Genomic DNA, 144,179 nt, shown 5'->3' on the forward strand with positions numbered 1-144,179 from the left:
ACTGACTGGAGTCGGAGACGGAGTTTGTGAAAATGACCCTGACATCGACTCCGACTCCGGCTCCACTTCTTTATCATGAAAACAATTGCTTTCAGAGGTATCTTTAAATTACTAATAATAACTATAATAGGATTTTTATGTACCATCAATCACTGTTATGAGTGACGACACAGACGAGGAGCGGCCAAACCGTGCCCCACAGGCCAAATGGGGCCCGCGAGAAGGATATGTGTGGCCTGCGACGTAATTTTCGAAATTAGATATATCACCAGATAAAATTGCCCGGCCAACCAAAATTAGGTTAGCCTGACCGCGAAATTTGATGGTGACTAAAACACTAGTTTCGACGCATTGGCGTAACGGAGGGGCCAGCCACATTTATCGCAGATCTTCGTATATGACCAGAACGTAGAATATTCCGTAGCAGATTTAGTTGACTTGAAATTTTCTCTTAGCACTTTGCAAGATTTATTGTCACATTAATCGCATTTAGTATTAGAACCCTTCCTGAGAATTAAAAATACGCGTTATTTACAGAATTGAGTCCAACTATACTCGCAATTATATAGGGGAAAACGTGTCGTCCAACATGCGACTTCGTTTGTGCGCTCCAAGCGAGATCGTCGGCGATGAAACATTTGCACAAAATGACAGAGGCATATCCATCGAAACCGTCGATATTGCGATGTTTAAAACGCCAAATAATCCTATCCTCGCCAAATGAGCCCACTGCTATACAGAGCAGACATGGGGTGATTACTTCGTGAATGTAATCGATTGCGATTACGATTACTTCTGAATGACGCGATTACGATTACGATTACGATTACAGCAAAATCAGGAAGTAGTCGATTACGATTACGATTACATTGGAAAAGTAATCACGATTACTCACGATTAGGCTACACATATTTTGCATCTTACAAGTTATATCGGAAGACAATATATGGATTGCGTTGAAAAGGCCTAATGAGATAACAACTTTCTTTAAAAAAAAGATGCGACATTTGGCTGTTACGTCATAAAGTACCCATTGCCCATTTTATATTGAACGATTTATCGCACCCAACGATTTGCCTTCTTTCCAGGTCCACAACAAACAGGGATATCTAGACTAGTAGAGTAGTCTAGATATCCCTGACTCCTAATTTCCTAATAGGGTGGGAAACGAGCTCGAAGGGGACTCAAAAGTATTTCGTAAACCAACACAAATTATAGACTATTTTCGAGAGATTTCATGAACTTGGAAATTGTCTACGAGCATCGCGATGTAAATGTCTCTAGATAGCTTGATTTTGAAATACATAGCCTACGTCTCCTCCCCATGAAAAAAGCATGTATAATTTATAGTAACATACATTTAGGCCCCATTCAATACCGCGCCACGACACACGAAAACACATATGCAGTTTCGGCCAACATGCGAATCCACGAACTGTGCTACAAATGAAAGACATTCGTCGAAACTTGGGGTATGTGTCCATTGTCAATAGCCGCGCTGGGTGGGCGTGACTAATAGTCCGGTCCTTCCAATCTAAGCCCCCAATGCAAATGCCACCCGGGCACCCACAGAGCATTAAAGATAAGGCAATTTGTGTGTGCGTCTCACGCAAGTATTAATGTTGGTCTGCTAAGTTTTGGCCATAACAATATCTTTTGATTATATAACAGACCGGAGGTCTCGAATTAACATCATACCCTAAAGTAATTATTACAAGATGGGCCTACAAGATGTTATAATTGGGAATTACGTGCTCCCAGCTCTTCAGGTAAGTCAGATAATCGGGGGCTGAGAGAGGAATAAAAATGAATTGTAATATAATGCAATTACCAATATTATTGATGAAATTAAATCTTCATCTTGAAAATTAGCTACCCGATAGGGGCCCAAGACCAACGTTTGGAGTGGGGGATCATATTCGCTGTTTTCGTTCCATTTCTTGCTACAACCCACGCTGACATTGTATATAAGCAGGTGGCTATGGCGGCAGCTCCAAATGTTGAGTAAAGAATTGTGAAATAACGGTGCCCGTTTCAAGCAAAATCATATTAGAATAAGAGAAAGTGAACATACAATTCTGCCTGTAACTTAATACAGATAATGTAATGCAAGCGGCCATCACGAGAAACGGCTCGGTTATGATATATATGAGCAGCTGTTGATTTTTAATGCTTCGTCGTGCAAACCGTAATGTTTTATTTGACGAGTAGGCTACAAAATTTCAAACTTTTGTCCGGTGTACGTTCGTAATACATAGGCGTACTGCTCGCCAAGCAGCAACGGTCAAACTGCGTTTAACTATAAGCATAACATCACTACAAAAGTTACTATTTTAAACTAGGCATAGTGGTGATTAATTATCCTGCTGCGAGGTAGTGGCGTCTGGAATGTATTGATAACCAGTTCTTACAATCACACCAATGTTCACCGAATATCTAGTCACTATATGTGGATAGCTGGATACTTCTTACGCGATGACGAGCAAAGCTAATACGCCACTTCTGACGTAATAATGAGCAATAGCATTTGAAAATTTGACGTTTGTGCTATCATCACTAACTGGTATAATACCTCTTCCTTGTTCACGAATGTTCAGTTTATGTCATAGTCCTGTACAAGTCAAAAGTATAATCGTTCTTTCACAAAGAAATCGATTAAATATGGGAAGCAGTCGATTACGATTACGATTACTTCTGAATTTTCTCGAATGTAATCGATTGCGATTACGATTACTTGAAAATGCTGTAATCGTCGTAATCGATTACGATTACTAATCGCGATTACCCCATGTCTGATACAGAGACGATCCCAAATATATGAAAGAAATATATTTATTGATCTAATTCATTCATTACCTTTGAAAACATTTTGTTCTTCGCGCGACCAGGCATGACTGCACAATGCACAGTGCCACTCTACAGTTGCACAGAGTTTTCATGACATAATTGTTATCGATGTTGAAGCGTAGTCATATAAGATTTGTTTTCAATGTTACCTAATTCGGTTCGTTCCTATCGGACGACTAAAAAAAGGTTATCCACATTCAAATTGCCCGCGCAATGGTTCGTAAATCGCAGGTGGCCCTTTGAACGAAACGGTTGGCCAAACCTGACATAGATAGAATTGGGCATTATTTGCAATTCAGTTGCATAGAGGAAGAAAGAAGCAATATGCATCTTCGCGATGCAGTCACAAATTGAAGCGATTTTTGATATTATACCATGATATTGTGACAGAGCAAATATATCGTCTGGTTGTAAAATTGATGCAAATATAACCAAACGCTCCTTCCCACTTGATAAAATTAAAAATAATTGTAGTGTAGCTTAGCTGCTTGGGTCGAACAAATGATTAAGAAAGATTGCAAGTCCTAGTCCTTGAATGTTTGACGAAGTGCATGTAGACAAGACATATGCTATTTGAGAACTTCCTAAATTTCGTTTATGACAAATGTCTATTAGTAGTGAGAGTGTGTGTTGATGTAATCAGTACAGTGTGTAATGAGAATATTAGTAAGATGCATCTCTGTATTAGTTGCTGACTCATACACAAGAGCAACACTATTAGGATATTAGAGAGTCCATGTTATAAAATCTTTTAAAATATGAAAGAAGGAAAAATATTTAGAAATGCATTCTTTCACGTTAATTGCATAGCGAATAATTCGAGCTGTGCCACAATGAAACAATTTTGCATGCCATCGTTCATCATATGTTTGCATATGTTTATTGGTTATATGATAGTCATTTAAACGTCACTATGGCATATAATTTTCGAAGTAAATTGGTAATGCTGTTGGAGTCGGAGTTGTAGTCTGAGTCGGAAATTCTCTTAAGAAAATAGTCAGAGTCGGAGCCTGAGTCGGAGTCGGTAGTCGGTCAGTAGATGGAGTCGGAGTCGGCATATTGAAAATGTGTGGAGTTGGAGTTGGAGTTGGAGTCGGTATAATGAAAATGTTTGGAATCGGAGTCGGAGTTGGAGTTGATGGCAAAATTTACCGACTTCACAGTCCTGGCTCATATCACACGGATAAAACTATTTATGAGCCGAAATTACGGTCCGCACCAGCAAGTTGCACCGGCGGTTTCCAACCTTCAATGGCCGTGACTCCATTTCCAATCTGAAAATCACCCGTGCCCCAGCTGATCACTAAGAAGGTCATCACCTTTGCCAAGATTTACTCTCGGAAGCTGATGACGTTCAACATCTTCCCAATCCCTAGAATAATACGACAATCGATCCCCAGGTTTGGAACCACTGTCCAAACGGTCTTAGCCGACTCTAGGAGTAGGTCTGTACGTTATCTTATAATTGCGATTACAGTTGGACTTATTATTTCAGTGAATGCTGGCTATTTTTTTCGAAGGATGTGGACCCCATACTAAATTTAATATATAGGCCTATGCGATACTAAATCGCGCCTAGCGCAAAGAAAAATTTCAAGTAGCATACAGCTGTTTAATAATAATATTGTTTATGTTGATTTACTATACAATCTTTTAGCGTACTTCAAGCCTTCAAAATTCCGGACATTTAAACATATTTTAGAATTTCCTCCCGGACGCAGTTTGAACAGTATAATTTCCGGACATGTCCGAGAAATTCCGGACGTATGGCAATGACAATCAGCAACCATAGGTCATGCAGGCCAAGCATTTTGATTTTTCGGTAGGGTTGCTAAAAGCAAGAAATCTGGAGGCAATAATCGCGTGAAGCGAGAAAGAAAATTCAAGTTCAATCAGTCTGCCACGAAATACTTTATTTCATGGTAATTTTCAAATATTCACGAAAAAGTTTGGGGTCATTCCCCTTTCGCTGCACGTGGATAAAGCCAATGCATCGAAACTGTTTCTTTTTTCAGTCATCAATACCTCAAATTTCACGGTCAGGCTAATCAAAGGTTTTGTTGACCTTGTCAACCCATTGTGACTATTATTGTCTCGAAACTGAAGTGGACTTTCTAAGTAGTAAATTACGATATCTGTAATTGTTTGAGTTAGATTTGGCCGTGTCTCAGGGGCAGGTTCGGATAATTAATAGGAGGCAAAGAGAGTGACCGGGTATATAGTCGCAATCCAGTTACCAAGCTACTCAACGAGCCTGGATTGGTGCAGCCAAGACTCCAATGAAGCCAATATAACCCACGATAGTTTGAGCTAGGCAGCGGCCAAAACGTACGTTATAGCCACTTCTTTCTGCGCTTATATATGCTTGTACGATTTCGGAGGTATTTGTTTTTATTTTAATGACTATAATCGTTGTATTCTTTTACAATGTCGTATTTGAGCAATAAATTAAAAATGCGATTGAAGAACGACTATAATGTTTCCAGTTTATCGCTGTAAACCAGAGTAGCATGCACCGATTGTTGTCAAAGCAGTTCCTTGTCATTGCCACTGGATTCTCCACTTCCGTCAATTTCCCATCCAGTAAAATTCAGTCTATCCCCAACGTATGAGGCAGGTCCACCACTTGGACCTGTAATGAAAGCAGACTTGTCCAACCATCAAATTAGTTAGTTGGCGGTTTTTGGGTATAGTTCTAGTTTTAGTTCTAGTTGTGGATTTTAACACGTTAGTACTAGTTCTAGTTGTATATTTTCCAAAGTGAATGGTGTTTTGTCGACTACTATGGTCGTTTACGCCAGGATGATGTTCCTTATTTTTGATTCCGTATCGGCCGACTTTTATCACGGCCCACTTCTAGGCTTTTTGTAAGACACCGCTTATTACGCGGATGAGATGGGGAGGAGCATCCTAGATAAAAGTCCAGCACTTAGGTAGGAATTCTGGGGTCGACATCGGTCAGACTCCAACCCACAACCCATTGGTGTTGTAGCTGTGGATTATGCCACCACTACTGCCACTTGAGATGAGTGGGTATTGTGACATTCAAGGAGCCCCGAGGGTTCCCGGTAACACCGGTCAAGAACCTGGGATCTAGTTAGTTGTGTTTCAGTTAGTTAGTTGCGGATTTTTGAGGGTCATTAGACCTATAGTTCTATTATTAGTTGCTATGGTTTCAAAAAGTGAGTAGTTGTATAGTTGCGCATTTTGATAATCCGCAGTAGTTGGTACAAGTCTGAATGAAAGTGATAAACAAAACATCGAACACCGCATTCCTTTGAACATGGTTCTTTGTATAGATCAGGGGTGGGCAATTAATTATCCTCGTGGACAAAATGATATGCAGAAAATACGTTGACGGGCCGAGTCAAAAATTTTAACCAAAAACTGCAGCGTATTGATTGTATTTCTAAATTGAAAGCAGTGAATTAAATTGTTGATACATTCTGCTCAGGGGTATAACAAAAAATAATATATTTTGCCGTCATAATTGAAAACGATGGCGCACACAAGACATTTTGAACCCTTTTTTTAATCCACAGACGCGTTTTTGTATTAAGATATTAAAATACAATTTAAATACTACAAGCATTAGCTTGTCTTAGTCGCTGCCTCCCGAGCAGTGTGTGCAACTGTGCATACTTGGTGAAATAGCCTTGTTGTTGATGATGGAAATTAGAAGTGCTTCCGTAATTAGCCCCCCCCCCTTAGCCGAGTGTCTGTCTTCCTGTTGTTTTTGCAATAATACCGTCTTAAATTATACTCTACAGCGACCTGCTCGCCGCTAGCTAATAGGACTAGTTCACCTCTGACTCCAGTAAACAAGTATTTAGTAATCCGAATATTCTTGGAATTCCGGTCGGCGCCCCTCACCTTTTCTTTGCACATGCCCGCCTGTTCCCCGTTCATCGTTTGATTACGAGCACGGAATGATTGGTCTTACAAATTACGGATTTGGAAACGTGTCAGGTAAAACTTTGAAGCACGGAGTGTGTAGATTTGACGATGGCAACACAGAAGTTTTGAACGAAACTATATGGAGACAGTGACTTTTTTGTTAGTATAATTGCTAGCGCGCACTTTGCTACATTGGCTGTATTTTGAAGATGGATTACTCGTATATGACGTAGGCCTACGTATGCTACTTTATTGCAGCACATAAATAAACAGGCTCCATAGTGAACGAATGTCCGGCTCAGTTTATACAGCCTATGATTTTAGCCCATGGCTTAACATTCAAAAGTAAGTTTTATGTACGGAATTGCAGGTAACCTTTCGCCGGCCGCTCATAATCGCGTCGTGTCCGCACTTTGCCCAGGTCTGGTATAGATGCATGTTTTCATTTTGAAGTCTCTTTTTTAGATACGACTATAGTCTTGAATAATAATTTAGTATCACAACTCACCCACACCACATTCTCTGTAACAACGCTTGCACTTGACAACTCTTTTCCAGTCTTCTACTGGTGAACAGTCGCTGAACTTGCAACGTGCTTGTATATAACATGCCATTCCACGAGCGCCTGGAAATAGATCAACTTGCAGCAGAACAGACAGATTGCGGTAACCCCAGCATGTGCGTACTGCATTCCTTGTATATTTTTTCATTACATGCCACATTTGGCTCCTGGGGACAGTCATGCTCTTGTTTGCAGAGATCGAGGCACCGAGAGGTCGATTCCAACATGTTTTCCAGACCTATTACAACATAACGGGTACCTTGAAAGTGTGAAACTAGACACATAAAAGGTTTTTCGACTTGATACATTTCTTTAGACGTAATCTTGAATTTATACATTGCGGGAAACCATTTTAGTCAATAAACATATCAGTTAAGGTGAAGTGATTAATGATATCACGGTCAGTGACGTGTAAAATTACATGACCTACTTAGAATGACCATTAGATACTGATAATTCGAGTTCTTATTCTATCCTCGCACACCCATCTCTATACTAGCCTCTTGCCCTCGCGCCATATCGAACGACGATGGTTGGTGGTTATACAGCGGAGATGAGCGGATTTGGAATTTCTATGTCCTAATCCAATCCAAATCCGAAGCTACAAATCCTAATCCAAATCCTAATCCATAACTTCTGTATATTCAAATCCGCGTCCAATCCCAATCTGATTCTATCTTGAAATTCAGAAAAATTGCTAATTTAGGCAAGGGAGGCATTGGAAATTTTTCTTTCACAACCAACAATACTCATGATTTAAGATAACTTGCATAGGGCTGTTCCTTTCATGTTCGTCGGCACCGAGTGTACCATAATGTACTGTAGTGTACCATAAGTACATTAATAACTGATCTGAATAAAGTTTGTCGCCATTTGCCACACGACATCTCAATCTCCCAGAAAGTCGGTAATTCCAATCCAAATCCTAATCCGTGCTGAAAAAATCTCTAATCCTAATCCAATCCAAATCCGACAAAATCTCACAAATCCGTTTTTTTTCAAATCCTGATCCTAATCCATGCTCATCTCTCATCCGTTATACAGTACGTTTCTATCTCTTCACCCAGTTGATTATGTTTACTTGCATTGTATCGTCATAACTACGGGGCGATTATTATTACTGGTATTTCCCGCTATCCCCGATTTACAACATTATAGAGTGGGCTAGACTAGGATACAAATTGTAAAATATAAAGTTCACTGACACCGTGGCCTCTAACAGACCACGGCAATGCAGTTTGTAAGATATTCACTGACTTTATAAACAGTTCTCACTGACCTAATGCAACAATTTTGACTTGATGTTGAACTTTTTGACAAGGCAAAAATAATCGTCTTAGCCGCAACACAGTACGAGAATGTCGAATTCACATTTCATAGATTTCCGACTACGAGTGGCTCGTATAGGGTGGTACTACAAGGTTATGTACAGTGTTGCTGAACTATAGCTGGCACTCTTCTACAGGTAGGGTTAAAACAAACATGTTTAAAACATGGCCCTGGTTAACCTGTTTTTATTGTGCTTTTTAGCCATGACTTCACGAATGTTCTATTGTGACGTTACAATGGATTTCCATTTGCGTCTGTCACAAACGGACCAAAATATCTTTAACCAGGACTACATCGTCAGGAAGCATTTTCACGGTCGGCGGTCATAATCATCAGAACATCCAATCCCACCAATTATTATCTATATATACGCGCTATCACCGACGACGATTTTGAGGATTCTAGCCATGCCATATCGCACGCGTCCACTATTTCGGGTGCAAATTGACCGTCGGCTCATAGCACATGTTTCTGGAAAGTATTTACACAATTATGGCATAATAATACAACTTTTGAAAAAAGCCCAATTTTTTAAAAGGCATTGTCTTAAAACACTGTTAAAACATGTTTTTAGACAAATTGTTTTTAAAACATCATTTGTTTTAAATGCAACACTATCTACAGGGATACTATCTAAAGCTATAGAAACGCACAGGACGCCGCTAGCAAGCATGGGTAAAAGTGTAGCAGCCGTGCTCAATACTGCCCCCTGTGATAGCGATAACAGTGATGCTGAAACCTATGCAGGAATGGGTGTATTATGAGTCATCAAATACATACAGAGGTCTTTTACAAACGGATTGCAAATGTACATGTGCATCAGATAGATCATAGACCTATATAAATTTACTATATACTAACTACTGACCTATATCGAAGCATGGGCGGCGACAGTCGAAGCAATTCTGCATTCGCCGTATCTTTGGTCCAGCAACGCTACAATTACCCTTGCAATTCGCATGCGCCAATAGCACACAGTCTTGCAAGAAAGGCGATCGCACATCAGCTGCAAATGAATATATTGATGACGAAAAAAATGAAAAATATATAATAAAAACGTCGAATTGCACACTGCACACTGTGTCGCTACTTTGAAATGGCCATTCCACGTGTAGGCGATAGGGATGGTGCAAACCTTCGGCTCACATTCGTGTCCTTGTAATTCGAACCTCGATCAGTTGTAGCAGTCGTTCTCAAACTTCTTTGACACGCCCCCCCTTTAGGATAGTGAAAATATTCGCCCCCCTTTCTCGTCATTTCACAGAATGAAACCAGAATGCTAGCAATCCAAACTGATAGTTTGATGGCATGAAACGTTATGAATGTATATGAGAGAATTAACAAATATGAAATTCGGACTATACACAGAGCAATAACTATGAATTGGAGGTAAATCTCGCAAAGCGCGAATATTTTTTTCAGTTGAAGCAGTTTCGCGCCCCCCCCCCCTTCAGATGCTTTTACGCACCCAGTCTGAGAACCACTGAGTTAAAGGTTTGCGTTAAAATAACAGGTAGATCCTGCACCGTGAACAATGAACATATTTTATGATATATTAGTAATCGCAATCGCAATCGTAATCGTAATACAATGATCAAATCAAATCAGCATGAGCTGATTAAAATTTCTTGAATATCAACTTCATATCACTCGGTACATCAAGATAGAGGAAGAACCTATTTGTAACAGAAAACTAATATAATCCTTGCATATCGGCCAAATTATCGTGATTCTCGAGACTCGCATTTAGAGCTGGGCACAACGTTTCGAGTAATCGAATCCGAATCGATCGAGAAATAATTGTAATGATTCCAGCCGAGTATAGTGAGACTCCACTCTGTCGGTATTCTCACCTCGAGAATATCACAATCTACAAAAAGGTGCAGCAATATTGATAATTGAATTGAACTGAATATTTATCAGACAGCCGCCGCTTCAAGTCAGAGCAAGTGTTTCTCAACTATGAGCATTAAGCATACATGCCACTGTACGCAGTACAGATCTCTCCACCACGACCTCAGAGGATATTATGGCTCTACAGCAGAACGTTTACACGCGGTTGCAGCTGGAACCCCTGACCTATCAATCGAGAAGCAGACGCTCTATCACAAGGGTCGGGAACCATTTTTGACAATAGAGCCTTATTGATTCTAAATTTTAAATTGTAATTTCCAAAGAGCGATACATCGATGTCAACTGATACGTGGCAATCGAACATCTGTGACGTCATTGAGGCACGAAATTGAAGTCAAGGACATGGGATTCGTCGTGTGCGCCGCATTGTTTGCGTAAACACTGAAATGTTACACCGCCCACGGTAATCAAGCCAGTCGCGTTACGTGTGTGTACTAGGGTTGGATTATCCGGATAACGGTTAACCGATTAACCGCAGTTTTTTTTTAATATCTGATATCCGGATATAATTCTGCCGGTTAACTGGATAAAGATGTATCATTGCTAATTCGCTTTACACCTTTTGGTAAGTTTCAATAAGTCGTATTGTCAGTGCTGCGCACGGCCAATTAGCGAAATGCGTGTTGCCAATTAGCGAACGTCTGTGCACAATGTAACACGACGGGATCTCCCACTGAGAAGATCGCAAAATTAGGTCATTGATTGCCGCGCACTCGGCTGTCGTCGCTGGACTGATTTATCGCATCTCCAACAAGCCTATAGTTCCACTGGCTTGAAGAATCGCATCTGCAGTGGGTGCTGTGCACACTATACCATCGCTGGCCTGCACAATCGCATCTGCATTGGCTTGATGCTCACGATATTATCGCTGGCCTACACAATCGCGTCTGCAATAGGCCTGGTACGAAAGATATAATCGCTGGCCTAACCATCGCGCCTCGGGTCTAGCATGCGTTAGCTCCTATCTCTCGGTGGCTTGGAGACAATATGCCGTTAAGTGTATTCTGATTAGCGATTGTGATTAAAGAGTGACATAGCGAAACTGAATGATATCGAATGATCGCAAACATGTGCGTTGCAATTGATTCCCGCTGATACTTGATTCGAAAAAAAAACGTAACCCCCTCATTTTATTTGAAACACCCCCGCCTTTGTTTTCGGCTGGCTACGCGCATGATCACGTGAATTTTTCAAGGAGGAATTAGAGCGAGATATCATGTTGGCATCAATTCCAGTATCAACTACTCGTCCTTCCAGTACTCCAAACCTAAACAGAAGAATGGTCAAAAAGGAATGTAAAGTCTTTGAAGTTTCTGGGAAACAACCTGCCAATTCCCTACGAAGCGCTGCTTACTATTCAGCCCATGTATGTGGAAACAGAAAAAGCATTCCATGCATGTGGTGTGTAGCCTACTCTTTGTTACAAAACTCTGGTTCCAGCTACAGGATGCCACAATTGATGCATTGTGCATTCGAAGGAGGGCGTTGCAGAAGCAGTGAACATTAAATTTGCGTGATTTTTCTCGTGTTCGCTCGTACTGCGCGTGTACGTACGACGTATAGATCTACAATAACACTGTGTAATGATTTTGCGATCCATTTTCATGCATACCTCATGAAATCGATTGTATCACTTGGCAGTTATTATCCGGTTAACCGGTTAGATAAATTCCAAATATACGGCTATATCCGTTATCCGGACAGTCAAAATTATTGATATCCGAACTAACCCTATAGTTTGCATGTGCACTCGACACTATGAAAACCGAAAGTTGACCATGTGACACTACAGGGTTCGGGTTACTTTTGCAAGCTACATATTTTTAATTTTCTCTTCGTCGGAGCCACGTGATAATTTTTGGAAATTAAGGCAATTGAAATGGGCATTTCGGAGCAAAATTAACAGTCATAGACAACGAATGCGAATTAACTGTATACTTTCAGTAACTCGACTGTACAAGGAATCCGCACAGCACGCGCGAGTATAGCCGTACCTCAGTTGTTTACTGGCGGTGCCAATGACCTGCTGTTCAATCACAGTCAATCAGTTGTTCCAAGCCGAAAAAAAACTTCTGTGGCGGAGACCATTGTTGAGCGATATCATTTGGTTAACTTTACCACTCAATTCTAAAATTCTTCGGCGGTAACATAAACCCTACATTATTTCCCGCGTTGCGAGCAAGCTATACCTAACAATCAGGATTTAGGATGACCATATTTATAAGTTGAATATTTTATTAGGATGCCACTTCCTATGGAGTCCATTCCTCGTCGATGATCAGGAAAACAATGTGGATTTGAATACTGTATCGTCATAAAGGATTCTCCAAGTTCGCTTCTCTCTCTGATTAACCAACACATTGTGAAGTCGAAGATTTAATGGCGTGTTTTGTACAACGAATTATGCGATTGCATGGTTGCCTACGCGATAGCAGCTTTGTTTTTGCAACTATACAAATTTTCTATCGGGCTGGACTGATTAGATTTGTACCATGAATACCCAAAAAAACTTGAAGGCGATTTTACCATTATAGAAAAAGAAACTATATTATATTGGACTGGTTTGTTTGTTTGATATTTATGGTGTTTCGACTATATTATTCATTTAACACCAGACCGATACTCTTTATTTTTTATTCCGTATTTACCGACTGTAATCAACGGGTTAGTATCGCATTTCCATATCAATAATATAATTTGCATCCCATGACTCGAAAGAATGCTTATTCTGTCGAAAATAAATACGTCCTGGGATGCATCAATACGAATCAAGCTCTCTGCACCTTCCGTATAGCTCAATTTATAGCTTTTGACAGTCCATGCGAACGAATTAAGAATGTTTTCAAAACTACTTACTTAATTGAGTAGATTTAAAGTCAGTAAATTCTACTTCTACTTCAAGTAGTTTTAGGTGGCTCATGGAAGAAGTACTTCTACTGGTACTTGAGTAGATTTTTTCGTCACTACTTCTACTTTCACCTGAGTAGCTTTCTTGACTACTTTGACCACCTCTGCCAATCAGTCACATCGTTATGAGTGATATATTTCCAATGACAACAACCATGCACTACTCCATATTATAGGCCTATTGACTACTACTATCTTATACAGATAGGGCGCGGATACGTAAGCAAAAAGCGATTCTTGTATGAATTAGCTTCGTTACGTCGCATGTTCGTTGTTCATGTTCATGTTTGTGTTTACAGATAGCGTATTTTAAAATTTGGTGATCCAACGAGCCAAAACAATATAGATATAGTTGGTCGCACAATCGTTAATTTTCGAAACGAAATGAATAGGGGAATCGACGAGAAAGGAAAGATCACATTGACGAAATATAATAACAATAATTTAAAATAGTATTACAGACAGTTACACACGAAACTTTATAGCCCAGAACGAGATTAATAAACATGACCATGGCCACCTACTTACTGCATCCAAATCTTTCAAAACATTTGGAGCATGTGACATCTAGAGATGATAGTTCTTCAATTAGCATCATCTTCTTGTCACATGAATCATTCCCTTCGCAGTTTCTCAAGCAAGATGTTGTTTCCTCTGATATTTTATCCCATGATGTTCTCCACGCATGGCCCGAAGCTGAATATGACGGATTCTAAATCACATACTCTGAACTGCTTTGCTATTGTATCGGCCTCGTCAATGACCTAAGATCTGCAGAGCTCTTGAGAACAAGTGAATAAAGTCATCTCGACTCATTGTACATTTTGACTCTATAGTCAAGTCAAGGTAATTCGAGTCGAGTCAAGTCAAGTCAAGTCAAGTCACGAAGACGGGCCCCTGTCTAAGTCTATAATTATTATCAGCCAAACGTAAAATAGAATACGAAACTCTAGAAAGTTGAAACGAATTCATATGATGCAATGGACTATACCCGCCTACACATTCATGAGATACAATTTAAGCTTGTTAAAATTGTTGACGAGTAATATAAACGTATACACTATATATTCATTGGATTTAAATAATACAAGAAGGTAGGTTAAGGTATCGGCAACATTTTAGGAGCGAACCCACTCTAAAGGAAAATAGAATCATCATATGACCCAGGGGTTCTCGACCCGCATACGGCCCGCATACGCAACATCTTTCATTATGCACGCAATTACTACCGGCACAATATTGTTACATATTAATTTAGGTACTTAGCGCTCTTATCCCACCTTCTCTGTTTAGTTTGATTACTCATTCTTTGATGTGTTTTGGTTTGTTGATAAATGCTCGAGTTTAGATTGTTATTGTTTTGAATCGGTATTAGGCTGTAGTCTGGTTCAAGAAAATCCCGTTGCGTAGTAGACTTTAAACTTAAAGAGTGTTTCACTCACCGAGAATGGTTTGAATAGAAACGGGAAATTAAACAGGAAATTAAACGGCGGAAACTGGGTTTGTAACTCTGCGCGGAACAAGGGATATGCTTTCTCAGTTATAAATGGACAACCGATACGTCCTATTTGTCGAAGAACAGCTGTCGTAACGAACCGTAGAATCTTAAAATGATACCATGAGATTTTCTTCCCGAGTTATACATATCACCCGACCTAAAAAAAACGTTGCTAGCTAGGTGTCAAGCCCAGCAATCCATATTTCGAGGCATTGTTAAAATTGCCGACGACGTTACAGACGCAGCGTTCAAAATTGCTTGGAAGATCGCTAAACCCAGGACATGTGCTAGAGAAGGTGTGATTCCAATAAAACGTTAACATAATGTGCGAATATTCGCTGTTTCCGGAAATTAGCAGCAAGCACAACATCACCTGACAAATTTCGAAGCTACAGTTGTCCGATCCAACCGAGACCAGAAGAGTAGCAGCAATGTCAGTCGATCTTTTATCGCATATTCTGAAACACGTTGCCGCGTAGACTACTTTATCCTATAGCATTGGACGAATCCACCGACTCCACAGACATTGCATAGCTAATTATCGGGGTGCATTTTATCAGCGTGGACATATTTGCAGAGGAGATGCTGGCAGGGCAAACGTGTGGATGGGATCAGTGGAACATCAACTGGATAAAGCTGACTTCTGTTTAACTATTAGTGCAGGGCCTCAGCCATAGAAGGAAATGAGAAGGGTTGATTGGCGTTCTGGATTGTTTAGACATGACCCCGAACGCCAGACTTCTTCTCATATCATTGAGATCTCAAAGTGATAATGGCCTTTGTAACGAAAAAGCTAACGTAATTTTATGCTTCCTCGCTCACGCATTGAAACAGAGAGCTCGGCTCCCTGGTGGAAAATGCAACGATGCAATGCACGCACCATGAAGGGATTTACTTGCGCCGCCGGAAGATACATACTCTCAAAAAAAACAGCAACCAAAAACTTGCGAACGCTGCTTTAGATTGCACAAAAATGCACTAAATGCCCGTATACGACTGGTAAGCAGGGTATATGTAGCCTAAATTTAATATTAGAAAATATATACATTATACATGGTAATAATTTTCTGCGGCGTGTTTTGCTGTTAAATTGTGGCCCGTTATACAAGGGTAGTAGAGAACCCCTGATATAGCCTATTACATGCGACCCCTTTCTGTTTTCCGATGCAGAATAAAGTATTTCAAGGAATGGAGAAACTAAAAATAAGAGTTACGTAGGCAGAATCATAGAGAAATGTAACTACACAAAGTATTCCAAAATGATTGTTCTTTGCCATTTAAATTGCACTCCTATTGCGATAGCTGCGCCACCAGTTGCCGAAGTCGCGTCTGAACCATTGTCTACTTGAAATGAAAAACGATATTCCGTTTTCAATATAGGCTACTCATATTACCATACTGCTCAAACAGTTTTTCAAAGCTGCTGAATGTGTAACTTGAATTGTGCAGCTTGCGCCTCGTAGTCGCAAATATTTGGGTTTTGATTATTATTGCACCGTAAGTGTTTAATTGTGACACGACGTAACAGGTTACAAAACATCATTGAATGTTTCGAACCAGAAAAAAGCCAGCATCCAATCTTCGTTTCGATGACGAATATTGTGAGTTATGGCGACCCCATACAAAGTTAAGGCGACACCACTTGGCATCGCGACCCACATGTTGGCGAGCACTGGGGTAATGTGATAACTGACCTTTGTGAGCAATCAAAAGAACAGAGATACATTCCTATTAGGTTACTTTACTACCAGTTTACTACAACGTAAGCTGCAAACTCTGATCACCTCGTTTGTGGTCCATTAGTTTGGATTAATTTACCTTGCAAAGGTGAAGTGTCGTGCGGCTCGCGCCTCGTAGTCACAGCTATTTGAATTTTGATTCTTATTGCACCATAATTGTTTAATTGTGACACGACGTGACAAGGTACTAAAAACATCGTTAAATGTTATAACCTAGAACAAAAAAGCATCCGTCTGCGTTTCGGTGATGAATATTGCGAGTTATGGTGACTCCAGAAAAATTGAAGGCGGGTCGCGACCCGAACAGGTTGGCGAGAGCTGGGTTAAGGTGAGAATTGAGCATTGTGAGCAGACTAATGAAGAGAGGTACATTGCTATTAGGTTACTTTGCTACCGGTTTACCACAACGTAAGCTGCAAACTATGATCACCTAATTTGCAGTCAATTAATTTGTGATATAAGAACGAAGATCAGTAAAACGCCAAATCATTACTCCAGGTCCTCACGAGTCAACGCATATTCTGAAACGGCTAGTCAAGTCAAGTCAAAACATTTTTTCGAAGCGGCTCTGCAGGCCAAGTCATACGAAACGGTTGACCCGAGTCATCCCAACATTGCTGCACGCGCGATACTAGTCTGGAAACAATGACGGGTCGCCGAAAGGGCTAAGCACAAGGTTGCCTCTAAAACTGTATTCAATTGAGAGAAATAGCATGCAGTAGTTACTGTCCTGTGGATATCAGTATCAGTTTATTACATTTCTGTCATATCCATACTTACATGCAATAATAAATATTGATGCAGCTATCCTCATCTGGTAAATTTGACTCCTGAACAATCTGGATCCCATCGGACTTCACTTGGACGACGCTTTCTAGTAACGAATATACTTCAAATATAACTCGTAACTACTTTATTGGATAACGTATAATTGCAATCTGAATTGACACATAAGCTATATGTAATATATTGACTATACTCGATTTAGTTTCTGTCTGATGGAGCGGGGCCTTCAACGACAGATAGAGAGATCGCGTATCATCTGCTGGACAAGCCCAGGTTGGTAGTTCTGTTCTAAATATAACTTGTGGAAGGATTTATGGAATACCCTTCATATACGGCATTTCCTGGGAAACATTTGCCCTGCGGCAGTAATGCATCTTGTTCCATAATCCCCAAATGATACACTTGACAGTTTCGGGAATCATAATTCCTTGTAGTTCGACATACCTCGAAGGGCGTTGACGGGTAACGCCGGTCGCATGCTTGCAAATTTCCGCACTTATAGCCGATTGCAACAAAACCTGCAGAATAACTTACCATCAGTTATGTCGTGAAAGTTGAAGGAATTTTGCAAACATCACAAGCAGTATAGTACGGGGCAGATCGGCAAACTTCCTAGTCCGACTCCGATCCTGCTTCTTCAAAATGAAAGCCGGCTACGATCCGACACCGGTCGTACCAGAAAAAGTATGAATCCGGCTCCAATTCGGCTGCGAATCGAAACAATACATACATGCCAATACCCAATATCCTCTCAGGATCTGGCTAAATCCTGCACACTAGTCCCTAGTGCTCTGGCCGTATCAGAATAATACGAATGAGGACCCGATTCGCATCCTGCCTTATCAGCAAAAGTATGAATCCGGTTCCGGTTCAGTTTCGGGCAAACAAAAAAAATCGGTCCGATATCCAGTCAATATACACTCCATGCTCCGCGCTAATAGGCTGATGCCAACGATCTCCCCCACATAGTGGTCGCGGGTGAATTTCCGAGCTTGTTAGACCCCGAGGTCTGTAGCATTATAATAGTTGTTTTCAATCTCCAGACTGAAAGCCATAATTTAGCTATTGAAATACGAGATGATATTGCTGCCTGGCATTCAGCACATACCGTCAAAGTGAACACACCACGATTATAGGTACCAAAATTTTACTACGTCACAATTCCAATTTCAGTTTCACTGATACTTTATTTGTCGACCAGGTCGCTAACTGAAAATAGTTTGGGAGACAATGCTCTACAGAAATAACAAGATAGTTCGTGTTATCCGGATCTCTCTGCACACCAAAATCAGACTCATGAATATGTGATCACGTAGTTCTTGGTCGTGCAAGGTGCAGTCACTCGAAATCGTCACCAACGCTCTCTGCATATGTTCATCGCTATGCAACATCGAGTTTTCTAACTAAACAAACAATTCGTCAATCAACGAATAGACTAATTATTCAGTGACACTTATTGAGCGTCAGTTATAAGCACGCATCCAAACGCATGTACATTGTACAACGAGGATGATGATGAAGTTTTAAGCGCATATCGCTCCAAAGGACGTACAATGATTTGGAAGCGAAATTGCCTTGTACGGTTGTTCACACTGATTGTCTCTGTCCTAGAATTCGTACAAAATGTCACTCTATCCTCTATCATAGCGTGGGCCTACATAACGTATATCGGGTTGCCAATAAATAAGACCAGCGCAAAGAGTCTATACGCGACAATGTAGTGACTGTCCGATGAGCCAAAACAGCTTTCTTCGGAAGAATAGGAGGGGGTTAACAGGGCGTCCAATACCCGGTTTGACGCCCAAGGAGGCGTTTTGTGAAAAAAAGTTTGGGAAACACTGATATAAATTTTTATACGTGAACAGCTGCGTATATAGGGTTGCATTAAAAAGAGGTGCTTTAAAAATGCCGTTCGAAAATGTTTCTTTAATTATGTCACAATTGTGTAAATACGTGTATGGTATGGGCCTTATTACGACTATCATTAGCTATAGTCGATGAATACGATACGGAATGGTTGGAACCCGTGAAATGGTCGTCGGCTCAACAGTTATAGTACGTATAGCTATATATCACTGGAACAGAATGGAAATTCTGGCGATGATGGCCGCCAACCGTAAAATGCTCCATGACAATGTTGTCTTGGTCAAATTTATTCCATTGTCCATTTAAGACATGGGTTGGAAATCTTTTTCTTCTAGGGTGCCATATTGATCCTATGTTTTCAATTGTAATTCTTGAAGAGCCATATAACAATGTCATTCCAATGTGGCATCACATTTTTATTTTCGTGACGCTAATAGTTACAAAAAGCACACAATAGAAACATGTTTAAAAAAGAGACATGTTTTAAATATGTTTGTTTTAAATATTACCCTATGCGTATACAACAGACTTGTACAAACTACTGAATTTTCAAAAAGCGCAACTAGAACTAGAACTAGAACTACTAAATTTTTAAGACTCACAACTATAACTATAACTAGAACTACCCAATGTTCAAATTCCGCAACTAGAACTAGAACTAGAACTACTCAATTTTCAAATCTCGCAACTAGAACTATAACTAGAACTAACGAAATTTAAATATCGGCAACTAACTAACTAAAACACAACTAACTAAATTTAATTCTCAATCAACTCATTCATTTTTATTTTATTCGAATTCGGCGTTCCAGCCTTCCACATGAACGTCGGTACAACGAAATTACTGAAAAATCAGACAGACAGAACTATATTCTGTAATCAGTACAGGATAAACTAAACCATTTTCTGCAGCGGTTGCTGATTGCAGCGAATCAACATGAGTCGCGAAAATGTTTTTTCGTTGAATTTTGCCCTCTTTGGGGAATACAAAATCCCAGCATGCGAGAAAGCCCTTTCACTGGGCGCAGATGTTGCAGTCATCATAAGAAAATCTTTCGCCAAGTTCCGTAATTCTGGCAAGTCAGTCATATTCCGCCAACAGTTTAGCACATTCTGACCCAGGGGTAGTCGCTGTTCCCTGACATACTTTTTCACCTCAAACGGGCCGGATTTACCTTCAAGCGGACGACACTGACTTGGAGGTAGAGTGGAGTGAGAGTCTCGGTTTCTTGTGCGTTGGAGAGCCAGGAGGAGACGACCCAGGCAATTTCTGCAATTTCCTTCGTAAAGATACCTTGGGCGAATCCAGATATTCTTCTCTTTGTGCCTGGGCAGGCGTGGTCGGCATCATCATCACGAATCAAATCTCGTAAGTTTAACAGACGCGACAGCTTAGTTCCGAGATAATACTCGCCAGCGCACAGCAGGAGATCGCTAGTTCACATTCCAATCAGTAAACAACCTCAGCGGGAGAACGCGTGTGCTGCGCACTGTCGATTGTTGTTATCAGTGAACTCGACATAATCAATGAATTAACTATGATCCAACAAGAGCATTTGATCCCTTGTCATGATCACATTAGTAACCCTAAGTAACTTCACTTGTCACGCGAGGAGAGTTCTCATCGCGCAGGGCAGGACACACGAGTGTTTTCTAGTTGTTCGGCAACTAATATTTTTTTGAAATGCGCAACTAAAACTAGAACTAGAACTACTGAATTTTCAAAATCTGCAACTACAACTAGAACTAGAACTACGGAATTTTCAAAATCCGCAACTACAACTAGAACTAGAACTACGCAATTTTCAAAATACGCAACTACAACTGGAACTAGAACTACTCAAAAAACTGTTAGTTAGTTGACCGTCAACTAACTAAATGTTTAGTTTGTACAAGTCTGGTATACAAGGCTCACAGCAGGGTCTGCATTGACTGCATTAAATGCTGTATACTTAAAACCTAGAAGTACAAGATCCGATTATAATCAACACAGCATAGTTCGAACCTATAACATGACGTCACATTGCAAAGATGAGGTAGTGATTGATGGTCTAAAACACTAGATTCTTAAGAAGGACTAAATTCGCTTAATTAGCCGATTTTTGCAGAATACTCTTCCTCACAATAATATATAAATTATTATCGATATTCGGTGATCACTGTTTCTGTGTTGATTCATAAGTCAAGTATGTTGATTGCTATAATACAAATCACGGGTTGATTATCAGTTCAAAGAAATATTGTTTTTATGAATATAACCCGTTAATTGTCACGAGTTAATTATTAGACTCGAATCATCAAAATCAATACTCGACTAAGGGTGCGTTCTAGGTGTAGTTTCGTGCCAAACGTTTCGAGTCTGATGCTGAAAACACAGGGTTGCAATGACTCGAGTCATGACTCGACTCGACTCGAGTCATTTTCTCAAAATACGGAAATGACTAGACTCGACTCGAGTCAATCTGTGTATTGACTCGACTTGGACTCGAGTCATTGCGCATGACTCGAAGCAAGTCATTGACTCGAGATTCAGACGGCCAAGACCGACATTTCACTATTGGGATTTCGTTAGTTGGTACTGGTGCTTGAAAATGCGACCAGAAACTGCTAAAAGTGAGGAAAATTGATATATTATAAATGCGAACCATTCAATATTACCAAACAGAGTTAAAAAGTGGGTTTAGGAAGACTTTAACTGGAAACTGAGCAGTCAACACAATGACTTGGACTCGGACTCGAGTCATAATTAGGGCTGGGCACAATTATTCGCGTACTCGAATCTGAATCGAGTATTAAGTTTAATGATTCGAGTCGAGTAGTAAAATACGATTTTTTCGAGTACTGAAATTATACGCTTCTCACCACTGACCAATAATTTATCAACGAGAAGTATAGTTTCTATACTAATTTTCACTGTTGAAGCGTTGAAACCTTGATTGGCGGTATCGTAGCATACGAAACATTGTTACAAAGCTACGAAGGTTACTGGACGTAGCACATTTCCGAAGTCATGATTATCCCACAACATTATCACCAAGTGGAATGAAATCGGTATGGTCGAAAAAATAGCAAAGCATGTTTTATGAGATGGATAACAGGCATTATATTCTTTGTTGTGACATAAACGGTACATATTTGATCTTTGACGTATTACATTCTGTTATGACGTCATAAGGAGTGATACTCGATTACTCGACTCGATTCGAAGCATATTACGTGAATCAGAATCGAATCACTCAGGTACTCGATTTTGCCCAGCCCTAGTCATAATACCTTGACTCGGACTCGACTGCGCTATTATAGAGACTGTTGTCAGACAGTATAGTACTATAGTGCGTTGGCGTTCTGTAGATGCTAGGTATGGTAGGTTTTGATAGTCGGTGATATACAGACTATGGCTTGCTTGGTTATAGTAACGTACTCTTTACAATAAATGATTATTTATCACATGTGTGATCCGCAATTAAGCAATGAGTACCGGTAGTCAAAATCAGTGCAAGATAGAATCATCATCCGTCTATGTATGCGGCAAGAGAGGAAGAACATCACGTCGTAAGAAGATGAATTGTGACAACGAGAATAAATGCCTGGCAGAAAAAATAAATGTCTGTCTGTTCTAACAAGGTAAGCTATCAGAGGAGATCATCATCATCATCATCATCATTGGTTTATTAGCAATTTTATCAGTTCAATACACCACAAAAAATGCGATACAATGAATAGACAGGAAGATGTCGAAGCGACTTGGATTTGTCTATGGAATCAGACACCCACCTTGGCCTAGGCGATGTAAAGAGGAGGTATATGCACACTGAATGAAAGTAAAGAAGACGGTATAGTAAAGAATGCGACAAGAATAGGGCGGCATGTCATGGGAAGCGAGATCGATAGGTCAGTCGTGGTCCGGTAATCTTGAGAATGGACTGTATTTATTTAATAGTAATTGCTTGCATTTCGACTTGAATGTGGACATGCTCGTCGACTGTCGAATGGCCGGCGGGATACTGTTCCACACATCAGGTCCGGCATATTTTATAGAGCGATGATCTTTTCGGTCGATCATATGATATTTGGACGACGTGGACGCGCGTGTGTTGTACTTGTGCGTTTTTGATTTCGAGGTAAAGTAGTCATTGAAATATTCGGGGCAACGACTGCAGTGGAACTGATACATAAACTTGGCGATTTCTAGTTTCCGCATATCTTCTATGTTTAGGGCGCCGAATCTCTTCAGCAGCGACTTGTTGGATGGGCAGCCAGGCCCCTTTGGGACCCTAGCTATGATTCGGAGTACTTTATGCTGTAGTTTTTGCAGTGGCTTGAGTGCAGTTTTACTGGCAGCCCCCCAACAAAGGATGCAGTAACTTCGATTGGATTAAGGATTTAAAGAGTATCAGAAGAACCCATGCTGGCATGAAGCGCCTAAGGCTGTAGAACAGGCCACACTTCGGTGATAATTTGGTGTCTAGGGACTGAATATCACTCTTCCAGGACATGTTCGAGTCCATTAAAACCCCGAGATATTTGGCATTATCTGTGTTGGAAACGGGCTGACCAGCGATATTAACGGTTAGGTTATTTTTTGAATTTACTGTCAGCAATTGGGATTTCGAAGCGTTTATGCAAATGTTGTTCTGGGCCGTCCACTCATGGACTTTGGGCATATGGTCACTAGTCAGGGCATCCAGCTCTGCCATCGAAGATGCGGAAGAACGGAGGTGAGTATCATCAGCGAACAGTATGGTGTTCGATGAGGAGGTTTCAAAAATGTCGTTGGAGTTGATGATGTTGCAGTAAAATTCTTGGTAATGTCCCTATCAGAAGCAGAAACACAAAAACACAGCTCAGCAAGAATGGTTGTTGAACAAGCTTTTGATCGTCTCAAATCCCTGTGGCCTTAGAAGATGCGACGCTAGTCTGATCAACATTAGGCTGATAATTGTGGCTTGTGAAATGCTCCATAGCAAGGGGCCTGATTCAAGATCTGGATGCAGTTGATGTAGGTGGCGGCAACCACTTGGAAGAGATCCTGAAACTCATTTAAACTTGGATAGTGAGGTAGCTGCAACACTGTGTTTACATCATATGCTGCTTTATTTGCCAATTCTCAAATCTCAATTGTCAATTTTTACCAATGAAACCTCACATCCTGTTTGTGTGTGATGCTAAACATCATTGCGTCATCGGTATCTTTCAGCCGTGAGACAAAATGGCAAAAAATCGGTTCACTGAAAGATTCGCTTTTTATTGAGCAGTTATTGAGGAAGAATGTTTTCCAGTATTGCTTCAAATAGGGTTCCATCATCTTTGAGGTTAGTTGCAACAATGCTGTAAAAAATGCACCGGTAGTAAGTATGACGACAAACAGGAAATTACTCTGCACCTTCCTTGACTCATGCCAGGGATATCTCTGGCGCAAAACGTCCTGCGGCATCTGCAGTCCTGTAGTGTGCAATGACTGCTGCCTAAAATTATACAAGTGGTCAAGAGTTATTGTCAGTTTGTCATGTTTAATTAAAATGTCTGATCGCGCATTGTATATAGCACGACAATGGTTGTGCTTGTATCAGCATCTCCATCATCTTCATTTGGTGTGCATTTTCCTTTTCTTTTTGCTTTTCGTGAAATGCCAATGCACTTACCAATTGATTCAAAATTAGTTTAACATTTCCAATTATCCTAGAAAGAATCTTCATGCATGATTTTACATACCGTAACCTCTGACTGATATAAGCCTACTCTTTTATTACTGAGAAAGCCATCCAGCAATCTGGGCTTAAATATATATATTGATTTGCGTGAAATTGAGCTGCTTACTTGAAAATGTCACCATTCTTTCGGATTGATGTAATCATACTCTGCATCCTTACACTGCGGTATAGCCTATTTCCAAATGTGTAAAATAAAAACACTCTGCAAAACATATATCATTACTAGAAACTAGTGATACGGTACTCCTGAATATACCGTGTAGGCCTATATATATCCCTACAAACTACCATGCGATGCATATAAACAACATTGCCATTACAAATCAACTCAATAGAACCACTATTCAATATCTGCTACCTCCATGACCAATATTTCCAATGTCGACCCGCTCCTGCCAATTGAAACAGGTAGTTTCGCGTCAGCAACAAGCACGAAAACACACGTTCGTAGTAGCCATGCTAGCACGAAAATAATTTCGCGTTACGCGCCACTACGAACGCCCTCCGTAGTCAAGCGAGACCGACTATGAACGATTGGGTTTTCGAGACCATCGGCGCGAAAACTACTAGTCGGAACGGGGTAATTTTGAAACCACTACCGAAACCAGGTTCACTTCGAACGGTCGTGTTTTCGCGACTGGTTTTGGAATCATTTCGAAAACGTCACCTAGAACGCACCCTGAGATTCGAGTACTCGAAACATTGTGCCCAGCTGGAGTGATGACCATCTTCATTTATGAGTATGCTAACTGAAAGTTTAGCTTTGGTGTCGACGCGAATTCACTCCAAGATCCCCTCGAATTTGAAATCACAATACGTTTTGCATTCCAATAGAGGATTCTAGTAAACTAAACGATGTTCCAGAGGATTAGCGGTGTAATCTTTCCAGTAATCGAAACACTAATAGCCGAGAACCTGTTCTTTGCTTTGAGGCTGAAAGCACTCAGTGCTGTTGGGATTATGTAGTTTAACCGTTGGCAGTAAGCAGATATACGAGAGCTTCCAAGTATTAAATTGCCATATTGTACTGAATCACCAAATTCGTAATTTGGGAATGTCATGTCTCCGGCGTCGACGAGATTTCCGACTTTCTACAATAAACTTTACAACGTCAATACCGATTATGCACTGGGTATCCTACTTTGCTTTACAATTGTAGGACCTTACCGAATTACGTGTACATTAAAATATTGAGCGTAACGACTGGTAAGACCCGTAACATGCATCGCTGGATCTCTGTCAATCCGACTGTAATCCTTCGTCATCTCCTGTTGCTGCAATCTCTTCAAGATCGTGTAAGTGGATAAATGCAGGATGTGCGCATCGCCATTATTCCTAGTCTAATTATATGCAAACTCCATGAGGGATGATTTAAGAAGATAAGACATGTATTCGTATAGTGATGCACTACAAATTCTACCAGAGACAATTTTGACCATGTACGCCGCGTCAAAATAGGAGTGATATGATGATCTGATAATTTTCATGCGATAACCTCCGAAGTTTTTCATAGAGCAATGGATTCGATATTCAATTGAACAATATCTTAATATGTGAAATATACACGAACATTTCGTGCTGACACTCTTCTGTTTGTAATCGTCAGCAGCTAGAGCGGTGCGGTCTCAAACTGGAGGGCGTGACAGCATCTGAGAGGCGAAGTCGCCTGAGAGAATTATAGTTTATGAACTCGTAATGAGTTTAATTGGCGCTGAAAGTTACAAGTTTCAATGACGGCAATAATCCTAATTAGATTGCGATTTTAAATGTCACACTGTCCACACACCGATGCCACTGATGCCGGACCGGAAGATGTCTCAGAATTAGGATTAGCTGGAGAATGCTTGAAGGTGCCAGCTGATGCTTTCATGGACTGTGTGTATAGGGTCTGTAGTGCAGTCATGTCAACCGCATTTCAAGCATCGAGTCGGCCGATTCTAAACTTTTAGTCGGCGGTAATCGCATACAGTCGTAACCATACTACCTAATATATATTTACACATTCTGCAATTCACCATATGTATTATGTACAGTAGGATGCATACAATGAATTTTTCGCATTATCAGCTGCTCCATAAAATGTGCATCCAACCGATTTTCTCATCTTCTTGATATATGAAGGAGGTATTAACAGGACCAAGTGTGCGGATCTTTCTCTGTAATGAGAGAATGAAAACTGTAAATCAGGGGTCGGCAACCTTTTGTATGCAGCTTGTCAAAATATGTCAGTGTCAAAATATTACCAACTGGCGTGCCAATCATTTTTAGTTTTGTCATATTTATAGTTTCAAGCAGAGAATCCCACCAACCGCTTATATCTTAAGCTGGCAACGACATAGGTTAGGGATTGTGGTTGCTAAAAGTATGGGTCGCGAAGGGTACAGATTTTTGTCGTTACCGCACCAGAGCTATCGTTTAAGTACGTAATATTTTTTTGATTAAAAAAAATATATATTCGTGCCAAGATCGAACTTTTGTGGTTGCTCGGGCCGTTTCCAAGATCACCGTGTGTGGTATCATATCCGATAACTGACAGGTGCTTCTAGGTTGTTACGACGATATGATACTAATACCATAATAAGGTTGGTCTGACACTGGGTTTGTCTGTAAAGCACTAAAGATCACGGTAAATATTGTCACTGCTGCTCCCAATATATTAGTAGGGTATCTCACACGTCCGATCCATGCACAGAATCCCCAGTTCGCCTTTCGTTACCGGGCTCATTATTTCCCTCTACGGGTCTTATTTGCATCGCGCAGGATTCCGGCACAGGACTCTTCGGCGCCTGCACATATCAATATCGAACGTTTCGGCCAACATACGACGGCGCATATACGTCAAAGATTTGACCAAACATTTCACGGAGGCCCGTTGACCGAGACGTTATGTGCCTGGGTTTCTCAAAGTATGGGTCTCGACCCAAACATAGGCCGCGAAGGGTAAAAATAAGGGTCGACACCGCACCAAATCGATCTTTTATGTATATAATATTTTTTGAATGTTTGCAACAACAAAAATTCTTCTCGTCCCGCGCAATTTCCTGTGGATGGTTTAGAGACATAATATATATTCAAAGTCACTGTGTTGTTGTAGTAAAAACAAGGGCTAAGAGCTCGAAGTCCGGTTGGCCTTTTCGGCTTGGCACTTACCTATTGGAAATAGCTTGGATCGCGCCCTAGGACCACTCGACTAACTAACGCTACAATAATTATATGTGCTATATTCGGGATCAAATCAAGTTTGTTACAGCAACCATACGGGCTCGTACCATTTGCTTCGAGCCCGGTGTAGCCTACACATCCTAAATTCATCTCTGCGATTGGCAAATGGCAATACGGGGATGTCAATTGTATTGGGTTTTGTTTTATTGTTTTCTGTGACTAGTAAATCAACTGAGATAGTGGAACATCTATTTTCTCACATTGAATTTAGTACTACACCCTGTTATTAACTTCAACATGAATGTATTCCAAACGAAGAAATCCGTAATACATAACGTTATTGTGCGGTTGTGGGCCACAACACCAAATGATAATATCTTTTATGATACCACGAAGAAATATTCTGAAGGTTTTATTTTGTTGCTCCAAAATACAAGTGGATTTAGATAATAATTTTTGCCAAAAAGCTTCAATGCATCGTTAATGTACAAAGGACTCTCACTCTCAAAATTGATTGAGTGCCTCTTTCCTCGATTTCGACATGATGTGCGCTACAAGACAAAATACCTAGTTTCAAACATTTTGTGGAAAATATCCCGAGCTAGCGCGACGGAAGTGTTTTAACGGGGAATTGGCGATCTAAAAGTACGCGCAAGTCATTTTAATTGAATTATAATAAAACCACTGCATTCACGGAAAGATGTTGCAAACACTAGTGTATATTTCGCTCGGAGCACGACAAAAAAGTTATAGATTTGGCGGATTTTGTCGAATGTTAATTAGAAATGAGAACTCAGGGATATTGTTCTATTTTATAATCATATGTCCTTACTGCACCCTCTACTGCGACGTCATTTTTTCAGCGCCCCTACAGAGCCTCCTGAGCCCAGCGCCCCCACATAGCACGCTGAGCGTTTCCGCCTCGTGAGGGCGTTGGCGACCAGGTTAAGAAACACTGGTGTATACTGTAGGTAGAGGGAGGGACAGTGCGGGGCCGTAACTATCGCAACCCATACTTATTTTGAATCGAAATTATTAACAGAAATGAATCCAACTGTATTCGCAATTGACAAGAACTGTAGATTCCTAGGTTAACTTTACGCGGTCGGAGACCGTTGGGATGTCTAGGTAATGTGCAACGTGCGGGTGCGGAATCATCCGACTATTGCGGGATCAACCCTTTCCACGCCAGGGCACTAGATTACATGAAGTTTTGCCTGGGGTTATCTACTCCTGCTGCATATGGTATGGATAGATAGATATAAACTAAACAATTCATTTTAGGACAGTGACTCTAGTCAAGTCACGTCGATCAAATAAATTGACAGAGTCATCCAAAAACTTGGTTATGTTCAGTACTGGCATATGATATTACCGAAGATAGTTCTGTCTCGTGCGGGTGAGCTATATTCAAGGATGCGATGACAAAGAATATTACTCACCAATACATTGGCCATCGACAAAACAGTAACCCAGAGGACAGACGCAAAACGGTCTTGTACCAATTATATTATCAACACAGCGTCCTTGCGGCGGGCACTTGACGTTGCGACAGGAAACTTCTAAATGTTTAAAAAAGCATACTGAAAAGAGTTACCAGACACATTTCTTACACAGCTTACAGACATCCATTATTATTGACGATGATCATGGTTAACCGGCCCCGATTAATTATCGATTAGCATTGCCACTGATTTCTGTCGGCTTCCTTCTCTCATTTAATTGAAAGGAGAGTTTCGCACGCTCACCTTCCAAAGACGCTCATTTTACGTAAATCTGCTCGGGATTCCGAAGCAAGCGGAGCGGCTGATTGATCAAATATCAAACCAATATAAATGGAACGCAACAAGCTTGCAAGTTTACTCGAAACTCCACATGACGTCACTGATATTTGATAATGACCATTGACCATTCTACATCTTAATATGTCCACTGTCCAGCCAATCTTTTAAAGACCTAATTTCATTTGTAGGCGTGTATGTTTGCGAAAGTAGCATCCAGTTGCTCGCAGGGATGTTGTTGTTGTTGTATAAGTTTAATATTGGTGCTCGACTTCTAATGGTCTTTTGACCAGATCTATGATGAGAGTATCAGGTATCCTTTTATATCTTTATAACTCTCGACCGGTTAGTAGGGCATATTCTATCAGAGTGCCCATGGTAAGAGGATTAACCAGTAATGTTTCCAAGCGGAAAGGAACGGTGTCTTCAATTTGGTCCCGCAGACACTGTCGAGGGCCTTCATACTTGGTACAGTGAATGACGTAATGCTCAACGGTTTCCGGTACGCCGCAGCTTTCGCACTGTCCAGTATCGTGAATCCCTAATCTATGCAGATGAGAGTTCAGTGTGCAATGACCGGTTTGCAGACGGATAAGTATAGCGTAGGCTCTTCTTGGCAATGATAGCACCGGGGCATGGAAACTCGTGGTTTGGAACAAATTTGGGTAAAAGGAGCTTTCCGCATTGCTAAAAAACTCTGATTTCCATTTGGACTAGCAATGCTCTTGAATGAGGGACTTGCATTCCCTCGCTGTAATCTCAATGGTGCTGCTGTGAGTATGCTCGGATGCCGCTTGCTTTGCCAGCTTGTCAACAGTCTCGTTACCGCTGATCCCCTTGTGACTTGGGACCCAAATTAGGGTGACTGAGATGTCATTGGAAGATAATACACCACATCTTTCGGCAATTTCCCGAATTATATCGTTTTCTATGTGACTATTTTCGATGGCCACCAATGCACTAAGACTGTCCGAGAGAATAAGCAGATCATCCGATTGTGGGCACTGCTCGACTGCCCAGACACTGCTTCTCGAATTGCAATCAACTCCGCAGAAAAAAATTGACAGTCTTCTGTCTAACGTGGTCTTACCAACTTCCCCTAAGTCCTGGACATAATATGCTGCGCCACACGTTTCCTCTGATTTCGACCCATCTGTAAATATCTTCGTATGATTTTGAAAACGATGACTGATATATTCCTTGCATTCGATCTGAATTTGGAGAGGATTCTCCATTTGCTGTGTGAGTAAACACAGATGAGTATCTACCAGCCACAGCTTACAACCGACCAGGGAGCTATTGTCCACGTTCTTCGAATGGTGATTTCCTCGAACAATGGCAGTCGTGACATCATGTTGAAAGTACAGAAGAGCAAAGAATCCGGGAAGATCTCAGGCCAAGAGTATTCAATAATGTGGGAGCAAATGTGTTTCATTGTTGGCGGCAATTTTACATCTAGCTACTGCGCATGCATTCAAGTGACGTATGTGTACCGGTAATTCCCTGCACGAGTGCAAAAGTGCGTGGATGGGAGTGCTTCCCATTGCCCCACTGCATATTCTCAATGCCTTGTTTTGAATTTTTTGAATTGCTTTCAGTACATATTTTGGAGATAACAGATATGCTTCGCAGCCATATTCGACGACGGAGCGGATAAGTGATCTATACAATGAGAGAAGACTTAATTTTGAGGCACCCCATTGTGCACAGGGTTGTAACCAAGTCACAAGGGTCCGAGTCACAAGTCATTCTCACTTTAATAGTTTTGACTCGAGTCAAGTCGATTCATATCAATTCACCACCGAGTCAAGTCCGAGTCCAAATCAGCGAGCAGAGTGCCGAGTCCGAGTCATGGAATTATGATTCGAGTCCGAGTCCAAGTAATTGTGTTGACTGCTCAGTTTCCAGTTGAAGTCTTGGTAAACCCACTTTTTATAACTCTGTTTGGTTATATCGAATGGTTAACATTTATAATATACCGATTTTCCTAACTTTTAGCAGTTTATGGTCGCATGTTCAAGTACCAGTGCCAACAGACGAAATCCCAATAGTGTGTTGGCTTCGGATTTACAATGAAATGTCGGTCTTGGCCGTCTGAGTCTCGAGTCAATGACTTGGTTCGATTCATGCGCAATGACTCGAGTCTAAGCCGAGTCAATACACAGATTGACTCGAGTCGAGTCGAGTCATTTCCGTATTTTGAATAAATGACTCGAATCAAGTCGAGTCATCAGAAAATCGTGACTCGAGTCATTACAACCCTGGTTGGTTGGTTTGTGGTATTCATGGTGTTTGTCGACTACTATGGTCATTTACACCAGGCCGATATTCTTTTTATTTTCCGTAACTGCCGACTTATAGCACGAGTCGAGTCGAGTCATTTCCGTATTTTGAATAAATGACTCGAATCAAGTCGAGTCATCAGAAAATCGTGACTCGAGTCATTACAACCCTGGTTGGTTGGTTTGTGGTATTCATGGTGTTTGTCGACTACTATGGTCATTTACACCAGGCCGATATTCTTTTTATTTTCCGTAACTGCCGACTTATAGCACGAGTCGAGTCGAGTCATTTCCGTATTTTGAATAAATGACTCGAATCAAGTCGAGTCATCAGAAAATCGTGACTCGAGTCATTACAACCCTGGTTGCTCGTGTTAATGTTGAGATCCAGTAATCTTAGGTAAACAACAAAAGTTGAACAATAGTCACGTTGGACCGAAACAGGACTTTGTCAGCCTCATCAAATCGCCGGCCTCGGGCCCTTAGGTTGTTCAACCAATCTTCTGCGGGCCTTTACCAACTAGCCCCCTCCCTTCCGCATGCAAGTAATTGTATCACTGCTCTTGTCAGAAATAGGGTTGCATTTGAAACAAAAATCGTTCGAAAACAAACATGTTTAAAACAAATCCCTTGTTTACAAAATGTACTTTTTATTGTTTCTTGACCTCGCGCAATTTCAATTGTTACGCCACAGTGGAGTTGAATTGTTATATGGTTCTTTAGGAATAAAAATAAAAATATAGGGTCAATATGGCTTCTTAGACGAAAAAAGGTTTCCAACCCCAGTCTTAAAAGGCGCAAAAATATCTTTTATCAGGACTACATCGTCATTCAGCAATTTTACGGTTAGGCGGTCATTGTCACCCAAGAACATCCATTCGGTTGTTTGGATGTTCACGACACACAGAGAAGAGTACTCATTAGTTTATCGCTGACTACACTGGGCAACAATTTCGAACGAAGAATTTGTTGACTTTGATTTGGCACTTGATTTAGGCTAATTTGGGGGTGCTGATTCCAAAAATGCCACTATAGTTTTCTTCTATCACGTCCACCTTTTGCTCTACGACTTATGCCCAAAATATGCAAATTTCCACGAATTTTGCCATATTACTTTTCTATATCCTCTAAAAATCCACGATTTACCATATAATAAGTGATATAGTCAAGGGCCCGATTAAATTATGTAGGGAAAAGGTACTGATATCGATCTAGGGCGCTGTTTTCACCCATTTTTGGTAAGAGGATGCAATTATCCGAGGATATTTCACACACATAATTATTTGATTCAAACTGCAGGATATGGCAAGAATATTAAACATGACATTTACTATCAGCTCTAGGCAATGTTCCCTCTAATTTTTGACGAGTCTGCGCACACTCACCAACTCACTGCGCAAACCCTTGGACAAGAGTGCGTAACGACTAAAAAAAAGGTCATCACTTCGGATTTTTTGTGCGCAACTTAGATTTTCTGTGCGCAGAGACCGTGTCAGCACTGCGCATTTGCGCACGTGCGTAGCTTAGAGGGAACATTGGCTATAGGTCCAATGCCCCTTTCAGCTTATCCAGTGTAACCCGAAAATCCTATACGCTCGATAATTTTGATCAAGATGAAGATCTTAGGGATAGCAGGCCAAATGATGAAAATTTTGGAATCGAAATTGATTCAGAAAGTAGAGTAGTCCATTGACACGAGGTATTGATCTGACATAAGCTCTGGGACTTGGAATAGACATCTTAGGAGCCTTTAACATCCGTATGAAGTGAGAAAAGATTACTTGGCAAGGTAGAGAAGGTATCTCACTTTCGATCAGGAGAAACAGCCTTTTCTTCGTAGGCCTACTTTTGGTACATTTGTGCCGTGACACTGGTATTGGGATGATACCGTTACCATGGATTACCGGAGGAGTTGGGAATCCCGATTTCCAAGTCAGGTAAATGGCAAATGCCTATAGGTAGCTCATGAAGGATCCTAAAGTGTGACACTCTCCAAAATGGCAAAGTCTTAGGTGCAGTAACATTTTTACACTCAGTTAGTCTTCGTGAATAATACGGAAACATTGAGAGTAATACAGGAACATTGAATTGTTGCAATGTCACGAACACGATTGAATCATATGTGTTTAGCTTTGAAATATTGTGTTTTTAGTGGTTAGACAATAAGGATGCACGTAACCCTGATACACAGGTGTAACTGCCATATCTTTATGTCGGACAGCAGATATTCAAAAAAGCTAAAATATCTAAATAATTTCCCTAAAAACCTTGACATAGTCAGCGATGGACAAGGAGGAAATGCCCCCCAACATCTGAAGATGATGGGGTGTGTTACCAGATTAGATTGGAGCTTACATATGTTAGCTGACTGTTGCTCGAGAAGAATAGGAAGAATAGAAGAATAGGTTATTAGCGTAAATTTGGACCCTGAAACTCGCACTTTAATTGTCCTGTACAATCAATATCAGTTTAAATCAACCAAATAAAGCAGTGCAAATGTTTATTTGAAGTCTATTGGTTTACTTTCGACTACTTCTAGTTATTGAAACTTTTATACAATAAACAAAAAATATTAAAAATAGTGCTATTATGTGGGTTATGAGACAATGTGGTGGGTGCCAAACCCAAAAAATTGACGTGATAGAGAAAAACGGAAGTCATTTTTTAATTCAGCGCCCAAAAGTTAGTCAAAAACAATTGTCTGAACAAAGTCAACAAAATTAGTGTTGACCAGTGTTATCTTTGTGCTGGCCCATTGTTAAAAATAACTTTGTTGAAGCATATATTTGTATTTCGCGACGTCTGGGAAAGGATTTCGCCACTCAAACGATATCACGATAGTTTACGCGTACCAGACCAAACTAAAATACAAAAACTGTCATCGTAAGATGTATGCGCGCTTCCAAATGACCATTTCTTTATGGGGCGCATTATTTCCCTCTGCGAGTCACATTGGTACCGTGGTTTTCAGACTACAGCGATGGGACTATTCGACGCCAGCCATTTCGGCGCATGGACATACCAATAGCGTCTATATCAGCCAATGTGCGGAGGTTTTTTCGGTCAATTTATAATCGCCAGCGATGCTTTTGGCTTTGCAGAGTCGCATTTTGACCGAAACTTTGTATGTGTTGACGTGTCCTTGAGCGAAAATGGCTGGCGCCGAAATTTCGGGGCCAGGTTGCACACCTCTAGACTAAAGCAGTACTCTTCAACCTTTTTAGTTATGGTAAACTCATTTAAAGTTTACTCAAAACTCGTACACCCTTGACCACATGCGACACTGATTCCGTTCAGTAAGCCTAATCCAGGGGTATTAAACCTTTTTTGCTGTTCACGACCATAATTCCATTAAATACGGCATTATCATACGGTCGCATTCCGGCGGAGAGTTGTCATGACCCATCTGGACGACAAATACTAATGTCAAATTAGCTACTGTGAACTTTGCACCACGGCGAGTCCTTGTGGTGTTCTGTGCCATCACTGATTATTGAGATATGCGTAAAATTGTTCTAATTGTAGAAGTAGAACACCCCCGCAGGCTTACACTATATGTACCAAAATCGACAATACAAAAGTTAGGGAAAGTTATTGGGATTTTTATGAACCTCTTGAATGAATTTGTCGATAATATTGGTAGTTTCACATGTTACTGTCAGATATCTATCCATTCTCAGTCCACGGGATCAGATTTACCGGTAGAGCTGTTGGAAGGGGTGTCTTCGAAACTTTTGGGCACAAAATTAGTAAAAATGCGTCTTCCGGGTTTATTAATTAGGGATGGTGTGAACCTCTGAAAGGTTCAGGTTCGTGTGAACGCGAACCTTTTTGAAAGGTTCTGTGTGGACGCAAACGTGAACCTCACGACGTCACGTGACGGCAAATTGTTAATTCCAACCCTTACATTTCAGTGAAGTGATAGCCTATATTAATGTGCACTTATACACGATACCTAGCGACGGCTCGGGCCACATAATGCCACAATGCTGAAGTACATATTAACGTATTAAACGTCACCAAATATATTGACTGGGGCAATCAAATGATATGAAAATCCCATAAAATCAATATCTGCCGCCGCTTTGCCAACAATTTCTACGAGGACTTGCAAGGGAATATAAGCTTACGCCACTCGGACGCCGAATACATTGTCCGGTCTGGCCTAGACCGGTAAGGCATAAGCTTATATTCCCTGGCAAGTCCTTGTCGTGATTGTTGGCAAAGCGACGGAAGATCTTGATTTTATGGGATTGTTTTATCATTTGGTTGCCCAGTTGATACATTTTGCGGCGTTTAAAAAGTCAGCATCTACTTCAGCATCGTGGCAATATGTGGCCCGAGTCGTCACTGTATCATGTACAGTATATTGATATATCACTTCACTGATATGTAGGGTTGGAATTATATATATGTCCTCACGTGACGTCATGAGGTTCACGTTCGCGTTCACGCAGAACCTCTCGAAAAGGTTCGCGTTCACACGAACCTGAACTTTTCAGAGGCTCACACCATCCCTGCTACCAAGGTTCGTTAATGAAGGTGAACCTCTAAATTTCTGAGGTTCAGACACAGAACGCGAACGTTCACATCATCCCTATTAATTACGTTGTTGCATGTTTTTGTTTCTTGACCTCGCATCAGGATCGTCGGTATATTCGAAATTTATTGGAATCACCTAAATCAGTGGTTCTTAACCTTTTCCTCCAGCACCCCCTTTCAAAAATTATCGTGCTCACTTTAATAAAAACAATGGGTAAGAGAGAGGGCAGTAACAGCACTTCATCAGCCCCTTAAAGAAACGATTGTCTTGTGCACCCATAGCGTGGTAAACAAAACTTCTGATGGCTTCGCCCCCAAAAACCCCGTCGCGCGATTTCGATGGTCAGCAAAGTTTGTGTGGCCTGGTCGCCCTAGGCGCCAAAATTATCTATTATGCATGAAAGATGAGTGCTAATTGCATAATGTTGTCGCTTTAAACTTTTTATCCTCTCAGTCCCCGTAATCAGATTTACCAGTAGCGCTGAGTGTGCTGTTGTATTGGAAAATGAAGGCCACGTAAGGAATAGTTGAACATATTCGGGCATGCCCGTTGGTACAATTAGCTCGTTACATGTTGTTATTTTGTTACCTCTTTTCTGCTATAGTGAAAAGATATTGAAACGCATAAACGCATTAAACTGAAATATGCACACGATTCAAAATTGGTATTTCTTCACTGGCAAATAATTTTCTCTGTTGAATGTTATTTGTCCTATGGGGTGCAAATTGCGGCGACATGAAAATTCGGCACAATCGATTTAAGCATCTATGGACAATTAGACTTTTATACATGGAAGTTTAGGTCAATATTAAGGGCAATCCTCTTCGGCTATGGTTTTCTCGCTGACGATCTTTTCAACACACTTCTCGGAGTCCCATATTGGCAGGAACTTTTTATGTCTTCGTGCATACTGGCGAGGTAATAGCCGACGCCGAAATGTCTATTTCTATTTTCTATAATTATGTGTAATCTTCCGTGGGGGATTAGTCAAAATACGATGTGTAATTTATGTTCATTCACCGAAATAATTTAGGGCACGCTTCGAGCTCACCGATTGGGGGTTTGGGTTGCAGCAGTTTCGGTCCTGGTAAGACGTCAAAGTCCAGTCGGTCTTTTCGCGACTTTGGTATTGGAAATATTTCGCGCTTTAGTCGCGCGCGAGTACCATTTGACTATAATAAACCATAGCCTATAATAATTCAATGTGATATATCCAGGGTCAAATCAAGGTTGTTATACCAACAATCGGGTCCAGTCTCATACCCTGTGGCTCGAACCATCTCGAATTCACTTCTGCAATTGGCAATACGGGGAAATCAATGCTATTTGATTTTGTCTTAGTGCTTTGTTTAACTATAAGTAAGTCAGCTGAGCTGAGAATGGGATGCATATAAATCTGCTCACATTGAATTTATTACCGTACCCAGTGAAAATGTTAGCATGGATGTATCCCAAACCAAGCAACTCATATTATATAACATTCATAAGAGGCTGTGAACCACAACAATATATAGTAGGCTATCATCCATAATGAGAACGATGATGAAATATTCTGACGATTTAATTTTGTAGCTCTCAAATACAAGTATATTTAGTTATTCATTTCGTGCAAAAAGCTTCAAAACTAATTTTATGTACAAGGGGCTCTCACTATCAAAAATAAATATATAGTGCCTCCTTCTTCGATTTTCACAGGCTGTGCGCTGCGTGATATAATACCTAATTCGAAACATTTTGTTTAAAATAACCCTATCAAGCGTGACGGCAGTGTTTTAATGGGAAATTGACGATCTAAAAGTACGCGCGGTTCATTTTACATGACTTATAAATGTTATAATAACCCACTACATTTATGAAAACAAATGTAGCAAACATCGTCGCGTAGCGCGACCAAACAATTTGAGATTTGACATGTTTTGTGTAATGTTAATTTACTCTGAATACTCATTAAGGATATGTCCTACTACCACATGATCTGCTGCGAAGCCATTTTTCTTCAGCGCCCCCATATCGCCCCCCTGAGCCCAGCGCCCCCCATATCGCCCCCTGAGCGTTTCCACCCCCTTCAAAGTCGCCAGCGCCCCTTGGGGGCGCTGGAGGCAAGGTTAAGAACCACCGACCTAAATGTACCAGACAGACCATCATTCGTGAGACGCACACGACTACAACCAAATATTTATTTGTGGGTGCATCATTTTCCTCCGCGGTTCGCATTTGTACGGTGGGGCTCAGGATGCAAGGAAACAATTATATTAAAAACCAAAAATCCCATCCTGAATCACGCTAAGCGATTGAAATATAATCTCCCTGTTGTGAGCACGAAACAATATTCGTAAGCAGTTTATTACTTCGGCTTAAATGAACTAATACCTTGACTACGATACTCGCAATACCAACAGTTAAGACAACAGCAACATAAATGAAGAACGGTTCTCAGTACGCGAAACAGGTAGACAGTCTGTAATCATTACAGTCCACGCCAGTACATTACGACGAATGATCTTTAACACAGAAGGTAATCACAACAAAACTGAAGTCGGTACCAACTTGACATCAAACATACAACACTCCCAAAGATGAATGAATTTGTTCATGAACCAGTTTGTTAGAATTAGACTCATTTCTATACCCTATAGGCCAGGGGTGGGTGCTGGGCCATATTTTTCCGGGCGGGCCAAATGGTTAAGCAGAAAATACATTCGCGGGGTGAGACAAAAAGTTGAGACTATGTTCTGCGGCGTGCAGTTTTATCTTTAATTCGAAAGCACTGAATTTTATTGTTTAACACACTGTTTCTTAACCTTGTTTACAGCCCCTCCCGCCCCAGGGGCGCTTTGAATTTTGAAGGAGATGGAAACGCTCAGGGGTCGATATGCAGGCGCTGAGCTCAGGGGGGGCGGTATGGGGGGCGCTGAAGAAATATGGCGTCGCAGTATGCTAGAGGGTGCAGTATGGACATAGATAGTAGAACAACAGTTCATATACCATTCGACAAAATTTGTCGAATCTCGAACTTTTTCTTCGCGCTACGCGCTAAATATATGCTGCGGTCATGTTTGCAACATGTTTCCATGTATACAGTTATTTATGATAATTATTGTAAAATTAATTGCGCGTACTTTTAGAGCGCCAATTCCCGTTAAAATACTACCATCGCATTACCTCGGGTTATTTTCCACAAAATCTTTCGATCTAGGTATTTTATACCGCAGCGAACAGCATGTCGAAATCGAAGAAAGAGGCACTGTACCACTTTTAACAGTGAGATTGAGAGCCCTCTGTACAATAAAAATGCTTTAAAGCTTTTTGGTCAAATGATTAACTAAATATATTTGAATATTTGAAAGCTACAAAATTAAATCCTCGGAATATTCTTTCATCGTATCATTAAGGATGATACTGTTTATAATGTTGCGACCCGCAACCTTACATGAACGATATATAATATGGGTTGCTTTGTTTAGAATACATTAATGTTAAAGTTTATCGACCAGATGGTATGAGCGCGTACCCGATGGTTGTTATGACAACCTTGAGTTGATCCCGAATATAGCACATACAAATATCACAGTGTTAATTAGTCGAGTTGTCCTCGCGTGCTGTTCAAGCTATTTCCAATAGTGAAGTCCCAACCCGACAAGACCGATCGGACTTCAAACTCGTACCCCTCGTTTTACTACCGCCCTTAAAATAGGGGGGCACCCCCAGACTCAGGCAATTTTCGAAAGGGGGCGCTGCAGGAAAAAAGGTTAAGAACCACTGGTTAACACATATTGCTAAGTGAATGCGTAAATATTCGGCTGCGTACCCAGCTCTGTGTGGCTTGGTAATATACAGCCTTGCTGTTTTGCTATAACTTAGATAGCTGGTCCGCATCAGCCGAGTGTATGTATTCAATGCCCGATTTTCTCATAATGAAGACTCAAATTATATTCCTTGAACTCGGAGACCTGTTCAGTGCTCACCATAAACTAAAATGAGCGGTTCACGGCCTGACTTCAGCAAACCAATATTCAGTGCTCCAAATATTGCTGACATGTCAGCCTTCAGTCGCATCTTTCGTTATTTGATATGATCGTTTGTGAGTGATGATGACCGCCAATCACGTGCACTGATTGCAATATTTTAATAATTCTGATTTGGAAACGTAACAGTTTAAAGCACAGACCTGGCAACAAATAAGATTGGAACTTGAACATGGAAACAGTGACTTGGAACTTTAGTTGCTATGTTGGCTTTATTTCGAACCTGTATTACTCACACGACGTACGCAGGTTGCGTAATCACGGAACCCAAATATGCTAGACCTCAAAGTAAACTCATTTCCGGATCAGTTTATGCAGTAATTTCTGTTCACACATTAACATTAATAAATAGATTTCATAGTATCTATATTCCAAGGAACTTTACGCGGGCCGCTCAGAATCTCATCGCGGGCCGCACTATGCCCAGGTCTGCCCTAGGATGTACGATACACCAGGTAGATGAGTAGGCTACTTGACTAAAGCACCGTTCACCGTACACCGTTCCCTCATAATTCCGAATAGAATTAGACTCATTTCTGTGCATTATGCGTGTTTGTAATTATTTTTATATTCTTCCTGCTAATTTTGTAGGAAGGGGGTTACCAAAACTACTAAAAGTTAATCGCGCGGAGCCCGAAGAAAAGTTGAAGATGAATAAATATGCCCAAACTAAATTAAATTTTGTTGATTTACGAAATCATTTGGGGCCCCTTTCTAGATTCCCACCCATTTCGAATTCTTGGATGTTTAGCAGGGCTCTTCCTCCCCTTCGTCCCTGTTTTTACTGTGTCTTCACAAGATTCCGGTATGAGCGTATTAAAGGATGACAGTCGATAAATCAAGATTGAATGACGTTACAGCAGCGTCCTTCCACCTGTTCATTACATCTTACTGTGTCTTGCGAATCGCAATGTACATTGCGCGTCTTTAGCGAATGAAAATAAGCTTATTTACTGCCGTGATTTCAATAGCTCTTAGCCCTATAGCGTAATTCTACCGCTGTAAAATATTCTATGGAAAACGGAAGCTATAGCCTATATACCTATATAGGCTACCTATAGGTACCGACCTTTGCATGGCTCACCCACAGCAAGACGGCCATCGAGAGCGCAGAAGCAATCGGCGGTCCCAGAACCCTCGTTGCGATGACAGTAGGAATGAATTGGGCAATTCTTCTTGTAGCAAGGGTCCGCTATAGTGGTAAAATATATAGGTTAGTATTAGACTACGGAAATCGTATACGTTATACGGCAGTTTTGACTATATACTAACACCAATAGTCACACTGAAGGGGCCAGTACAATGTGTATGCCAACATACAGACGAAACCCACACAGAATATCACTCCTGATGAGGGCTAGGCATGATGGCCATTCTTGTGCTCGAATTCGCATTGAGTATAAATATCCATGATTTGAGTTGAGTAGAGGGAGCCGATGTTTTTGAGTTCCGAAATTACACAATCCTTATTATTTTATGGAGGATGATTGTTGTTGCGATGCTCTTTCCCCACTGCGGGAACATTGAAACGTCGATAAGCGGTAACATATCATTCAATGTATACAACATAAGGCTACACATGTTTCTGACAACAATCTTTCAATGTGGCACTAATCGAACCGCAGTAATTTCTACAATAGCAATGGCATATTGGTGTCAGCAAATTTGAAATATCTTATAACTAAATGTGGCTGGAAGGAAGCGACTGTCACCTCCCCAAAGGCATTGGCTTCAAATCCTGGTGCTGTCTGTATGCTGTAACTTTCTCGAAGAATTATACAACTGCGCTGAGCTGAGAAGGCCTATACCAAGAGCAGAGGTCTCAAACACGCGGCCCGCGGCGGCATTTTGGAATTTCAAGTATTCAACAATATATGCGACTGCCACATATCTTTTTTAGATATAAGAACTAGAAGTTGACGCTAAAACTACTGAAAAAATCAATGCAATCTCAACAAACTTCACCATCACATCACTTTTAAAAGCTACCATGCGGAAGAAGATCACATTTCTAGTTGATGATAATAAAACATGACCCGTTGATGATTCATGACTGAAAATTGTGATTTGTTTTGGTGCGACCTTCTCGTAAAATAACTCGATTTTAGATTGACTGGGCGATTAAATAAAAATGACTCGAGTAGAGTCGGGTCAAACGTTAAAATCGGAGGAAGACTTGCGACTCGGAACGGTCACTTGGTGATCCTACGGTCCCAACAATCTATGAAACTGTCATGGGGAATATTAATATATCAAAAGGCCGTGGCTTGCGTTGCGTAGGGTGTATAACTATCTAATCAAGTCAGTTTGGCAACCAGGGATATCTAAAACTAGTTTCTAATATTCTACATAAAATTGTGGCACGTCAAAGGTCCACTAGCTGAAATATTATAACCCGACAGTTTTACGGTGCCATGATGCATCGTCTCGCACGATGTCTATAACTTGTGCCCAGCACAAAAACAATTTTATTCGAATATTTGAAAATGTGATTTTTTTCCTTGTCAAGCGTGAATAGTAACATTTCCACGATGTTTGCGGAATGCCTGTCTGCAAGGTCCCGTCAAATAAGGCCTACTTGGACATTATACATAGAATATCCCTATTATTGATGCTGTGCGGCTCGCGGCGTCATCATAAACTAGGAAATTGGCCCGCGAGCACATTTGAGTTTGAGACCTCGGACCGAGACTTAGGGCATAATCCTTCAACAAGGTAATGGTTATCTTCAGGGTTAGCTGATATATATTTGTTTCGACCCTTGGCAGAATAATTTTAGAGTGCTACCAGTCCCATCAAAAAACATTCATAGTGCGTGTCTTGTTATATCGTGATTTTGGCTCGCAATAAAACGTCAATTCTGGTCAAAACTATCCAGAAATATCCGAAACATAATTTGACACAGAATCTGTATCCGATCCGACTGCAACAAAATTGTGAAAAATGCAGTCCTAATCCGAATGAAACTCATCAATGACATGAACACGTAAAAACTAGAGAGGCAGATGGTGAATGGATGCGAGGTTAAACACACTGACTAGAAAGCGTAGTGGTATAATCCTCTGCTGAAACACCAATGGGATGTTGGTTCAAGTCCGACAGAGATAAACTCCAGAATTTCTACCAAAGTGTTGGAGGTATATCTAGGCTATACTCCTCGCCATCTCATTCGCGTAAGCTGTGTCTTTTAAAAAGCATGGAAGTGAGCCGTGCTATAAGTCCGCTGCTACGGAATAGAAATGAAGAAAATTGGCCTGGTGTAAAGTAAATGGGCCATAGTAGTCGACAAACACCATGAAATGAATACGTCAAATAAACACTGAACCTTAGTGAAATGTGAAGTCATTGTAGTGTTGCAAATGGCCTTATCGTTTAAAAGCGGCAATGTGATGTGCGTCAAATAACTAAAATAATAAATAAAGTGTGACTGGCATTTATTTACTTCTTGATCGCATACAAAGTACGTATTTTGACACAAACAAATCAAACTCCCACTGTAATAACATCATAATAAGTGGTACTCGATTATTGGATTCAGGTTGAAGGTTTTTACTCGACTCAATATCTAATAACGAAGTTACTCGATATTGCCCAACCTTACTCATGGTGTCGTCATTTTCCTTCACGGCTTTGGTGGAAACTATACATCATTACAATAATGTGATTGAGTGACATGAACTAATAAGGAAAAATCGGAAACGGAATCGCGTCAATCTCCGGCGTAACAATTGGAAATAATCGTCATTCTGGTTGTGCGTGAAGATAACAGCAATTTCACAGTCCCCATAGAGAGCAGCGAGTGATCAGGTAAATTTGAATTTCTTCAAAGACAGAAACGTAGTAGAGAAACCAGTATTGGATTTCAAAATACCATTTCGCAAATTAAATCATAATAACTTACGTGAGCATGTATGTCCATCTCCATAAAACCCTTCGCGACATTGACATTGATGCCGAAAGCCCCAAGACCCACCACTCGAAAAATATGAATATTTGCAATTGGCGTCAGGACTACACTTACAGTCGCAATCACGATCTAAAAATTGATGTGCAAATGGTAATCATCATATACAAAGATCTTTCCGCGCAAAAATACAAAATCTGCATATTGATTACTTGTTGCGACCACGGAACACAGTCTTTGCTATATATGCAGACTCTCTCACTCCCGCCCCCTACATATACTTCTAACTTTAACACTGGTGTGTGGTGAAGTTCATGGTTCATGGTTGGAAACTTACTGAGCCCTTTAAGGTTAGATATAAAAGTGCATAAACCCAAAACAATTCAGTTGTCGTGTTGCATCTTTTGAGACAGATTGTTTCTCTGACACTCAACACAGTTTAGTACCATGTTTTTAACTTTCTGTTATCACTGCTGCTGTCCGGTATAGTGAAATTTTTCATGTCTGGATGCTGAACAGTTGGAGATGGAAATTGTAACTCTGCAAAATGACCTCCACCTCAAAAGCTCACCAGGTTGCAGCAAACTTTAGGTGCCTTGTTGACACGGAAAAGTACAGTGGTGTTGTGCAGCAGCTACGAAGGTTGCAAGCGTGTTTGGTTCAACTTATCTCTGTGAATCTGCCTTTTCGGACATGAACTTCATCAAAAACAAACACAAAGCACGCCGCACTAATGTACATCTGGAACACTCACTCTGAGTTGCATTGTCAAGTTACATATAAGAGTGCAGCGTACTAGTTGATAGCATTACCAGGCTTCCTAGTGACTGATATAGAAACAGATGCCATGATGTCCAGTCCAAAGTGTGACATAATTTTATTAAAATTCGAGTTGACTGTTGTTACATAGGCCTAATTTATACAAACATGACGCGAAGTAATTCACGATTTAGGAAAAAAAATCTTATTGGCTAGCTAGTTGAAATGAGATGTTTTGATTCAAAAGACTCACTTAGAAGTCTTACCGCAATGTAATTCCTGCCCATTGATATGAATATCAAAGTGGAAATTAAGTCTGGTACGGGTAAACGGCGGGAGTAAATGGTAGGCCGTCGCTTCAATCAGTACCCAAGAAGTACCTCTTGGCTGCAAAAAGATTGGTGACCCCTGTTCTAAAGGTTTCGTCGCTTATGAAGGAAAAGACTAGCGTTTTCGGGGTTAAATGTGAAATTGAACCGTTTTATTGTGATTCACGATACTGGGATTGCATTGTCAAAATTATTTTAAAAAATTGCCAAGGTACCGTTTGGTCACTTTTCTTGAAAGGTTTGGGAATCACTGCTTTAAACCAGCAAGGTTGGGATTTCAGAATCAAAAATCAAATCCAGGGATCGTGTTCTTTCATAAATTGCGAATACAATTACACTCATTTCTGAGAATTATGTATATTTTAAATTTTAATTTAAAATTTTAATTGTAATTTTTGGGAGGGGTACCTAATGGAGAAATCGATAGTGGTACGATAAATCTGCCAAAAAAATCGAACAAATTCATGCTGATTTTCGAGATAACTTAGTGTGCACTTTGGTCTTGGCGCCCCAATTTGGGAGTTTGGTATGCGGTTGTTCGGGACATGGGAGCATGTAGTCTTCAAATACTTGTTTTGTATTTTTTTCGCAGGAGTAAACGGTGTCATACCAAACCGTATTCAGAGACACATCTCTATCTCAAACTCAAGTCGCGCTCAACGGAGCAAAGGCCGAGTCCAGCTCGATTCGTGAGAGCGTTTGGTATTCGGTTCGGATTTCGAGCGTTGCTCGGTTTCGAGTCTTTCCTCGATAGATTTGACTGCTTCAGGCATGAGCACAAGATATTTATTGGATTACTGATGATGGGTATTGGTACCGCGTTGTTGATATTTCCGCCATACATGGGGATTGGGGACGGACGGTTTTATTAACGGTATTTTAATGGTCTAACATTGCGTACATTCATAAAGCGCCAGGTCATCTACCATCGTGTATTGGATTTTTCCGCTTCGCCGAGGATTCGGTTCTTGTTAGGATTGGAAGATCGCTATATTGTAGACAACAGCTTGTGTGTGTTTTTTCAGTTACATTCATCTTCCATTCGTTTCTACATAATCATATGCTACGTTTTATATTAAATGATAAAACATAGAGTTGTGAGGAATTAACCGATTTTGCGAATCCATCGGAAACCTTTCTGATGAAAAATGTCCGCCGATTTGGGAATAACCTACGCAGCCAACGATGAAGCCATACGGCGCTAGAACATGATTTACTTCTTATAACAGTGCTATTACAGTTGAAATTGTGAATTCAGGCACCAAACATGCCCACAGCGCAATTTCCACAATATATATTCACGGCCAAACCGTAAAAAGGGAATGAGTAAGGCCTTGAGGCTGCCCACGGCTTGACTTGGAAAACACTTGCTCAAACGCCGCATTTCGAGATCGACTCCAACCTCAGATCGTCATTGAATACCATAACCACAAACGTACAACTCGAAAGAGCGTCAAGTTCGACTGCAGTTGAACTCAAACTCGTTCTCTCGCTTCGCTTTCTGAATACCGATTCTTACGCAATGTCGACGCAAAATGAGTTTGAGTACTGAGTAAGGTTTCTTGAATAAGGACATCACCCAGAGTCATCTGGTGCATTATAGGAACAGGATGATGCGGGATCACGGACAGTTCTTATTCGTGACTCTTCGGCTGAGGTCGAATAGGAGCCGGAGTAAATTATGAAGAAACAGGATTGGAGTCGAACTGACGAATTTGTCGATCCGCCGCGCACTAATTCACTGGTGATATTGGTTTCCGGCATGACAACAGCTTTGTTTTTACAACTTATAAGAATGTGTCTTAAATTTGTCATTGAATTTGTTGATCCCAAAATGTGCTTCTCGTTTTTGCAAGACAAGAGAGAAATCGAGAGAAAATGGGTTATAGCTAAAGCGTGGAGGATCAACGATCCAGACTCCTTGGATCCGATTTACGTTAAAACAAGGTCAAACACTGTTCGTAGAAAAAGAATCTTGAACGACTTACCCTTGGTGCAAGTATATCCGTCTCCACAATATTTCTCTTTGCATACACATCGATATGCCCCCTGATCGTTTTGGACACAACTGGCATGCTGGCTACACGCATTGTCGCAAGGATCTAACAATTGTAAGAATTGACACAATGACTCTGTGGGTTTATGTGTAGTCAAAATTCGGACCGGGCGCAGACGCTCACTGCATCGCGGTGTCAACATGAACGTAAATTTAACACAAAAAGATGATAGATCTCGTATCTTCAAAGCGTATACGGCTGGTCCTAAGATTGTTGCTTGAAATATCACTTTATTATTTAGGTCAGTGCTTTTCAACCTAAGGAGGGAGTGGGCCGCTTGAATTTTTTGCGGCGATCGTGATAGTGATGACCTTATTTCGTAAGCAGCTTCGCACATGATTGGGGAGTAGATCTTGTCGAAGGTGCCGCCACCTATTTTCAATAATCAGCTGACCAAATTTAGAGGTGGGTTGCGGAATATTTTCAAATCGGAATCCGGGTCGTTACTAGGAATGGGCAAGATCGAGTACCTGAGTGATTCGAGTCTGAATCACGTATCATGCTTCGAGTCGAGTAATCGAGTATCACTCATTATGACGTCATAACAGAATGCAATATGTCAAAGTTCAAATACGTACCTTTTATGCGACCACATAAAGAACTGGCACTGTAGTCGTTAACATTAAGCCATACAGTTGAATTCAATCTTTAAATGTGCGATTATTATTCAACTGTAACTGCAGTAAGAGCAATATGGGCGGATATCACGACCTGATCAATAGAAATTCGATTTGTACCAAATAGCCAATGGTTTGACGTTCGATATTGGTGCACTCATTACCAATCCATCCGGTGTCGATCAAGTTTATCGGAATATAATATTTTCTGGTAGAAACGAATCGAATAATCGGATTAAACACTGTGCCATATGCACATTGCGCGTGCGCCATGCCCATAACGAATTAAACTATGCACATTTACAAGTCACAATGCGCGATAATTCGGGAATACTAGAGTATCAAGCAGTCATCAAGAGTGAATACACAAACAGATGATTACAAATTTGAAATCGCGTATCAAATCAGTAATTTGTCTCCCCCATGGGGTTTTGACATCGCATTCAGTAGATCGCACCGCGACAATTGTCTGCTGAGTGTAACGGCGTTTTGAGCTACTCTTCTGCCATCCCCTATTTACACTCGAAAATCCTTAATGGAGTGAATAACGATCATGATCAGTAATGAATTCCAATTCGCATGCATAGTTGCATACATAATAACACTGTCCAATTTCGCGGCCCGATTAAAAAAAACGATCACGAAAGACCGAGTATTTGCTCATCCGATTCATGGCAACGATGAGATGGAATGTCTTGGCGCGTGTTTGTCATATCGACATGTGCAACGAAATCACGTTTTTATCCTCTGTCCCATTTCGCGTAATATTTAGTGATCATTATTTTCGAACCGTACTATTGGCCAACACGGTTGTGCTGATGATGAAATTGCGGGTATGCAGAACACCCACAATATTCACAGGCATATCTAGCGCACCGAGGTTCGGTGATTTTGACTGTTGCGTCATACGTTGCCTTTTTGGTTTTTGCTTTTAAATCTGTTTAAATCCCTTTAGTGTGCCGTTAACTCTTGAAAAGAGGCACCCGAAAAGTTTACGAGTTTAATAAATATTCTGTTACAATGGATGTTGTATTGAAAGCTATATTCAAATTCTGTATCACGAACCAGCTATTCATGTAAGAAAATTGAACATTGAACATGAACATGACTGCCCTGCTGTTAAATCATCAGGAAATGGCTAGTCGGAAAAGATAGCGTCAAAGAGGCAGAGATTCTTAATTTCACGAAGGCCTGCATGCTGTTGAATTATGTGAAATCAGCAAATATAGTTGTTGCATAGCATCTTATGAAATACGTCGCAGCCGGAGCTACTCCTCAAATAACTGGTTCAAGCTCCGGCCCCGGCTCCAGCTCCGGTGGAAATGCACGGCTCCGGGGCTCCGACTCCTTGCTCCGGCTCCGGCTCCAAAGCCCTGACCATGAAGAGGTGAGGAACCACTGAAGATTGCGAATGTTGAAATTACTCGCTTCCTTCAATGTCATATCGTTGCATTTTATAGTTTAAAACTAGATAAGGCCAGGCAAGTTGTCAGAGAAATCAAATTTAGTGTACAGTGAATCGAAAGTATAGCTCATCTTATATTTCGAAGCGAAAAAAGGGCAACGGTATACACATTCCCCGAATAAAGACAAGCGCCACACACCAGCCGCTTCAAGTCAATATTTCACACTCCATCGCATTAAAAATGCTTTACGCTATAGGGAAATCATTTGCTGCGTTCCGAAATCTGCACTCAATATTTGGAAACTGCACGCTCGGCGCTTATATAGTAACCAAGATCTGTTTTTATAAATTAACTAGCATGCATTGACAGAAGCAGTACACACAAATACCAGGTTGATTATGAGCCATCTTTGTCAGGCATGCTCGTGACAATATTCTTAATGTAAAGTCGCATATGTCTATTTATTACTCAGAAAGCATAGATCTACGTCAGGTAAAGTGATTTGTCACCGGACCATGGGAGAACAGCGACCTGCCGCGGGACTTACCACAGAATATATGTGTGGCGCGAGCAATAAAAATGCGAATCAATCTATTAACCTACCCATCTTGCATCCTTCCCTCATGAATAGAGTTTCATTTTTGCATCTGCAAACCGGATATGATGCTCTACCGAAATCTACCCAGCGTGTAGCACACGTGTCAGATTTGAAACATTCTTCATATTTATTGCACGGATCACCTGATATAGAGTAAAAGCAAGATATTATTGCTCGTATCATGCATGAGATTGCTATCTAAATTTAATAAAACACAATCAATAATTCAGTGCTTCCAACTTAATAGCGAAAATCGACGGTGTGGATTGGAAAACCTAGTTGACCCTCAACCTCAACTGTCCAAACCAACACATGTATATCCCAAGGGCCCATAAGTAGTGAATTTCAGAGGAAACGAGTATATGTTTGGAAAGAATATGTGCGCTTTCCAATAGTGCGACCAATTTAATTTTTAGAAGAACATTCGCAAACGTCATATGTACGACCTCACCATACCATATTGTTGTAATGTGAATGATTGATGATTAATTGATTGTGCTAGACAGCAACCTTTAGTGTTGCCCCTTTTCGTTACTGTGCACGTGCTATCATGTAGTCTGGCTTATTCCTTGTATTCTGCTGCTGTGTGAGGAACTCGCGTTCCTGCCTTGACAATAAACCAGCTCACACTTGGTAGTTGTGGCGTGTCTGCTGTTAGAATTCAACAGGTTATGGGACCAGCACGCCCCCGCTGCGGCAAGTAACGAGTTTGGGATTCCGAAGAAGATATATTGAGAATATTGGATCGTACGGAGAGCTTAAAGTTTCTAAAATTTGCGTTGGAGCCTAATGACTACTATGGCGTCCGGTGAAGTACAGAAATTCACGGCGGACAAACTGCATAGTGATAACTGGCTAACGTGGAAATACCAGATAACTTGTTTGCTGAAGGCGAAGGAATTATTCCAATATGTTGATGGATCGGAAGTGTTGCCAGGAGGCGCTAATCAGCAGCAGACAAGGGAACATCAGAAGAAGTTAGATAAGGCGTTAGCCATCATTACTTTGGCTGTCTCTACGTCGCAACTGTATTTATTAACATCCTGCAATACGCCGGAGGATGCCTGGAATGCCTTGAAGGAACACTTTGAGGGTGACTCCGCCGGTAATAGACTTTTGCTCATGAAGTCGTATTTTCGATGTGAAATGAAACAGTCTGACTCAGTCGAGAGTCATTTGAAATATATGAAGAAATTGACTGATCAAATGGCTGCGCTTGGCTCGCCAGTTGAAGAAACACTGCAAGTTGTAACGTTGCTGGGAAGTTTACCTAAGCCTTACGCAACCTTGGTCACTGAGAGAGAGAGAGAGAGAGAGAGATTTATTTCGTCAACCGATGACGCCAAAATAAATAGAACTCATATAAATATGCAATATTTAACAAACATGAAACAGTGGTTTATCGGTATTGACTGGTACCGGCGATATGATCATGACGATCTTCGTGTCAGCCGGAACCAGGGTATATGGTTATTTAAATGAGATAACCTCATAACGTGATAACGAAACAGGGTAAGCTAATACGGAATGCAACTTACAAAAGGCAACAAGAGCGATATATGAAAACACATAACAGTTACAGACAGTCACAATTAATGTGCAAAAAACGAACACGTAGTTTGTGGATTTATAACTGATATTGGCAGTGTACAAGCATTGACTAGTATTTGCACAAAAGAGAGTCTAACATCCCTGACTTGAATGAATTATAGTTGGAGCTTTTTAGGTGTGGCGGAATCTGGTTGTTCCATACATCAATCCCTGCTCGTTTAAATGGAGGGAAACCTCTATCAGAGTGGGACATATATAAGTTGGCACTTGCGGCAGAACGCGTGTCATGACTATGTACATCTCTACAGTATTGAAAATAGTTCTGTAGAGATACAGGGACTTGCAGCTGGTTAATTTTATACATTACTTTGGCTAGTTCAAAGATATAGATATCACTAATTTTAAGAATACGCAACTTTTTGTAGTACGGGTCAAGTCGGCTATAGAGTGGTATTCGAGCAATAGCTCTTAATGCTTTGTTCTGAACGACCTGAAGCTGGTTCAATAGGGTTTTGGTAGCAGATCCCCAGATTATAATACCATACTGTAGGTGGGAATGTATGATCGAAAAGTAAAGAGTACGGAGAAGTGGCTTTGGAACTATTCGGCTAAGCTTCCATGATACACCAATGTTCCGTGAAACTTTTGCGCTTACATTGGTGATATGATCATGCCATGTCAGACCTTCATCTATATGAATTCCAAGGTACTTGAAAGACCTACTCAGGTCTAGTTGTTGTGCTGAAATTTCCAACACTCCTGTATATTTGGGGCTGGATAACTCTAATCTGCAATTTTCCTTGCCTATTGGAAGTGCTTGGCACTTTTTAACATTGACAGACAATTTGTTGCAAGCTAACCAAGTGCTTATATGGTCAAGTTGAGCATTGCATTCCGACACAAGGGTATCGGCATTACCTGAGGAAAGAGTGAGGTGGGTGTCGTCTGCGAAGAGGGTTGTAGTAAAGTCAGAGCATATTGAAATATCGTTAATATATAGTAAGAATAATGTTGGTCCAAGTACGGATCCCTGTGGAATTCCACAGGATACAGAAGTAAGGTTCGATGCTTGATCATTGACTAAGGTGTATTGTTTGCGACCTGTGAGGTAATCCGTAAAAAGATCCATCACAATTCCTCGAATACCATAGCACTGCCCTGGAAACTCATAGCGAACCAGGTCTCAAGTTGAAATTTGTTCAAAGAGCAATTTTGAATGAAGAAGATAAGCTGTATGGCAAGCAAAAAAGGCGTAAACAAACTCACTGTGAACTGGAAGAATCAGCAATGGTGTCGATTAAGAAATTACGATGCTATAACTGCGACAAATTTGGTCACCTGTATCACGAATGTCCAGAGTCTGATGACAGTGATGAAGAATACACATTTTCTGTTGGTGGTCAAGAAGTTTGTGATGATGCTGATCCAAGCTGGAATGTAGACAGTGGTGCATCAAAGCACATGTCGAAGGTGAAAGAATCAATCTCGGACTACAAAGAATTTGAGGTTCCTCGACACATTCACTTAGCCGATGGTAGCACCGTTTCAGCCTTTGGAATTGGAAAAGTAAACCTTGAAATGTTTCTTGAAAATGAAGAAAATGTAACTGTGACACTGAAAAAGGTTTTATACGTTCCGAAGCTGGCAAGCAATCTTTTTTCTGTGCGAGCAGCAAGTAAATTTGATGGCAAAGTTGCATTTATTGGAGATGAATGCAGAATCTACAATAAGCATGGAAAGCTTTGTGGAACTGGCTCAGTGGCAGGAAGACTGTACAGATTGTGTTGCCGTCATGTTATATCTGACACAGAAAGTATTGCCAATGGACATGTTGAACCAGTGGGAGAAATGATATCTGAAAACCACCCTACTGGAAATGGATATAACCAGTATGATGATATGCCTGATGAATCAACTGATGGGAGGACTGGTACTGAACAAACTGCATTTGCAGCTGCTGGAATATCTAAACCTATAATCTTCGATGAGGCTATGAAATCACCACGTTCGAGTGAGTGCGAAAAAGCTGCTGACAGAGAATACGCTTCTCTGATGAGGAATGAAACCTGGAGTGTTGTGGAGCAACCACAAGGAACTGCACCAGCTGAATGCCCCTCGGTATTCGAAATAAAAAGCGGCATAAATGATAATGAGACATTTTCACCAGTTGTCAGATTTGTCTCGAGTCGAGCTGTGCTAGCTGTAGCACCTGAAAACGATATGTTACATCAGATGGATGTTGATACTGCATTCATGAATTGTCTGCTTGAAGAAGACATCTATATGAATCGAACACCTGGTTATATTGCATTTGGTTCTGAACATTTGGTGTGTAATCATTCTTTGTATGTATTGAAACAGCCGCAAAGCTGTTGGAACATTGTGCCTAATCAGTACTTTGAGTCGATCGGGTTCAGACACTGTTATTCTGACTCATGCGTTACATGCACTGATAAGAATCTGTTCATTGTCGATGATGTCATTTTGGCTTCGCAGTCTTATGATCAACTAACTGAAGTGAAGTATAACTTCGGCCCTGAATTTTGCATGGCGGGTATCGGTGAATCGCATTACTGCCTTGATGTTTGCATTAAGCAAGAACACACTGAGAAGTGTATCTATTTGCATCAAAAACGATACATTTGCAATTTGATTGATAGATATGGTTAGTCTGATACCAAAATGTGTTTCCACTATCTGTGACACTTTCTGGGACTAGAAAGGGATAATGGCTCTCGAAATTCTTTAGCATTGAAATATCAATCAAGTGGGAGTGTTGTAATGTGAATGATTGATGATTAATTGATTGTGCTAGACAGCAACCTTTAGTGTTGCCCCTTTTCGTTACTGTGCACGTGCTATCATGTAGTCTGGCTTATTCCTTGTATTCTGCTGCTGTGTGAGGAACTCGCGTTCCTGCCTTGACAATAAACCAGCTCACACTTGGTAGTTGTGGCGTGTCTGCTGTTAGAATTCAACACATATTAATGCTATGAATAATTTGGGGCACTCCGACAAAACGTAGCAATTTCATGGGGGTTCTGCGTATCCAATACATGCATAAATTAAAACGAAACAACTTCTGAAGCATAACGCACGTAAATGATCGCATTCATAAAAAAGTGAGCTTAAAATCTGGGCGTGTATCATGACTTGAAAATATGTCAAAAATAATGTATTCAACACGTGTCCGTCCAAAGGAATTGCTTCCACAATATACAAAAGTCGTTTCCCGCTGATCCCTGACGAGAAGACAAAAGTTTACCGTAAATTGTTATCTACTTATAGGCGGCGTCTTCCACTAACTGACTGCATAAAATAGACAAAAGAAACAGCAAGATGGGAAACTACAACACCGAATGTATAAAAAAACATGTCCTTTTGAACTAATTACTATAATATGCGTGTTCATGCCAAAACACATAAACTATTTCAGTTATAGGCTACCACCCTAACTCCGGGGACGTATCACTAAGAGGGGCGGGCAACTTCTTCAGTCGGCGGGCCGGATATAGGAATATTAGGTACTTGGCGGGCCGGATTGCTGAATCGATACATTATTCGCCCATTTATCCACATATAAGGTGTAAATCGTGTTTAGTGAATGTATTTTAACGACAGCAATGTCACTTCAAATCTATTTCTCGTCGATAATGGCGAAGACAATGTGGATTTGAGAATAACATTGTCATACAGACGCCGCCATGCCTGCTTCTCTCTGATCAATCAACACACGGTGCAATCTCTAATTAAGATTTTAAGGCGTTCCATAAGCCCGGTAATCCTAATTTACAAAGATATGAATTCATTAGGGTTGACTAGGTGACGAGATAGCGTCGTTGTTCAACTGTGTGGCCTAATTAATCTCGATATTGAATTCATGCGGCCCGCGTCCTCTACGAAATTTGAAAAGTGACCTGCGACGCGTTTTGAGTTGGTGACCCCTGGCACAAACGGTGCTTTACAAAAGCCTAGAAGTTTGCCGTGCTACAAGTCTGCTATGTTACGGACTCAAAAATAAGAAATATCAGCCTGGTGTAAATGACTGACCATTGTAGTCAACAAAAGCATGATTTTACCACAGACGACATGAGGGTTGACTGCATCGTAAATGCCGATAATGCAATTCTTCTCGTTTCGACGAACTTACGCGTAAGCTCCCTCTCGCAACGCTGCGCCGCGCATGCGCATAAACGTATATAATAACATACAGTCACTAAAATTTGACGTAGTAAGCAAGTAGTGGGGAATCTCAACAGACTGGGGCCGCGGGCCACATTATCATGTGAGACGGAAAACTGTCCGGGGGCCGGACAAAATCCATTCGCGGGCCGGATCCGGCCCGCGGGCCGTATGTTGCCCGCCCTTGACTAAGACTATACATTAAATCTATGGTATGGACTGGGTAATTTCCATGGTGTCTATCAAGTTTCCCATTTGACTGAAACTTGTCTCTAAACATTGTGATGTCTATCTGAGTAAGTCCCGATTTACATCAAATGAATTACATCAGTATATTTCAAGTTATCGCATGATTAATAGCAAGCTTTTCCTGCTCATTCAACCGTGAAATTGAAGAACTTTTTCAAGCAGGTTTGAAATTACCTCACTAAATGAGCTATTTTGCCATAGCGTAGGCCATATACCCCAGAACAGAAATGTTAAACTGACGGCTAGCGGGTAGCATCCGGCCCGTCAGATGATTTCATCCGGCTCGCGAAGCGATTCTGAGGGACGGGAAAAATATTTGTGTTATTCAGCAGATTTCTAACTAAAGCTGAGAATTTTAGTAAGAAACGCTTTCACGTAAATCCTTATTTAAGCCAGATAATACCTAATATGTCCATGTCCAATTGTTCATAAACCGCGATATAACCATCCGAAGGCAGTGTTAAGTAAACTCTGGCCAGCATGAGGAACAAGTCGGTGACATTGACACGAAATCCCGAAAGAGCAAATATAAGTACGCCCACACACTCAATTCAGAGTTTCCCGGATATGGCTAAAAGAATATATATTCCTATAGCTGAAAACTGCAATTCAAACCATTGTCTGTGACGTAGGCCTAAACAGAGAATATGATAGAGTTACACAAAGTATGCGATTTGAATATCTGTGATGTCACTGTTGTAGACTTCTGACTCGGAAGGTATGGAAAAACCAGAATGGTCAATTAATACTAATGAACCAAAGGGAGCATAGAAATACGAAAACGTTTATCGTCGTTAAAGTCACCGAATTAGCCCTTTATATGACTGTGTTCAATCGGCCTATCATCACATATTTGCCAACTTCGTTGTTTGAAAATAAAGATATCACTGGAATTGGACACCCGCGATAGGTAATATTATATTACTATATAATGCACAGGTCTAATGTGTATAAGCTTACTAATTAACCATGCCTACACTATATGGCAGGGTACTCACACTCAAATGTGACCGCGGGCCTATTTCGTAGGCTTTGATGACGCCACGGGCCGCAGCATCAATAATAGGGGTTTTCAATCTCTTTACTAGTTGACCTTATTTGATGGGTACTTGCAGACTGACATTCTAGACCAGTGGTTCCCAAACGGTGGGGAATTCCCCACTGGTGGGAATTTCGGGATTTCTGGTGGGGAATAGACTCACTTTTGAAAAAATCTTTACAGTAATATTCTCCTTTATTAAATGTCGTGTGGAAATGCCGACCTAATATTTCATAGTTCCTTTGCAATCCAGCGATTCATATTATCAGTGCCTACAATTAGCGAGAATCGTCTGGATAGCGACACGCGATCTCCAGAAATGTTTTTATACATTTGTACACCATCATCGGTCACGAAACCTAGTGATAGAAAAATTCTGATTCGTTGTAATAAGAGCTCATATTGCTGAACATGTATTCAAGGGATATCGTGGACTCGCTAATTGATAGCACTTTTAGTCTGTGAGAAAGTGTAGTTTACGGCGGCTTATATATATATATATCGCACGCATGAGTTCGTCAACATCAGGAAGTTTATCTTACCCATGTATTATTCGGCATTTACGTATGCAAATTGATGCTACCCCGCAACATTTGGGAAATTTTCAAACCCCTCTTTTTCTGTTGCCTGCGCGCCGGGGTAGATACCTAGATTTACGGAGGTCCGTTTACGGCTACCAGTTCACCGCTGCGTTAATTTTATTGTGTACTGATCAATTCAGGGGATCTTAACAATCCCCAATAGCACATACTATTTACTAAGCAAAGTCTTGGAAAATTTTATTGGAGGTAGCACTTTAAAGGGTGGATATGGATATAGAGATTTTAGGTGGGGAATGAAGGCTCGAATGGACTTCCCATCAGTATCGCCGAATTTCATGTAGAAACACAGGAGCCAATGGTTTTCGAAATCGTGAACCCTAATGACATGGGTTGAGAATATATTAAGAGATTGGAGATTTGCTGTATCTCAATATCGCTATCGGGAGCCACTCTGGTAATGTAATGATAAAGTTAATTGAACAGCAGTACTTACTAGAACACCACCTTCCATTTCGTATGAATCCCTTCCGGCATTTGCATGTAACGGTAATGTTACCAGTATCCGTCCTGCTAATGGGACATATAGCTCCGTTGAAGTCACACTTTCTCCTGCAGTCTTCTGAAAAAGTAATTCTCACTTAAGTTCTGCCGCCAAAGGCAGTAAAGCAGGGATGTAAGGCCTACAACTCGTGTCCCTGTCAGGTTATTTCAAGTGGTCCGCAAGAGCCTCGATAGTTTGCAGATAGACACCGAGGCCGTGATGTGATTGAAAACTGAATTTCATTCCCTTTTAAGCACAGGGAAGTCAACCTGGACATATCCAGCTTGAAATTTCAAAATTCAGAACATTAGCACATGAATATATGGGATGAACAGATGTGGCCGGTTGCTAACGTAGTAGTGTTCATCTACTTGCTACTCCGTCGTTCAGTCACAAATAAATTGACCACAATCGAAGTGATTAGAGCTGCGTTGTCGTAGACTAGTAGTAGACTATCTATAGAAGTTACTTTCCGCTCAGAGCCTCCGTCATAATTTATATCGGACGGATACATTAGTTCAATGTTTCTCAACGTTTTTGTCCTCGCGGACCCCTTTTGCACCGTCACGGACCCCTCGGACACCCTCAAGTTTTAGTTCAAATTTTGCTCAATGATCGTGCATACATCATCTGTCAACTTTCGTGTCATATGCAGAATAAGTCGTCTTCACGGGTATTTTGTGGCCGTTTTAATCAAATATCTCACAGGACGTTCTACGATTTTCACCCCAATCGCCCCCCAGTCGCCCCCTTTGGCATTTTGCACTCTTGTTTTTTAAAATCGCCAACTGGAGGGCGATATCGTTCATGTTGGGAACCACTGTTCTAGTTGATGATTCTGAAAATTGAGAATTTGTAGTTTTATAGCTCTAATTGCAGATTTTGAAAATTGATTAATTCTAGTTCTAGTTCTGATTGCGGATTTTGAAAATTGGGTAGTTCTAGTTGTAGTTCTAGTTGCGGATTTTGAAAATCAGGTAGTTCTAGTTCTATATATAGTTGCGAGTTTTAAAACTTGAGTATTGCTAGTTCTAGTTGTAGTTGCCCTTTTTGAAAATCCAGTAGTTTGTACAAGTCTGGTTCCAGGACCATGCGCAGAATGAAATTTAAATTTACGTATTCAGTACAACAGCAGCTTTCTAGTGATACCCGTTTTATCGAATTTATTGCTCGGCACTATGGTTTAATGTATGCTATCAAATATTTGGCATAGTTACCGACGTGACCCAGTATATACGTATATGTGAGCCAGTAGTAAATAATTCTGTACTTCAATCATGTTTCAAGATGCAGGCTTGAACCATGCCTTGAACTTCGAAAATTTGGCATGACAGTGTGACTCGACTTGATCGACTTGACTTGACTATAGAGTTAACTCAAGTCATCTCTAAAAATTGAGTGACTTGACTTGACTTGAGTCACTTTTAAAATTCGAAGGAGTTGACTTGACTCGGGTTAAAATGAGCAATGACTTGAATCGACTTATGACTGGAATGTAGTGACTTGATCCCAACTCTTGATCAGAGTCGAATCTACATGTCTAGTATATTCTGTCTATCAGAATAGTAATCGTTGCGGTGTTGCCTACTGTGTATGTACTTGTACACTGTGTACGGGCGGGACTATGTTATGGTGATATCACTACTTTTTGAGTGACCGCAAATGTTTACTCGAATTAAGAACACAACTTTCAAAATATTTTAGGTCAACTCACACTCTCACAGGTAAAGCCACGCAAATGTTTAATTATAGAAGTGAAATTTTCCAATCTGGAGGTACTAAATATTTTCCAACACTGATATAATCATCAGTTACTGGAATCAATGCATTCCCAAGTCGTCTTTCGCGACGATTTTTACCATGAATACTGGTGAATACTGGTGTCTGGTGTCTGCACTGGACTATTTACCACAGAAGTCTTTACCTCAGATGTCAGAGTCAATTGTAAGGTTAGGGTGAAAACAATGAAAGAATACATACTGCGACACTCAAATCCGTCTCCATAGTACGCTTCGTTCTCGTTGCAAATACAGTCATAGCCCTTCACAGAATCTTCATTCACCGCGCACTTGGCTTTACTGTGACAGTCGTTATTGGCACACGGATCTAGTTTTGTGAAGTATAATCGCATGCTAGTAAATCGACAATACCATAAGCGTCAACATTGTTATTCTGGGAAACAAAAATAATATTAATAAACCAGTGTTGGGATGACTCGAGTCATGACTTGACTCGAGTCAGACTCGAGTCACCTTTTTCGTATGACTTGACTTGACTCGAGTCACTTTGCTAAAATGACTTGACTTGACTTGACTCGGAGTATCAGAAATGCGATTTGACTCGTGACTCGGAGCAAAATTCACGAGTCAATTTCAAGTCATCAAGTAATCGGTGTCGATAAAAATCACTGTATCGTGCATATGTTCGGATTGTTCACGAAACGCTGGTGTAACCCTTGAAAGCGACCAATCATTCAATGATCGAGCGTTTCACTGAACCTCGATTGTTCTCTCATAAATAAATTGATCGCAAACGAAGTGATCGAAGCTTACAGTTACGTTGTCGTAAACTCTAGTAGTAAAGTAATAAAATAGAAAAATGTCTATGTCTATTCTCTGTTGTTACCTTTACCGAACCTCTTGTTTTATTGAAATTGAATTCGAATATAGTGTATATTATCCTCAACCATTAGCGCAAGCTCGAATTTTATCATATCTATGTGTAAATGAGTAATGTATTGCATCTTATCAATTCGTTTCGCTATTCTCTATTGTGGCTGGTAACTATATAAACTAAGGCTATGCAATTACTTACGTAGCTTAACAGTTCTACGTGTATGTGAGCGATACAGTGTCTTCTTGTCGGTATATTTCACTCAATATTCGTTCATTGGTTCGTAATCAATGATCACTCAATCTGTATTTCAGACAGCTAGCAAATTGCAATGACGTATAATCATGCCTCATACTTCGAAAAGGCAACTTGACTTGAAATGTGACTTGACTCGTGACTTGACTTGACTTGACTCGACTTGACTCGAGTCACCTCCAAAAATCGATTGACTTGACTTGACTCGAGTCACCTTTAAAAATCGATTGACTTGACTTGACTCGAGTCAAAATGTGCAATGACTCGGAATGACTCGTGACTCGAAGGTAGTGACTTGATCCCAACACTGTAATAAACACGCACTACATCGGGTCAGACAAAATACAAGGCAACGCGTTAACAGTATATCTGCGGATACAAACTCATGAAATCGAAGTCGGATTTCACGCATCATTCGGTGATATTGAGCAGTCACGAGTGAGCAGCGTGGGGGTTTCTGTACAGCATGAGCGTGGCCTTTCATGGTTTGTTTGTTTGTTTTGGGGTATTCATGGTGTTTGTCGACTATATGGTCATTTACACCAGGCCAATTTTCTTCCTTTTTATTCCGTAGCTGCCCACTTGTAGCATGACCTACTTCCGGGTTTTTATAAAACACAGCTTACTCAGATGAGATGGCGAGGAGGAGCCGAGATAAGCCTTCAACACGTAGGTAGGAATTTTGAACTCGAACCATTGGTATTGCAGCTGTGGATTATACCAATACGTTATCCCGCCAATGGCATTTCATGCTGCTTGGCAACTAGGCAAACGTTCCAGGGCAGGGGTCGCCAACTCAAAATAGGTCGCGGGCCACTTTTCCAAATTCCTGGAGGCCGCGGGCCGCATGACATCAATATCGATATAAAAGTAGGCAACGCAGTTCAACAACCACGTCTGATAACTCTACGTTATTACAACGTTGTGCTTCCTAACATAGGCGACGGTTATAGTCACCACAAAAGAACTAATATTTTATTGAACAAACACAAATACAACAAAAAGTATCATGATGATCAATGTCATTATATTTTGGACTATGAGCTGTACACGATACCTGACAATGACAACACTCTTTAGCCGCTAAAACAGGGGTGGCCAACATTTTTGTAATTCACGGCCGCATTTCGCGTACTCATGTAGCCTGCGGCCGCATACCGGTGGTTAGTCGTGATAAACTAGCTGGGGCAAAATACCCACGTTATCATGTCCATGTCCATTGCCGGTACACTCCGAACTAATCTATATGGACATATCGGCTTACTATGCGCACCAAATCGTTAGTAGTTATGTTGTAAAGAGCCACAGAGAACCAATCTGTAGTCGCGCGAGGCGCGAAAAATTTTTCATGTTCATGAGTGAATTTCGTCAATAAATATTAGTATAGTTTCACATATTACTATAAAATATTTATCCTTTCTCGGCCAATGTGATCAGATTCCCAGATACAGCTGATGCAGGGGGTATCTGTGAAAACTTAGGGTACAAGTGTCGACAGCCGCATAATTTTCCTTTTACTGCTGCAGATTGGCCACCCATGGATTGAAGAATCAATATTGGGGTTAGCTATACACGGTAGGCCTACTTGCTAGACAACTATCTCCTCGTAAAGCATGGTCTTTTGGAGCGCCCGAAGTCGTTTTGCAGGCGTCTCGGTCTTGGCAGTGGTGGGCCATTGCACGTCAATGCAATATGCCCATTCGTACCAGCAAATTCTTCATCCATGGAATGATATTACCATGCCGAAGCCGTATCAACTAGTGAGTAATAGTGATAGTGGGCACATAGAATGGCTCACTTTGAAAAACAACAACATTATGTTTCAACTGAAATCAAAAAAAGTTTTAGCGTTTCAACATGATTTACTGAGCGTTTTTCTGAATTTTTTTCAAATCAGGTCGCGGGCCGCAAAATAGGACCTCGCGGGCCGCATGCGGCCCGCGGGCCGCGTGTTGGAGACCCCTGTTCCAGGGCATCATCCCTACTGCAAAATGCATACCAGTTCGCCTTATTGATTTTGCCCAGCCCTAGTTCTGATTGCTATTGCGCATGCGCGTTCAGAAGACCATCAGTTGCGATCATCCACTCCAGACCGTTCCGTGAGTCAGGAAAAAGTGCTACAAATATTTTGCCGTGTGTTGAGAATGTGTTAAATTCCAATATTTTGTAAAATCATTATCGATGACTCGATTGTGACCAATTGCGGGCTACATCGCGATGATCTGATTTTCTTAAACTATTTTTACCTGGGGAGGTTTCGGTGGTGATTTCTGTTTCTGGTTCCGTCGATACTGACTCTGTGTCTGTTTCCGTCATCAGACTCTGTTGATCGCGATTTTCTGAATGTTCAAGGCCAGGTTACGGAGTAATAAAAATGCTCGCACTGGCGTAGGTGTAGATGACATACACAATACTTTTATGTCAACGCCTTGAGAACGTGATCCACAATCAAAAAGACAAATTTTGCAGACAGCATAGTCAGCTGTTATTGATACAATGACGAAAGAGGATCGTGGTTCGACCAGAGGTGGTCATGGTCAGTAACGAAGTTTAATTCCGCTACTTGCGGTACTTACTCAAGTAATCAGCATTTCCCGCTGCTTCTATTTCGCAATATTTTGTTATCTCCTTACTTACTTTTCGCTGTTTTCAGTTTGTCAAGTAGAAGTACTCTGACTCTCCAATCAGAAAGATAGCCCGAGGAATTTCAGGGCTGTTTTCATGGAATACCAACATTCAATTTTTATGAAAGTGAAGTAAAGCCCGGAATTTATGTCTCATAGATATGGAGTGACAAATACGTTTTCACGAAAGTATCGGTGAATGTAATATGGGTAGTGGGTTGTGTCGTTTCATTCACACCGCATTGTCGTCCATATGAAATATTTCATCACAGTAAATATAGCCCATCATCACGTTTGAAACTACCGTTTCGCAATCTAGCATTTATCTATCGTATCGTAATCAAGCAGCCCATGGCGTGTCCTAATCCGGAAATTAGGTCTCCAACGTTTTTGAGCGTTAAACCTGTTTCAGAATTCCACCGTTGAATCTTTCTGGACAAAAGTCACGAAATCTATGCCCGCTTTTAGAATTAGCATTTGTATTTCCCTTTCAATTCACAGTATCATACATATACTTAGATTTCTAATTAGTTTCAGTTATTTTGTCTCGAGAACATATCTCTTGAAAGATAAAAGCAAGTACATGTAGTAATGCCTCTATTTTCCGAAAATAAAGCTACAGTATGTGGCATTTTTACAATCCGCCATACTTTTCATTACCGTTTAATAATCTTGTAAAGGGTTAACACCGATCCGATACAACTTCTCCGTATTGCTCCTCGACTAAACTACGGGCCTTATAATATGAGGTACGGTGCCATGCCATGATATTTTCTAAAGCGGAGTGTTCGTGTAAACAAAGGATTGGTATAGCATATCCATTTCAATACTATCATTTGCATGCCATGATGCGGAAAAATTCGTATGCTGTCGAAAGTTGATACCACCTGGGATGCGTCAATGTGAATCAAGCTCTTTACGCCTTCCGCTCAGCTAAATTTGTAGTTTTTGACAGTCCGTGCGAACGAATTACGAGCATTTTCAAAAATACTTACTTACTTAAGTAGATTTAAAATCAGTCAATTCTATTTCTACTCCAAGTAGTTTTGAGCTGCTTGTAAGAGTATTACTTCTACTTGTACAGATGATTTTTTGCGTCGCTACTACGACTTATACTTGAGTAGCTTTCCTGACTACTTTGACCACCTCTGGGTTCAACTACAGGCTTACCTTGTGCATCGGAATTGGTAGGCCTACACCTACATAATTAAAAGGGATTGAATTTCAATCGAGAAAATGTTATGACGCGTAACTACAGAATCAAGTCATATTCTATCTTGGTTGATGGCGGAAACGGCCTAAGTGTTGCGCTTTGCATCTACATGATATTCATACCTGTTTGTTGAGAAACTGCGTTGCAAAGATTGTAATCACAGCAACTAGCAACGCACGAGTCCACAGTCGTATTATAAATTTGATCAATCATGATATTGCATAAATCACTGCGGCACGATTCTGCAGGTACACACCTCCCCAAAGTCACATCAACTGCAAAAATGATACGTATATATATACCATACTCGCATGTAATACACACTAAATTTGTAATTACCTTTGAAAAAACCCAAGATTGGCAATCCTTTTGCTTCTAACGATATACACTTGGAGTTTGAAGGACAAACCGCAACATAAGACTCATTGGATATCACCAGAATTCCATATAAAGTAGCTTTAGACGTGTTGTAACACTGCAGCGGATTAACTGGTGCTACAAAAAATGCTGAGATTTTAGAAAAGTTGTTCTCAACCTGTGATATGATTATAAATTATATTTCCGATGAGATTTAAATGATCTCTTTCAAAATCTCCGGAGAAGTAACTATCGCAACTCAAACCTGTCGGCCGGGGGAAGGAATGTAGAGCTGTGTTGTTATTTTCGTGTCACCCCAATGTAGGAATGCTCGCAATATACGAACACTACTCTGGCTGTATGTCGGGTGTAGAAACCCTTAGTAAAGACTACACGTGAACATCAGTTATATTGTAATGCTGCCTTGTTTTGTTAATATTTATGGTCCAATATCTTTGCTCGCAGATGTATGCAGACCCGAGCTGAACCAGTGTAGTGTCATGACCATCTTTCTCAGGTTGGAAAAATTAATTAATTGATCGTGTGACGCATAAAATGCGGCGATACTTTCAGATTAGAATTTCACTTGCAGGGGTGAAACTCTCTGCGGGCCGCTCAAAATTGGGTCCGCCGGCCGTATGTTGCTTGACCCTATATGGTATATAGCCTATACGGTATACGGCACCGTAGTTTCGTACCTTTATCAGACCATGTAATGCCCATTTTAGTTGACTGAGCACATTAACGCCGGTGTAGTAGCAGGACGGCAAAGAATTCTCAATGAACTACGTTCCCAATACAGCAAACAACAGCCTTGGCCTAATGAAGTTCTATAACGTAGTCCTACAACAGATGAATCTTCGCCAAATACGGTTAAATATATATGTAGGGATGGTGTGAACGCGAGGTTCACGTTCGCGTTCTGCTGTGTGTGAACCTCCGAAATTTAGAGGTTCACGTTCACAAACGAACCTTGGTAGGGTCTGCACTGTGAACCTTTTTTTAAATATTACAATTTTCACTTCATTATAGCATCTTTGGTTGAAATTTATTGCATTTCAACTACGCGGGCCACTCTATGCATGGCGTTGGCTGCATAAAAATATCAACATTACACGACCATACACCTTGGCAATCTCAAAAATCTTACTTGCTTTGTTACAAAAGTTTGCTCGAAATATCCAGCTTTCCGTTTGTGAATATGTAGTGACTCTCTGCTGTGAGCTTGACCCGAAATCACTCAACATCAAGACCAAATACACTATAGTCAGCGAATGGTGCTTATTCAACCAATCAAGAAACTTGATACCGTTATCCGATATAAAAATAAATCCAGCAGGCGTACGGTGTCATTCTTCATATGTTCATTGTATCATAAAAACCAAATCCGTGCGACTGGGGTGTTGGCTACTGCTGTGTAACTTGTTATTGGGGTATATATCGGTGGCAAGTATAGAAACCCGTTTTACACTCTGCTCAATATCAACGTAGCAATACTCAGACGCCGAATACATTGCCCGGTCTGGCGTTGACCGTTAAGGCGTAAGCTTATATTCCCTTGCAAGGCCTCGTCGAAATTGTTGGCAAAGCGACGGAAGATATTGGTTTTATGGGATTATTATATCATTTGATTGCCCTGGTTGATACAATTGGCGAAGTTTAAAACGTCAAAATGTAATTCAACATTGTGGCATTATGTGGCCCGAGTCGTCGCTAGGTATCGTGTACATCAATATAGTCTATCACTTTACTGAAATGTAGGGTTAGAATTAGCAATATGACGTCACGTGACGTCATGAGGTTCACGTTCGCGTTCACACAGAACCTTTCAAAAAGGTTCGCGTTCACACGAACCTGAACCTTTCAGAGGTTCACACCATCCCTGAATGTAGCGACTTAGACAGGGATTCTCGAAATGTGTGTTGTGACGTCAGTCGGTGTCAGTAGATCGAAACTGAAGGCGCGACGTCATTGTTCACGTGATTTCGTCGTTCCGATTAATTTGAGTTAGGAATATTCAATAGATGAGGCTGTAAAAAAATCTTTTGCAAAAAATGGACAGCGGACACGGATACACCGCGAACGAATCAATGAACCAGCGTCCAACTTCAACTTCTACTCGAGGGATACATGCGATACCGAGGACTTGATCGAACTTTGAATGAAGAGACCTTACCTTACCTTATATTTATCAAAGTCTAAAATATAGTTTCGAACTAATGCCCTTTAACAAAGACACTACGAAAAAGTTTCCAGCGTTGTCGGCAAGTAGGATTGAACGCCACTGAAAATGCCTATTCCGCCACACAACATCAACCGCCGTATTCGGTGACGCGGTCAGCAGTTAGATGGTGACAGAGCAGAATAGAAATATTATTATAGTCTTTATTCACAGTAAAACTGGTAAATACACACATAATTCGGGGAGCAACTTGCCCCCAAAGGAAAGTGGCGAGATCAGAATAGATTTTTAAAATTTCAGTAATACAGTCAAATTGTTACTCCTATGCAATGCATGGAGAAGTCAGATTACAGAATTGCAGTAGACGAAGTATTGGCACGGGTTACAGAGCAGAGGTAGAGATGACTGAAAATGAAGAATCGAAATTACAGAAATTATGCTGTGATTCACAATTACAATTATCATTATTAAAATAATTAATGTTGGTATTGAAAATGACTCATACCGCTCTTACTTCTTTATTGGTCTGTTTTGTTTTTATTAGTCACACAATTTACGATTCTCACGATATGTGCTTGAAAAGACTAGCATCCTGAAATCGCAAGACTTGAATCGAATTATTGCTGTGGACAGAGAATCCGGTGGAGTTTCTGGTGTATATGACCACCAGCCCGTGGACTCTTTTGAATCGCGTGTATTGTGTCTTCAATCAGCCATTGTGCGAACGATGGTATTTTAATTACATATGTTAGTTTTCGTGGCTAAGAAGAATTAATTTCTTTAAATATAGATTACTTTAATCTCATCATTTTCCTTAAAGGGCTAGGTAATGTCAGGATTGTGTGTGCATTTACCAGTTTCGCTGTGAATAAAAAAAATAACGAAATGATGTATCACCTGGGACGATTTCGGTGGTATTCTGTGCTTCCGCTTCTGTGGACTTTGTGTCTGCTTCTAGGAGAGAGGTTGCTTGTGAGAACGTGGCCGTCGGTGAAGCCGTCGGAACTTCAGACACGGTTATTGTTGTTGTTGTTGTTGTTTTTGTTGTTGTAGCTGCGGGTGGAGAAGTCGTGAGCGGTTCGTTCGATGTTATCGTAGCCGTAGTAGAAATATATTTCGACGACGGGACAGAGGCTAAAATAGAAAAAAATTATAAAGGACAGCGCATTTTTTAAAATCCTTTATCGTAATCGATTAAATTGAATTAATCAACCGGTCATCAAAACCTATCATTCAACAAAATCCCATATCGACAAATATATACAACTTTGCATAAAGGTACTGCACATACAGTCGTTTTCGCAATCACGACAAACACTAACATTTCAGGGGCTCACATGATCTTCGCGCATGCACCGATTTGAATTCGTTTTCCGAGACCAAGTGTACATTTTGGTTCTTCATGGCATTAGTCAATAGACTTACCATATTTTCTACACCCCAAAATAGGACTTTGTATACCGGTTAGTAAAATGAAGTAGAATAGCTACGTTTGCGTTCGACGATGCTTTAAATTTTTGCTTGAAATAGTTGCGGGAAAAAAATACAAAATCAAAGCTGATCAAAAGTTATAAAATCAAACACAAAACAGCGAATCAAGTTTATGAAAATTTGCGACAGATCTCGCATATAAGTGCTCAAATGTCACAGAAGACGTCGAATAGTGTTTGCAATAGCAATCCAGAGCGAGGGATAGAAGGGCAATCTGTTGGAAACTCTTTTATAAATCACAGGCTCGGCATGTTTCAAGGCTGCAGTACAGTATTTATTTTGTATATAAATACAGCGTCCCGCCTAAATATTTTGTTAAAATTATGAGCAATTAACGAAATGCGAAAAATAGGACATTTGGGCGTCCTCTGGTGACCATTGACTTTTCTTGGGAGATAAGGACAAATCCTTCAAACAGAGGACATAAAGTAAGCCTACATTCGTCGCACCACAAAAACTTGAGTTATTTCCAAATTGAAGGTAATATCCGATACGACATCACCAGAATTTACGTAGTAGGCTATATTATATTCTTATTGAAAATATTTTGGAAAAACGTTCATACCTTTCATCAGGTCATTCGGACCATTCAGACAAGCGTGTCTTGATTAACGAATCTATTTACGCATATACAAAAGGCGAAGTGTGTTAAAGTCTAACCTGACCATGTAGATATCCATAGTGACAAGAGCGTTGTCTGAACCAGCAGTGATGACGGGAACTTTCGAGGTAACATCTTCATTCCCTGCTTCGACTGAAATGCCCGATTCCTGCATGTTTCGCGATATAAATCCCTGAATAGGAGAAATTCACCTCGAAATATTTTAAGCGATGATAGCGTGTCGAGGAAAAATTCTTTGTCCGAATAGTACGTAATTTACGACGGTGGAAATTCCAATTGGGCAAAAGATGGACAAACATGTGACTACGGTATTGGTAGTTATGTTTTACGGTAGCAGAAATATAAGGGGGTGTGGAAGTATGGTTGCTAATTCCATCGCCATCGGCTCGAGAGACCCCGGTTCGCGTCTCGGCAGTAGCACGATTCCGATTGCCGGAGGTTTATCTAGGTCTCTTCACTACGTCAAGCGTTGCATTTAAAGCTAATGGTGTTTCTAAACACTTTGTTTTAACATGTTTCGAACAGTGTTTTGAAAATGCATTTAGAAACAACAACAAAATAATGTTTTAAGCTGTATAATTATGTTATAATTGTGTATATACCTTCGAAGAAACATGGAGTATGAGCACACGAACGATTTGCAGCCGATATAGCCGACATGTAAGATGTGGGGTGGTTGGAGCCCTCGAAATCGTCGCCGGTTCAACAGTTACAGCACTTAGATATATATCATTGGTACGGGGTGGGTGTTCTGATGGTGATGACCGCAGACCGGAAAAATGATGCATAACGATGTAGTCTTATTGGTTAAAAACATTTTCGGTCCGTTTATGACAGATGTCGGAAGTCTTTTCCATCAAGGAGCCATGTTCACCTTATATTTTCAATTGTGCATGCCGATCCACCGTGACGTCACAAGTAACGGTTCGTGATGTCATGTCTAAAAAAACAATAAAGATACGTTATAAACGGGGGACTGATCGTCGTGAGCGGATAAAAATAATTGAACCTCCAATTGTTGTTACGATTATGATTATCCAGGACTAAACGCCAAACCTGCAAATATCCCAAAAAATACCCCCACGTGTATGCCGAAATTTCCGATGTTGATACGCACCATCACCGGAATCCCTGTCGGCATGAAAACTGAATGAGAAGTAGGAAACCATAGACAGATAATTTGTAAACAAAAAACAAATCACGACTAAAGATACAGACAGCTCCCGTTAAAACTGCAGGATAACAATGTGTTGCTTGTAACGTAAAACATTTTCTTATTTTAGAGTTAATCCCTGTCTCGTGCTATGTTGATACAGTTTTCAAACAACTGACCACGCCAAGAGTAGCTGCACGAGTTTCGATGGGAGGTTATATGTATAGGGTTATCATATTTTTAGATTCCAAAAGGAAGACAATTTTTATAAATAAGCAAAATTCAATAAAAGTGGTTCATGACCTGCCCTGCCTACTGTGTCTCGATGATAACATTTCTTTAGTCATCCTTGTCGTTCGTATTCAAATTCCTCGTGTTTTATGAGATATTTAGCTGTCTCTAAACGATCGTCTGGTTTTCAGACCTATAAAAGAGGACAAACTGCAAAAAAGGAGAATATTCGGGCGTCCTCAGATGATTATTTTTTTAATTCTTGAAACAGGAGGACAAATCTTCATAAAGGAGGGAAATGGTAAACCTAGTTGTATGGCTCCAGGGTTGCATTTAAAACAAATGGTTGTCTGAAACACTTCTTTAAAAACATGTTTTAAACAGTGTTTTAAACAAAGGCCATTAAAAAATATTTTTTTTCAAGCTGTATAATTATGCCATAATTGCGTAAATACTTTCCGGTCAACATTTTATATGAGCCTATATGGACGATTACCACCCGACATAGCCGACGTATGCGATATGGGATTGTTAGCAACCTTGAAACAGTCGGTTCAACAGCTATAGTACGTAGATATAGAGATCATTGGTTCGGAATGAATGTTCTGAAGATGACCGCCGACCGTTTAATGCTGCATGACGATGTATAGTCCTGGTTAAAGATATTTCTGGTAGGGGAGACCGGGGACAAATGTAACTAGGGGCAAATGTAACAATCGACCTCACCGCTAGTAGGATGGAGAAATCAGCTTGATATTTTAAGTACGCATGCAGTAGTTATCTCTCCTATTATACCTGGAGTTACGTTGAGCTACGATGCGAAACCCCGGAATAATTTGCAAAAAACGAAATTTTTGACCCTTGAGTAAAGTTTTTCTGGTCTGGAATAATTTGTCTGGACGAATAGTACCTCAAGTAGTTACAACGTAATATGTGTAGCTGGAACAATGTTACTATAGTCTACCGTGGTGATGGAAAGAATAGGACTTGCATCGCCGGGAAGGTACCATACTGAGACACTAATCATGGTCGAGCGCGTCAGGGGCAATCGTAACACTCTGTTACTTTTGCCCCGTTACAACATGTTATCAATTCTGAATGTCTTTGTTCATATGTTGGTATTACCATTCATCTACTGCAGAATAATCTTGCAACAGCCAGGAGTTCACCAGAACAGATATTGACTTGCGATACCAATTCTAATATGATCATCTGTCGAAACGGCCATACAATGGTGGTGATGTGAATCTGACGGTTCGGTTACTTTCGTGATTCAACCACCCTTTCTCATGTTGATCGACTTTTGGTGTGTCGGACTTCAATAGTCATGTTTTAATTATCGTCCTCTGACTTTGATCATGGTCCACTTACATTTTGATATTTGATGTGAACAATTTATGTTAATTATCTACAGCACAGATAAATGTCATTATAGCTTTGACGCCACACAACGTTGCGTCCTCGTTTTACTATACTATCATCAGCCCATTCAACCAAGATATGTTAGCCAGGTCGGTTTCGCACCTTCGCAGGTGACCGAATGACCAACCCATTATGCCCACTGAACAACAGAACCTTGGTAGAACAGGCCGAATATGTGTAGGGAGATGATGGAATGAATGTGTCTCTTGTACACTTTGAGCTTGAACAAGACACGAAGGGTGATATTGCATTCAGATGCCATAAATGCGATGGGGCGTAGCCTGGAAGCGTTCAAACGTCTCTTCCCTTAGTTTCATGCAATATTACAATTTGTGCTTCCGTTTTCGTTGTTCATTCAGTTTGTGTTTAGTTATAAATAGGGCAATTTTTTTTGACATGTCAAAAAAAGTCAAAAGTAGGTCAAAATTGTAGCGCTAGGTCAAAATTTGTCAAAATTGTTTACAAAGTCAAACATTTTTTGACCTCTGCATTTCGTTTGTATCGTAGATTTTGCGCTGTCGGTGAACTTATCATTTGATATTTTACAGCTTGTAGCCTACTTTATAGGCCTACCGTTGTAAACGGACCATCGTCTGCTCATTGTGAATCATAAATGGTCAAATGAAACAAATATTGACATGGTTTTATGGTCAACGTACCGCAATATCCTAGCTGAAGCAAGACTGCTTGGACATTGCATGGTTCCTATATCAAGAAGCGCAAGCTGAAATATTGTGATATAGACAACATTGTCAGAATGAAGCAACACGGTGTGTCACCAGCAGTGTGCACACAGCTTTAGTGTTGTCAGCCAACAAATGCTGCTGTTGAACGTTCTTTCTCCGTTCTTGGCAAGCTACGTAGTAAGGACAGACACTTTCTACCCGAGAATGTAGGAAAAAATTTTTCGTTGTTGTACTACAACAAATTTTAATTATTTCCACCAGAATACGTAATGTAACTACTGGAATTCTTCATAGGGCCAGATTTCGTTAAAATACTAGTTTTTCATGTAAAAATCTGTCAGTTTTTGAGCCAAAAACGTTTTTTCAGGCCAATCTACTTTGTAAGGACAGACAGTTCCAACCAGAAATGAAGATAAGTAGTACAATTTTAACAGTATATGCGAAAACACCTAATTTGCATACGTGAGGTCAAAATTTGGTCAAATTTCAGTTTTTTTTAGGTCAAAAAAGGTCAAAATTTAGATATTTTAGGTCAAAATCTTCCGTTTTTTAGGTAAAAAAAAATTGCCCTAGTTATAAATAACACTGTTGCATTTGCCCCACAAGGGTGGTACAATTGCCCCTGGGTACGGGGCGATTGTAACATTTGAGCAGCGATTTTTGCGACCCAAAATTTCCATGATTGATTGTTGATAGAGTTCCAATTTAGTTTTCATATCAACTATCGAGTTGTTGGCTTCTTTATATAAAACTTTGGAAGTGAAATTTCCACGAGAAGAACACGTAATGTTGGAAAATACGAAAAGTGTTACAATTGTCCCCGGTCTCCCCTACGTATATATGACAGGCGTTGGAACCCTATTCGTCAAAGGAGCTATATTTACCCTGGCCTATATTTCCAATTGTTATTGTCAATACATTATGACGTCACAATTGAATATTCGTGACATCATAAGATCAAAAAAATTAAAAATATGTTTTAAACAAGGGCCTTGTTTTAAACATGTATGTTTTGAATTGATTTTTGTTTTAAATGCAACCCCATATGGCTGTATCGGCAAGAATTATTGCAAAATCTTATATCCTTTTCCTCGTTCACGAATTCAAATCAAAGGATACTATTTACTGAGCGAAGCATAGGAGTACGTTTGCGCCAAAATGACGTAGCTATTAGGGAAATTAGACTAGTATAGCAATGTACATTATGATAGAACAGAATTCACTGTAACAGCCTCTTCCTGCGCTAAGAGACCATATCTATTCATGTTGTAAATAATAAAAGCAAACTGCAAAGATCATCAAGATTTCAGACTAATTTAACTATAGATTACGTAGTTGTTGTTGTTGTTGTTGCTGTTGTTGTTGTTGTTGTTGTTGTAGTTGTTTATTCAACAAAAACTTTATCGCTTATCGCCTGACGCCGTTTTGCGCCACTGTCATTGAAAATAGTACACAAAAAAAGGACGTAACACGAATTAACGAATTACGTAGTTGATTAAGTCATCTTGGAAACTACCATGCGGGAAATTAGAATCTTACTGCGAGCTACGGATGGACAGTTGGACAACCCCATCTTATATAAACAGACTTGAATTCGTGTCGTGTTATCATATTCGTGATATCGTACCTCACCGAAAGAAAATATATCAAATTGCAGAAACAGTGTTATTAGGCTACTGCACATATGCCGTGAACACAGGTTGTTGTAATTCACTTAATAGGTGTCCAAACAATCATTAGCATCGGATTATCAGAACGGTAAATCTTCGCCCTCAAGGCACTACCTTCACGTAAAATATGTCGAGGTGGTTTCCCTGTATTTATAGATTTCGGAACGTGAAAACTGTCAGCAACAAACTTTCCAGCTGAAGCAGCTTTAGAATTGAAAATGTTGTCTCGCAATACGGTCCTGCCGTCGATTCCGGCAGAACTCGTGTTCCTGTCATTCTGAATATCAGCATTGTCAGGTTTTACACATAACACAGGCCAAGAAAAAAATTCCTTTTCTAAAATCATGATATGCTAGATCAGGGGTGGGCAAACTTTACAGCTCGCGGGCTGCATTCGATATCCGAATCCATTGGCGGGCCGCAATATATTACATTGGGATTATTAACGCTAGACGCGATATCTCTATGTAATTATATCGGAACCGGGGAATTATGGGGATGATGTATATATATATTTAAAACAGATCAATCAATAATTTAATGATAACGTACACCCGTCAGAAACATTGCAAGCATTTTTTATGCTGGTCATCTTCAATAACCAATTTGGTAAAAATTGGGATGAAAGGCGGCTGTGCCGATTCTTAGAAGCGGACGTAAATGTAAATCTGTAAGTAATGATGATGGATATTTGTAGATGAACTTTATGCCAGGTTGGAATCAACACAAGAAGTCGCAGCACAGCACTACCGTAACATTGACTCTGCTTTACAGCCATTTGTCCGCTCCCCTGAAATTATAGTCACAGCTCTACGTCCCTGCCAGATCTGATTTCGAATGATATGCAGCGATATTGGATTATGAAGGTGACAATAGTATAGAGCAGTGTGTCCCAAACTTTTTCGAGCTCCCGCCCACTGGCTGGACAACGAATATACTATCAGCCCCCCTATATACCCCTCACCACGCCATAACAAAATAAAAGTTCTCTGCATTTATTACAACTAATAATGAAACGGATGAAGCTGGTGTATTGTGATCATTCTCATATATTGGCTTTTGGTTTTGATACGAACTAAATCTCCAAGTCATGTCTGCTCCGAGTCAGAAGCTTTGTCGCGGTACTAAAAGCACGTTCTATCAAATATGAAACGGCGGGGAAGGGCAATGACGAAAAATTAACTCCACCCCAGGGAAGGTAGTTATATTTTATTTTATTGTGTATCCAAAGCCATTGATAGATAGTAGATATTAAACCTTGATTTGAAATAAAAATTGTCCTACAATGTATCAGCTCCTCCTCACTCATTTCCTGATCGGAAACATCCAGTAGGGAATTTCTAATCGGAATATATCCTTAAATCGAATTACCAAATCCATGTACAATTTTTCGAGAGGATTGTTGTATACATCAAAATCTGATATGCCAGCGGGACCTGCATCTGGCTCAGGCAAGTTGTTGGAAAAGTTCACGTCTTGATAACTTTTGCTAATATATCACGTGCTTATTACTGAATCCGGACAGTGCCATTTTCACATCGATCAGATTTCAACATCACCAAGAGCGGATGAATTTGACTCATAAAATTTGGAGAATATGTCCGTTAAGAATAAGCGATATCGTTTCTCGCAATGTGTTGAAGTTCCATGACCGTTTGAAAAATTGAGTAAAATCGCGCGAGCCAGTTTCCCAATGCCACGCTGTGCATCATACTGTAATAAGTGTTCAAATACTTCCCAGTTCTCACAGCACACACGGAACCGCGCTTATTAGTGATCATGCCGACTGCTGAATAAAGTCCATTGATGGGCAGGATCAACATTAAATAATAAACGTTACCGGTACAGCTGATTTAATAGACCGACGCCGGGATCGACCATAAATTGGCTCTATGAATCGATTTCGCATTTGATACTACGTATTTCGCTGGTTTATTCGTAAATCGTGTCAAACTATGCAGCGGTTTCTTTCTAAACCTACACCGCCCCATTTGCTCTCAGCGCCCCAATACCGCCCAATTTGTAGTCAGCGCCTCCAGTCGCCTATTTCATTGCGAGCGCCCCCGTCACGCTCGTCAACGGCCCGGGGGGAGTGGATCTCGTCAGTAGCGAATGACAGTAAGCCTGAATATGTGGAACATTTCCTGATAAAATGTCCGAGATATTCAGCTATAACAGACAATATATCATCGAAGCTGCCAGTAACCAATGAGGTAGCATTGCGTTTTCGGACCTTCTTACCAGCCCCATTCACTGCAACGCCTGTTATAGAATTTGCACTACCCTCGAATCGAATAATTTATAAAAGACTTGTTATAATCAAACTTTCGATCTGGTGCTCAAGCCCAGCAAACACAGTACAGACCAAAGATGTAGAAAAGCCGAGCCGATATAGTAGATATTAGATCTCGGCAGGTCGTAGAAAGGGGGATTTTGTGTCGACTCAATTCAACGTCTTTTCCATGTCCTTCAATAATGTAAATATTATGCAGATGCTACAGCCTTTAAACATGGTGAGTAGAATGTAGATCCTACGTTAGAAGAAGAAGATCCTGATATAATAACCTGTTTTCTACCACTATGGGCTTAACCTGATCACGGCTGCGTACACACACCACATTATTTACAACATATTAATCACATTTGTGATAATTTAATTACAAATGAATTGGCAATAATGCCGTTGTAAAAAATAAAACGAACAAACGAACGAATGTCTTTAGAAAGAAAGTGAAAACAGTCCTTATCATCAGGTTTCATCTTCTGATGAGCCAGTTAAATAACCAGCATGCGGCCTTTTTTCTCAACACCCTGCAGAAATAAAATGAAAATGATGATTAATAGCCAAGACATTCGTACTGCGAAAATGGCAGAGGTAGCGACTAACGAATGACTCCTACATTTTTTTCGCCCATACTTACTAAAATGGATTCGATTCTGAACTATTTCCACTCAAGTTTTCAAGTTTTATTATTATATTTTTTAATATTATATGACTAGAGAACTGACTTCAATCGCCACTTCTACTTGATTATCAAGATCAACGATGACTACTTCAGCACTCTTTGAAAACAGCCACTAACACAAAAAGAATTCTTGACTAAAATTTCTTCACATTCTGTCCAAAATGATCAATTCAACAATCCAAATGAATCAGTTATTTGGCAGCTAGTTGGAGAGATATATACTCAAGTCTAGAAAGTGGAATGATACTCTGCCTGGAAAGCTGAAGACCTAACAATATTGTGTACAGAGAAAACATTTGAGTGGCGGCACTGGTATAGACATTAATAAATTATTAGAATTGACAGCAAGATAACCAGCAAGACATTAAAATGAGAATTAGTGCAGTTTCTTAGGCTGTAGTGATACTCAGCCAGTAATTGACCTAGCAGAGAGCAAAACGTTGTAAATAAAGCGAGCGAAACCTCCGACAAATGATACGATAAAACATTAGAATCGACAGTCTTACTAGAAGCAGAATAACAATCATGAGGGGTTAGAGAACAGAAGCCCGGGAAGTGACCATCAGAAATTACTGCATACTGGCCGAACAAATCCATGACCACTAACAAATGGTCTTTCAATAGTCAATATTGATACCAAATGACACCACCCCTATTTCATAGCAACATTAAGCAAATACAGCGCTGGAGTCAACCTTATATAAGCCCTAACCAAACGCCCATTAGTTTTCCCACCTACTACTTCGCGGATGGAAATACGCATTAAAGCGAACGGACGCGACTTGTCACACTCTTGCTATTTCTGCTCCTTTTTTCTCTTCGTTCCTCTTCTCTGTCGCTTCCGCTTGAGGAGAGAAACAGTCGGGCACGTTTACGGATCGTGAATTCCCGGTGGGTGATTCTTCCTCGAATGGTCAGCACCTTGAAAATTGAGAACAATGTGGTTGCAAAATGCATGACAATTTGAAAGTTACATCATTCTAATTATTCCAGTTATGGCCGTGAATCGTTACAAGTGCGGTAACCATAAGAATTATTACTATACTTCAACTACAAATACAATACATTGTATAAAATGATTACCAATTCTTTTACGTTGATCGAGTCCCAAATAGATGAAATATGTCAAAGAATTTGCTAAATTTTTGTATAATTTGACAGATTCCGAAATCTTCTCAAAGTGCACCTTTCAAAAATTTGATATCAAGACTCCCAACATTTTACAATTCGAAGTTGGATGGCTTCACCAATACAAGCAAACAGTTTGTATCGCAATTGACAATTATGTAGAGAACGCTGCGAGACATATGAGTAGGCCTACCCTAAAACGTTTCTCTCACATGGACATTAGGGCTCTTAAAATATGACATTTTTTCTCAAATCGTTCTGGCTACTTGATAATATTGTTAGGTTACCTAATTTAAGCCTAAACACAAAATTTGGTTCAATTCCAGCCAGTAACCGCTTTGCTACAGGAGAAGAAAGTTTCTATTTATTATATAAAAATAAATAGGTAATAAAAATTTGAAAATTTTCTGTTCACCCCATGAAAGTGTTAGGCTGTCTATAGAAACGATGCTCACCAAATTTGGTTCAATTCCAACCTGTGGAAGCGGAGATATTGCCGTCGAAAAATTTGGATTTGAATAAAATAGTATTTACGGTGACCGATTCTTTGTTTACTTATTAAAGTTGTGCTCACCGTAAGTACTATTTTATTAAAATCCAAATTTTTCGACAGCAATAACTCCGCTTCCACTGGTTGGAATTGAACCAAATTTGGTGAGCATCGTTTCTATAGACAGCCTAACACTTTCATGGGGTTAACAGAAAATCTTCAAATTTTTTATTATTCATTTTTATATAATAAATAGGAACTTTCTTCTCTTGTAGCAAAGCGGATACTGGCTGGATTTGAACCATATTTTGTTTGTAGGCTTAAATTAGGTAACCTAACAATTTTATCAAGTAGCCAGTACGATTTGAGAAAAAAAGTCATTTTTGAAGAGCCCTACTGTTCATGACCGTCCACGTTTAGAGTTGCATCTCAAAGATGCTAAAATAAGCCTAAATATAATCCAAGCAATACGATCGTCCACTTTGACTGACTGAATTTCTAAAAACACATTGATAGCTTCCACATCTTACGTTTATATATACTGTCTGCTATCGGCACAACAAAGTAGGCCTATTTAAAAATACCAAAACAGATTCAACATACCACATCTCTTGCAAAGGCTTTTGCTTTCATTCAATTTTCCATCAAACTTCTTTAAATCCTCCTTTGTGGTGAGTTGCTTTGGTCTTCTTCTAGGATCAATTCCGATATTGTTTTATCATATACAATCTATGGCGGGATAAAAGTTTCGGATAAGTTCTAAAACGAACACAATTTTCCACACAAAAGTCAATTGCCACACGAAATGCCAAATGCTGCGGTCTCATTTTACAAGGTATGGCGAGGAAACGTAGTGGTACGTTCCATTATAGCTAAACACCAATGAATTGCGGGTTCGAGCGTGACACGTCGACTCCATAATTCCTACCGAAGTGTTGGCCGTTTATCTAGGCTCCTCCTCGCCATCTGATTCGCATAGCCATGTCTTAAAAAGCCTAGGAGTGGGCCGTGCTGTAAGTGGGCAGATGGTTGCCGATGCACCCGGCACTTGGTGAATTCGGCCGCACAAACTCGGCACTTGGTGAATGCGGCCCTCGGGAAATTTTGAAATGAAGTGTATTTACAGCTATTAATATGAATTATCAAACTAATAATAGTATCATCAAGTGATTCGTCAATCTTGTAAGGAGGTCAGGGCATCCGTAGATCGCGCAGTCACGGCGTGATTAGATCACGGATCGCGTAGCCACGGGAAATAACACAGCGCTCATATACCGACCACGCGCGGTCTGCTTGGAATCGATGGCGTGAGTCACGGGCCTGTGTCGTGTAAGTTTTGAGAAGATGGATCTTGGCGTTGTATGTGAGATCAAAACTGTGGAACATCAAGCGGCGCTTCTTCGTTTATCGATCACGACAAGCCAGTGTTCCTCATCAACAAATGTTTCGCATGATCACGTCAAAATAAATTATTTTTTGCCTTTGGAGAAACGATTCCACTCTGGGATTAGGGTGTCTCGATAACACGGTTGAAGGATCCCAAGATTACGAGATCTACCACGAGCCACGACACGTTTAAATTTCCTTTTTGATACTGTTCATTCATACTAAATGCATTTCTAATGCGAAGGTGTTCTAGTGCCAATTCCTCCAAGGGCCGAGTTCACCAAGTGAAGAGCGTCGCGTTATTTCCCGCAATTACGCAATCAGTGATCTAATCACGCCGTGACTGTGTGATCTACGCATGCCCTGACCGCCGTACAACATTGACAACCACTCAAAGTGCCAAGTTCACCGGCAAACATTCCAGTAACCAATCATGGTGACCGGTACCGCTACGAGATCTACCACGGCCGAATTCACCAAGTGCCGAGTTCACTGGTAATCGGGCAGATACGGAATAATAATAATAAGAACCGGCCTGGTGTAAAATGACCAGTGTAGTCAAACCACCACCATGAACACCACAAACAAACAAATAAACATCTAACAAGGAAAAGAAATTACCTTTGCAGCCTTTGACAAACACAGTTACCATTGAAACCAGCAATTAAGGTCTTATTCGAAAGCAGAATAACAACTGTTTTAGTGGACATATCAAATCAAATGTTGGAAAGTTCATGTAAAATAGCCCAAAATATTATCTTACTGTGACCATATTCCATCAATATGGTCTGGCTAGCCAAATTCTCTGGCCAACATAATCAAGCTGCGTTTGGTTTCAACGATTAATAATCTTGTCACTGGATTCGAGGTATAATTGCACTCAAATATCAAATTTTGCTCCATTAATCAACATCAGGTTGAAAATTTCCATTCTTGCACCAACTTTTATAAAATCATGAATGAGTGTTCTACAGGAATGTATCTATATGACTTATATACCTAGAAAATTCAAGCATAAATATTATGATATACCGTAGGTATAGGTACCGGTAATTCAGATGTTTGAAGCGAATTATAGTGGTCTAATTTCACTAAATTAGAGCGAAATGCCAGCAATATAATTGTAATCTAATTCGGAAAAACGGTTTAGCTCTAATTCTAACCTGGAAAAGCTGAAACTTTTCTATAGTTGTCTACACCTGTTTTGCAGAAAGTCAAACAGCTCTAGGCGTCATATACTACAGGCAATTCGAAATACCCCATAAGCTATATGCTACTGCATATATACCTTTAACCCGCTACCTCAGTCAGTCACAATTCCTATATATTTACGGCATTTACCATACAGAAAGAGCGAACTATGCCTGGCTGCGACCTTTTGCGCTTCAAATCTTTGTATGGCGCGATGACGTAAAATTTGAATCGCCGAAATATTCTAGAAGTCACGCATTGATAATCATATTCCTAAACGTACAACATATCACTTATTTAGTTATTCTCTGAATAAAACTATTAACCATACTCGTTGAACATGCGAGATTACCGAAAGAGCGAATATATATATAATGAAGATCATATATATCAGAGGAAAACAAAACTATTCGACCTTAGAGCAACAACACGAATATACAACACCGGTGACATCCTCACGCAATAAAACGAAGGGAGAACATTGTTTTCTAATGGATAGAACGAAGCTACCGCATGAGATCGAACAAAACCGGATAGAATTCATCGTGATTGAATGTACCGACAAAGTCATCCTTTCTACGTATTTTAGTCGTACCCGCGAGAGATAGAAAATTTGCATTATTAGGTTAACTACCGGATATAACGAAGCCTAATGCATGAGATGGAACAACACCGAGTATGAATTTATTCTGATTGAATATAACCACAAGACCATCCTACTACGTATTTTAGACATTCCCTCGACACTTAGAAAATCAGAACCTAATCGAGATGATCCCGGATGATCCTTTTACGGTTTTGTGTTTGCTGGGAGGCCACAGTAGCCGAGCACCAATAAAACCCATACCAACCAACCAACTAGCAAGTGTCGCTTAATTGCACCGTCGGAATTTAACGAGGTTTGTTAAAAATCTTCGTAGCATCCACGGATAAATCATCGGAAACGAGCTGTATAGGCTAGGTTTAGACCAGGTATTACCGACACGCGACCCACCAGGTGTGTTTGCGGCCCACGACCGGGAAAATTATATCATTAATGTATTTCTAAATGCTTGAAATAATTTGATTTTAAAATTTTGATCGTTTACGCAAAGATTTATTCCCTCGCTTTCGATATCCCCATTCTGCTCACAAAAGACGACAGTACGAAAAGACTGAATCCACCTCTCCCTGACACTAGCAATTAGCAAGTCATGGTCAAAACAATGCAATGGTTTTCAACCTGTGGTCCTTGAAGCACTTTTAGGGGGTCCGCAAAACCTCACAATTTGGAAAATGGTTGCTGACCTAATTTTTATTTAATTTTTAAATTAGGGAAATTACAACCGCTAAAACGTCATGACTCACATCAACAGAATGACCGTCTTAGATGAAATATCTTACTGCGCAAACTCATTTTAATAACCAAATTGCCAATAACCTACTGATAAAAATATAATTGCTGTTTAGAGGTGTTTTGTTGGGGTTTGTGGAAAGGTTGCAAAAGGATGGTCAATCAGCGTGACTTCGAAATTTTTACCCAAACCCATTTTATGCGTGATATACATACCCACTATTCCTGAACCACAATAGTAAGATGTTATTTTCAAGTAAGGTCATTTATTGCTGTTTATCACTATTAGCCTACAGTTAATATTTGCACAATATCCGGTTTCACGGTAATTGAGCTAAAGTTGAGCTAAATTTGAACTAAAACTCCGTGACAGTTCAAAAAGGATCCGCGGAGCCAAAAAGGTTGAGAATCGCTGACATAATGGATCTGCCTTACACTCGTGAGCATCTCCAAGAGCATCTCCAAGCGGCCTTGACACTAGAAAGTCAACGGCCAGCTATCAGCATCAGGTTGCAGCAAAGCGCGTCTTGCCCTTTCACCTATATGCTAATAGCTAATCAGGTGCCAAATATTAGGTCTCGACATTACAATCGTGCGGCCCTGTGGCGTCGATCAAGTTTTGAAAGTGGTCCGCGACCCATTTTGAGTTGGCGACCCCTGGTTTAGACGGTCCAAGACTTGCACCAGCGATGCGTACGACCAAAGCAGCCTAGTCCGTAAACCCTCTATTCTGCCACCATGCAGAAAAACAAGTTCCAAACTGTTTAATCAGTTTAAAATACGATATTTCATGTTTCTAATAAATGAACGGCCGTTCAATTTATTTCATTTTGGAATTGAGACTTAAAAATCTAGTATATTTGGCGGGAAACTTGCGGACCGATGGCCGAGTACCACTATAGTGAAGAGTAGGCATACTATAGAAAAGTGGAGAATCATACATATTTTGTATTTCAGATCCGGGTTCTATTATCCGGAGTTCTACTATATAATGTTACATATCATATACTGTAACTTGTTGTTATCTCGTTTTTACAGTCATAGACTTCAGATTTTGAAATATTTTTGGATCAGGATGGAGTTGGACTGAAAAATATGACAGTACGTTTATCAATGTTTTGAATACACGCTGATTTTACCACTGTGACCCGTCTTGATTTCTGAAGTGCTATGCAGTAGATTATTTCCGAGGCGCTGCCCTGTCATTGGAAGCTCTGAAACATAATGTCCGATCCAATAGTCCTGGACAGGGAAACAAGATTGGGAGATAGTAACCAAAGCGGCTGTTTGTTTGATTTTGTTTTTGTGACTTACACGTGTGGACCGTCGAAACGAGCGGCCCAGTGATATTATCGATTCATTTGACACTTACGTGCATTGTATATATGCTTATGTAGGGAATTTCCGACTTCGGGGTTTGTTCTCGAGGCTGTGGTAAATATCATAGAGATATTTATCACATCGTCCTCTTCATCTATTTATTTTCAAACCCTCCATGAAATTTGCAGCATTGAGTCAGGTAATTTTCGAACTTCTGTTGGCTGTAATCGCATATCGTGGCCACCAAACAAACATTCTGCCATTCACCATATGTTTGTTTGCTTGTTTATGGTGTATTCATGGTGTTTGTCGACTATTATGGTCATTTACACTAGACCGATATTATTCTTATTTTCCGTAATTGCCGACTTATAGCACGGCCCACCTCTAGGCTTTTGTAAGACACCGCTGACGCGGATGAGGTGACGAGCAGACATGGGGTAATCGTGATTAGTAATCGTAATCGATTACGACGATTACAGCATTTCCAAGTAATCGTAATCGCAATCGATTACATTCGGAAAAAATCCGAAGTAATCGTAATCGTAATCGACTACTTCACATATCTAATCGATTTCTTTGTGAAAGAACGATTACTTTTCATTCGTGCAATGCCCATGACATAAACTGAACTATGAACATTCATGAGCAACGAAGAGTGTGATTTAAAACAGGATTTGGATAGCAGAAATGTCGGGTTTTCAAACGCCTCTGTACTCATTATTGCGTCACAAGTATTAGCTTGGTTCTTGATTGCGTAACGAATTATCCGCACGTAGTAAATATATATTCGATGTAAATAATGTAGTACTGTGATTGTAAGAACACCCGCTGTGGATTATGTCACTGCACTGATCATTACACTGCACACGCCACTACATCGCAGCAGGATAATAATCACCACACGGCCTAGTTTCGAATAGTAACGTATGTATATGTACAAATTGTACATTGCACAATGTATAGATGTTTTGTTATGCTTAGGTAAACGCAATCTGACCGTAGCTGATTGGCGAGCGGTAGGCCTATTTACGTATACAATGGACAACGATTTGAAATTTTGTACCCGTCAAATTAAACATGACAATTTCTACATCGAAGCATTAAAAACCAGGCTGCTGATAAAAAAAATCATAACCGAGCCTTTATTTTCCGTTACTCGTATAACGGCAGATCGAAATATAGGCCTATGTATTAAGTGGATTGCAGTCAGAACTTTACCTTATCATATATTCTCATACGGCCCTACTTAAAACGGGCAACAATTGTTCTTTCGCAAGTTTATACTCATCATTCGGTTATGTCACTAGCCATCCGCTTACACACCATGTTAGCGTGGATTTCAGCTAGAATCAGTACCGAAACAGCACTTCGCCACCGCCATTCTCAAAAATGGTGATCTTGTGCTCCCCATAAGGCGATCAATAAAGCCTGTGGCGGGCGAAGTCCCCCATAACCCCCTTAAAGGCCGTGCTTTTCACAAGAACTGGAAAACACGATTTGATGCGATGGATCCGCTGTGAATTTGCTGTCAAGGCGCGCCAGGCGCGAATATTTAGGCACATAATTTACGACTATAACTTTATTGTATGTTGTTAACTCGTGACCTCCTGTCTGCTATATAGTCAGCAGATATTGGAGTTGCCCAAACGTAGCGGACGAAAAGAAAACTAAACGAAAAACTTTTGTGAGACGCACCAAAAATTGTCATTTATGCACGCGGTTCATCATTTTCCTCAGTGAGTGCCCCCGGTGGCATTTGTATTGTGGGGCTGAGATTGAGAAGACTATTCTTCGCGACCATCCAGCGCGGCTATGGACAATGGACAAATACACAATGTTTCGGCCAATGTAGCATGTCTTGTGTTGCGGCGCGGTATTGGCTGGCACCGAAATGCCTATTTCTGTGTGAATCATGCCATGGTATATTATGTCATACACAGGAAATGACGTCATTTTATCTCATTTAAAAAAATAGACCTTCTCTCATGAGGCCTTTTCATCGCATTGTTGTCTTCCAAAGATAACAAGAAGCAAAATGAATGTAATCGTGAGTAATCGTGATTACTTTTCCAAAGTAATCGTAATCGTAATCGATTCCCACTACTCGCTGATTTTGCTGTAATCGTAATCGCGTGATTCATAAGTAACCGTAATCGCAATCGATTACATTCATGAAGTAATCACCCCATGTCTGGTGGCGAGTAGGAGCCTAGGTAAACCCCCAACACTTAGGTATCGGAATTCTGAAGTCGACCTCGGTCGGACTCGAACCCGCACCCATTGGTGTTGCAGCCGCGGATTATACCACTGCGCTATCTCGTGACATTCACCATATGTATTAATTACAATACAAACAAGTATACAATGAATATCGCTAATTATTGTCCGTTGTTTCATAAAGTGCTCGAGTCAAATATACATCCATCCAAATCCCTTATGTTCTTGATAGCACGTTATTCTGCTATTCAGTGGTCGGGAACCTTTTTCGACCGAAGAGCCATATTAGCCCAATATTTTCGATTGTAACTCCCAAAGAGCCATACATGTCAATCAACTGTTACGTCACAATTAAACATCCGTGACGTATTGGTAGCACTTATATATGGGCTTCGTAGTGTGCGCCATATTTTTCTGCCTACATGGGTATAATAGGTGGAGCGAAACATGGTCACTACAACAGTACATACCCAGCGTGTGATACGTCAGTGACGTGGGGTTGGGGGAGGAGTCAGATGCCGTCAGGATGAGTGAAGGAAATTGTGAACCCTTCAATGGTTATTGGTATCTTCTATCGATGTTTATTAACGACTAGATTTTGAACATTTTTATTCCGAAGTAATGGTATTTTCATGTATTGTTCGGAAATGAAGCGCGAAAGGAGAGGTAAAAGGCTCACAAGAGGCAAAGACGGGCCAAGCCTCATCTGTGATAGCGCAACTCATCGTAAGTAGCTTAACTTGAAATTAATGATCACTGATATTATTCAAATGTAATTGCCGCGCTAATTCTGAAAATCATGTATTGATCGACTTCTAAAATATTCGGCGTAACCTAAGGTTGCGCTACACACCTGCATTTTTACGGCGGTGCGAGAAAGCTACTAATCAATAATGAAAATGGATAGCTATGGCACTGATTTCAATTTGATCTTGTAATTGTCAATGTCACTTCCAAGGCATTTTATTCATCGGCGTGGATAGGGAAAACAATGTGTATTTGAATACTGCATTGTCCTACAAGGGCCGCCATGTTTTCTTTCGTAAATCAAGGTAGGCCTATCGTGCAATCCAAGATTTCTAGGCGCGCGTTGATGGTTAGATCGAATTCGATAGTGGTGTTAGTCACCAGCGCGACAGCAACTTACATTCTGGGATTTTGAAAAGAGGGCGGTACGAGCCCCTAACTCTGGATACCCCACTGACTCTCTTGACCTATCAAAAACATGCTTATGCTACCACGAGAATAATTATTCTCGCCTTCTTGAAAATATATCAACAAGTTTCTGCAATATTGATAAATTCAGTAAAAATAAAAAACATTATCAAAGAGCCATATCTTATACCCAAAAGAGCCATATATGGCTCGCGAGCCATAGGTTCTCGACCACTGTGCTATATAGTTTAGATAAGAATTTTTACAGAAGTTTCTCTGTTCCCATTCGCCCAGCTTATCTTTTTCTGAAATGAAAGAATGAAAACTGTTATTAATTAAACTGGTCAACAAAATTAAAAAACAATTTTTGGCATAACATCTGAGAGCCGTTTCCGGGATTTTCGAAGTTGCTGATTTATGAATATCACATTGTAGTTTTGGCAGATTGGCTATTGTTCAGATGATATTTATACCCCTAAAAAAGCCCAAAATTACTGTATTTAGCATTTAATATTTCACTTGATGGGTAGACAATCGTAGTTTTTTCTAATTTTATACTGCGCATAAATAGATAATTTACTATGAAGAACCGTCATGTCGTTCTCAGTCATTCTATAAATATTAACATGACCTGGTGCGAAATATTTGTTTGTGAAAAAAGCACTTTGTCAAGCATAAAAATTGTACTTTTGCACAACGGAAATACATATTCTACTCACTACTGTATCAATTGGTCATCATACCAAGATTACAGAGGTGTATAAAGCTATAAATTTTGTCCTTGAAAAGCTTAACTACAATACCCATATGCGTCTCATTTCTTTTGACTTGTAAATATATAATTTTCCGCTGAGTCAAAAAAGTGGGTATACCTATAGGATCCCTATGAAACGAGAAGCTTAAATCATGTATCTTTGATAGATTTGAGATTCGAATACAGATGAAAGATTCCAACTTCATATTAGGAAGGAGTTCACTGCATGGAATTTATCTCAAGATGTAGTAAGTAAAACTTTTCAGATGATCACAAAGCACCCAACTACAAACAGTTGGTCCGAAAATTCGTATCCACATATGGAAAACTTGGAGCAAACATGAGCAATTGAGCATAAAAGTTCACTCCCTGTTAAGTCATATTGATATATTTCCTGATGATGTTGTTGATTTGCAAGGGGAGAGGTTTCACCAAGATATCAGAACAACAAAAGAAAGATATTAGGGCCGATGAGATGAACATATTATGCAGACCATTGCTGGAACCTTTCGAGAAACTGCACTAAATTTCTTACTGGCGAAAATCGTACAAAAAACAATTGTGCTTTAAAATAAATGAATAATATATATTCCAACTGATTATTTCAAATTTACAATAGATGCCTGACGTAAAACTGATTGAATTAATGCCACGTTATTTGAGTATGTAAGTAAATACTTATATACGTGACTGGAGTTTATTTATCACTGTAAATCCGCAAGGTCGTATTGAACACTTCATAACACTTTTTTCTGCGTACAGACACACTTTTTGGGCATATAAACGCATTGGGTCATTATCGTCGCAACGCTTCTGCGTATTTCTCCGTTTACATGTAACACTTCGCCACTGCGGCTTATTTTCAAGAAAATATATACTTGGTAATTTATCATCAATTTTGCATTCATAAACCATCGCTACGTTTGGAGATCACATTAAATCACGGTATATGTAAAATAATATTACTCACTTGACCCAACACTAAGTTTAAGGATAATATTTCAATGAAATATACATATTTCCCTGTGACGCAGAGGGGTCACAACCTTCGTTACGGTAGAGCGCGCTCGATTTCAGTTTGGATTTGAATTGGTGGTTCGTCAAGCTTCAGGCAGAGAGTAGGGTACACGAAAAAATTTGGCGAAATGGATATATTGAAGCAGTTTCTGCTACCTGATGGCGTAAAGGATCATAACATCCATGTACTGTAAGGTATGGAAATGCGGTAAATGTTATTGAATGTATGTAATGTGAGAATAGTCATAAAATTAACTCGCTTTGACATTGCAGTAACGTCGTTTGTTTTAGATGTTTTAGCAGGCTACTGATATCCCTTATTCATATGAATGTTCTTTAGATGTTTTGTAGTATATGATTCGTCTGATATTATTGCTGTATGATCGAGCTTCGAATCTGATAATATACCAGGCTGCGACCAGGTCCAGTACTACGGTACTGATGGGAAGCTGCTATAAAAGTAAATTTTTTGACATATGGATAAAGGGATGTTCTCTCTATCCACACTGAAATATCACTATGTAGGCGATATTGTGGTCCATTGTGGACAAGTACTGCAATGTCAGCAATTGAATGCCGGTATGACAGTCATGCAACGGTTTTGATTGTTTTTCAACTGCAACACATTTTACACTGTAGGCCTACTGTTTATTCCAAGTGGTAAGGTGTTAACTAAAGCGATTTTTTTGACATGTCAAAATAGGTCAGAATTTTGTCAAAATTGTACCGTTAGGTCAAAAATTGCCAAAATTCTTTACAAAATCAAAATTTTGTTGGCAACTTGCATTTCGTTTGTATCATAGATGATTGCACTGTCGGTGAACTTATCATTTTACAATTTACATCTTGTAGCCTACTTTATAGTCCTACCGTTGTAGATGGACCATCGTCTGCTCATTGTGAATCATTAACTGTCAAATGAAACAAATACTCAACGTAGCCTATTGCACTATCCTAACTGAAGCAAGACTGCGTGGCATTGGTTCTTCTATTAGAAACCGTATGATGAATAATTGCGATGTAGACAACTTTGTCATAATGAGAGAGAGAGTGCAGTGTACGCACAACTTCAGTGTTGCCGGCCAACAACTGCAGCTGGTGAACATTCTTTCTTCATTCTTGCCAAGCTACTTAGTTAGGACAGACACTTTCTACCCGAAAATGTAGGAAAGTATCTTTGTTTGTTACACAACAAATTTTTAATTATTTCTACCATAATACGAGATGTAACTAATACTAGAATTATTCATGGGTCCAGATTTCGATAAAATAAGTTCTTTTTCGTGTAAAAATTTGTCAATTTTCATGCTAAAAGATTTTTTCAGGTCAAATTACTTCGGAAGAACAGACAGCTCCAGCCAGAAATAAAGATAAGTTCCGTTAATACAATTCTAACACTATGTGAGAAACACCTAATTTAAGTACATGGGGTCAAAATTAAGTTTTTCATCATCAAAATATGTGTGAATTTGAATTTTTTAGTCAAAATCTTACCTTTTTAGGTCAAAAAAATCGCCCCAATAATAGCACAGCCAAACAAACAATCTTTTCAACAAACCATGGATCACAAGGGGTAGTATTTGTTTTCCCCAATCCCCAAATTTGACTTTTCTGAGTTTATTGTGATACGGTAACTGAACTAAACTCTATTTTGCAGGTAGTATGTATTGAACTTGGCACCTTTTTGAAATGCATTTGCTGTATGGAATACTGGTAAGCATCACGGTGTTTTGTAAGTGAACTGGTATATCCTTAGAGAATGAATTTGATTCTGTTGCAATCGGTTATCTTTGTGATAAAGATTTTTATGAATGTTTGCTGGTAAAATTTCACAAAAATTGTTAACAATCCAGGAAGTATACTAACTGTGCCAGAGTAAAATTGGTGGTAACGTCATGTGCAACTTTCCATTCCATTACTCAATTATTCTATGAAATACACCCTTCTGTCACGCACAACTTATTGCTGAAAAAACTGTATCCAGTATGATATCTGCGTGATTACTGAGCAGTTCATTTGTATTGCGAATTTTGGCATCAAATATTTCTTTTCAATAGTCTTGGATTGATCCTCAAATTCGTTCAACTGATGTCCACTCTTTAAAAAGAGCCCCCTGGGTCTACCGTGCCTGCGTCATCAGACAATGTTGACAGTGACGTGAGGAGTCGTTCGTAACGGGTTTTGTGCCGGCACAGTCATCTTATGTGATACAGACCTTTGTCTCAAGAGCCCATGGATACATGTGATTATGTAAGCCAATTTTTTCATTTTATATATCACCATTGATTATGTAATTTGCTGGTTTTTGCAGTCCTACTTTTCTCACGAACTATCTCGCAGAGTAGCTTACGGGCTATTCGATATGAGCTGAAAAAGGCTTCATCTGTGTACACTGTACAGTACAGTGTACCCTGAACTGTGTACACTGAACAGAGATGTAGTTGAACGTAATGAGCTTGTGTATCTTGTACTTTAACTATTGCTTACTGAACTATAATGGGCTAGGTCAGTGGTTCTCAACCTGGGGGGCTGAGCACCTCTCCTGCGCTTCTGTAACCTATCTGTGTGAAATATTTATATTTACTTCTGCATCAAATTTACAATTTTCCTTTGTAATGTTTCGTATTTTCTAGGAGCAGCATTTGGATTTGACCAGTAAAAAAAAGATCCGTCATGGCACGCCACGAATCAGGGACTCATCAAGCCTGGGTTGCGGCTGATGGAAAGAATATGAAAAATGCCCTAATGTGCAGGTAGTATGTATTGCAATTGGCACCTTCTTGAAATGCATTTGTTGTTTAAAATACTGGTAAGCATCGCGGTATTTCGTAAGTAAACTGGTATATCCTTAGATAATGAATTTGATTCTGCTGCATTCGGTTATTTTTATGAATGTTTGCTGGTAAAATTCCACTAAAATGATTAACAATCCTGGAAAGTATGCTACTCGTGCTGTAGTAAAATTGGTGGTACGGTCACATGCAACTTTAACTTTCCATTACAAAAATTATTTGTTCTATGAAAGACACCCTTTTGTCACATACAAATGTATCCAGTGTGATTTCTGCGTAATACTGAATGCCGGTGACGTCATATTTTGTGATACGATTTTTGATGTACAACGTTCTTTCGAGTTCTCTACTAGTTGCTGACGATTACCCCTGACGAGTCTCAGCCGAAAATATTCGGGCTCATTTCAATATGCGTATACTATTCAATTTTATATTGAAGTTTTGCACCTCGAAGAAGCTGTTCGAATATTGAATAGTTCCCTTGTATTGCAAATTTTTGAAACAAGTATTTTCTTTTCAACAGTCTTGGATTGATCTTCAAATTCATCCAACTGGTGTCGACTCTTCGAAGAGACCCCCTGGTTCTACCGTGCCTGTGCTAACAGACAATGTTGATAGTGACGTGAGGAGTCATCTGAACGGATTTTGTGCCGGTGCAGTCATATTTTGCGATAATACTTTTGCCTCAAGAACCCATGGAAACATGTGATCATGTAAGTTTATTTATTCATTTCATATATCACCATTGATCATGTGATGTGCTGGTTTTTGCAGTCCTAATTTTCTTAATAACTATCTATATATGCGATATGAGCTGAACAGAGGCTTGATCTGTGTACATTGAACAGAGGTGTTCTTGAATGTAAAGAGCTGGGGTAACTTGTATTTAAACTACTGCTTACTGAACTATACTTGGAACATCAAATTGAGATCATTTCCCATGTCGTGCTAATTCCAAATAATTTCGTTATTAAATTTAATCAGGAAGGAAGTCTTTTGAAAGATTGAGAACAATTACAATTACTGCAATGAAGGAAAAGTATTCAACACCTTCGATAAGATGTCACAAAGTTTTTTGTACTAAAGACAATCAATGTGTCCTTTGTCTGGTCAATTATTGTAATGGAAATCCAAACCCATAGGAATAACGATTCTACTATATTTATTTTCGGATCTTGTTTGTAATCAATTACATTTTCAGCAAAACGAGGTTGATGAAGTCAACTGTCTTCTTCTCCAAGCCAAATTGAGAGACAAGCTAATACAATCCAAGACCCAATCGCATGTCTTATTGAAACAGGTATCGTAATCTTTCTGTTTTGTGGACCATACAAATTTACATAGACTGTTCGTAGACGTACATAGACGTTCTGCTATAAATTTCATTCTGAGTTACAGTTCTGCATTCTCACTGTGGCCTGTGCGTCTGAATGTAAATGTAAATGTCAAAATGGCCGAATTGAAAAAAGCGCAGACCTAATTCAAGATATTTCTATTAGTCGTTATGCGAATTTTAGTCCTTCTCAGTGATAGGATTTCACATGTACCCGAGCGCCTTTCCTGCGCTTGTGTAACCTGCAGGTGTGAAATAGTTATATTTATTTCTGCATAAAATTTAGAATTTTCATTGACATATTCAAAACTTTGGAATTTAATCACATTTTCAAGGAGCACAACTTGGAGTCGACCAGTAGAAAAGAAGCAAACACCATGGCACGCCACGAATCAGAGATTGACCGATCCTGGATTGCAGCTGATGCCAAGAATATAAAACTGCTTCAGTGAAAATGAAGTATTCAGAAACATTGTTGACGTTTTGAGCTACTATGCATTGGATTGTCATACCCTGAAGGAGTGGTTCTCAAACAGGAGAAAGCATTTGAAGGAGCGTGAAACCGCTGTCAACTAAAATTTTTTTCGCACATGGCAGCTTCTACTTATTTCTCTGTGTATGGTCAGAATTTAATATTTCAATATTCTCTCATCAACAACTATTACCGTCACTGCCATCCAACTATCAGTTGGGATTTCTAGCGTTCAGGTTGCTTTTTTTAATTTCATGATACGACGATAAGGGGTGTGTGAAATTTTTTTGCTATCATAACGGGGCGTGTCCAAATATGTTCAAGAACCAGTGCCCTAATGACTTCCAGATTTCATATTTTGCAGCAGACTGGCAAATAACAACATACTTTGTTACTTGTTTATCGTGGTAGTGGTAGTGAAACTGATGTATTCATTGTTTGTTTTTTTACAATAAAATTAGAAATTTACAAGCCATAATTTGATCAATTATAAATATGTTTTAATGATTTGCGTTGATCATGTTTTCCGTTAATGGACGTAACCAATGAATTTGATTCCATGCCATTGTCACAAAAGTTGAAGATACTAAATGATATTTTGGTATCACTATCCCTAATTCCCTATGCATTCATTTTCATGATTGAACGAGTTGCATGATATTTGTAGTGAGTTTGCTCTTGATCATTTGTGATGTTCGTGATTTCATGGACTATTCCGGAAACGGTTTCAACTGCTGATCTGAATTTATGAAACCCTGTCACAGCAGCTATTGGAAATTTCAATGTTTGCACGTATTTAATCACCCAGGTTGGGTATTATAAGCGTCATCTATTCATGAATCAATAAAATCTGATTTTATTTTGAGCCCTGCGTTCCGGTGACTAGTCAACCAGCTACTTTGAGGCTGAACACTTTTTAGGTAAACACTTTTAATTTAAACACTTCGCAACACTTCTCGGCGTTCAATTTTTGGATCACGTTTCGTGTTCAATTTTCCGGGTTGAGCAACACTTCAGAATTTACAGTATACATAATATCTGTGAAAGTCCATAACTATGATAAATATAATACCCCTAAATATAGTGCTGTTGCAGTATTTTGGTTTAAAAGAGTCTCCTGCGTGAACAAATAACAAGTAGCCTATATGCGCAGCATACTGTCATTAAAATTGCATCCATGTCGATGCGTGAGGCTTGGGTCGCGAGATGAAAAAAGTTTAAGAACCACTGATGTAGCCTACTTGTACATATTATTTCCAGTTCTCTACTAGTTGCTGACGATTAGTCTCCTCACTGCCATTGTTGAGTGTGTCAAAAGCCCAGAGTGACGGTGAACCGAGCCAAGAAGTCTGCGGCAGAGACGAAGATACGGGGCCATAAAAGACGAGTGTGACCGATGGTGGAAGAGTGCGAATGTGAAAAATCACCCGGAAGAACGAAGACAATGACTATTATACATGTTACAGTGCATCCCGCCACGATTTCCTCGACAATAGAGTTTTGGTATCTGGAAGAGAGATTTATTGGTATAACGTATATATAACTAATCGACCTGGTGCACAAGGCCATTGTGCAGAGCACCAAAAACGCAATATCAACAACAACAACAACACCATGTTACAGTCGACAAGCACCACTGTTGTCTGGGATCTGTTTGTTTTGTTGACACGAGTGTCACCCGAAAATATCGTCTAAATATGAATATATTATTCAATTGCTTTCCATTTAAAAATAAAGCTACACGCCGCAGAACATTAGTGTAACTCTTGTCTCGGCCCGCCAACGTAGTTTCTGCTTCACATTTGGCGCGCTGGAAAAAATTATTTCCCACCCCTGCCCAACAGAATGTTGAAAGAACAAAACCATTAAAATATGATTTTCACACAAAACGAAAACATTATAATGCATACTTATGGCAAATCACAGTAACTTCTGCGTTTCCCTTTTAGATGTCAGTTCCTAAATGTGAAGCATCGCCTTGGAAAGTGTCATTGTATTTTTCGATCGAAACGCAACCGGATTACAGCAATTGCTGAATTACAAATCAGCCAATAAACGTTGGAGATCTAACTGGCATTTCAGAAGGACAGTACTTTGATTACGAACCCCAACCTTCCCGGTGTATAGCCTGCGTTACTGCAAACGATGATAACGGGTTCGATTCGACTGATGATCAGGCCTAATTGCCTGCAACCAATGGTAGCGAAGACGGACGTGCCATCACAAATTATATGTATGAATTGAGTTTGTGTATTGACCTCCTGGGAAGTCATGACACTGGTTCAGGGCACCACTGCTGGGGCTCTCGGGAACACAGGTTAAGAAATGCTGTTCTATATCCACTCATCGTTCAAGAATTAAATAAAGTCAAAGATTATATCTAACTCATTGAAGCATACGAATAGGTTTGTTCGGAAAGGATGTACCAATTGGGGAAATTATAGACTCGTGGTGATGTGCATTATAATTGTACAAGATCCACTCGAATAGTTACCAATGCAAGAGAATATCCATTCACACTGTAGATAGGAAAAAGAAATCAGAAATCTTTGCTATGCAATTTCATCATAAATTGCGCAGATCACCATGCGGGAATTTATATTATTGCTGCCCCAGCTACAGATGGACACTGGACAGTTTGAGATACGTGATATATATCAATCCACTTTCAATGCTTGCCAAGTTGACATGTTATTGTATTCGTAACATCACACCTCAGCGAAGCAAAATAAATCAAATTGAAGAAATATAAGCTACTGCCATTTCGAAAATAAGGCTAATGTAGCAATAGTGATCACAGACATAGATGTAATTCACGTTAATAGGAATCCAAATCGTCTTTACCATCTGATTATTAGAACGGCAAACCTTCGCCCCTGAGGCACTAACTTCACTTAAGATAGTTCGAAGTGGTTTTCTTATAGTTACAGATTTCGGAACGCGAAAATTGTAAACAACAAACTTTCCAGCTGCAACTGCTTTAGGATCGAAAATGTTGTCTCGCAATACGGCCCTGCCGTTGTTTCTGGTAGAACTGGCGTTCCTGTTATTATCGGAAGTGGCATTGTCAGGTTTGACGGTTAATTCATATCGCGTTTTCTAGACACATAGCGGGATTTATCAATTACGTCAACCCAGTGAAATCTTGCATGCCGACAGTCGCCATCTAGAGCATAGGATTAGCACAGTCAGTAAGTTATGTTGCAATGAGCCTCTGATAAAATCTAGGATAAGATATCTCGAGAATAGATAGCCTACTATAAGCTACATGTAACATGTTCACCAGTTGCTCGGCGACGCACAGATTTTCCAGATTTGTATTCAAAACGAATCGTGACAATCACCCAATTCGGTTGATAGGTCGTTTCAGGTCAAGGCGATAACATGAATCAAACTTCTCTATGTCGACTCGCGAACATAACCTACATCCGTTTTGCTACCATGTGCGATAGTGAATTGCGCAGCTAATGATCATCGAAATGAAGAAATCAGAAGCCAGTATGAGTACAATAGTGAATTCACCTCAGGCTTCCTATATTCTGCTCCAGCTTAGTGTCAATATCCGTGAACTATGGTCGACATGGTGACATAGGCTATTACTTAACAATATATAACTTGACAATGCAGAAAAATAATTCTAAATGATCGAAAAATAGTTATCCCGAGTGCGATCACATCAGATTGGTGATTGTAGTACAGGGGTTCTCAAAGGGTGGGCCATGGCCCACTGGTGGGCCACAGGGGCATTTGAGGTGGGCCACAAAGCTATTTAAAAATTTCAGAATTAATGTAAGTTAAGTTATATTTGTTATGTTAATCGCTACAAAATATATTATCTAATTATATGTAGGCTACATAAAACTTTTCATCCGACTCTCATGAGATGTAGTGTCACGTATGTAGTCACCAGCATGTACAAGTCGAAAACGTTCAAGAGAAACGGCGGCTTTTTCCACTGGCTATGACAACCAACAGCTAACAGCAAATAAAATAATTTTGAGTATATAGTAACTGGAAGGTAATGCTGAAGTAAACAAGTATTCGGGAAGGTTCATGTGTCGTATGCCGTTGAAAGGGGTATGCAATGAACTTGCAATGAAGTGTAATCGATGTATAGATTTACTGTACTTCGGCAGGTCGTATTATTGTAAGATAAAAATAGCCATAATTGCAAATTCTGGTCAAGGTATACTGCACCACCGCAACGAATCGTAATGGATTGAGGATTTAACGGAGCGCATTATTCTTTGGAGCCAGTTTAAAACTTCCTGCCTTCCTACAGAATGCAAGAGTCATATGAATTGATTGTATTATTGGATTGAATATTCTGACGTCGCAACTTCAGTTTGTTTTGGTTCAAGACATATATTGTACATTGTACAGTAGGCATATTAAAAAAAACGCCTCCACTTCTCTGTAGGACCCAGTCACCAATGAAATATTTGAAGCTGGCCCAAAATGATTATATTATTCCCCAGAATAGTGGAACTAAAATCCCAGACGCGCAGTGGATGCGGGGATTTGATCATTGTGTTTTGCGACACGAATGGTGCAGCGGACGATCATAATATGCTCGGGAGTTTCAGCCTATGATGTACCAGCAGGCTGTAACTGCTGCACCCATACCCCCAATTAGGGGAGCTCAAAGGGGTCCAAGATTATTTCGATGGTCGTTTGTTGGAGCATATTTATTCAACTTGAAAAATTTCGTCGCGATTCGCGCGATTTCGTGTCCGGAATATATAGATTTAAAGATCAGTAAATTAAGTGCAAAATGCGCATATTTTAGAGAAATAGGCATATCGACGCTGTTGATTACCACGAATTGAACAGGATTATGACTCCCAGATAAGAGGTGGGCCACAGAACATTTTCAAATCGGAAAATGGGCCACGGCCAAGAAAGGGCTGAGAACCCCTGTTGTAGTATCTCAAAACAAATTTTGACCAATATATATAGTAGGAACGGGGCCGGATTCCATTTTGAAGAAACACGATCGGAGTCTGAATAAAGAGTTTGTCGATCTGCCGGCACTATTGAATAGTATGGCAGATGCCAACATATGTATTTACTGTGACGTGGCCTTATGTCGGCAGCAACATTTCTGAGTTATATCATTGTGTATCATACTGCAGCAGTCACAACATCATCGCCCACGACCGACACAAGTGCAGTATCTGCACTGGAATGCTACGATGCTACGGACGACGGGAAGAGTTACAGAGGATTTCGTTCCACCACTGAAGATGGATATCCATGTCAATATTGGTTCGAGCAAGCACCACATCGACACTCCCGGTAACTATATGTCGATTTTCGTCAGATTATGGGTTTGAGAATCATTAGGTATATGGGTGAACGTTTATCTATATACATTTCACAGGACTGTTGAGAATTATCCTTTAGCCGGACTAGAGAAAAACTACTGCAGAAATCCGGACAATGAAGATAAACCCTGGTGTTACTCTACTGATCCGAACATACGTTGGCAATACTGCCGGATATCACCATGTACACCCGAAGGTTGGGGAGTTTAAATGTCGCGTAAACAGAAGTCTCATTTTATAGTTTATAATTGGCATCAGCAATGGGATTATGATTATTGTATTTCTATTTATCGGAACAGGGGGTGCAAGAGATCAGAAAGACACAAGGCCAGTTTGGTATCTTCATTGCAATAACTCAGGTGGGTATAGTCAAATATTCATGCGTTATCTTGTCCTGGGGTTACGTGTAAGGTTAGAGTTAGCTTTTGGGTTATTTTGAATAACTCGCTATCACGTCACTCGCTATCTTGAATGCCTCGCTATTACTAACCCTTTTAGCACAAAATTGAAATTGCAGTTGCAGGTAAAATATTTGCACAAGAGTTACTTTCTACTCTAGCTTATCTTTGTGGCTGACGAGGTAGCGTGTCATCACTTAATAAAGCTCTGCGAAATTTCTGGCACTGGATAGGGTGGAAATTAACACTCGTGTAAGTCTTTTTACCTGCAGTTTCAATGCGGTGGCTTTCTGAGGAAATGGTCACTGCGAACAATTCTTTCACACCTTTATCTTTAATATGAGACGACACCATATTTAGAACGCGGTACCGCTTTATTTAAAAGACTGGTTATCCTGAAACTTTCGTCTCCATTTTAATGGCAATCTTTAGATGATTGGCGTGTGACACTTACGCTACATATACCAAATATATTTCTATATTTTGAGCAAAACTATAGCTGGGCCATGGCTAAAAATGACCAATAACCAATGTTCTAACGTGGGCAGAGAGAAGGAGTGGTTTAACTTTGGGTCTTGATATGTATACATTTCATATTGCAAATATCCATGTAGTAGTTTTAAATTTATATGACGTATTTAATACGTACATTACAGAAAGTGTGACACAAGCTGTTGGGACCAATTTCTCCGTCACGCTCGTAAGTGCCTGTAACGTATACCAACCGCGGTATGGCTGCGAGATAGCGTACACCCTTTCTTCTGCTGCAAATAGAAGACAGAAGATTACTGTCGTGGTGGACGAGGGAAACATTGTCACAGGAGAACGTGCAGAAAATGACTTGACGTACTACTATGCATACACGATCAACAAACCGAAAACAGTCACTTTCAATTTAACGATTGCTTCAAGTGCACAACCTGCTGTTGTTCATCTAACAAGTCAATTCCAATATAACTGCGAGCGAGTTCAATCAATTGCATCGATTCAATTTAAAGGTGAGGTAGTGTCTATTTTCTAAGGGGATGGAATTATGAAACAATGTATTGTGCTAGGTTTGCAGATTGTACAAAAATAGTTACTAATTAGATGCATCTTTACGTTTGCTAACGACAAGACGGAGGCGGGCCGCTATATAACACTAATAAATACTAGAACACGTTCGATCGACTTGATCACCCATCAAGAAAGATATTCCCAGATATAATGCCAAAGAAGTCGCTTCTGAAAAAGACCTCTGCGGGTTATACGTGCATAGCCGTGACAAATACATAGTGCGACAGTCAAACGCAAACACGCTCACTACACGGCCCCTTCAATAATCGCAATTAATCTATGTATTCCGCAATCCGGTGCGCAAAATCTAATCTTCGATATTGACCGGTAACGATGTATTTCTTTTTGAAAGACGAAGCCTGAGACCGATTCAATGATTACAACTGCAAGATATTTCGGGCTTCACGGAAATGAGGACGATGAATATGCAGTGACACGATTCACGAACGATTTTTGCAAATGAATGTTACCACGGCATTTCACGGCTTGGCATGTATCCGCTAAATTTGCAAAATATACGCGGATATTGAGGATCAATTGAAGATCTATACTACAATATGCAGATAGATTGAGCAGATGGGATGTTAACTGACGGACAGACCGGCAGTCATAGTATTTGGGGGAATGGTTGTTGTATCTCATACAGAGTTGAATCAATTGTAATTTGTAATTGAGCTGAATGTAATTAATTACATTTTTTCATGTAATTGTAATTGTAATTGTCATTTTAGCATTTCTATTTTGTGTAATTGTAATTGTAATTGTAATTTGATCAAATTTTGCTCAATTACAATCTCAATTACATTTTCATGGAAACCTGACAATCACAACATAAAATAATCATTTAATCAATCATTTATTCGTCGCACCAGTGAAAATCCGGTACGAACCAGGATGACGACGAGGGGCCTTAAGGCCTTAGTAAACTGTCACCACATGTAATAATTAGCCTATTTACATCGGTGTTCTATGCGTGGTGCTTTATAACTAGATAATTCAGTCACGCTAAACTGTTTCCCATACTTCAGTAGCAACAGAAAACTTTGTGAATTACAATATAGGCTAAACCAATGGTTCTCAAACTGGAGGCGTGCCCCCTTGGACGGTGTGAAAGCATCTGAACGGGGCACGACGGTCCAGTGAACTGAAATATTTTCCGTGCTTGGCCCGATTCACCTCCGTTTTAGGGTTATTGCTCGGTGTATAGTCGGAATTTCGTATTGGAGAATTCTCTCATCAACAGTCATAACCTTCCATACCATCAAACTATATGTAAGGATTGCTAACTTTTTGGTTTCATTGTGCGCTATGACGATAAGGGGGGCACGAAATATTCACTGTCATAAAGGGGGCGTGTCTAAAAAAGTTAGAGAATCAGTGGGCTAAACTAAATCTTAATGTTTCAAAAATGGATGAACAGCAAATAAACTCTCCTGAAATCTGTGCTGATCCATTTCCTACACCACGGTCAAAGTTTTTTTTTAATTCTCTGACCAGTACCGAGGCTTGTTGCAACAATAGCAAAAAAAATTCAAGTTTCCAACCAAGGCTTCATCAAACTTGATCAAGCATTTGTAGAGATGTTATTCCAATCTTACCTCAATCTTGGCGAAATTTACTGGGGCCAGAAACTTTTCACACCCTAATGTTCATCAAATGCAATCTAACAGTTTCCGAGCAAGTGAAAATGTAAATGCGAACCAAAATATTGTAATTCCTGGTTATCAGGAGGTTCTTTCCTTTTGCATTTATTTCAATTTTACGCACCTTATCGGTATCATCCTTATCGCTGACGCCTTATCAATTACATTTAATTATCCTAACTCAGCTCTGAGTAGCCTGATCGTTTGATTACATTTCATTGACTGTCCTGTATCCTATTCGCTGTTAGTCGCTCAAACCTTTGGTTCTTAACAGTCGCATGAAACATTTTTCTGTGTTTGTAGTTTTCAGTACTCATGATTAGGAATAGTCCGAATACGTTCGAGTTTTTTTTAATTAAGGGTATTCTACACATCAGGAATGAAACATGAATAGCTTGAGATTGTGCTAATTACGTCGCTGCAGTTGCCAAAGAACACCTCTTTACTGAATCAATTACCTGTTTAAAAGTAATTGTAATTGTAATTATAATTGTAATATATTACATGTTTAGCAGTAATTGTAATTGTAATTTGATATTTTTAGCATTGAGTAATTGTAATTGTATGTAATTGAAACATGCAAGGAAGAAATTGTAATTGTAATTGTAATTCAATTAAAATGTTGTAATTGATCCAACTCTGATCTCATATTCATGGTGCTTGTCAACTGTACAGTATACAATGGGCATTTAGACCTTTGGAGCACGGCCCACTTCTGTTTTATTTAATACACCGCTTCCACGAATGAGATGTCGAGGAGAAGAAGCCTAGATATAAATTGTGGAGTCAATCTCGGCCGGACTCGAGTGCGCAACCAATTGGTGTTGCAACATGAAAGCGGTCGGTGAACCTGCTCCAAAAGTAAATACTATTTCAATGCTGTAAACCTGAATGTTAAATTCACGACAGTACAAGCGATTCTAACTAATTGTAAAGATGCAGGCCATGCAGAGCGTGCGTTCTACAATCGTAATGTCCGCCCTCATATACAGATTTGCGTACCCACATATATCTCAACGAGTATAGTTTGAAAAGAGCCAATCTTGGGATGGGGATCCTTAGGTATTGATTTAGCCAGAGGTGGTCAGAGTACTCAAGAAAGCTACTCTTGTAAAAACGATCGTAGTTCTTTCGCATAGACAGTCAAATACTGCAAATTGAGCTATGCGAAAGGTGCAGAGCCTGATTCATATTGATGCATCCCGGGGGATATAAATTTTCGACAGCATAAGCATTCGTCCGCATCCTGGGATGGAAATGATAGCATTGATGTGGGAATGCGATACTAATCCCCCGTTTACTCGAACACCCCGATTTAGAAAATAGCATGGTATGGCGCCCTCCCCATATTATAAGGCCCGTAGTTTGGTCAAAGAGCAACACGGAGAAGTTGTGTCAGATACGGTGTTAACACTTTGCGCGATTCGTAAACGTTAATAAAAAATATGGCTGATCATAAAAATACCACATAGTGTAGCTTTATTTACGGAAAATAGAGTCATTACTACACCTTCTTTTATACTTCAACAAAAGTATGTTCTCTAGACAAAAGAACTGAAACTAATTTGAACTCAAAGTATGATACTGGAAATTGAAAGAGAAATATAAATACTACTTGAAGCATGTCTTTTGTCCAGAAAGTTGCAACAGTGGTCTGCTAAACCAGGTGTAAAGCTAAAAAAAAGTCAGAGTCCACTTTTGCGGGTTAGGAAACGCCATGGACTGCTAGATTACAATATGCTAGATATCACCACAATAGGTAAAAATTGGTAAAAATAGGTCACCACAATAGGTTAATGCTACATTACGAAATGGTAGTTTCCAATGCTATGAGGGCCATATTTACTGTGATGAAATATTTCATATGGGCGACAACGCGGTGTTAACGGAACCACGCAATCCGCAACCTAAATTATATTCACCGATACGTTCGTGAAATCATATTATACTACTGTGCGCGAAGCGCCACGAAAATTCTGGGCTTTACTCAAGTGTTATTAAAATTAAATGTTGATTCTCCGTGAAAACAACCCCGAAATTCATCAGGCCATATTTCTGATTGGAGGATCAAACTACTTATACTTGACAAACTGAAAATCGCGAAAAGTAAATAAGTAGATTACAAAATATGACGAAGTAGAAGTAGCGCGGAATTAGATATGCTGGAGTAAGTTCCCAAGTAGCGGAAAACTACTTGAGTACTTCAAAAAAGTAGAAGTACTTCGTTACTGACCACCTCTGGATTTAACCTACAGCTAATCTCAGTGGATTCCACGATGACAAAAAAAAGGATTCTAATATTTTAATGAAAAAAGTGATGCATATTTTTTCTGGTATAATCTCTGATATTTAATCCTGTTGAATAAAATAGCGAACTATCGACAAATGCTCCTGAAAATCAGAATACCTGACTGTTACTGAAGCCAGTTCCCTTTACATCAGTGGTTCTTAACCGTGCCTCCAGCGCCCTCAAGGGGCGATTTTGATTATGTCGGGGCGGAAACACTCAGGGTGGATATGGGGGCGCTGGGCTCAGGGGGGCGGTACGGGGGGCGCTGAAGCAAAATGGCTTCGCAGCAGATGGTGTAGTATAGTAAAGCATATCATTAACGAGTTTTCAGAGCAAATTAGGATTCGACAAAACGTGTCAAATCTCAAAATGTTTCAACGATGTTTGCTACATATATGTTCTCTCAAAAATTAAACATCAATTTCTGACTGTTTATACAAGTTTTTCACTTTTTTATTTTCGCGCTATGCGCGAATTACCGTTGCCAAAGTTTTAATTATTGGGTACCCTTCCCCCACGAAAAATACGCATTCTTTATCGAAAATGGTAAGAGGCATTTCGGCGTCGGCCATTACCACACCACGAGGCACGAAGGGGAGCGTGCCCCCCAGGTTGGGAACCACTGGTTTAGTACGTTTATGCGATTTCAATATCTTTTGACTATTATAGCCAGCGGATAATAGCTCACAAAATAACAACATGCAACGAAGTAATTTTACCAACGAGCCCGCCCGAATATATTCAATTATTAATTACGTGCATGCATTGTCCAAGACCACAGCTCATTCAAAGATATCGGTGAATCTTATGGCGTGGGCTGACACGATAGGAAATGATAGCGATATATGTAATTACCAATATTCTTGTCCGATTCATTCATCCGTTATGAAGAGAAAACTTTCGCGCCTAGGCGACCAGGCCTCATAAAACTTTGCTCAACATCAAAATCACGCGACGCTGGGTCTTGGGGAAATCTCCACAGTAGTTAGGTTTATCACCCTATCGGGGCCCAACACCAACGATTTTTAAGGGGGCAAGCAACTTGCTGTTACGGCCTGTCCTAATTGATGTTATCACAGTCTTTTAAATATGGTGTGGGAACGCTAGAGCATTTGAAAGTTTTGAAAGGGGGCGCTGGAGGGAAAAAGGTTAAGAACCACTGGCCTACAGTATTTCATACTGCATATTTTAACGTTTGTATCAGTAGGCCTATTGCGCGCGGTTTCATAGTTGCAAAATTCTCAATGAAGAGCTGGAATACCCAGAATAACAGGCATTGAGCATATATATTTACGCATCCCGATTCTAAGAAAAGTCTCGATGCGTTTTAACGGGCCGAAACCACGTTCGGATTTTCCGGATGAAATCGGGGTGGTCAATATAATATTAAAAAGCTAGTTACTGAAGAAAAGTTGATTGAAAGCGATTTTTCAACTATAGCAATTGTGAAAGTTCATTATAATTATAATGAATTACCACGTTGAATTGCAATAATTTCCTCTTGATGCAGCGGTTGATGACGTGTTCTGGGTAACCATTTTTAAGTAAGATTTTGCGGATGTTATCAAGCTCCAATCTTAATTTGTTACTCAAACATATCATCAACGCTCTATGACCGAGGGTGCCTATGAGGTTGATTCTTCTGCGTCGGGGGCTGAAAGAATTCCAATCTCACAAATGATCGATATTGACCGACGACTTGTAATGCGGTGTGGTCAGCGATTTGCAACTAAATTCCATGACAGTTAGTGGTTTTCCTTTTAGTCTACAGAGAATAAAAATCACAAAGGAATACTCGAGTTAGTTTGCTAAATCGGAGACATGCCGCTGTGTCTAGCTGGTATTGTGGATACATTGATTTTGCAAATTGACTTCCTGCTTTTTTCGCTAAGCAATCATCATATTTTCGTATAACTGTTCGATTAGCGCGAGGCACGATCATAGTAGTAAATACCATCATCACAGACTCACATTTGCAAGTTACTGTAACGCAAATGTTTACCCCTTCCAGGTTTAATAACGTATGGGCCGCAAAGGGTATATTTTGGGTCGACACGGTGCCAGAGCTATCTTTTAATATGTATGTAATATTGTGGAATTTATTGCAAAAAAAAATCAAATCGTGTGCCACTGTTTCGAAGGTGACTCGAGTCAAGTCAAGTCAAGTCACGAGTCAACCAGCCAAACTAGCTGATATCCCCCTTGGATATGGCCAAATCTTGGTCACCGCTCCCTAATACTCCGGCCATATCAGAACAAAGTACGAATCCGGCCTTTCAGCAAAAATCTGAATTTGGCTTCGGTCAAAAATAAAAATAAATCCGGCGGATATCCAGTGCATGGACTATCCACGTCCTGCTCTGGCGGATAATGACGTTTGTAACGCATACTGTTCACGTTTTCTTCCTGTGTTTCATGGGTAGACCAATTTCATCGGTTAAAGTGCTCCCGCATTTATTGTTGTTGAGCGTTTGCTGATTGGAATTTCCCGATTCTCTGGAATTGCGACGGCAAATTCTGATTCCACAGTGCGGTTTTTGTTTGGTAATACCGTGCCTGAGCTGCCGAGTTATAACCTATGAGTCAACCAAGCACATTTGTGTAGATCTCCCGAAGGATAGCGGTGCGGACCGCTTTTCAGAACTGGTTGTTTGCTGACTCCGGTGGCTCTATAAGGAAGATGGCTGCTGCCAGATTGTTTTCACACAATCAACTTTCATTTGAGATCACATATTCAGAGCTCGCAGTGTTTCAATGATGATCACATATATCACCGCAAATTATGAGACTCATCAGACCCAAACATTGACCAAACAAATTTAATCGCTATACTTGTTAAAAGCCGTCTCTGATAGATCGCTACATGAAATGCACGAGTCAATTGCGTGTTAAACCAGATATCATATATTTCCGACGAATGTTACAATTGAATACCATATCTGTTGAATAAACCACTTGCTGCTTGTATCTGAAATGTAAAAGGGAAGTTTGTCAATTGCTAGTTATGATTCTGGTTCGTTTTATTAGTTGGTTATTATCAATTAAAAAACCAAAGCATTCCGATAAGACGAAACGTTTGACTCATCGCCCCCTTATCAATCTAGACATATTTTAGTCGCTCCCTAAAGACTAGACCCATCAGACCCACCCATCCTTATACTTTTTCGCATTATTTAAGTAGGTTGTATCCAATTTCTCAAGTATTCTTTTCTTGTATACCACTTCTACTTCCACCCTTCATTCCTCTCAAAATCGCCTTAAAGGGACGATATCGCCTACTTAGGGAACCACTGCCTACAGCCTAAAAATAACTGAGATTCATTCACTGAATGTCAAGTTACCGAATATATCATAATTTAATGACAAGCGATGAAAATAAAGTGGCATGAGACAGTACGCGAATTCGATATATGACAAAGTGACAAAATTTACTAACGTAAATGCTATTATTTTATACAAATGTTTGGCATTTTGGATTGTAATTACTTCGCTTCACCTTCAACTAGCTGGAATTGGGCGTGCCCCGTTTATATTAGGCAACCTAACAATTCCATCGAGTATAGCCAGTGAAATCTGTATAGTTTGTTATTTCATAACATCACTGCGCAGTCAAACAAAAATCCGTCGCGACACGACTATTATATCTGATGCCAATTGATGATTGTTCGCGTGATTGAAACAGTTGGTGTCGTTAGTAATTCCCTTGATTGTGTACATTCCAAATGTGATGGCCATTTCATCAGCCTCAAGTTTCGCGCATACTGAGAATATATTGGTGAATTCGTTTTCAAAGAAAACCTGCATATTGGCACATTGGTTATTGACGAGGCAGTAACAGACGCAATGCCGATACCCATCTTCGACACTTTGCCAACATCTAGAATTAGGCAGGCATCTGTAGTTGCGACATCAGCGTTCTGCATGTTGAAAATTACACATATGATTAATCACAAGACACTTTTCATCGAGCACTATACTTGCGCAATGCGCACTATTCCTGTATATGATGGGGCGTATACATCATGCGTGCGAGTCCCAGTGCGATCAAACAAATGAAGAGTTCGATATCATAAGTAAATAAAATACTTACCTAATACGCATTGATCAGCCTGACGAACACGGCCAGCGTTACACTTGCATCGAACACTACCGATGTTACTGGAGTACCGACATGTGGAATGCAATGGACACCTGCTACACGGGTTCTCTAAAGTTGTAAATTATGAATAACAGTTACAGCACGTTATATATTATGCTACGACTGATGATTCACTTAACGCCGTCTAACATGCATACCTACTCACATTTGTTATAACATTGGTTAAGAACAGGGGTGTCAAATTCAAATGTCCTCGTGGGACAATTTCCTGGTTTTTGTTGACGCCGCGGGCGCAGCATTGAATATGATATGCAGGATGTCTTGTGTCGTATATGCCTTATTTGACGGGAAGAAAATGGAAAAAGTCAGATTGAGACTGAGCTGATAGTAGCACTAAACTATTACCAAATAATTGAAAATCCAAATTTCGACGAGGGCCGCACAAAATGTTCTTGCGGGCCAAGTGGTTTACAAGGTGATTTATGTCATTAGTTTAAGCGATTTTTCACCTGAAAAATCAAAATTTTGACATTTTTAAACTTAAACTTAAAAAACTTAATTTTGACCAAATTTTGACTAACGTATGCAAATTAGCTGTTTTCCCACATAATGTTAGAATTGCACTACTTATCTTCATTTTTGATTGGAACTGTCTGTCCTTACGAAGTAGTTTAGCCTGAAATAACTTTTTTGACTCAAAAACGGACAAATTTTTACATGAAAAAACTTTATTTTAACGAAATCTGGCCGTATGAAGAATTCCAGTAGTAACATCACATATTATGGTAGAAATAATAAAAAACTTGTAGTACAACGAATGATACTTTCCTACATTATCGAATAGAAAGTGTCTGTCCTTACTAAGTAGCTTGCCAAGAATGGAGAAAGAAAGTTGAATCCACTGAAGTTGCTGGTAACACACCATGTTGAAAATGGTGTCTACATCACAATTTTTCATCACGCGCTTCCTGATATAAGAACCATGCAATGCCTACGCAGTTAGCATAATGCGGTACGTTGAGCATAACACCATGTCAACCTATTTGTTTCATTTGAATGTTTATGATTCACAATGAGCAGACAATCGGCGGTCTACAACGGTAGGCCTATAAAGTAGGCTACAAGCTATAAACTGTCAAATGCTAAGTTCACCGACAGTGCACAATCTACGATACAAACGAAATGCAGGTTGTAAAAAATGTTTGCCTTTGTAAAGAATTTTGACATTGTTTTCAACCTGACGCTACAATTTTGACAAAATTTTGACTTTCTTTGGCATGGCAAAAAAATCGCCCTAGTCATTATAAAAGATTCAATGCAGCTAAATGACAACACTACCACTCAAATGCAGGACCTCAACTGCCGCACCCCAAAACCCCCAATTGGGGGGGGGCGAGCTCGAAGGGGGACCAAGATTATTTCGTGAATTAGCATAAATTATAGAGTATCTTTTGAAAATTTATGCAACTTTCAAAAATAAATATTTCGCGCTATGCGCGATTTCAAGGTGCCAAATATCATCATTTTTTGGTACTCTTCCCCCAAGAAAAGAACAAGAAAGATTTTTAGAAATGGACATATCGGCGTTGGCCAATACCGCGACGCGACGCACCAAGACATATAACAATTTAGGACATATTACATGCGACTCCAAGAAGTGTGCCAGAACGATCGGCAGCGTAAAAACCTTGGCCGAAAAGGACTGCCCTTACGCTGACCGAAAACTTCGTTATATATACAAAATACATATAGTTTTAATTGTCCATAGCCTAGGCGCCTAAATTACTGGCGCCGAATGTTCCTGTCTTGGTAATCTGAACCTCAGAAGACGAATTCCACTACTCAGTACGGCTGATTTCGTGGCAAAAGCGATCAACAAGATGAATGGGAGGGGGGGTCGGTCGGTTACCGGGGTCGGTTTATCACCCTGGGAGCCCAAGACCCAAGTTCTTTTGGGACCTGACTAAGTGCTGTTTCGTTCCTGTCATTGAGGGGTCATACCTTTACATCTCACTCAGCTCTACCGGTAAATCTGAATACGTCAGCAGAGAGGGGATAAAAATAGATAACAATATATATGCAATCCCCGATGATACTGCCCGATTCAATCATGAATTCATGAAATTTTTTGCGCTTCGCTCGTCTAGGCGAGAATGGGAGGCCCAATAAGCGGACACCCAATATTGATGACAAGTAGTCCCAAAGAGCGGGTAGACAAGGGGGGGTCTGGGGGCGAAGCCGCCCAGAAGTCCGGTTTATCATCCTATGGGGGGGCCAAGACCAACGTTTTCGGGGGGCTGACGAAGTGCTGTTACGGCCCTGCTCAAATGTATATTGGCTTTGAAAACATGCACAATCTGGGCAAAACAGCGACTTTCAAAACAACGAGTTCAAAATGGTGAGTCATTTATAATAGCGATTATCAAAACAGTGATTTTCATTATAGTGACTCATTCAGAGCGGTCAGACATTCATAATAGCGAGTATCAAAACAGAGCGGGACCTTTTAGCGAGGCATACGTAATAGTAAGTTTCAGAATCCCTATTGTCATCATATCGACTCATTCAAAATACTCAAGGTTGGGGGTTAAGTTCAGTTACGGTCAGGTTTGCCTAAATGACTGGGAGTGGGTTTTGACACTATTTACACTACTTTCTAGTTTGAATGACTCGCTATTATGACACTCGCGGTTTTGACAATGTGTTAGTTATTCGCTATTTCTATTTTCCATATTGGCACAGCAATGATGAAACTGAGAATGTTGGCTTTGTATAATATGCTGGTAAAAGTGAGTAAGCTAACATTCATCAGATTTTAGTGTCAGCCGTACACATCGCGATATGCTCGGTGGTAAGCAGTGAACATACACACGTTTTACATTGCTTTGCTGGGTTTCCCGATTTTGGTATTGGTTCTATACCCAGAAGGAAGATATGACTACATACGCAAACTTTGAATACAATCAAATTCCAGTTCAGAAATATATTGTCGAAACTTGTGTGCAATTGCGAAGGATTAGCGGAATACATTTACTTTGAGAGTAGCTTGCCAATCGAATAAAGAACGCGCCTTCGCAACGGTTCGGTAGCAATAAATATGGGCGTTAATAATCGCCGAATAATAAAAACCCTCTCCAAATACGTTGATTTACAAAAATCTATTCATTGAAAAGCTAAAACCTCAGATGCAAAAAGTTCGATCAAAGGCGAATAAGTAAACGCTCACCCGGCTCTCTCAGCGGATTAAACAAACGTTTACAAAATTTAATCTAATCATGACATTCGTTCCAGCCGGAAGATTTTATTTCTTCGAGAGCAGGATTTCATCATCAAAGAGCCACAATGCCACATATGTCTGGCGCAGTGGTTCCCAACCATTGGGAAATTCCCCACTTGCGAAGAATCTAGCTAGGACCTATAGGTGTTTCTGGTCGGGAGCAGATGCACTTACAAAAATAACTTACCAACAGTATATATACATATTTAAGGTGGCGCAACACTGAGATTACGTTGCATTGGGAGGTTTATCTTGATACACTTTCTTGGAGTAGGATATTATGTAAGTACATTTCCGGCTCTAAAAATTCAAAATTAATAATTCATAGTGATCAGTTGAAATACATTCATATGCATTTTGTGTTATAAATATGATATGTATCTGATATTTGTCTTGAGGAGAGATTAGGGTCTGGCTTACTTATGCGCCCAAACCGAACTTCTTTGTTTTTGTCGAGTTTATATAGGCCTACGTACCAAGTTTATCGTATTGCTAACAGCTTTCTGCTGAATCACTTTTAGTTAGGCTTGCATTTAAAACAAACAGTGTTTTAAAACACTTTGTTTAAAACATGTTAGTGTTTTAAACAAAGGCCTTTAAAAAAATTGTGTTTTTTTAAGTTGTAAAATTATGCCATAATTGTGTGAATACTTTCCAAAAACATGTTGCATGAGCATACGTACAATTACCACCCGATATAGCCGACTTTTATCGATATGGGATGGTTGGAACCCTCAAAATAGTCTGTTCAACATTAATAGTACAGATATTTCGTCAAAGGACCTATATCTACCCTATATTTTCAATTGTCAATGTCAATCCTCTATGTCGATCGTGACGCCATGGCCTAAAAAACATGTTGTAAATTAGGGCCTTGTTTTAAACATGTTTGTTTCAAACTGATTTTTGTTTTAAATGCAACCCTACTTATAGTGGGGAAATCAGTTGCGGAACAACTATAAAATCCGAATCTAGTCTGTTTTGAAAAAAAGTTACCTTTAACTTTGGACTATATTAGCCAAACCATTGGATCTAGATATCCATGAGTCAACTTGAGTTATAATCTGCCCAAATTTTGCATAGACATTTCTATAAATACCATTGTTAGTTTGCGTTACGCTGGACAACTTATTACGTGTTATTTTATACCGCTTTTAGAAATACTGAAATCTAATAAGTTAATCCAGTGCCGAGATGTGGTGAACGATATTAAATTCAATCCATTGATGGGGAGTCCCTGTGCGATCAAGCAAATGAAACAAAACAAAGATTTCGATGTCCTTGATATATAAAATACTTACCTACGCATTGATCACCCAGACGAACACGACCAGCGTTGCACATGCATCGAACGATACCAATATTACTGAAGTGCCGACATGTGGAATGCCATGGACACCTGCTACACGGGTTCTCTAAAGTTGTAAATTATTATTACCAGTTATAACTCATTACATATTATGCTACGACTGATGATTCACCTAACGCCGTCTGACGTGCATATACCTAATCACATGTGTTATAATACAGGTTAAAAACAGGGGTTTCAAATTCAAATGTCCTCGCTGGACGCAGCGGACGCCACGGGCTCAGCATGGAATATGATATCTAATATGTCTTTTGTCTTATATGCATTATTTGACGGGATGAAAAAGGAAAAAAAGTTATATTAAGACTACGATCCAAGTCGGTTTTTAAAGTGAGTTTTGAAACTTTTCAAATCTGAAAAAGATAGTAGCACTTACATATTGTCAAATAATTGAAAATTCAAAATTCAGTATTTCTACGAGGGCCGCACAAAATGTTCTCGCGGGCCGCGTGGTTGGCAAGTTGATACAATGTAATTAGATAATATTCATTGCAGCTAAATACAACATTACTCAAATGTACGTTGGTTTTTTAAACATGCAGCATCCGGGCAAAACAGCTACTTTCAAAACAGTGTCTTCAAAATGATTAGTCACTTATAATAACGAGTTTCAAAACAGTGTATTTAATTGTAGTGACTCATTCTGAGTAGCCAGACATTCATAATAGCGAGTATAGAAACATAGAGTGTCCTTTTAGCGATGCATACGTAATAGTAAGTGTTAGAACACTGAGTGTCATGTTAACGACTCATTCAAAATACTCAAGGGTATGGGTTAAGTTAAGTTACGGCCAGGTTTGTTTAAATGAGTGGGGGTTGTTTTTGACACTATTTACACTACTTTCTAGTTTGAATGACTCGCTATTATGACACTCGCGGTTTTGACAATCTGTTGGTTGGTCGCTATTTCTACTTTCCAAGTTTAGAACAACAATGATGAAACTGAAAAGGTTGGATTTGTATAGCATGCTGGTAAAAGTGAGTAAGCTAACATTAACCAGGCTTTGGTATCAACCGTGCACATCGCTATATATTCGGAGGTAAACAAGCAACATACACACGTTTTGCACTGCTTTGCTGCGTTTCCCGATTTTAGTATTGGTTCTATACCCAGAAGGAATATCTGACTACATACGCCAACTTTGAATACAATCGAATTCCAGTTCAGAAATGCTGTCGAAACTTGCGTGCAATTTCACAGGATTAGCGGAATACTTACTTTGAGAATAGCTTCCCATAGTCGAAAGTAACGCGCTCTCGCAACGGTTCGGTAACATTAATTCTAGTATTATTAATCGCTGAATAAGAAAACCAAATACGTCGCCAAATAAGTCGCCAAATACGTTGATTTATAAAAATAAATTGATTGACAAGCTAAAGCCTCCGATTCAAAAAGATCGACCAAAGGCGAATAATTAAACGCTAACCCGGTTCTCTCGGCGCATTAAACAGACGACGGCAAAAATAATTTATTCGTGACAGTCGTGCCAGCCGGCAGATTTTATTTCTTCGAGAGCCGAATTTCATCATCAAAGAGCCACAATACCACATATTTCTAGCTCAGGGGCTCCCACCCGGTGGGAAATTCCGCACTTGTGCGGGATCTATAGATGTTTCTGGTATAGGAAACAGGCGCACTTACAGAAATAACCAACCTACAGTATATACATATTTAAGGTGCCGTAACACCGAGATTACGTTTGAAGTGAATGCAGACTATATAGGAATAAATCAAAAGTGGGTAATGACATAAAAAAGGTTAGGAGCTCCGGAGCGAGCCTGAGGTCCTGACCAATAAATAAAGGATGCGATTTGAAGAATCAAACTCTTACCTTTCTTGCAACCATTCATCAGTGATAAAGTGGTATCTTTGCACCGGCAGACGTAACTTTGGTGATAAAGATCCCAATATGGGTAGCACGCATCAGAATTTAAGCACTCTCGGTGGTCTCGACACGGATTTCCTTATCAAATGATTAACGTATGAAATTATTCCTCATATGTTTCAGTATTGTCTGGCCATAGTTATTGAGATAAGCCATTCAGCGGACTCAAAGAAGACATGACAAATGATATAGATTATTGGAACATGGAAGGAATCCAGTGAAATCTACAAAGATGGGGATATCTAAAGATGAGACGACGACGTTGATAATGAATTGTATGTCTGATATAGGATAGGTATAGGCCTAGGATCTATTAGTCATATAGTTTTGAGATGGTACTAAACATAATAACCAGGACCGAAACAGCAAAGACGCTTCCTTGCCAGTTCGGAAATTAATTGCGTTGGTGGGGATATCAAAAAGTACTATTTAAACCAGGGTTCGCCAACTCAAAACAGGCCGCGAGCAACTTTTCAAATTTCGTAGCGGCTGCGGGCCGCATGAATTCAATATCGATATAAAATAGGCCACAAGGTCTAGCAACTGCTTTTTAAAACTTTACGTCAGTACAACGCTTTTCTCCCTAACATAGGCAATGGGCATAGTTACCACAAAAGAAGTAATATGAATACAAATTCAACAAAAATTAATGATTATCAATTTCATTTTACTCTGAACTCTGAGGTGTGCGCGATACCTGGCACTGCTGTTCAGCGACTATGGAATTGATATTGGGCATAGCGAGAGACGTCACTAGCTAAAAACCATCTCCACGTAAAGCCTGATCATGTGGGGAAGCCCTAACCCGTTTTCTAACCGTCTCAGCCTTGGCAGTATACGAGAAACTGCCCGTCAAAGGCAATATGCCAATTCACATCAGCTGATTCTCCCTCGATGGAATGCTGTTGCCATCGCCAAAGCCGTTTTAGCTAGCGAGAAATAGTGATGCTGGGCACAGGAGAATAGCTTATTTTGAAACAACAACAAGAATATGCTGAAACTGTAATCATTTCAGCATACAATTATTATATGGTTTATTATAGTCGAATGGTCCTCCGAGCGCGATTTAAGCGCAAAATATTTCCAATACCAAAGTCCCAAGAAGACTGACTGGACTTTGACCTCTTACCAATACCGAAACTGCTGCAAACTAAACCCCCAATCGGGGGGGGGGGAGTGAGCTCGAAAGGTGCATTACATCATTTCGGTGAATGAACATATATCACACGTCATGTTTTGACGACTCCCCAATGAAAAAATACGCAAAATTATAGAAAATAGAAACAGGCATTCGGCGTCGGCCATTACCACGCCACGATACATTGTATTAATGTATTAATGTGCAGGTGCACAACATAGTGGAGCTTATCGCCTTTTAAGGCCGTGTGCTCCGCGACACGAATTTCATAATGTTCAGAGGTCTTTGCTGTTTTTGTAATCTTGGGAACGTCATTCAATCTCTCTCGCAGTCATTCTTCATTCTCTCTCGCTCCCATGCGTCCCCATCGCAGTCATTGCTGCCGACTAGTACCATGGCTCACTTTGATTCTGGGCTTTTCAATGAACTACCATAGTAGTGAGGTCGGCGATGAGGAGCCCAGAGAAACCTCCGACACATAGAAGTTGGTCAGAACCGGGATTCGAACCAACGTCCATTGGTGTCGTGACCGACGCCACGATACATGAAGACATATGAAGTTACGGCCAATATGGACTCCGACAAGTGTGCCAAAAGATCGTCTGCGAGAAAACCTTAGCCGAAGAGGATTGCCCTTATGTTGTCCGTAAACTTCGATGTATATAAGTCTAGTTGTCCATAGGTACTTAAATCGCTCGTGCCGAATTATCATGTCGTCGCAATCTGCACCCCACAGGACAAATAACATCCATTATAGAAAAATTATTTGCCAGTGAAGAAATACCAATTTTGAATCGTGTGCTTACTTTAGTTTATTACGTTTATGCGTTTCAATATTTTTTGACTATATAGCGGACAAGAGGTACAAAATAGCAACATGTAACGAAGTAATTGTACCGACAGGCAAGCCCGAATATGTTTAATTATTAATTACGTGGCCTTCATTTTCCAAGACGACAGCTTACTCAGAGCTACTGGTAAATCTGATTACGTGAGATGAGAGGATAAAAAGTTTACAGCGACATATATATGCAATTACCACCTATTGATTCATGCATTATAGAAAATTTCGGCACCTAGGGGGACCAGGCCACACAAAATTTGCTGATCATCGAAATCACACGACGGGGTTCTTGGGGACGAATCCGCCAGAAGTTTGGTTTATCATGCTATGGGCGCCCAAGACAATCGTTTTTAGGGGGACTTACGAAGTGCTGTTACGGCACTCCCTCTTTCCCATTTCCTTTATCACAGTCCTTACAATATGGGGGCGGCGCTTGAGCCCGATAATTATTGAAAGGGGGTGCTGGAGGAAAAAAGGGTTAGGAACCACTGCTTTAGACTATAAAGATATGTGTAAGAACACGCAAGTCAGTAGATGAACTACTTAGCCATGGATCTTTACTCACGAGAACAGCTGTAGCCATTTCCTAGGTCTCGCTCATCACAAACGCATTCGTAACCAAGCACAGAATCTTCACTTAAAACGCACTTCGCTGTACTGTGGCAGGGATTATTGACGCAATAATCGATCTCTGTGAAAGTAAAGTTTTCCGCGTCAAATATAACGGTCTAATAATTACACCGGTCTGCACTATTTTCGCGCCAGACTGTATTTGGGTCATTCTCATTTAATTTTGGGGCACTAAATCCGAATCTGGTATTATTTTGTTCCTATCATGTCACATTTCGGGGATTACTTCTACTTTTTCGAGGCACTCAAGTATATGTTTCTATAGCTGCACTACAAAATTGGTTAGATTTTCAGACTTCTACTTCCATGTGTACAGCTTCTCCCAAAATCTTTATAATTTGGAGTTTGAAATGTAGAAAGTAGTTTTGGGATAAGATTGCACCAATGTTATGAGTTGAATTATGAAAAGAACAATGACAAATAGCCACTTTATCACAGTATATAAATATAATCGCATAGATTAATTCATATTTGGTTAATTTGCGGGAAGATACATCTTATGATTTCGAAAGTTTTCCGGAAGTGTTGAAAGTGGGCGATGCTATTTGCCCACATTTGACGCTAGTGAGGTCATGAGGCCTTGGCAACGGGACGGGACGCCGAGTTACTATTGCGTTACAGTAGCATAAGGCAAAACACGAAAATAAAACGTCGAAATATTTTTAAAAACATCACTAGAAGTTACTCAACACTAAGCTTTGGCTCTGTTATCTCAGTAGCAAAAAAACAAGGGCATTTGGATTAGGCCACTATTAACCACTTTGCTGGCCACCTTTTATGACTTGAGTTCTTCTACTCCATTCTGATATTTGTCATTATGTCATACGACCTCCTTGCTTCGTTTACAACCGTTTACAAACATAGGTCACAAAGGGTAGTAATTTGGGTCGCGACCGCACATGTAAATTCACTGATTTTCTTGCGGCAAAATATTCTTCGCGCATAGCGCGTTATCCCGTGAATAGTTGGTGCATACCCACCTTTATGGGTGCTATACCCCATAATCGAGACACACAGAAGACACAGAGACACACTCATATTGTGCAGCAACAGCTCAGGTTTCATCAAAAATTCATTTAATAAAATAATTAATTTGTTGCTGTTATACGCGCTCACTGAAGTTCTAAAAGAAAGTCAAAATTTGATTGATATATGAAATTCGCAGCGAAAAATCTCGACGTGATAAAGCAATTCTGAGCATAGAGCTAGAATTGGATTCACCAACCAAAAATTATCCTAAATCAATCATCAAAATGTTTGGCGCAATTTCATTTTTTGAAATTTGTATAGACCACTGTTATCACCGGCCCGGCCAATCAGCCTCCATAAAAATAGCGGTATCGACCAATTCCAGTCCTCCCAATGATGTCATTACTCCAACGATTGCTATAAGTGAGAGGGTCTTCAGTACTATCGATTTATAAAGAGCGGAGTGGGAGTTTAATTCCGCGCGGAAATGAAAAAAGTTGTAATTCCTAAGCTATAGGTTCAGCCAAGGATATATATATCAGGGCTTTGGAGCAGCCGTAAATTTTAACTGCTCCAGCTCCGGCTCCGGAGCTCTCTTCTATCATACATTAGCTCCGTCTCCAGCTCCGGAGCCGCATTATAACCACTGCTCCGGCTCCAGCTCCGGCTCCGGCTCTAAAATTATCGAATGGTTCTGTCTATATCAGGGGTGGCCCGCAAATGTGGCCCGCGAGAGGGTTTAGCGTGGCCCGCGAGGTAATTTCCTATTATATTATCGAAAATGAATTGCTGAGATTGTGAACTTGCAATGCCAACCAAAAATTATAATTCTGGCTGCAACACTTGGGATGTTGATGACTAAAATATCGGTTCCGACGTATTGGCAGATCCAGGGTCCAGTCACATTTTGAGTAAATTGTCGTACATTACAATAAACTAAAATAGTAGCGAATTTTTTCTTGACGCTTCGCGTGTTTAATTGTCACACGATTTCTTGCTTGGTAGCCTACCCCCTACTGAAAATGAAAAAAACGTCTAATTTACCCGATAGAGTATAACTGTATTCGCAATTACGGAAGAAAGTCTTCGCGTTTGCGCTCGCATAAAATCGTCTACGGTGAAATGTAGGCACAAAATGATTGTCGCATATTATCGGAGACCTTCGATATCGATGTGTCCAGACGCCGAATAGTCGTGGCCTTGCAAACTGAGCCTAGCGGGTGGTATACAATAGACCCGCAATACTCTCCTAGTTTAGGGTTACCATATTTCTGTGACCCAAATTCCGGACACACTTTAGCGCCCACTAGTGGATTTCAAAATGAGTTATGACGTCACGCTAGCAAATCTTCGCTCATAGACCAGAGGCGGTCACGATCCGGTTCAGGAGTATGTGACTGTGCGTTGTGTAACCGGGCCGGGAAGATGATGAGTTCGAAAATACAGGGACCGTAATTGTACATCGTTAAGTCGTGTTCATGTCCCATCGATAAGATTGTTCATCAGCCTTATGCTGGTGCGCACCACGGAGCTATATAATCACCCCACATCCAGTGGTTTCCAACCTTTTATGGTCGCGACTCCATATCCAATTTGAAAATGTTTCGTGACCCAGATCAAAATTTGACGAGAAGTCAATACCTTTGCCCAGACTTACTCACGGGCTATTTTGGACGCTGATTACGTTCAACATATTCGCGAACCCCAGAATAAAGGCAAACCACCCCCACGTTTTGAACCATCATCGTTGAATAAAGCATTTACACGGCCTTAACGATCTCTAGGGAAATATCGTTCTTCTATAATTGTGATTACGGTTAGGCCTATTCCAGTGAATGAAGGTTGTTTTTATTTGTATTTTATTGCAGTTTTTGCGAGGGGGGTAGTCAACTTGATAAAATCAATAAATGTGATAGTAAATCACGTGCAGCGCGAAGAAAAATATCATGCATCACCATAAATATTCCCAAAAATAATGTTTTTATGTTGATTTACGAAAATATTATGATCTTACGCCAGGTCTTCAGAATTCCGGACATTTGGCCTATTTTAGAAATTCCTCCCGGACGCTAGTTTGAACAGTGAAATTCCGGACATGTCCGGGAAATTCCGGACGTATGGCAACCCTATCCTAGTTTATTTATAAACTTAGAAAATTTTACCCGCTTGGCGTGGCTAGTGGACCGCGCACTCGTTCGTCAATTTCATGTGCCCCTTTAGCCGGAAAGGTTGGCCATTCCTGGTCTATATAGATTACTAATCTACTAATAGGTTAGTTATCTATAGTCCGTCAGCCGTCAGTAACATCCGATGTAGCAACAAATACATATAGGTGCCGCCGTGCCGGCTTTTTACTTCATTCTGAATACTTGTCAATTGTCGACAACATCATAGTTGCACTAGAACGCAATTTACTCCATGCCATTGCTGTGCACAGCAATAAAATTCAGGCCTGGTGTTCAATTATGATAAATCAGCAGATGTGGTTGTTGCATATATAATAGCATCTTATGAAATAGGTCGGAGCCGGAGCTACTCCTGAAATAACGGGCTCCAGCTCCGGCTCCGGCTCCGGCTTAATTTTATGTAGAGCTCCGGCTCCGGCTCCAGCTCCGGTGAAAATGCTCGGCTCCGGGGCTCCGGCTCCGGGCTCCGGCTCCGGCTCCAAAGCCCTGATATATATGATATCATATATCATTGGTTCAGCTGAAGTTTTACTGTAATTAAATGTAATTGATACGGTATATACGTTTTCAGACTAGTGCTACGAATTACAAATTCTAATAGAAACTTGTCACATATTGATATCGACAGAAAAACATTAGCTCATATGCAAAAATATGTCGCATTGGCGATGCCAGTATATATAGGCGGAACTTTCTGATGTCGGTGGGCTTTAGTCAGGGTTACCATATTTTGAGATCCGAAAAAGAGGAAACTTTTCAAAAATTCTGAAAGCTCCACGACCGGAAAAGTAAACTGGTGATTTTGAACACTTTTCGACCGATCGTAATGTGTTGACTAAAAAAAGGTCACCACTTTGAATCGGCTCCCGATACCGAGTGTTGTCTACAATAAAGTATTTAGAAATAAAGATACCAATGGTTTGTAACTGCATGGCAGCGCGGTAACTGCATATCATGATCAGTATGTTAATGGAGTCTATGTTCGATATCGTGTAGTATTCGGTGATATTGAACCCTGATCACAGATGCTATGCAGTTGCTACCCCACCAGTTTCATTAGTAAAATCATTTCAGCACACGATTTGACTTGCCTCGACATGAACTTCCGTCTCCTTCGTAACCCTCCTTGCACTGGCAACGAAACCCGCTTGCGGACTCGATGCAAACAGCTTGACTATGACATGGCTCGTCCTCACACGGTAAGGACACTACAAGACAATCATGACCATTAGTCGGATTTCTTTAAATATTTCGCAACATCGAGTGCATACGTCGACACACTTGCTTGCCATCTCCTTTGAAGCCGGTTTTACATCTGCATCGGAAAGAATCGCCGACAGGTTGGCAAGTAGCGTTGGCATGACACGGCTTCATGTCACACTGGGCTATTTCTAAAATTTATAAGTTGTATAAAGTTGCCATAAATCAAGGGTATTGAATGATCACGAATTCAGTAGTTATTCTAAATAAAGGTTCCTTGTGTAGGTTTAAATCAACATAGCGACGACGACTGTAATAACGAGCCGCCGCAACCGCAATATTTCAATATCGACAGTGGTTCTTAAAACTTTTTAGGAAGCGACTAAAATTGTAGTCTTATATACATCTCGCGACCCAAACCACACACGCGAAGGATATACGTTTCTAATGTCAGTGTGATGAACCAGACCAATGAACGTATGGTAGGCTTTTATTAACAATATCCCGACTAGCGCCGACACAATTTTATTAACAAGTCCCGACTGAGCGCATAGACGTAAGAAACGGATGGCGTCTGCCGAAGAGAGATTGTATCATGTTCCTATTCTCAAAGCTCCGGGAGCTGAACTGGTATTCAAGCATTGGAAAGATATGCTTGTTAGTTTTATCAAAGCCGCGGACGATCGCCGTCGTCAGTCTTCTGCGTCAACCTCGTAGTTGGACAAGCGAGGAATAATGAATGGTTACCGGGAAACACGTCAGTCAGTATGCACTCTAAACGAAAAAGGTGTGTATACACATACAAATTTCCGAAAAGGGTGGTACGCGGAAACAGAACCTAACTCAGAATTATATCGCGGCCATATATCCTACGTGTCAACGTGCATGCAAAATTAGAATTTGAATTTTGCACTCGAATAATACCGCGGTATAAGTCTGGGATAGGTACTGATTTCGTGTGCCATGGGTATTCATATCCGTATATCAAGGGTGGTACACGGGGTGGAAATACGCACTCTTTTTGCTCAGAGTGTGCTACGTTTTCACGGACATGTATAGGGAATAGAGGTTCAGAAACCAGTTTCACGCTGCGCAGTTCTATGACCCATAATAATTCATTACAAAAAAGTCAGTGAGTCAGTGAGGTTGATGTCAATGGAATGTCCCCTACATTGTTATCCTATGCGCTTTTTTTTTAATTCCTCGCTATGCGTATGTCAAAGGTTTACAGCCTTTTCTTATATGCACGAGCTCTCTGCAGAAAATTTATAAGCTCTCTGAACCCTGGATCATTGAAATTGGCAATTTAAGATACAAACCCAGCGATAACCAACAATGTTCGCCCTCATAATAATATTCAGCCAAACCGCCGCAGCTCAAACCATGAGTTGGAGGGACCTCGTAGGTCGGTCCTAATTATTTTTAAAACAACACAATGTAAAGTATATTTGCACAGATTAATTTAAATGGGAATTTTCCTCCGTCCTCGCGCGATTTAGTGTCATCGTGTTACGGTTATCCACCTGACTCCCCCCACAAAATATATATATATGTATATAAGATGCATAATATACAGAATTGATCCCAACTGTATTCGTAATTAGGGTGGCGCGTTATAATCCTAATATCGAGTGTAAAAATAGCCTGACAGGTTGAATGCAAGTTGATGACCCATGCAACCAAGACGCCTATCTCCTTCCATATGATTTACGGTGAGAAAATTGGTATTTGCTTAAATCACGTAACTGCATGGCCAACATCATTGACGAGAAATAGCGGAAGCATCATGACGAATCACATTTGCGCTACCAATTATGGCGTATTCGTAATGTTAAAAGCTGATATGCTTTTTTGAACTCAGCCTCGCCATTTCAAGGTAATTAAATGCTGAGAATTTCATAATCAATCGTGCCTATATGATCACTTACTCCGGCAACGAAAGCCATTGCCCTCATATCCCCGTGCGCAGGTACACGAATAGGAGTCATCTTCGGTGTGACGACATATTGCAAATCTATGACACGGGTTGGTTTTACACTGATTCGTCGCTGAAATCGACCAAAGGCAACATTATTCTCAATAACTTCGCGAAGCATTTACTGTTCAAAGCCCACCCCGGCATGTTATTCCGTCTCCTTCGTATCCATCGCGACACACACAGCGATGGTCATTTGCCGAAGGTAAACAAAAGGCTTTGATGTGGCATGGCGTTCCTTCGCATGGCAATGGCACTAATTCGAAAGTAAATGAACACGGTATTAACCATTGATACGGTTGAAATTTAGTTGTTTCTTACAGTGACAAAACTTGATTCCGTCTCCTCGGAGACCGTCATTACATTTACATGAGAAATCATCATCGTTGTTTACGCATGAAGCGTTGACGTGACAAGGATCCACATCACATGGCAGTCTTCCTGTAGCCGAGAAAAATACTTTTATTGGAATTCTTCGAACAACTTGACTCTCGATGTGGACTATTGAAATAGGTGAAAACAGTGAACCGTTGTTTCGAATTCACACTACGAAGCTTCAGAATTATAAAAAATGGTGATTTATGATTTTACAAACACGGTGATGAACATATATACGTCACGCATACGACTAAATAGTAATTGAATTAATAATTATTTTACAATGAGTAATCATTTGCATGAATCTCACATCGATGGGATTATATGGCCGCAAAGAAGATTCGGGAGAGGCAAACACTCGTACAAAGTTATGTTTTACTTGGTAACATGTCAGTTAGGGTTGCATTTAAAACAAGACGTGTTTTAGAACACTTTGTTTAAAAATATTTTAAAGATGTTTAAATTATGTTTCAAACAAATGCCATTTCAAAAAAATCGTATGTTTTAGGCCATAATTATGTTTTAATTGTCTAAACATACTTTCGAAAAACAGGTAGTATGAACCTTCGGTTGACTTGCACTAGAAATAAAAGACATATACGATATGAAATGGACGGAGTGCTCGACGCCGTCGTCGATTCAGCAGTTATTACACGTCAGCTGCATATCGCTTGAACCGAAAGGATGTTCTCATGATGATGATGACTGCAAGCCGTAAAATTACATGCATGATGATATAGTCAAGATCATCGATATTCTTTGGCCGTGTAAGACACGGATCGGGAACCTTTTTCTTGAAGGATCCATGACCCTATTTCCATTGTTATATCGAAGATTTGATATACTCATGGCAATCAGCTGTGACGTCACGATTGCAGACTCGTTACGTCATGCTGACACAAAATCGAAGTGGTAAACGGGCCATGTTCCGTACGTTTGTTGGTCACGCTCGTGACAATGACCAATAGAAGGGCTGAAAAGACTATTCTCAGAAATCACAAGGCTTATAAATAAAACTGAATCGAATTATTGCTGAAGACGAAGAATCAGATGAAATTATTGATGAAATCAGTGTAAGCGACGAGTACCGACAGGAAATAGACCGTTATATACCCTGTGACTCGTTTGAATTGCGGGCTTGTGTGTTCAATCACCTTAATATGAGGTGAAAATTTTACAAATCCCTCTATGGCCCTGGATGACATATTTATGAATAACATTTACTGAAATTCTGGAAAAGTCAAGCAGTTGTTGTTTTATGCAACGCAATCTGCCTTGGAATCAGTGATTTTGTAGCGTCGAAATATATCTTGAGTACAAAAACTTCCAACTCATGCCGACAACTCGCACGGAGCAATATATTGTAATTTAAAATGTTGTTTTGCGTCTCTTGGAAATCATGACCGAAAAAATGTTTTACAAAGGCCATATTGCAAAAATATTTGTTTTGGATTGATTTTTGTTTAAAATGCAACCCTAATATCAGCGGTACTTTCTGTTCCCTCTCTTGTCGATTCCGGTTCTGCGTCTAGGTCCATCAACAGAGTCGTCATCTCAGGAGGCACGGCCGCCAGCGAAGAAGTGATAACTTCCGTTTCGGTTTCTACCGAGCTTGGAGAGGTCATAGACGCCTCGTCGATTATCCCTTCGGTCGCAGAGTTCGTAGGCTTTGTCGAAGTGACATTGCCTGAAAGTATAGCAAAACGACTGATAGCTAAATCCATAGGCATGGCCGGGTGAAATCGAAAGGTTCAAATATAAATAACTAGCGATCGACTGCATTTCAAAACAGAATAAGCAGGTTCTCGGTAAATCTCGCCTGGGCACACTCAGCTACCCTTTATTGCTATACATACCATGAAGTGAATATATTTTGATTCCGTAGCTGCCGACTTATAGCACTGCCTACTTGTAAGCTTTTTAAGACACCGCCCAGGTCAAGGGTTCTTAAAGTATGGGTCACAACCCAAACATGAGTCGCAAAGGGTATAATGTTGGGTCGCGACGGCACCAGAGCGATCGTGAAATTCTTGCAACGTAAAAATTTATCCGCGTGATTTCCTTATACATAGCCGAGGTCACTGTGTTGGTACTATAGCCAATGATCAAGACACGCAGAAAAGTTGTTACTACAGTATGGCTTGTTCATGAAAATATGCGACCTTAGAATGAGGCTACACAATTTAGTTTGAATTCTTGATGAGATTTGTCTGACATTGGTTTCTCTGGAAAAAGCCGTCGAAGACCATTGGGATACTTTAGTGTAGGCGTGTGCAACGGGCGGGCGCGATGTACAGGTCCGCCCTTTTGGTGCCGGAACCTATGAAGACCTGAAGTTTTGGCCAACATAAGATTGGGCAAAGTGCAGTGCCAAAAATATCGACAGCGATAGAACCTTGGTCAACATTGACCATCGCAGGTTGGCCAAAACCTTCGATATTGATATGTCCGGTCGTCGAAATGGTCGGCACCGAATAGTCACGTCCTGTACTCTGGGTGGACAGTAGCACAGATGCGACCCCCGCAGAGAAAAAATACACTCAAATTTGAAATCGCGTGCGTCAGACATGTTTGATAGATCTGCGTTGCGTACAACTGCTGTCTGCGCATTCTCTATGTCATGTATGCCCGTAAAAACATAGCGCATCAATATTAAAAATGTATACTTTTAGATATGTGGGGCTTGGGTCGCAAGATGCCATTACAAGTCAGATTTGGGTCGCGGTCTAATAAGTTTAAGAACCCCTGGCTTAATGAATAAGATGGCGAGGAGGAGCTTAGATGAACCTCCAACACTTCGACCTCGGTTGCACTATAACCAATCGGTGTTATGTAGCTGTGATGGATTATACCACTACGCCAGCTCGTAACAAACTTGGAAGGTAATTTCATGGTGCACAGTTAAATTAGATCGTGCGATTTCAAAAGCCTGCGTGTGTGGTATTCACGTGAGCAATAGATATAAAGACAAGTATTTGAATATGAACATAACGATACCATATGCATTGTGACGTCAAATTTGAACAGTGAACCCTTCCAAAACTATAGAAATATCGTGTGCACGGATGATATCCACGATTAGTACAAGCGCTACCTGAACAAGGCGATATCTGGCAGAATTCCCACGGTATTTTAGGGTGCATTGTGAAACACCACGGCTTCTCGTCGGATCCAGCAGGATTTCGGCAGTAGTTTTTGACTAAACCGTCCGCGAGATAATTGCCAGGAGTCCTGTGAAGTACAGCAGTCTAAAACTCTAGAGCAGGGGTGGGCAAACTACGGCCCGCGGGCCGCATGCGGCCCGCAACACCGTTCTGTGCGGCCCGCGAGAGTCTAAAGAAACTTATTAAAAATATTGATGAAATGCGTACTAAAAATCGAATTCTTAGTATATTTCACCATGATAATTCTAAAGCAGTATTTCCCAAACTGGAGGGCGTTAGGCATCTGAAGGGGGGCGTGAAGCTGAGCTCGAATGAAATTTTTTTTTCGCGCCTCGCGCGATTTCCAACCTATTTACAGTCATTCCTCGATATTTAGCCTCAATTACATATTTAAGAAGCTCTCATCCACAGTCGTAACCTTAAATGCCATTAAACTATCCGTTAGGTTTGCTAGCGGCGGGGGGCGGCGCGAAGTCTTTCACCATCATATGGGGGGGGGCTTCCAAAGTTTGATAATCACTGTTCTAAGTTGAATACTTCAATAGTTCAATTTTTAGCGCGGCAGCCAGTTCGCAAGGCCCACGCAGTTTGAGAGGGTTCAACAGCTAAGCATCACAGAAATCCGAAGCGACATTGACATATTTCGGATCACGACTGTGATTTCTGATTGGCCACTTCATTTTCAATATTTCAGTGATGCAACGATTCGCGCGTGTCTTAGGTAAATTCGTTCTCTGTATGCGTAGAATTAGGGTATTTATATTTTATCTACATATAGTGGAAGCGTGTTTGAAGCTAACATGGTTATGATGCTGTCAGCATTGTGTGGCCTGGAATTGAACCAAAAGTGGAATTAGTAAATCTATCAACAGATAGCTGCTCACAGATTTACATGTCAATCCGGCTCTAAGATCAGGACAGCCGACTTTCATCTCTATAGGTTATTGAGGTCGATCAGCCTATGAAATCTCGCCACTGTCTCTGGTGCGTGTACAATATCATCAAAGCAATCTGGTTTGCTAAGCATATATATTATCTCCTAGCCCTCATTATATAATCAAATACCAATAATAATGCATTTTGGATTATAATCCCAATTTTACATAGTGCGGCCCGCGAATGGATTCAGATGTTGAATGCGGCCCGCGAGCTCAAACGTTTGCCCACCCCTGCTCTAGAGTCTAGATCAGCGGTTCTCAACCGGGGGTCCACGAAGCATTTTCAGGGGGTCCGCGAAGCCTCTGAATTTACAAGATCATTTTTAACCGAATTTGAATTTTGTTAAATTAGGAAAATTACGAGGCAGTTTTTGTTTATTAGCAGTAGAACTCACATCAACAGAATGACCGTCAAAGATGAAATATCCGGCTTGGCAGACTCATTTTAGCTACAAATTGCCATTATCCTACTGATACAAATATATTGCTGTTTTGTTGGGGATTGTGTAAAAAATAAATAGTGGCATTAGTAAGGTCAATCACCGACACTTGGATATGTTTGCAAAAATCCATTTTCTCCTGTGATATACATAACCACTTTTCCATAATAACTTGAAGATTGGCTGCTAGATGGAAATGATCAGGCTTGACGTTAAATGCTCAATAAAAAATTGTTTGGTGCCATAATTGGTGCGATCATGCCCAATTTTGTCGTCGGAAGCGTTACCCGTTATTATTACATTCGTCACAATACCACCTTTCTTTGTCTAAATCTGTGGTTCTCAAACTGGGGGGTGGGGGCGCACCTCCTTTGGGGGGCGTGAAAGAATCTGAAGGAAGGAACAAAGATGTGGTCAACTGATAAATATTTACATGCTTTGCGCGATTTACCTGCAGCTCGTTGTTGATGCTATGTGTTTAGCCCGAATTTCATATTGAAGAATTCTCTCATCAACAAGCATAACCATCCATGTAATCAAACTATCCATTGGGTTTGCTAGCATTCTGGTTTCATTTTGTGTTATGACAATAAGGGGGCGCGAAATTTATCACTATCGTAAAGGGGGGCGTATCTCAAAAAAACTTGAGAACCACTGGTCTAAATGGATTTTCAGCATTCGTTCATATCAAATCGAAGGTGCGGATTTTCAAGGCACGACCACGTATTTTAAGAAATGCAGGTGCAGAATGTGCTTTGAAATAATAAAAGTCAACCCAATTTCTGCATGAATAGGATGTCATTTTGAAGAAAGGTCATATTGTTGCTGTTTATCACTAGCCCTAAACTTATCAATTGCACAAGACAGATGATGATTGTGCGAATATTGAGCTAAATTTGATCTAAAACGTCTTGGGTCCGCGGGGGTCCGTGACGGCCCAAAAGGGGTCCGCGAAGACAAAAAGGTTGAGAACCACTGCGCCGCTCTGTGTCTATCATGAACTTGCGTCCTCGTATATTATTAAGAATTAGCAATGTGACATCGTTGGTTAGCGTTCTCTTCGCAACCAACTTTTTATAAGTTTCTATTTCACACGAGCTCCACCCACATGCGGGTTCGCACCATATCTTGCATGGCCTTAAATTGCACTGCTTCATACGAGTGACATTCTAATAATTGTGTCCTGATGCATCATACCCGGAATGGCTGATTTGACGTTGTAAACAACTTCGATTCAAACCTTTGTTTCTAAGATTCAAAACGCATATTATATAAATTGCAGACTACGGCAGACCTGGGCAATGTGCGACCCGCGACGTGATTTTGAGCGGTCCGCGACAAGTTGCCTGGAATTCAGAACATAAAACCTACTTTTGAATGCTAATTCGAGGACTAAAATTGTAGCTTGTATAAACTGAACCGGACATTCGTTCACTATATGAGCCTGTTTATTTATTTGCCGCAATCACGTGCCCTACATGTCGCACATTGTACGCGTAATCCTGATTCGAAATAACGCCAATGTAGCAAAGTGTGATGTAACAAAAAGTCCCTATAGTTTCGTACAAACCTTCTTTGTGGCCATCGTCGCATTTACGCACTCTGTGCTTCAAATCGTTACGTGATACGTTTCAAAATTCCTACTTCGTAAAACAAGTCCATCAGTGCTGGTGATTAAACGATGAACGGGCGGGCATGCCAAAAAAGAAAGGTACGGGCCGACGGCCAAAATTTCAAGAAGATTCACAGCGGCGGCAGCAGCAGCAGCGGGCGAACCCGTCCTTTTGGTTTGTGGCGACCAGGTCGTTGTGGAGTATAATGTAGGTCGGTATTATGGAAAAAATGCGAAGACTGACACTCAGCTAAGGAAGGGCGAATTTTGGAAGTACTGGTAGTTTCCATCAACAACAAAGGCTATTTCACCAAGCTGCACCCTGCTCAGGAGGCAGCGACCAAGACAAGCTTTGTTGTATCCTAAACAGAGTTGGAATAATTACATTATTTGAGTTCAATTACAATTACAATTACAATTACTTTCATGCATGTTTCAATTACATTACAATTACAATTACTCCATGCTAAAAATATCAAATTACAATTACAATTACAATTACTCCTTGCGTGCTTCAATTACATTACAATTACAATTACAATTGCTGCTGTTGAACATGTAATTGAATAATCATAAATTCAACCGTGCTCCTTGACAACCGTAGCGTCGTATTTAACAACAATTCAAGTCTAGTTCAGATTGTGTAGTACTAAATGCGTTTATGTGCGTACATAGTATGCTATGTAAGATGTCATGGTGACGTAATATAAGCGTGTTTTGTATGCTCGGTAATTATGGCTCACGTAATTGGAAATGTAAAATGTTATTTACCTAATTTCCTATGGGTTAGGATTAAGGATAGGGTGCAGTATGTCGTTGAAAAAGTATTATAATATATGCACGTGTTGGATTTGCGTATATAGTATATAATTAAAGAAATTATATTATTTTTATCGAGGGACGTAGGAATTAGGATGAGGAGTAAAAACAAAACCGTGCTTTGTCAGATAAGACGATATATAATATCCAGTGGTCTGGTTAGTTAGCCAGACGAAGTAACGATGCAGCATCGTGATCTGAAATCGTATTGTAGATTGCCAACCCACGGATAGACGCGCAAGATGTGAGTCACGGATGAATGCACCAACAAACGTACTGCAGAGCCGGCTAAAAGCAGCAAACTTTGTAGTCCTAGAGCTGGCGATCCATGCGTCCAAATTTGATGCATCTGGTCTTTATCGCAAGCTATTGATGTACTAATTCCGAAAATACAAAATAAAATCTCGTCAGGGCAATGTAACTGCTCCAAAATAGCCGTTTAAGGCCGACTGTCCTGAAAAGTGAGAACGCTGCAGCAGCATGACCACAACAATTACCAATTACGCCCAGCGATTGTTCAGAACAATGCCGATTCCCAGACTTTCACGACTATTTTTGGATGGTACCATTGCCTGGAAATATAATTTTATTGCGGAATCAGTGCGACACTAGCTTTCGATTAGGACCATACATATCAAACTTCGACGCTTGGATCGCCAGCTATGGGACTATCAATTCTGTTGCTTTTAGCCGGCTCAGCAGTTCGCTTCTCGGCGTATTCAATCGTGAGTCACGTGTTGCGAATCCATCCGTTGGTTAGTAATCTAAAAATTGTATACAATGGCAGCCGAGGCCAGCATTGCGGTAAAAATATTTAAAAAAACTTCGCCAGCAAGGGCGCAGTCAAGGGCTTCCGCGAATGGATCCACCAAATTCCTTGTCGACATTTAAAGAGAATGCATTATAAGTCAATTATTTTATGTTGTGCCTGTCTAGTCTCAATAGCAATTTAATGTAATTGAAATTGTAATTGAGCAAAATTTTCGTCAAATTACAATTACAATTACAATTACACAAAATAAAAATGCTGTAATTACAATTACATTACAATTACATTGAAAAATGTAATTAAATACATTCAATTACAATTACAAATTACAATTGATCCAACTCTGATCCTAAATACATTTTGATGTCTTTATATAACATGGTGTCCATCGGTTAAAAAGAGCTTTAAATGTATCACGTTTTAGTCACCATCGTTTTGAATTATGACGACAACTAAATATTATTTTTTGATAATCAACCGTCGCTTTTCCATTGCCCAATATCAAAACTTCCACTGAGCAGCATGTATTAGCAACGTAGGCTAATTCACTGCTTTCAATACAAATACAATTAATAACCCGCAGAATAAAGTTTTAGACACGGCCCGCCAGCGTATTTCTGCTTTTCATATGGCCCCCGGAGGAAATTAATCCCCCATACCTCCGGAACACAGCATGGCCTTATAAGTGAAAATCAAATTTCCTTATAACTTCATCCCTCGGCGAACTTTTCATCGATGCTTGATCTTAAGCTGATACCAGATCTCGTACCGACAAGAAAATATTTCTGCGGTAAAAGAGAAGGCTAACAGCTATATGCATTCACCAATTACATTTAACTCAGAGATGTTTTCGGTTAATCCGAGGTCCGGTATCAGTCAATATCAAGCATCGGGATATAATACATGGATGGTAAGACGCAATGATTGCGTTTAAAATCAAAATAAATTAGGACTCTTTCATTGCTGAAGAGTTGGATGTTTCAGTATAAATCAAACTCATCGTGATTTCAAGAGTACAGCATTTCTCTCAGAAAGCTACTCGTCCTCCAGTTTAAGAACCATTGTTCTAGGTGTTTACGCTATCCCTGTTTTATCACTGCATATCAATTTAAATAGACAGTACCGAATTAGCGTGCTTGGCGTGATCACAACCATCACAAGGCGTAGAGGCGTTGAGAAAACCGATGACGGGATGTAGAATAAATAAAACATGATATGCTCTTAAAGATAAAATACAATAAGTTGCACATCGAGGATACGTGTCATAATATTATACTTCGACCGCTTTGAAGAACATATAGCATAGATGAAAATAAAACGCTCACAAAAACCAGTAATAATGGGGAAGAAAAATATAAAAATTAAGAGTCGAAACTACGTTGGTGTAAAATAAAACTCTGCGGCTTAAAACTTGATGGATAATATAGTTACCACGTATGTAAATGTGGCGATTGGGCAATCCAATTTTGACAGGTACGTCCGTTTTCAGTGGTAGAGATATATCCCCTATAACTGCTTCCTTTGTCGGCAGCGTCGTAACATTCAATTGCAGGAGGCATTGATAACGATATAGTATTAGTCATGGACGTTTCAAAATCCGGAAAATCTGACGGTGGCGTTGTTTCGCTTTCAGGCGAAGTGGTTTCGTCTGTATGCAAAATATCAGTGTTCAACTCTCATTGACAAAATATACCGTTCGGTTTATAACAGACGTTGCACTAAAAACATATATTTGTGAAATTAAATAGTAACAGTCTCAATCCAAAAGTAAAATATAATTGTCTATAATGTGAAATAAGTTCGAGTTCGCAATGATGATGCGGATTTATTCTACCATACTAAATACTATGGTACAGTTTATCACTAAACAATATGTAGAGATTCAACTTTTGCAACTTTATTTTACAGCTTCCAGCAGGTTCCCAAATACTTAAGTTATGTGGTATGGTGTTTTAAGCTATTGGAGGAATCTTATATTGCAACTTTTCGCAACTTTTTTTCATTTTTTCATGCAATTAACTTTATGCCACTTTTTCGATTTTTCAACGTTTCAGGAATTCCAACACGCAAGTTTTCACGGTCTTGACTGCAACAAAACTTGCCCTATAATTACCCCTTTATCCCTGCGACCTAAAATTGTGTTCTTCTGAAATCTCATAGTGATAAACAAATTTCATAGCTTTCTTGGTTATTAAGTAATACCCGGCTTTTCTCGTGCCTAAAATCAGTTCGAATATATTAACTAAAACTACAGGGACCCGCTGCAACTTAATTGTTGGTCGAGTCTACTCCGGCCTGGGACATTGCTGTTTGGTGTCGCACAATTGGTTAAATCCTGGCTCGATGATGGTGAGGACACAACTCCTATCGTGTTCTGGCTGGTGGTCGTGGTGAACAGATTTTGGCTAGACAAATGCGAGGGCCGAGAATGTACATGTTCCATCGTGGCATGTTATTATAAAGGCACCAACCACTTCAGTGGCCCCGAAATATGTCATCGCCTATTATCCCAATCAAATCCTCCTCGAAATTTGAGACAGATATTTTGAATATAATTCCAAAAATTCATACATGGCAAAAGACAAATGGCATCCTGTCACCAAACTGGATGTCTTCCCGTAGCTTTTTCAAATTACAGACGATGTTACCTTCAAATTAACATTTGGTGCCATAAATGTATTCGCAAGCCTTTACCAGTCTACAGTACGTAAATCGTATTGACTCATATATTTTATCAATCTAACAGAATAATCAACTGTTTTGCAGCATCTCCTTCCTTTTTGCGAGATAGAACGACGTCTTGCGAAACGCATTTCCAGTGCATATGCAAAATGGACATTACGGAGGCTTTGCGGTGCCAACAAGCTATAAGTATGCCTACTTCAACGTCAACAGATTTTACTCTGAAAATGCGCAGTGTGCACCATGTTCGGTGACATAGCCTACCTGTTTCTGAAAGAGTTTTTTCAATCAGAGACTATGCACAGTATAGATTCTCCGAAATATAGGAATACCTATCCCAATAAGGAGCCTTATTAACCAATATATTGTTGCAATAATATTTTGGTGAATATCATCCTGTATGTATACTATACTATAACCAGCAAACACTTGTACGTTGGGTCTCAAGTTATCATTATTAGTAGGCCTAGTATTATAAAATAAGCAAGATGGCAGTTCTCCCCGCGAACGGTCTGGTGCTCGACGTGGAAGATTTTTAGGCAATAATTTCAAAGGGACACTGCGCTCTAAATAAGTTTTGGTCTCAAATTAATGTTGAGGGTGTTGAAAATATTTTCCTCAGAAAGCCAACCAGTGGATATTACCTGCAGCTGAAAGAGAGATCATTCGACTCATCCTAGTGGTGCCAGGTTATTAGGCGACGGAATTTCGGCTCATGGATGCTGGATATAGACCAGGGGCGGGCAACATACGGCCCGCGGGCCCGATCCGGCCCGCGGACAGTTTTGCCGTCTTACATGACAATGCGGCCCGCGGTCCCAGTCTTCCGAGATTCCCCACTATACTTGCTTACACACGTCAAATGTTAGGGACTCTATGTTATTATACACATGTATGCGCAGCGAGCGAGGGCGGAGCTTACGCGTTAGTTCATCGAAGCGAGAAGACTTGCATTATCGGCCTTTACGATGTATACTCAACCCTAATGTCATTTGTGATAATCATGGTGTTTGTCGACTATAATGGTAATTTACACTAGGTCGATATTTCCTATTTTTTTATTCCGTAACCGTCGACTTGTAGCACGGCACACTTCTAGGCTTTGTAAGATACCGCATATGCAAGAGTTCGCCAACTCAAAACGGGTCGTGGGCCACTTTCAAATTTCGTAAGAGGCCGCGGGCCACATGAATTCAATATCGGGATAAAATAGGCCACACAGCTGAACAACCACGATATCTCGTCACCTACTAAACCCGAATGAATTGATATCTTGGTAAATTTGGGGTACCGGGCCTATCGAACGCCTTGAACTCTTAATTAGGGATTGCACCGTGTGGATTGATTAGAGAGAAGCATACACGGCGGTGCCTGTACGACGATGCTGTTCTCAAATCCACATTGTCTTCGTCATTATTGGCGAGAAATGGCTTTGAAGTTACATTGCTGTCGGTAAAATACATTCATTAAATACGATTTATTCCCTGTATTTGTGGATAAATGGGCGAATAATGTAGCCTGTCGCTTCAGCAATCCGGCCCGCCAATGACCTAATTTTCCTATATTCGGCCCGCCGACTTCAGAAGTTGCCCGCCCTTGATATTATAGACTTAGTCGTGTGGCATGAACATGAACAATGAGCATATACATATGTCTCAATATGTACTGTGCAAATACGTCGCTAGATTTTTGAAGTCCCTACCTCCATCAGCCCTACCACTAAATCTGATCACGTAGGCTGATAGTGGATACAAAATTAATAGCAATATATGCAAGTACCCATATTATTGACAAAATTCATTTATAACCTTCGAAGAATTTCTGCGTTTCTCGCGACTAGAATACGTATGCGTAGTGTGGCGATAAAAAGTCTTGTATTCGCCGTTACCTATTCTGACTCGTTTGTGGATCGCAAAATACGCGACACGGTAAGATTTTGCGTGCTTGCGAATCGTGTGTGTGATGGGTAGCGATATAATGAACCGACTACGAATTCAAAGTGTGGTAATTGCTTTACGCAGGCCTTGATACCGTTGACTATGGAATCCACTCGTTGATCGTTTCTCTCCGATTTAGGTTCGTTTGCAACATAACATTGGAACTGCAACGTTTGTTTGTAATTTGGAATGTTTAGTTTAAATTTCCGATTATTAGAAGAACTTCGTTAGCACAATAATACACTTATACTCGTAACCTGAGCATGGAGATATCTTGCAGAACTCCCATCGAACAGCATGATTAGTCGTGTAGCACCACGGCCTTTGGTCTTCAGGGTTAGTATTTCGGCAATAGTTCTTCTCCAAGCCAGCCATAGGTAACTGTTCGGGAATCCTGCGAAACACAGCAGTTCAATGGACCGAAGAGACTGTTTTTTAATTTATGATTAGGGCAAGGTGGGGAAAATGGGCCAAAAGACACACTTTTAGACATAAATTTATTTCGAACACAGAAATACAAATGAACATTAGCAAAACAATAGATGAATATAAACGCATATTTTCAAAGTACAGCACCACTTGAGAAACTTGCCTTTATGTCCCCTTGTGCCCCATAGGCGAGGCACAATTGGACTGGCGGTGGGTTAACATGTGAGAGTATTAAAAGATTTAACACCTTATCAAATAGCAATAAACTGAGAAGTATTGCAGAAAAGGATGGATCAGCAGGTGTCCAGGACCAGTTATAGTTTACACCACGATGTTTGTAATCGTAATATAACTACCGGCTTGCCGATCCACATTGATTATTATCGGGGGAGGTAACATCACCTTAATGCCCTCCATTTATTGATTGACACTTCAAGGGAAGTTTTCTAAGGGAATGATGGCGAAGATCTTGCTTCAGCACACTCTTCTTTTGATTTTCACATATCTTTTTTAATCTGCCTTTGGATATCAACGGGCCATCGTGTCACCGTCAAAATGGTGCCAATGTGTCCCATCCACTTCTTCTAAGCACCACGGTCAAATAAAATGGATTATAAATTTGTTTATCGATTCAAGCGCAACCCCTCGAAACTCTTTAACAACATCAAAGAAAATTCATCTAAATCGCCAAGACTTATTATTACCATCTATCATGAGCGTGTGGCGTTTGGGCCGACCAATTTTGGCAGGTATATCCGTTTTCAGTAGTAGAGATAAATCCCCTGTAACTCGTTCCGTTGTCGGCAGAGTCGTAGCATTCATTTTCAGGAAGCGTTGCTGTCGTTATAGTAGTTGTTGTTGTTGTTGTTGTTGTTGTTGTGGTGGTGGTGGTTGGGGTTGCTGTTGTTGTTATTGTTGTCGTTGTTGTTGTTTCAGTTGTCGGGGTTTCCAAATCCGGAAGATCTGTAGAGGATATTGACGCGGTAGTGGTTTTCGTCAACGGTGATGTGGTTTCGTCTGAATGAGAATAAAGAACCATTATCTACAACATTTCACCGAATATGGTATAGCCTACACTACACCAAAACAGAGTAAAGACGCCGCAGTAGTCCATGACCAGGAATAGATACACAGGATGATACAAATCCTAACATGCAGCCCACAAGTTGGATTTGCTGCGACCTGCCAATTCTCTTCGCATACGTCAAGCCAGTCATTGAGATTCACGACAAAATCAGAAATTTACCATTCCCCGTTCGGCGTTAACACATTGCTACCGGTACTCGAGATATTACACGTGTGGCTTTCCAATCCCCTTTTACGGAGAAAGTACTTTCACAATAGATTTATCGCCGCACGCGAAGCACATATTTGACGCATATCACTTAAGCGGAGATGAATCTAAAAACGGGACATATAACGGCACTCTTTTGTACCAATACAAAGCCGTTATATTACATACGTCCGAAGCTTTTGCGAACGTGCACGGGCGTCCTTGAATCGGCACTTTTTTCACAAAACCTTTTGTCAGACAGAGTCAGGAAGAGTGCACGGTTGATCATCTTTGAGGTGGATGAAAAAGCACATTTTATTATCTCAAATAGGAAGGGTTTGATAAAGCCTTGAATGGAGCTTGTAGCAATGTTTTTCTGATCTATTCACTGCTCACTTTGCTCACAGCGCTTATGCAGCTCACCTTAACGGAACCTCGTACCACAGCACGCACCGCCGAACCGTTCTTAACGAACCTGTTGAATGATTTATATCGAACGGATCAAGATTTTACATCTATATTACTCGTCAACATTTGTGCACTTGCACAGGCCTAAAATGCATCATATGGCTGATAATTTTATATGGGGCTTGTGTGATTATCTCTTACTACTATCTCTCTCTCTAATAGTTTCCCTAAACGCATGAGCGATCTCGTCTTCTTGTTGTTGTGATCAGTGTTGCCAATTTAGCGATTTTGTCGCTAGATCTAGCGATTTTTCATTCGGTCAAGCGACAAAAAATATCGATCTAGCGACTAGCGATAAATCTAGCGACTTTTGAAAAGTATTTAGCGATTTTCTAGCGATTTTTTTCACAAATATCTGATACCAATCAGTTTTGAGCAGCAAACATCATGGACGTTCACCATATCTTATGCACGCCACAGCGTCAGCACGCATCGCCGATTTGCATTCAGGTCGCGTGCATGGACATGAACGTCTGTACTGACTTTCTTGGTCATGGGAGCGAAGTTGGCCATCACTTTTCCAGCCATAAAAATCGCCAAATCCGCCAAGATCCTGGCCAATTGACCCCTAATACGAGCAATCACAATCATGCTCGTCCAATGAAATTTGCTATAGATTATACAAGGTCCGATATGCGAATTAATTCTTTACGCCCACGTCGGACGAATGTGTAGGATTCCTTCCCTCCAAAACGGAAACCGCGAGCTACAAGATAACCGAGGAGAAAACTATTGTGCATCGGACCTACGTGAGCTGTAACAGTACTAACACTGTTCGTACGAAGATCGAGATCATACGGGGAACGGGTTTAAATCGCCCTCCCCCAAATTGCTCGAATACAGAGTTTTATATCTGATTCACGTCAGATAAATAAAATAATAAACGATTACGTCGCGTAGGCTACTTTTGATACTAACACAAAATGTAACAACACTCTGATACTCAAATAACCAAAAATGAAATCACGAGTTTCTATGCGTGCTGTCGGATAACACAAGAAGACTCTTAAATAGACTTTTGACAATAACTTTCTTCGAACCAAGCTCTATTCAGGATAATCACGCTACTTATGCGGACAAATGTCATACGTGATAATTTATATAACATTGATCAGATGGATGGACACTTGGACAGGGATATAGAAATATGATTGGAAGGTCAGCCGCTGTAAGTAGCGATATATACTTAGCGGGTCGGCGCTCCTATTATTTTCTAAATTGCACGTCGCTACTTATAGTGGTCGGCGAACCCGGTGCGAGTCATGTCGTGTTCAAGTAGCCTATACTCCCACCCAGTTAAGCGAAGTTTAGCACTTTTCCCCAATTATCAGTATATCGCATCGCGTATTCACGGACGCATCGAGCAAGGCACATTTTCTATATCTAGGACGGTCAGCAGCAGTTTGTGTTACGCCTCTGTATAATGAGTGGTTATGACTGCAAACCTGGTCAGTGGTTACGCAGAGGGATCTGGTTTGTTGAAATGTACCGCATAGTTCGTCCCGTTTTGAGATGACTGACAATCTGACATGAATTGTGCGTATTATGAACTCGAATTATGATACGGTTACCATATAGGTCCTCCTTTAGGAGGATTTGTCCTCCTTTTTCAGGAAATCGAAAATGTCTTCCGAGAACGCCTAAATGCCCTCCTCTTTGGTAATTCGTCATTCTTTATAGCTTTGACAGTCAGGTTAATGGACAGGCACAACTAAAAACGCCATAAATGACGCGAAATCTGCAATGCGGATGTACGTGTGGGTCTTTCAACAACTTTAGCAATTACTTCAGATTTAGCGACTTTTTCTAGCGATTTTGTTTCAAGATTTAGCGACATCTAGCGATTTTCGACACAAGTTTTAGCGATTTTTGTCCATCCGGAGTTGGCAACACTGCATGGTTGTGATTGTGCGACGTGCGTGCACGTATGTATTAGCACCCACGTCTTGTGACTTGTTGGAGCAATAGGGATTAGGCTAGTCGATGCAACCGTTATTTTGTATTTCAGTTTGCTCATTTATTACGGTATTTAACCTATGAATAAATGCCAAGTTGCACAGGGCTATACAAATACAGTTCCTACGTAGATTAGCACTTTAGCAGTCTTACATATGAGTGAGTGATGGATCGCCGTTTTATATAGGCCGACATAATGAACTCTGAATTCGTTACTCGATTCATAATAACTGCAGCGCCTGATGCTGTACTTCTATCATCTTTCAAAATGCAGTGACTTCGATCATGCCTCATACTTTGAAAATTCGACTGTACTTGACCTGAATCGTGTCAAAATGTGCTAGTAACCTGGACATGGTGATATCTTGCAGTACGCCCACCGCACGTTTGGATTCGTCGTGTAACACCACGGCTTATCTTCAAAGTCGGGATTTCTGCAGTAGTTGTTCATCAATCCCGCTGCAGGAAATTTACCGGGAGTCCTGTGAAAGATATAAAATGAAAGCATAATAATTAGGGATCCATGTCTGCAATTTCTGATTCGAATGCACGACATATTCGTTTTTACAGTATGTTAGGCCTAATATTATGCATTTGTGTTAATAATTTCATCATTAGTGATGTGCAGAATATGTTTATTAATAGTTTTTTCTAATATTCATACTATTCTAATGTCCATACCATTCTCGTGTCCGTGTTCACGTAATCGCCGACACTTCCAGTAACGTGAACAGCCCAAATCAATCTGGGGCTTACTTGAATTTGATCAGCGAGCAGTGCCATCCGGATGTTGTGCTAGTCACGATGATACATTTCGTAATGTCGGAAATAATAGTCACCTCAATAATGGCTGAAATTACGCGACCCGGCGACACAATATACCTTTTAAACTATACTTAAGCACCCTTCAGAGCTTTCATTTCTACTTCCACTTGAGCTAGGCTTGCCACGTGTAAGAAATTGCTATAGTTCTACTGGTGATTGAGCAGATATTTACGATTACGTATACTTCTGCCAGCAACTGACTACTTTAACCATAGCTGGTTTAGTGGTATCATCTCTGCTAACAGCGAGGTAGACCCCGCCTCGATTTCCTGTTGGTTAAATGAACTCAGTTTTGTCATCTGATTGGGGCAGCTTCAACATTGTCTTTGAGACTGCGTGACCATGGGCAAACATGCGCCAATGAGCATTTTTTCATTTGCACCTTCATGGTTATGTGAACGTGGCTTTTCTGTATATTGACTGGAAATGAATGCTGTAAAGCTTGCAATTGACGACAAAATGCGGGCTGTCATGAATGCAAAGTCGTTTCAGTCGTATATGATACCTTAAACAAGTAGCGAGGGAGCGATCCTTTTTGAAAGGTTCTATGTGAACGCGAGCGTGAACACGAACACGAACCTATGGCATCACGTGAAGTCATATTGCTAGTTCTAGCCCTAAATTTCCGCGAAGTAATATACTAATGTAGCCTACACGATACCTAGCCACGACTCGGGTCACATGATGCCACTACGGTGCAAGTAAAGCGGACTATTCAAGCATCATGTATCAACTGGAACAATCAAATGCTATAAAAATTCCAAAAAATCGATGTTTTCGTCGGTTTGCGAACAATTTTGACGAGGAATTGCAAGGGAATATAAGCTTACGTCTTAACGGTCGAGTCTACTAGGCTAGACCGGATAATGTGTTCCTAAGGCATCATATAGCTATTGCTACATAATAGGGCAGATTTGGCTTTTATGATAGGCCTTCAGAATATCATATCGAATCAAGATAGTTCCCATACGCCTGCTTTATTTTTTACATTACACAACGATGCGTTCTTTATATCAACTTTGTTGATGTAGATCGTTGAGAATTATCAATTATTATTATGATAATTGTTATTGCGGGCCATGCTCACAGCAGAGAGTCACTAAATATGAACAAAAGGAAAGCTGAATATTTCGAGCAAACTTTTCTAACAAAGCAAATAAAACTTTTGGAAAGGGCAAGCTGCATGCTCGTAGAGTGCTAAATTTCTTTTCATGCTGCCAGGGCCATGCAGAATCTTAACTAAAAATATTTTGTTGAATTATAAAATTTGAATATATTAAAAAGGTTCACACTGCAGAACCTCCCAAAGTTCGTTTGAGAACGCGAACCGCACGTTCACATCACCACCTCTATGAGCAAGCACACCCGTCGCATTCTGTTGTAAGTGCGACGCGAACGTTATAAAAAAATTTGTGAAGCACTGCATATGCGATGATGCATTGCCAACAGAAATGATACTTACCGGGAGTGTCGATGTGGCGCTTGCGCGCTCCAATTTTGACA

At 40.2% G+C, this 144,179-nt stretch overlaps 4 protein-coding genes and 3 long non-coding RNA genes across 11 annotated transcripts in view; 2 read left to right on the plus strand and 5 right to left on the minus strand.

Moving 5' to 3' along the window:
- Window positions 1–5,229: 5,229 nt before the first annotated feature.
- Window positions 5,230–18,148, minus strand: LOC145456600 (uncharacterized). Its single transcript, XM_080334735.1, has 6 exons — window positions 17,474–18,148; window positions 13,985–14,152; window positions 9,504–9,641; window positions 7,431–7,544; window positions 7,253–7,369; window positions 5,230–5,479 (listed from the first exon to the last, which is right to left on the minus strand). Exons 1-6 carry the CDS (start codon window positions 17,541–17,543, stop codon window positions 5,373–5,375), a joined length of 714 nt encoding a protein of 237 aa, XP_080190861.1. The 5' UTR covers window positions 17,544–18,148; the 3' UTR covers window positions 5,230–5,372.
- A 6,421-nt stretch (window positions 18,149–24,569) lies between these two features.
- LOC145456683 (uncharacterized) lies at window positions 24,570–25,403 on the minus strand. Its single transcript, XR_013920683.1, has 3 exons — window positions 25,163–25,403; window positions 24,729–24,810; window positions 24,570–24,673 (listed from the first exon to the last, which is right to left on the minus strand). It is a non-coding gene; the product is annotated as an uncharacterized LOC145456683 (long non-coding RNA).
- A 1,655-nt stretch (window positions 25,404–27,058) lies between these two features.
- LOC145456425 (uncharacterized) lies at window positions 27,059–70,154 on the minus strand. Of its 2 annotated transcripts, XM_080334547.1 has the most exons (14): window positions 70,019–70,154; window positions 68,765–69,001; window positions 65,668–65,823; window positions 65,451–65,603; window positions 63,738–63,830; window positions 60,604–60,729; window positions 58,576–58,701; window positions 50,525–50,662; window positions 47,830–47,943; window positions 44,751–44,885; window positions 41,919–42,041; window positions 29,661–29,780; window positions 27,730–27,842; window positions 27,059–27,212 (listed from the first exon to the last, which is right to left on the minus strand). In XM_080334547.1, exons 1-13 carry the CDS (start codon window positions 70,098–70,100, stop codon window positions 27,781–27,783), a joined length of 1,665 nt encoding a protein of 554 aa, XP_080190673.1. In that variant the 5' UTR covers window positions 70,101–70,154; the 3' UTR covers window positions 27,059–27,212; window positions 27,730–27,780. The 2 variants fall into 2 exon arrangements, with proteins under 2 accessions (XP_080190673.1, XP_080190681.1); XM_080334555.1 differs by lacking the exon at window positions 27,730–27,842.
- A 7,640-nt stretch (window positions 70,155–77,794) lies between these two features.
- On the minus strand, window positions 77,795–80,470 carry LOC145434104 (uncharacterized). The gene is made up of 3 exons (XR_013913272.1): window positions 80,330–80,470; window positions 78,844–79,029; window positions 77,795–77,953 (listed from the first exon to the last, which is right to left on the minus strand). It is a non-coding gene; the product is annotated as an uncharacterized LOC145434104 (long non-coding RNA).
- A 9,320-nt stretch (window positions 80,471–89,790) lies between these two features.
- On the plus strand, window positions 89,791–95,564 carry LOC145434107 (uncharacterized). Of its 2 annotated transcripts, none has more exons than XR_013913274.1 (7): window positions 89,791–90,297; window positions 91,428–91,815; window positions 92,210–92,352; window positions 92,736–92,855; window positions 93,418–93,607; window positions 94,096–94,194; window positions 94,563–95,564. It is a non-coding gene; the product is annotated as an uncharacterized LOC145434107 (long non-coding RNA). The 2 variants fall into 2 exon arrangements; XR_013913273.1 differs by having other exon boundaries at window positions 90,166–90,297; window positions 92,160–92,352.
- Window positions 95,565–97,609: 2,045 nt separating this feature from the next.
- On the plus strand, window positions 97,610–103,760 carry LOC145434106 (uncharacterized). 2 transcript variants are annotated; one of them, XM_080311403.1, is made up of 6 exons: window positions 97,610–97,770; window positions 99,835–99,997; window positions 100,083–100,222; window positions 100,326–100,385; window positions 101,081–101,422; window positions 101,833–103,760. In XM_080311403.1, exons 1-6 carry the CDS (start codon window positions 97,692–97,694, stop codon window positions 101,841–101,843), a joined length of 795 nt encoding a protein of 264 aa, XP_080167529.1. In that variant the 5' UTR covers window positions 97,610–97,691; the 3' UTR covers window positions 101,844–103,760. The 2 variants fall into 2 exon arrangements, with proteins under 2 accessions (XP_080167529.1, XP_080167530.1); XM_080311404.1 differs by lacking the exon at window positions 100,326–100,385.
- A 4,534-nt stretch (window positions 103,761–108,294) lies between these two features.
- The window catches only part of LOC145434105 (uncharacterized), a 37,158-nt gene continuing 1,273 nt past the window's right edge, over window positions 108,295–144,179 (minus strand). Inside the window, exons 2-18 of one of the 2 annotated variants that reach the window (XM_080311401.1) lie at window positions 144,139–144,179; window positions 142,200–142,333; window positions 138,859–139,171; window positions 137,983–138,119; window positions 134,538–134,754; window positions 128,459–128,595; window positions 126,857–127,051; window positions 125,308–125,427; window positions 125,126–125,242; window positions 124,940–125,059; window positions 123,083–123,202; window positions 122,903–123,019; window positions 118,592–118,717; window positions 115,991–116,122; window positions 114,091–114,204; window positions 109,504–109,620; window positions 108,295–108,381 (exon numbers count right to left, since the gene is read on the minus strand). The exon at window positions 144,139–144,179 is cut by the window's right edge and continues 119 nt beyond it. In XM_080311401.1, coding sequence (XP_080167527.1) covers window positions 108,314–108,381; window positions 109,504–109,620; window positions 114,091–114,204; window positions 115,991–116,122; window positions 118,592–118,717; window positions 122,903–123,019; window positions 123,083–123,202; window positions 124,940–125,059; window positions 125,126–125,242; window positions 125,308–125,427; window positions 126,857–127,051; window positions 128,459–128,595; window positions 134,538–134,754; window positions 137,983–138,119; window positions 138,859–139,171; window positions 142,200–142,333; window positions 144,139–144,179 — 2,325 coding nt within the window. In that variant the 3' untranslated portion in view covers window positions 108,295–108,313. The remainder of the gene's footprint in view (window positions 108,382–109,503; window positions 109,621–114,090; window positions 114,205–115,990; window positions 116,123–118,591; window positions 118,718–122,902; window positions 123,020–123,082; window positions 123,203–124,939; window positions 125,060–125,125; window positions 125,243–125,307; window positions 125,428–126,856; window positions 127,052–128,458; window positions 128,596–134,537; window positions 134,755–137,982; window positions 138,120–138,858; window positions 139,172–142,199; window positions 142,334–144,138) is intronic. The other variant, XM_080311402.1, reaches the window with a different exon arrangement.

Source organism: Botryllus schlosseri, chromosome 2, assembly GCF_051294905.1.
Source record: "Botryllus schlosseri isolate E-star chromosome 2, Bs_hap1, whole genome shotgun sequence".
Taxonomy (NCBI): Eukaryota; Metazoa; Chordata; class Ascidiacea; order Stolidobranchia; family Styelidae; genus Botryllus; species Botryllus schlosseri.

What these genes read in the sequence shown, in the direction of transcription:
- LOC145456600 (XM_080334735.1), bottom strand. Translation starts at nt 17,543, where the DNA reads ATGGGATCCAGATTGTTCAGGAGTCAAATTTACCAGATGAGGATAGCT. An exon ending in TTTTGAAAGATTTGGATGCA is followed by an intron (nt 9,642 to 13,984) that starts GTAAGTAGGTGG and finishes ATTCATTTGCAG; the next exon opens with CTGATGTGCGATCGCCTTTC. An exon ending in AAAAATATACAAGGAATGCA is followed by an intron (nt 7,370 to 7,430) that starts GTACGCACATGC and finishes ATCTATTTCCAG; the next exon opens with GCGCTCGTGGAATGGCATGT.
- LOC145456425 (XM_080334547.1), bottom strand. Translation starts at nt 70,100, where the DNA reads ATGAAGATGTTACCTCGAAAGTTCCCGTCATCACTGCTGGTTCAGACA. An exon ending in CGGATATACTTGCACCAAGG is followed by an intron (nt 44,886 to 47,829) that starts GTAAGTCGTTCA and finishes ATCAATTTTTAG; the next exon opens with ATCGTGATTGCGACTGTAAG. An exon ending in TGTCGATGGCCAATGTATTG is followed by an intron (nt 27,843 to 29,660) that starts GTGAGTAATATT and finishes TGATATGTGCAG; the next exon opens with GCGCCGAAGAGTCCTGTGCC.
- LOC145434106 (XM_080311403.1), top strand. Translation starts at nt 97,692, where the DNA reads ATGTTGTCTCGCAATACGGCCCTGCCGTTGTTTCTGGTAGAACTGGCG. An exon ending in ATCACCATGTACACCCGAAG is followed by an intron (nt 100,223 to 100,325) that starts GTTGGGGAGTTT and finishes TTATCGGAACAG; the next exon opens with GGGGTGCAAGAGATCAGAAA. An exon ending in TCTTCATTGCAATAACTCAG is followed by an intron (nt 100,386 to 101,080) that starts GTGGGTATAGTC and finishes CGTACATTACAG; the next exon opens with AAAGTGTGACACAAGCTGTT.